At 42.2% G+C, this 144,179-nt stretch overlaps 3 protein-coding genes and 1 pseudogene across 10 annotated transcripts; 1 reads left to right on the forward strand and 3 right to left on the reverse strand.

Moving 5' to 3' along the window:
* Nucleotides 1-883: 883 nt before the first annotated feature.
* Nucleotides 884-8,026, reverse strand: LOC147444819 (uncharacterized). Its single transcript, XM_086527358.1, has 6 exons — nt 7,814-8,026; nt 7,586-7,714; nt 1,485-1,593; nt 1,302-1,382; nt 1,109-1,206; nt 884-1,022 (listed from the first exon to the last, which is right to left on the reverse strand). Exons 1-5 carry the CDS (start codon nt 7,840-7,842, stop codon nt 1,174-1,176), a joined length of 381 nt encoding a protein of 126 aa, XP_086383484.1. The 5' UTR covers nt 7,843-8,026; the 3' UTR covers nt 884-1,022; nt 1,109-1,173.
* Nucleotides 8,027-8,437: 411 nt separating this feature from the next.
* On the reverse strand, nt 8,438-37,632 carry LOC147444820 (flavonoid 3'-monooxygenase-like). Of its 8 annotated transcripts, none has more exons than XM_086527350.1 (3): nt 36,675-37,632; nt 15,809-16,246; nt 8,438-8,577 (listed from the first exon to the last, which is right to left on the reverse strand). In XM_086527350.1, exon 1 carries the CDS (start codon nt 37,573-37,575, stop codon nt 36,739-36,741), a length of 837 nt encoding a protein of 278 aa, XP_086383476.1. In that variant the 5' UTR covers nt 37,576-37,632; the 3' UTR covers nt 8,438-8,577; nt 15,809-16,246; nt 36,675-36,738. The 8 variants fall into 8 exon arrangements, with proteins under 8 accessions (XP_086383476.1, XP_086383475.1, XP_086383480.1 ...); XM_086527351.1 differs by lacking the exons at nt 8,438-8,577; nt 15,809-16,246 and adding exons at nt 25,697-25,749; nt 25,818-25,942; XM_086527349.1 differs by lacking the exon at nt 15,809-16,246 and having other exon boundaries at nt 8,439-8,577.
* On the reverse strand, nt 12,859-17,551 carry LOC147444821 (uncharacterized; annotated as a pseudogene).
* A 20,947-nt stretch (nt 37,633-58,579) lies between the features above and the next one.
* On the forward strand, nt 58,580-106,170 carry SAD1 (Small nuclear ribonucleoprotein family protein). Its single transcript, XM_086527359.1, has 4 exons — nt 58,580-58,738; nt 58,819-58,942; nt 59,225-59,297; nt 105,749-106,170. The coding sequence occupies exons 1-4, from the start codon at nt 58,606-58,608 to the stop codon at nt 105,776-105,778; spliced, it is 360 nt and encodes a 119-aa protein (XP_086383485.1). The 5' UTR covers nt 58,580-58,605; the 3' UTR covers nt 105,779-106,170.
* The last annotated feature ends 38,009 nt before the right edge of the window (nt 106,171-144,179 follow it).

The following is a 144,179-nucleotide window of genomic DNA, read 5'->3' on the forward strand; positions in this document are numbered from 1 at the left end:
ATAAATTAACATGAAAACAATAAAACCTCTTTAGTGTTAGATTTGGTATAAGGTACTTGGTACTTGGTACTTAGTACTTGCAATTTGAAACTTGATACTTGATTTGGTACAAAATATATAGAATCTAACACTTAGCGTAAAATCTACTACCTTTATAAAAAATATGAAAATCAAAAGCTTGTTAATACTAGAGCCTGACATAGAAACCAAGAAAACTTGTTAGTGTTAGATTTGGCAGTTGATTTAGAGTTTGGTATCAAGTTCCATAATGAAACTTGATAGTTGTCGTTGGTGCATGGTACATGGCACGTAACTTGCAACTTGGAGCGTATGATGCTTGTAGTTGGTGCATGGTACATGGTACGTAACTTGAAACTTGGAGCGTATGATGCTTGTAGTTGGTACATGGTACATGGTACGTAACTTGAAACTTGGAGCGTATGATGCTTGGTACTTTGAAACGTCATAGTTCAAATCTTCATCTTAAAAAAAACATTGTAAGCCTTTTTAACAACGTCGTGTAAACCGACCGGGCAAAAAGCCATAGACGGTGACCCAAACCAGGTTACTTAGGTTAATTATCTGATCGACAAATAATTAATTGTTTGACAATAGACAAATTCAGTGATACAACAAACACATGTCAGTATATATCATCAGTAAGTTTATGTACATATGTCCAAAATGTGTAGTGATCAATCATCACATATACAAAACAAATCTCATCATCACATACAATGTAGCAATGCAAACTGAAAAATACATATATAACGATCCCAAATATGCAAAAGAAATCTCTACGCAGGATCACTATGTGATCCATCACTGCTGGAAGATTCACTATTATCGGTCTCATGATCGCTAGTGCCACCACCACTGGTTCGAATCGTGGGACTACGACTGTCCCCATCTCCGCGATCGTCACCATCATGGCCAGTGATTGGGCCGTTGCTCCTCTCAACCTCTCGACGTCGCCCATCGGCCTCCTGTCGAGCCACCTCTGTCATATCAACCTCCCCATGCTGCTCATGTATTAGTTAGTGAAATAAAAAAAGAATATATTACAATTACCATGAAAAAAACTACAAAGCAAAACAAAGATACGTACAAGTGGATCTGGAGTGTCAATAAGTGTCTGACACAAAGCACGAAAGCCGTAGTATGTGGCGTACTCTATCTCCTGTGCCGTCGGTGCACAACCATAGTCTTTCGTTTACATTAAGACACAACCAAAGACTTATTAATTTTTGCATTCAATAATACTACCTTTAAAAGTTAAAATGTGAATGGTCTATACTCACAAATGTGGCCACAAATCCATCCCGTCCCATCCGCCCTAGTCTAGATGTGTGACGTAAAGCTACTCTCTTTCTTGCTGCCTCCTAAGCAAATTTGAATAAACAAAATAACATGGATTAGAGAAAGTTAGAATCAATCTACGAAAGTTTATATTAATTCTAATATATATTACCAAAGGCACACACCTTTTGTTGAGGAAAATTAATGCGTAGGCGCATCTCCTTGCAGAAGAATTGCCATGTCTCCATGCAAATGGTTGCCTTTCTCTTGTTTGACGGCACCATACAATAGCGCCTGTTTATTTTTTAAATTACAATAAGAGTCAGAATATACCATATAACTATTAGACTTCAATGTTTTGTTGCTTTTATTGAATTTTTTATTTTGGTCATTTGATAAATGTCTCATGTTTTTATGGTAATTGAAATCCAGATTCGGATCAATCAGAGGGTACACCACCACCTCCTACTAGTGGTAGCCGGGGTGCAAAGAGTTCCGATACTGCACATAAACCCGTTTACGATGATTTCTACTATGATGAGTCTATATATGCTGGTGTGCTCGTTGTTATGGCACGTATCGCAGGCCACGACAGGAGTGCTTTTCACATCAGATGACTTATGGTACTTTTGAGCAAGCACCACCTCCTGAGGAGCGACATCGACCTATGATATATTTCATATCTCCCTTTGTTTGATATTGGAGTTTTAAAAATCAAAGAGTAAAATATATAATGTAACTAGATTATATATGTAGGTATCTTCACTTGATGGCGAGGATGACTTTACTACCAGTGGTGCACATGTCTCTCGCACACGGCATTGAAGAACATCCCCAGCAACCAAGATTAACACCATCGTAGACCAAAAAGAATAGACAATAGTTATGATGGGTGACAGGGGAGGCACCCCACCACAATCAAACCAAGATAGGTGGCATTATCTTCTTCTATAGTACATTTACCACAATCGAACCAACAAAGATAACTTCAAAGCAAATGTACTATAGAAGAAGATAATGCCACCTATGGGAGGAATTGCAAATTCCATCACCAACTAAAGAGACTCCACCAACCACCCGAATGGAGTCGAAGCCAAACGGTCGCAAAGAGATATGCAAGGAGCAATCCTCAACATTTTATGGGGAGCCATGCACCATCGCTAGGATCTGACATCGAATGAAGCCCCTAAGTGGAGGACATCTACCACCCACTAATCAACCGTCAAGAACAACACAACAAGAACACACTACACATCTTTGGAGAAGATGCTAAGATCGTCTTCACCAAGGGTTACAACCCCCCACATCGCAGGCCCTTGCCAATCGCATGCAAGCTGAGGGGGAAGAAGAGAGGAAATCCACTACCACTGCCAGAAAGCTCAACCAAACCCAGTGCGGCCGCGATCTCTTCTCAACCGTAGCAAAGATGTTGAGATAACACTTGCTAAAGATGTTTCAAATGCTCCTCTTTGATATATCAAGTAAAGAAACTTAGTACTTTCATGCGTGATATCTTTAAATAGAGCTACTACAAGCTATCCCTGAAAGACCCAAAGCTTTCCAAGCTTGATTCATAAAGCAGTACCTTGTTATTTGAGTGCACGCTAGAATGGCTTGATTCTGAAATTTTCTTCCTCCCAAAACTAAGTCATTCCTTAAAAAAATAACACCTTCCATGTTGCAACTCGAGGTTTCTCGACATCCTCTACCTCCTCCATTGGAGGCTGAGATGGGTGGAGATCATCCACTGCCTACTCATTTACAGGATCTAGTACAGAGCTATGATCGTATACGATACGGAGGCTGGCACGGAGGACCACTTCCTTCAGATGGAGTGGAAACATAGCAGGTTTAATCAATAGTAGTCGAGGGAGAAGTGCAAGAACCAATTGCACATTTGTGGAGTGTGAGAATAGTCATGAACCAAGACACATGACTAGGGATGTACCAAGATATATAGTTGTTCATGCTATTAAATCATTACGTGCTAGTGATGAATTGCTAGTCAATTATGGATAGCGTAGACCTCCACGAGCACCCTTAACATATGAGGGTTAAGAGCTCATTGTATACAATTCCTAATGTTATTTTGAACTCTTGTACCCTAATTCTACACTTTAATTTGCATTACGTTTTGTAATGTCGCTAATTTATTTTGATATTATTTTTTGTTGTTTTCAAATGTTATTGAATTCCATGCACATCTCTCTCTCCTTTTATATATAAGCATGCTATTGATACAATCTTCTTTACCTTCAAATATACAGATTCCAGATTATGACAGATTACAGGTGGAATGGTTTCGTGCCGAGTATAAAGGCAATAGTGCCACAATGAGAAGAGAACCGTCCAAATTTTGGTCCGTCCATGTAGAATTTCCCTTGCCGATCATGATGACATTGTAGATGATGAGAACGACAACCATCTGTACTCTGACACTACAGACACCGAAGAGGAAGAAATAGTGGATGTCGAGCACACGAGGAAATGAACGTCAACACAGATTTAACGGCAGAGGAGTTTGAAGAAGTAAACAAAGATAATGAAGATGAGATTTTATTGACGGTTAATCTCAGAGATGACGATGAGGACTATTAGCCGTGAGTATCAACTCAAAAATCAACCTATATTGGGTAAGATTTAATCTCGTAGTAATTCATTTTGTTAAGTAATGATTTTTATTCTTTTGAAATCTTACTAATAAGGGTGGGTGGTGGGGAGTCTCGTGGTGATAGCCTCATATGGCTAGTGTCAGGGTTCGATTCCCTTCAGAATCGTTGTTCTTTTTGTAGCTATGTACAAGGTAATCAAAACACACCACTGCTCAAGATACGAGGACGTTGCCACCGATAGTGAAGCCCATCTGAAAAGCCTAGCATTTTGCATGACAGATCAACCCTGGCGTTTTTGCACTGCAGATCAGTCTCGACAGCAACAGAAGACAGATCAGCCCTAGCATTAGCAGATTCCACAGCAAGATAGCAGATCAACCCTAGCGTTTTTGCATCAGCATAACCATCTAGCATTTTGTAGATCTACCACGACGAAACCCAGATCTAGACCAACGTTTTCAGTTTTCAGCAATCAGACTCCAGCGTAGAATCATCGAACCTCGCAGACCTCACCTTCCCGCAACAGTTCCTCACCGCATGGTCAGATCCACGAGCGTTTGCAGTTTCAACCCAAAAAACGTAGATTTCAACATCTCCGTTTTCAGCGCATCGTCGTTGCATCGTCGTCATCAACATAGAGTCAAAATTCAGTGGATAAAGATTCTCAGATTTCAGCCATAGCGTTTTTCATATTCCGGCCCGTCTCGTTGTCGTCCTGATCTTCGTCGACGTTGTCGGCAAGTCCATAGCATATGATTCTTTGCGCTTTGCTAAAGATGAATGCTCCGAACTGTGCTCAAGGTTCCTTTTAGTTCTTATGGAAGGGAGAGCCTTCTGTTCTTAATCGAAAGTGCTATGATCACAAACAAAGTGAATGGACACTGTGTGTGCAAGTGTAGAGACTGAGAGATAGAGAGAGAAGAGAGATACGACACCAGAGACGTTGTAAAACCCTCCTCCGAAGGCCCCACTCTCGTCGGCGAGAGTGGTCTACTATTGATTGCACAAAGTCTGCTTTAATTGAGCAGGCTTTCCACTTCCCTGTAGACATGGATGTCACGTACATAGCATGTAAACTATGCCATAAAGCATGAGTTGTAGTCTCCCTCGAGACCTGCCAGTAAACAGACTCAACTAGATGCAAACGAATCGTAGACATTGCTAACTCATCAAGATCCTGCCAATCATCATCACGCATAGACTTGAGCTTCGCCAATAAACCACGCAAGGGTTTATCCTATCCCAAATCCGCCAATGCAACAAGCATATGCTCCTTCCAAGCAACAAAATCTGCACCATCAAACTGTGTAGACCATAACGCTAGAAGTCAAATGAAAAATCAGCCATAATGCTCGCAACAGAGCAACCAACAATGAGTAGCAAATGTCAACCAAATCAGCCCTAAACTGGCTCGAATCGCATCAACAAAAGTCTGCAAATATGGCTCAAAATCTAATGCAAAATTGCACCAATAACCGTGCAAAACCGTGCATATCCAAAAACCTGTGTACACCTATGAATCTGCTGGTTGCTACAGAAAATACTCCGTGTGTGTGAGATATACCAAAAACAGTGTTTTTGGGACCCGAAAGGGCACACAAACAAACCTGCTGCTGTACCTGCTGTAATTCAAAGCAGAATTTCAGCAAATAGACATCGCCATCGCTTCCGGAACGTGCCAAAACCCTGATCTAGACTCCTAGATCATGTAGATCTGATTCTGTATGACGAAGCTACGCAAAAAACTGCGTTTTAGAGCCCGAAAATGGCAAAAAACGAGTTGCACACAGTCTTGAACCTGCTCCTGCTCCCCTCTGCGTGATGCAATGTCCTCTCAATGCAAGAGCTCTGCCACAATAGCATCCAAGCACTCGAATGTCAAGCTCTCCTCCGCCGAGCACTTCTCTATCGAGCTCCATTGAGCTCAAAGCTCCTCTCACCAAGGAAGCCGCAACCGCCTCCTCGACCAAGCTTGACCACACCAAGCTCCTAAGCTCCAAAGACAGCCCGCTGCCCGGTGTCGAATAACCCCATTCGGGCCAGTACCGGTTAAGGTATAATAGCATGTGCCTAATCACTCGCACATCACAGCTCCCCGAATGAAAGGTGGGCTGGTGCTGATCGGAGCCCGCCCTCTTGCAATGCGTAGTCGTGTTGCATTTGCACTCAGTGGCTCGCCCGTCTCTTCGAGGGGAAACACATCGGCCATACATAACCTGCCCCAGCATTGCTGTTCTTCTCGTACCTGCATATCTCACCCTCCACCTTATTTGTTTGCTGGCCCTCCGACTCAGCCCGATACCTCCTAGTTGTGGTACATCCCCGATTATGCGATCTAGTCCCTGGCTGCCTGGTATGATGTCGAGTCCACCTGACTCGCTCCGCATCCTCTTGCAACCTGCCTTGTCGTGGTGGGATCCAACGGCCATCTGTAACCTGCATTTGTGCTAGCACTCATCTTGCTACATTCCGTCTGTCAGAACCAACAAACGGCTTAATCCCGCATCGGCCAAGTATATTCCAGCGTGCTGTCAACTCAGCACCTCCGCGCATTCGGGTCATTCCGTAAACAAATGCATCCCCGCATGGGTAACCTTCTCCCGGGTCCCATATGCATATCTTCACCTCCAGTAGGTCACTATCCTCCAGTAGGTCACTATCCCCGCATCCTTAGCCCTTTGGTGTCGCCCTCTTCTCTTGCAATGCTAGTGCTTTCCCCTCTTGGAGCCATCGCCAGCAGACAGGCAGATTCAGCGTTTCCTTCACCAAACCACTAACGCCAGGCCATCCTCAGCATAACCAGCGTTTTGCTATTCCTTGGCAGCCGTACCCTGCATTTACTAACGCTAGGAAGCAGGGGCAGATCCGCAGCAAATCAGCACTACAAACGCAGGGGAAACTATCAGCAGCAGCAGCGTTTTTCACCATCAGTCGCAGCAGAAGATCCACAGCCAGTAAGGGTGATTTGACACTTGCAAAACAGTCAATTTTCAGCAATAAAAACCCTGCTGTATCAGCGTTTTCTCAGCCAAAGTTTATCCCCAAAAACGCAGCCTCAGGGAACCCTAAACCTAGCGTTTTTTCGAGCACTCAGATTCAGCCATAAGCCCACAAGAACAGTCTATTTTCAGCGACAAAAACAGTCCCCGTTTCAGCCACGAAGCCGTCGACATCACCATCGTCATCGTCATCGTCACCGTCACCGTCGTCGTCATCGGCATAGTCCAATAGCATCAGTCCTTTGCATTCGCATTGTACTCTTTCGTGCAATCAAGTAGACCACTCTTGCCGACGAGAGTGGGGCCTTCGGAGGAGGGTTTTACAACCTCTCGGTGTCGTAACTTTCTCTCTCCTTCTCTCAATCTCATTCACTTGCACGCACTAGATCCACTCACTTTGTTCGTGATCACCGCACTCTCTATAAGACGGAAAGCTCTCTCTTTCCCTAAGAACTAAAAGGAACCTTGAGCAGTAAAGATCACTAATCTTGAGAAAATACAACATTCATTCCGCTGCACCTTCTTCCTCTACTATACGCTACACCTACGCAGAGAGCAGCTCCGAACGATTTCCATCTTGACAGATCGAGAGTCAAGAGACGAGAGAGAGAGAGAGAGAGAGAGAGAGAGAGAGAGAGAGAGAGATGTTAAAATTATTTCTTTCTTTCTACTTACCGTGCTGCGTCGCGTCGATGACCCATGAGTTTGCACATTTGCTTGACCATCCACTTGTAACTCCATCCTGTCCAGTACTCCGTCTCTAGTGTGTTGATAACATATTTCTTGTTATCCTCATGCTGATCACTACAGTGCAAAATAAAGTCGATTAGTAATTCAACTAACAAACTAAAATTTACATTTTTTATGTTAATTAATACTTGCTCCCATGGTATATGAACTTGCTTTAGATAAGACGAGCAGAGGTCTTGCATCCGACGTTTGAGTGCGATGCCGGCTCCGAGCTGGAGGATAGCTCCGTCAGGCAAGATGTCGCATGTGACACCCAAGCTGACAATGCAGTGCGCATTGGTGGAGGTGAAGGCACAGATGGGGAGCTGGCGGCTGAGGCGGTGTCTCACGAGTCGATCGGCCTAGTGGCGTGCTACTCTGCCGATGATGCCTACATGCAATATAAACATATGGCAGATTAGATGAGAGTTCTTAAAAACTACTTGATATTTAATCCATAATCACCATAATAGATATACCTCTGAGACTGACGGCCACTAGCCTGTGAATCAGGTGTCAACTAAGTACTAGGAGGTACATTAGGAGTAAGCCGCTGACTCTCATGATGTGATGTACCTGGAATAGGAGTCCTAAGCAAACAAAGACATCAAGGGTATACATATATTAAGATTTCTATATTAAAAAAAGAATGACATTACTACTTTATCAATCGAGAAGATTACCAATGTGCTATGGTCTGATCTGCACGAGAGGAAGTCTCCACTCCTGTGTGTGGCTGGGAGGATGTACCCTCTCCAGGACGTACGGGCAAACCCTGAATCGCCCAAGAAACTCGATGGCGCTGTCTAAACTGGCGTCATCCATCTCCATATAATCTGACATAGCCTTCGTCAAAGCCTCTCTTGATAGTCCAGTGGTACGTAGCAAAGTCTTGATGAACGTCAACTTCACTCTATGACCTTGGTCACTCATCGTATCTGTATATTTAAAACAAACCATGTGTCAGACTAACACAAACATCGTATCTACATGTAACATCAATGCAAGTAAAAATATTAATAGATCAAGAATCTACAGATGAGGTCGAAGCAACCATGAATGGAGTGGACTACAACAAAATAGATCAAACAAAAATGCTACAGATGCTTCAAAAGGTTCTGAATCAAATGCAAGATCAGGTAGCAAAGCTAAAAGAGAAACACACTCAATAACAAATTCAATGCAAGAGTAAGCTACATGAGAGATTTGATGGTTTGTGGTCGAATGCAGCATGAGCTTATAACCATATGGTAGATGTGGACAAAATGAAGCAGACCTGGATGTATTCCTGGAAAGGACTCAACCTGAGCTATATGCTGTTGTTGGCAGCGCTTCCGCTTTCGCTTTCGCTGCCTACTCTCACATGGTATCAGACGCTGAGGTTCTTCTCCTAGACCCACGATCCCCTGCTGATTGCTTCCATCATGAAAAATTCCCTCAAAACTGAGATCGCTCCCCCTTGGTGGCTGTGTTTTCTACAAACAGCAGCGTTTTCACCTCTCAGGTGCGTTTTCTGTGCTATGGAGCCAGATCAGCCATCGCTACTCCCTTCTCTCTCATCCCTAAAGGGATTACCCCAGATCAACCCTAAGATCTTGTTCTTGGCGGACAACACACAAGCCTTGCCTAATTTGCACCTTTGCGTTAACTCTCAGCCCTTGCGTTAATCGCTTACGGGCACCGATTCGATGAAAGGACGCTTGTTCTACAGCTTTTCGGATAGGTGGCTATGCCGTCTCCCTCAATGTCTCGACTACAACTGCCATCTTATGGTAGCCTATGCTCCTCCTCTCTTTGAGATGCAATCACATATGCCCTAGAATGTTTTCAGCTCCTACGCTCCTGCTCTCTTCCAAATGCAATCACATATGCTCCAGAATGTTTTCAGCTAATGCAGAGAGAGGGCATCTCTCCAAATGCAATCAAGTACACTTGCATCTTGAAGGCATATGGCATTGCACAAGATGCTGATATAGGCAAAAGAATTCGTTTTGATCTTGTTAGTCAGTGTTAATTGTGCTTGGCAGTGGGGCACTACCTTGGTCAACATGTATGCCTAATGTGGTGCACTTTATAGATCACAAAAAGGGGGAGGGATTCTGGCTCCCTCCCCGGCCACATGTAGCGTTTTTCTTATTCATCACGATGGTGTTCTTTGCAGCCCCGAGGGGGATAGCGCAGATAGACAGAGAGACGTGTTGACACATTGTTAGAGAGATGAGAGAGAGAGAGAGGCAGTTGTCCAGCAGGGCTAGAAAAATACACTTTCCATAACCAAAGAAAATAAAGGCAAACTTGGAACAGCAGCATTCAGAGGCCATCGAGCAGCGTGACTCGAGCTTTTAGGACATGTAGGTGGATAGGCCGTCTCCCTCAATGTCTCGCATACGATTGTCAGCTTATGGTAGCCTATGCTCCTGCTCTCTTCTAGATGCAATCACAAATGCTCTAGAATATGTCCAGCAGTATCAGGTCAGGAAGAGAGAGATCTGTTTTCAACAGATGCAGAGAGATCTCCAAATACAATCAAGTACGCTTGCACCTTGAAGGCATATGGCATTGCACAAGATGCTGATATGGGTGAAAAGAATTCATTTTGATATTGTTAGTCAGTGATTGTGCTTGGCACTACCTTGTTCGACATGTATGCCTAATGTGGTGCACTTCATAGATCACAAAAATTCCTTTAGGAGCTTCCTATCGCGGATGTCGTCTGAATGTGGGATATGCCTAACTTGGCACGGCCAAGGAGCTCCACGCTGTTTACATCGGAATGTGACATCGTGCTTGACATTGACTTGGTCGACATGTATGCCACCTATAGTGCACTTCATGAAGCACAAGAAGTGCTTGAGGAGCTTTATGTCCGAGATGTCTCTTGAAATGCAGTGACTGCAGGATATGCCCAACGTGGGCAGGGCCAAGGAGCTCTGGTCTTCTTTCAATGGAAAAAGCGAGGATATCTCTCTAGACGATCAGAGGCAATCGAGCAGATCGACTCGAGCTTTTAGGACAAGTGGCTAGGCCGTCTCCCTCAATGTCTCACCTACTGTCACGTGACACATCCCAACCCTATGTGTCCGTGGACAAGCTACACCATAGCAGGGTTTCCGTCAAGTCCAGTCAAGTTAGATTAAAAGTAATCTGGCACTTTTGTGAGTCTATTCGTAGGCCGTGCATGCCCAGTCACTTAGCAATAGATGCATATCCTCCGGTTGCACACAGCATGATCATCAGTATTCCCTTCAGAAACCATTAGAATCAGTTAGGGGATTTTTCAAGTGACTTTATCCCATTTTCCCTATTTTTGACAATTTTCACTTATTTATTAAGTGACTTTTGTTGGGAACTGAGTAGGGCAAATTGGGTAAGTTAATATATAAGCAACCCAAAGCTAGCACTCGACAGCAGAAGAGGCAGCAGGAGCTTCCCGCTCAACGGGAAACTTCTCAGCAGTACCCCCCTCAGCACCCCTAGCGTTTTCTAGCTCTAGGCCAACCCCCATCCTTGGCATGTTCCCCCAACAGGCCATCACCATCAAGCACCCCTTTCTTGGCATTTTTCCTCAAAACCGGCAACCCGATACCGGCCACAATCTCCTAGCGTTTTTCAGCCCAAAACGCTGCAGCCATCATTGGCGTTTTTGGATTTCCGGCCCAGATCAGCATTAGCGTTTTTGCTAGCATCAGCCATGCATCAGCGTTTTTGACTTTCAGCCCTAATCTGCAGCATATACACAGAGTTTTCAGCCTATGACTCCGTAGCAGATCAGCCCCAGATTGGTTGCAGATGTTCCCCCCATTTTCAGCCATAAAAACGCAGCCAAAACAATCATTTTCAGCCACTGAAACAGTCCCGAAAAACAGCAGTTAGAAGACCACAGATTTCAGCCACCAAGTCGTCGTCGTCGTCATCGGCATAGTCCCATTGCATCAATCCATTGCATTCACATTGTACACCTTTGTGCAATCAAAGGTAGACCACTCTCGCCGACGAGAGTGGGGCCTTCGGAGGAGGGTTTTACAACCTCTCGGGTGTCGTATCTCTTCTCTCTCTTTCTCTCAGTCTCATTCACTTGCACGCACAATATCCACTCACTTTGTTCGTGATCATAGCACTCTCCATAAAGACGGAAGGCTCTCTCCTTCCCTAAGAACTAAAAGGAACCTTGAGCAAATAAAGATCACTAATCTTGAGAAAATACAACATTCATTCCACTGCACCTAACACCTACAACTGCCAGCTTACGATAGCCTACGCTCCTGCTCTCTTCCAGATGCAATCACATATGCTCTAGAATGTTTTCAGCTGATGCAGAGAGAGGGCATCTCTCGAAATGCAATGTTATCTCAAGGAGTGCATTGATTGCAGTAGTGTCAGGTCAGGAAGGGAGAGATTTGTTTTCAACAGATGCAGAGAGAGGGCATCTCTCTTCAATAACAGATCTTGAGTTCAACTCTAGTCGGATAGATCTTTGAGGTCTCTTGGGATAGTTTCCTACGACGTTAAAATCCTCTTCTTCTTTTTCTTCTTCTCTAAATGCAATCAAGTACACTTGCACCTTGAAGGCATATGGTATTGCACAAGATGCTGTTATGGAGAAAAGAATTCATTTTGATATTGTTAGTCAGTGGTTGTGCTTGGCACTACCTTGGTCGACATGTATGCCTAATGTGGTGTAGTCCATAGATCACAAAAAGTATACTTAAAGTAAGAGGTCAAGACAAGGGTTCAAGAGCCTTCGCCTACAGGCTCGTTCTACTCGTTTCGCCCACTAAGAGTAGGGAAGGCTCGCTGGGGTGCGTTGACGGACGGCACATGGGCTTGCAGTGGAGGCATGGTGGATTGTGGGTTGAGGTCAAGACAAGGGTTCAAGAGCCTTCGCCTACTACAGGCTCGTTCTACTCGTTTCGCCCAATAAGAGCAGGGAAGGCTTGCTGGGGTGGGTTGACGGACGGCACGTGGGCTTGCAGTGGAGGCAGGGTGGATTGTGGGCTGAGGCCAATGCAGAGGACCGCTCTGGGTGGGGACACCTAGCTGCAGAATCCTCTTCAACTGCCTTGGCTCTTCATTTTTTGACAGCAGGAGTTGGCTTGCGCTCCTTTCTCCTTCAGAGATCAACATGTAAGCCTCGGTTCCTGGCATTCTGTTGGGTTTGGGAGGTGGTGTGGCTCCAGTGGCAAGGGAGCCCCATTCGTGTGGCACTCTCAGATCCATGCTGTGGTTTGAAGATGGGATTGGCTCCTTAGCATCCAAGAGGTTCTTCTGGCGGCTCAGATCGAGAGGGTTTGTGCATGGCAGCCGTGCATTTCAAATCAGTGCATTTCAAAAGACGACATCCTGGACAGGAAGCTCATCAAGCACTTTTTCCGCTTTATGAAGTGCACCACATTTGGCATACATGTCGACCAAGGCAGTGCCAAGCACAACGTTTTCTTTCAACAACCACTCACTAACAATATCATCATAACTTCTTTTGCCCATATCAACATCTTGTGTACTACCACATGCCCTCAAGGTGCCACTGTACATGATTGCATTTGGAGAGATGCAGTCTCTCTGCATCTGCTTAAAAAAGCTCTCTCTCTCTCTCTTCCTGACCTAACCTTGTAGCAATCAATGCACTGCTTGAAATAACATTACATCTAGAGAGAGACCCTCACTTCGCATTAGCTGAAAATAGGCTAGAGTGTATGTGATTGCGTCTAGAGAGACACCCTCACTTCATCCACTAAAAAACGACCAGAGCTCCTTGGCCCTGCCCAAGTTGGGCATATCCCCCAATCAGTGCATCTTAAGAGACGACATTTCAGACAGAAAGCTCCTAAAGCACTTCGTGTGCTTCATGAAGTGCACTAAATATGGCATACATGTCGACCAAGGCAGTGGCAAGCACGACGTCCCATTCCATTGAAAACAGCCTAGAGCTCCTGAGCCCTGTCCAAGTTAGGCATATCCCGCAATCAAGCGACATCCGTGACAGGAAGCTCTTAAAGTACTTTTTGTGATGATCGATGAAGTGCACCACATTAGGCATACATATCAATCAAGGTAGTTCCAAGCATAACCATTGACAAACAATATCAAGTGAATTCTTTTGTCCATATTAGCATCTTGTGCAATACCACATGCCTTCAAGGTCGACTCTGTAGATGAGCTCGCCGATGAGTTTCGACTTTTTGTCAGCCAAATGAGAGGCTGCAGGCTCTCACTGAGTCCCCCACCAGGAACCAACGCCTAATTCTCATGGACTTCCACCATGTCCTTGATGATGGTCGGACTCTCGCCCAGCAACACGTACTGAGATCTCTCTCTCTCTCTCTCTCTCTCTCTCTCTCTCTCTCTCTCTCTCTCTCTCTCTCTCTCTCTCTCTCTCTCTCTCTCTCTCTCTCTCTCTCTCTCTCTCACACACACACACACACATGCACAAGCACTCTGCTATCACATGAGAGGCTACCAAATGAGAGGCTACAGCGCAGTTGGCCAGGGTAGCCATGGCGCTAGCAAATGAGGAGGCGATGAAAGGCAAGAAACACTCGCGCAGCTCATACAAAGAAAACACATCATCTAGCTCTTCTATCTTCACCCCTTCTCCTTCAAAGCTCACTACCAGACTTGATGGTGGTGAAGATGATGATGGCTCTTGCATACGCTTGCGTTGTTGACGTTGTTGCTCGATGCCTGCAACTCCATCTTCGAGTGGTGCTTCTCGTTTCACTCTCTTCTTCTTCTTTGTCTCCACCTCTTTATTTAGCCACGACATTGACGTAAAATTTCAGCAATACGCGCGCTCCGTGCATCTTCAATGCTGCTCGATCATATGCCAAAGTTGCCTCCTCAGCCATGTCAAAGGTCCCTAGCTAAACACGGGCCCCTTGCCTTGCAGAGTCTCGGATCTCGGCTGCATATTTGCCCCACGGCCGACGCCATACTCCTCGGTAATGCTTCTTGTTGGAGCTCTTGGCAAGCTCTGCGGGTGTTAATGATGTTCTTGAAGGGGCAGAGCACAATGTAGAGGCAGCACCATTTTTTATGCCTTTCTTTAGAGGAGTTGTATTTTGCGGTGTTGATGATCTGGGTGCAAGGTGACTCTCCGTCGATGCATCTTCGCATTTTGGGGTGCGCGGAACCCATCCTGTTTTGTTCACAGCTTCTTTAAGAATGCCATACACCATCATGTCATCTGAGTCATTTTCATTCAATGGCAAACCAGAGCTTGTGCCCAAGCATGATATCAAGCAAGTTGGGGTGACTTGAGAGGAAGGAAGTCTCCATGGACTGTTGGCCATGGCAAGCTTTGTGGACAGATTATGTGAACAATCTGTACGAGCAAAAGAGAGTGGGTTGAGGGGCCGGACTTGGCGACACCCGTTTGAAGGATGTTTCCTCGCTTATACGACATAAACCTCGTCTATGCGTGCTTAGCACTTGAGTCCTCTCTACAGTTAGCTGCAAGGAGATATAACATGCTGGTATGGAGAGATGACATCATGGTTTGAGCTACATGGATTCAGCATGGACTCATTGCTCCCCTTCCACTACTCATTAGATGCCTCCTCTTTGACTCTTACACAATCCAAGATCACCACTCATTCGTGAGGACCTGAATCAGCTGGATACCAAGAGGAAATAATCTTAATGTCATTACATGTAGAGGACAACTCTTCAACCATTGCTAGAGAGGACCTACTGCCACACTAACAATGAATAAAAGTAACACAATCAATTAAATACTATTTCTTGAAAGACGAACGCACTTACTACCTAGTAGCAAGTCAATCTCATACACTTGAAAACAGATTAATAACAGAACAGAATTTTCCTCTTGTGAAGATATCTATTTCCCTCTCAATTTTCAAACCAACGCAATTGCTGGAATTTGTCAAATAATGGCTGAATGGATCACCTTGCACGGTCTCCCTCGCGTATAAGCTATAACTCTTCAACAACTACTTGGATCATAATCGTTTGCCAAACAGCGATGACCTCCCCGCCAACAGAATATATAGGGATGGGTGCAACTCAAATTTTTTTTTTGCCTAGGCGACACTCAGTCATGGACAGCACTACAGAACACCCACTCACCATCCTGCAATGCTTAGCAAAATGGTAGCTGATCCTATGGAGACAACTTCACCGCTCTGTTGTGTGGTGGATAGAGATACTTACTAGGATAAGATCAGCTTTGCGGAGAAATTGGACTTGATGTGTCACAAGGACTCTAGTTTTCCTTTCCAAGGCTCCAAGCAAGCAATCCTGCAAAAGCTTAAGCAGGCAGTAGACTTGATACTCATCATTTGTTCATAACCGTATTAGCACATTGACCTTGAATAGGGCAGACCCCGTGTGCGCATCTAGTGCGCTGAATATATCATCTAGGAAATAGACGTCAAAATCTTGATATACTGCACTAGCTAGCTGAATCCTTTGTTTCTGTCCACCACTAAGGTTAATGCTTCTTTCACCTATCTCTGTTTCATCACCAAACTCGAACAAGGCTATATCTTGCTCCAAGGCAATTACTTTGATGGTTCTCTGATACTTGACCGTCCCACTCTGAATCCATGCCGTCTACAGAACATAGGCAGTTGTACCATGTACCTCAACCTGCACGCACAACAGTAGAAAATATAATGTACATGAAATGACCTTATGCTCTCAAACAATGCCATGAAGACAAAGGAAATGACATTATGCTCTCAAACCTGCCCCTCGTTCGGCCTGTAGTAGTTGCCGTGGAGAGCTTGTGGCACTGCTGTGCTTCCCGCGAGTCAAATTTCAAAGGCGCGAGCAGGTCTATTGAAAAAGCGCCTCGCATGAGAGAAGTGCCTCGCATGAGAGACGTAGGGGCAGTGTGCACGCGTCGTTACTAGCCTCGTTGCTCTGCGTCGTATAAGCAAGACAATTTTTAGGCGTCGATTATGCGACGGCTTAAAATTTTGGGCGTCGATTATGCAACGATAGCCGTTGTTTATGCGACGGTCAATTTTAAAAAATATATATATCTTCGTTTATACGACATAAACCTCGTCTATGCGCACATTCTTCATCGATTAAACGACGTCTATCAATTATTAGTCCCTCGCAAACCCCCCCTATGGCTAGTAGTGGAAGATGGACCTGAGCCCGTCATTTTTATCCTCTTCGATGCACCTCCTTCTTCCTCACTTTATACCTCTTCGATGTGCAAGCTTTGTAGACGAGCTCATTCTTCTGTTGATGACACCATCCCCACGGGCATCAGGCGTCTTCTTTCCCTCAAAAACAGCCGCTTGTTGTATGGATCTAAGCTTTCCGGGTCTTCAACCCCTGTAGCCAGAGCCTGAGCTGCGTAGGACATGAAATAGGGAGCTCTTAGTGCTTGGCACCCATACCCAATGCCAAATAAGGGTAGACCAAACTGTTTCTCAATCAGAATTAGTCTTTCTGCGTTTAGTGGGAGGGGGTGCCCACCACACAATCTTGTAATAACTTTCATTGCAAACAGAGGGAACTTTGCATTGTCATCGGAGTATTCCTTGCGGTATATTATGATCTACATAAAAATTATAATGAATTTATGGGCCGCAAGTGAGATGAGTACAATTGCCAAGTACTTGAATTGTTTCTACAAACCTTTTTGTGGTTGAAACGCCCGATGTAGTGAGACAACACCGCATCCTTGCCTTGGACTCCAGTGACAAGCCTTTGCCGTGAGCCTCCCGCTCTTCTAAGGAAACTATCGTCATACACTAGCACCTGTCAACAAAAAAAATGATCATGATATTTTATCACTGGGCCATCTCCAATACCATCTAAATGCACGACAAAAGTTTCCATCTGATTCTCGTCCATTTCCAGCATCGACCTCCCCCACAAGTGAATAGACTGACTATTCATTACCTGATCTCTGGGTGCCACGAGCCTATCCATGTTTTCCAAGCCGAGTTGTTTTGTTGTCGATTCAAACTGCTCATCTTTTGGCAAATTGGCCTCTCCGGACTTCGCTTCATTGAATGTATCTTTGATTAGTTGCCACCCTGAAGTGAACTGTGAGTCGCGGACAACTGTGTTAGCAATAAGATGTTAGTCCACTCCATCATCATCCACAAACCCCATGTCTGCCTCACAAAAATTCACAATTGCAGCTAGGCAGTAGTCCTCTCGTATATTGAGCTCATGCATGATATCTGTGAGCAGAACATAGTGGGTGTCGCCCGCCATAGCAAAGCTGGGAGCACAATTCAGAGGCAAAGTCACTTCCTTACTTGGACTTTTTTGCTTGCACCCTATTGCTGCATCCGCAAGAGAAACAAGAGTTAATCCCGCATCAAATGTTTCCTTTAGTACCTCTACCCGCTCTTCTTCTGGGTCGAACTGCACCTCCACATCCTCTACCTCTTCCTCCAGAGCCAATGGACAACTATCGAAAGTTGTTGACTAGGAAGTCTCTGACTCACCATCCATTTGCAAGTATAAGTAACAAACAAACCCGTGGTAGAATTCCACTAAGCGACACTTTTTGAAGTGCTTCATACACCTGTCTTGTACAAGCAATGCATTGGAGGGACACTTTTCTAGACAGCGATTCAGTCTCCTTGAAGCACTCTTGTCAGGGTCAAGGTCGGCTGGGTGCACATATCTCATGCCATCAACTGTCATGGAATTGTCACAAGTGACTGCCTCGTAGTGTTGCAAATGGGTTTGTAGGTACTCAAATGAGCAATCTATAATCCTCTGTATAGAAAACTCTACATTAAACATTCCTAATAGTTCTGGTGCACGGTGATGAGCACAGGCATTGTATAAGAACGTGAATAGTTTTTCTTCACATGTATCCTCACTCACGTCTGTCTCCACGACTATGATCCCCATGACTGAAAGAAAAACCAAGCCAAAACTATTTGGTGTCATAACCAAGTGAATATTGAGCCTCGAGTATCCCTCAAGGTCTCTATTCGCTTGGTTCTGTCCCGTGCGCTAATGTCATAAGAGGTGACGTCAGTTGAGTCAAAACCAAGCGAGTAGGGGCCCCAAGAATCTCTGAAGGGCCCTATTCGCTTGGTTCTGTCCCGTGCGCTAATGTCATAAAAGATGACGTCACTTGAGTCAGAACCAAGCGAATAGGGGCCCAAGAATCTCCGAAGGCCCCTATTCGCTTGGTTTTGTCCTGTTCGCTAATGTCATAAAAGGTGACGTCACTTGAGTCAGAACCAAGCGAATAGGGACCCAAGAATCTCCAAAGGGCCTTATTCGCTTGGTTCTGTCCCGTGCGCTAATGTCATAAAAGGTGACGTCACTTGAGTCAAAACCAAGCAAATAGGGGCCAAGAATCTTCGAAGGGCCCTATTCGCTTAGTTATGTCCTGTGACCCAAGCATTCGGAACAAGTGGATAAGAACAGAGCATTTAATGTTATCAGTGATAGATTTATAAGCCTACTCACTCACTATGCCCAAACTCAGGCACGATCACATAAGGAGTAATTATTCCAACCATGCGGTTTGAGACTTTTAATTTTACCCTAACACAGTGGCTTCGATGCGCACACAGTTAACAGCACGCAGGAAGGGGAGAGAGACAGGGAGAAAGAACCTGTCTCTGCAATATCCAATGGCGCCGAGTTGGATGGTGATGTCGCAGGCCGCAGACAGCAAGAACCAGAAGGTGGCGATGGCGATGGCGACGCGGCAGCAAAGGACTCGACCCAGTGGAGGTCGCTCAACGCAGGATCACGAGAGGTGGCCAAGGGGAAGAGCGCAGAAAATGCAAAGGCAATGGCGATCTGTTTGTTCTACTTGGACGTGGAGATGGCGACTCCAAGGGCGATCGGCGTCTGACTCTAAAGACGGGATCACGAGAGCTGGCCAAGGGGAAGAGCGCAGAAAAGGCAAAGGCAACGGCGATTTGTTTGTTCCACTTGGAGATGGAGATGGCGACTGCAAGGACGATTGGCGTCTGTCTGACCCTAAACGGTCACTCAAAAAGGCACGTGGGTTGCGCTCACAAGGACAACAAGTAATAAATGGTCTCAGATTCCCATGCAGTACGATTTACCAACCACAATCTCGCGCATAAGTGAAGTTGTCACCCTCCCCGAGGTAAGCATTCTAAGTTTAGAGGCACTAACCCTCGCCAAACATTTCAACTATTCTGCCTATTTTTGCGCCCTCTACTGCGCATCATTCTAATTAACTCTACCCCCATCGACGCTACGCGGTAAGCAAACCATCCCAACTCTTTTTGCGCATCACCTCTTACTCTCGCGCATCCTTCTCTTACTCCTGTTCTGCAGTGCTTTAGTGATGTAGAACTCTACACAGTGAAGAGGTATGTTACTTACTACCCTTTTGTGCACTTGTATTTTGTGTAGTCAGTACCAGGCGAATAAGGGAAGGTAAACCCTGTTTGCTGCACTTGTTCGCTTAGTACTGACCATCGTCTTTACCATAGGATGTTTGCTTTTACACTTTTCCTTGGTCAGTACCAAGCGAATAAGGGAAGGCCACTTAGTTTGATGCCCGTGTTCGCTTGGTACTGACCTTGGAAAAGTTAAGTGATTCTGCTAGTACAGAGGTCAATACTAAGCAAATAAGGGGAAGGTAAACCCTGTTTGTTGCGAGTTTAGGGTTTTTCTTACCAAATATGTGTTTTGAATTTATAAGGGAGAAACAAAATTACAACTTAACACCGGGTTTTGAGTCAGAAAACACTAGGGACAGGCGCAAAGGCCAAGTTTCAGACTTTACAAAGAGTGGCCTACTAATTTCCGGGGGTTTAGGGTTCGCAATAACCATGTAGTCCTTTTCCTTCACAGCCAGACTATCTCTTCATGAAGCATGTTGGCAAAGTTAATGGCTTTCTCGTATTTACTGGCTAGCTCAATCACTTCATCCTTCATCTCCTGTAGCCAATTAGAGATAGCCTCTACAGAGCCATTCTCGGTGAGCAATCGATGCAGGTCTTTAGGCCTTCTTGCTTCAAGAGAGTCTTTAAGGATTGAGACCATGTGCCTGACGATCAGCATTTGTTCCAGCTTCAGGCTAGCATCCTGCAAAGAGCATTTAGCAAATAATCTCTTCAAACTAGGAGCTTGGAAATTGGGAGCAGAAAGCAAAGAATTACCAACGGCTTACCTCGAGAATTGACTCCCGTGTTGACAGCAGCCACTCCCGGGCTCTGTCGGTCGAGAACATTAAGGGTAACATCGGGGGAGGGCCAAGGGCGGACCTCCCGAGGAGGGCTCGGATGCGGTCTTGCTGGCGCTGCGGGAGTATACCTTGAAAAGGCATCACCACTATCCTAAGCTTCTTCTAGTTGTTCTGCGAAACCCTGAGGGAGGTTCTGAAAAAACTGCTCGTTAAATAGACTAGATGGACATGCCTAAAAAGCAGAGCCTAGGTTCTAGCTTATGAGTGGTCTGTGAGGGGTGGTACTGCCATGCGATTTCATGAGAGGTAGACGTGGGAGAGAGAAGCAATGGTACCACCCCCCCTAGATTAGGGGAGGTGATGGGAGGGAACGACATGACAATTAGGACCGCATGGACTTAAACGTCTCCTTCACATTGGTATTTTGTTGCAGGGGATGCAAACCTGTTCGCTTGCTATTACACTTTTCTGAGGTCACTACCAAGCGAATAAGGTAGGGGATGCAAACCTGTTTGCTTGTTACTAATCTCAGAAAATATAAGTGATGTCTGCTATTACTATTTTCTGAGGTCACTACTGAGCGAATAAGGGAAGGCAAACTCTTTCTGATGCAACTGTTCGCTTGGTACTGACCTCAGAAAATATAAGTGATGTCTGCTATTACTATTTTCTGAGGTCACTAACGAGCGAATAAGGGAAGGAAAACTCTTTCCGATGCACCTATTCGCTTGGTACTGACCTCAAAAAATATAAGTCATGTCTGCTATTACTATTTTTTGAGGTCACTACCGAGCGAACAAGGGAAGGCAAACTCTTTCCGATGCACCTGTTCGCTTGGTACTGACCTCAGAAAATATAAGCCATGTCTGCTATTACTATTTTCTGAGGTCACTACCGAGCAAATAAGGGAAGGCAAACTCTTTCCGATGCACCTGTTCGCTTGGTACTGACCTCAGAAAATATAATCATGTCTACTATTACTATTTTCTGAGGTCACTACCAAGCTAGGGAAGGCAAACTCTTTCCGATGCACCTGTTCGCTTGGTATTGACCTCAGAAAATATAAGTCATGTCTGCTATTACTATTTTCTGAGGTCATTACCGAGCGAATAAGGGAAGGCAAACTCTTTCTGATGCACCTGTTCGCTTGGTATTGACCTTTTCTGAAATCTGAAGTCCCTTGTGCTGACAAATGAATTGTCTTTTTGTGTTATGCTATTTGTAGAGATGCCTCGTGTAAAGGCCACGGCTAGGAGGGCAACAAGTGAATCTTTAAATGCTCAAGCAAAAAGACGGCGATATGAGACGCACAGAGGTGTACTGCAAGAGCTGCACAGGATAGAACGACACGTTCAACCTGCTATTCCACGTCTCCCTTTCCAGCGAGTAGTGCGGGAGATTTGCGAGCAGTGGAGAGTCGGCATACGATGGGCCAGCAGTGCACTACTCTGCCTTCAAGAAATTGCCAAAGACTACCTCGTTGAATTCTTCAGCGATGAAAATATCCTGGCTGCCCATGCACACCACGTTACTATCATGCCACGAGATTTTGATACTCTTCGGAGGCTGCGTTTCCGCTACGATGGGCTGCTTCAGCCAGTGCCTATCCGGGATAGTAAAACCATGGATATTCTCAACATCCCCCCTCTCCATCCTTGTGCACGAAAGACAGAGCCATCTAGGACTGAAATAAATAGCAGAAGGACCCGATCATGGGTCGAGAGAAATGACACAGATGGGCAGGCTGAGATAGCCGCAGAGGGGCATGAGCAAGCCAGAGTGAACCTCGAGGCAGTCATGGAAGAAACAGAGACAGTTATTGAGAAGCCAGCTAGACACCAAAATGAGCAAGTCATGGAGGATCTACAGCCAGTAAGGGATGATGAGGGGCAAGAGCAGGCCAGGGTGGACCCTGAGGCATTTATGGAGGAACCAATATTGAAGGAAAATGATCCAGAGTCTGTGCCTGTTAGGGAGGACCCTACGGCTGTTAGGGAGGAGCCTGAGGCAGCCAGGGAGCCAGCTCAAGAAAGGCAAGGGCAAGGCTCTGGCATCACAAGGGCCATCCAATGTATCAGATGAGTCAATTATTTTAGAGCAAATCAACGAAGAGAATGAAGAGGAGTTGAGAGTTCTGTTCAGCTCAGCGCCTCTGCATGCACGGATATTGCTGCCTGGAAGGTCAGAGGAGGCCTGCATTTTCAACCTCGATCATTAAGACTTCCTGTGCATGCGCAGTTTCACCAACTCCAACGCAACGAATGAGGTCGTCAACGTTGCTTTGTGGTAATTCTCATGCTCTTTAAAAGTCATGTTTGGTTCATTAAATGGGTCTCTACCGAGACATGGGTCAATACCAAGCGAAACAGTGGCTTATGGAATTGGATAGTGGTACTACTTGCTCGGTATTGACCCATGTCTTTGCGGCAGTCGTCTAGTTTTTCTTTATAATGGCTCACTACCGCGAAGACATAGGTCAATACCAAGCGAGTCAGTGGCGGATAGAATTCGATAGCTGCCCCACTCACTCGATATTGACTCATGGATTTGTGACAGTGACAGCCCGCTGAAATACCTCAAGTCTAATCTCTGCCATTGATTCATGTTAGCCACCCTGTCTCGCTTCTGCCCCTTGAGGTTCAAGACAAAGTATACGTAATAGATCCGTTGATATCGCCTTATCTGCAGAACAACTCAGTTTCCTTTTTGAGTCTGATGAACTGGTTTAGCAGAGTCAACTTTGATCTAGCGCTTTCTGGTCACTGCATACAATCAATCGTGAGTTTTTCTTGCCTTGTAAAAACCATGTTGCATTTAGAATCTTTCTCCTCATCTTTGATGGTGTCTTTGTAGTGATCATTGGAGTCTGATGTTATTTGACATGGAAGCTAAGATTGTTCACTACACAAACTCCAAGCAAAGCAGGGCGTTTCACGGTCATGTAAAAACATAAAGCCCATTTGGGTACATTTGAAGCAGTGTCTCTTTGTAATGTGTTGCTGACTCAAGTGGTTATGTATGTAGTGCCGCGAAAAAACTTGTATGCTGTGTAGAGCATGTTTTGTTAGAACATGATCTAAGAAATACCGTCCGACATGAACGGGTAACCGTGCCCACGCAGACTGATGACTATAGATGTGGCTAGCGAACCTGTTTGAATGCCCTGTTGCTGCTCAGTCAAATTATGGATGTATCGAACATAAGTAATCGTGTTGTTTCATTATTTGTTGCAACGTTTGTATGAAGCAACAAATGTCTATATCACGCTTCTACAGGACCTTCAAATACATAACTACACCCCCAACGATGTGCGACATTTTCCTATAATTGCAATCCAACATATTTTAATCTTGGTAAACAGACGTACAAGAGAGGAAACGGCGAGAGCTGAGGAGTTCGAAGAGGCTCGCATTAACCAAATAACGCAACGCCACAATTTGACTCAAGAAGAAGTTCGAAATATGCAAGAAGCAATAAATATTTATTATGCGGACGCTGCAGAAGTAGAGGAATGGGCTATACGTCGACGGCAAGAGTAAGAACAGAGGGAAGCTTCACAGGTGCAAGAAGCATGGGAAGCCATGGAAGAGGCCCATGATTTCGAGCGACACGAAAGAATGCCCAAGACCAACGTCCCCAGACGCAGAAGTAGCAGCAACCAGAGCAGAGGGCAAGGGACGAGTGGCACAAACCGGGGGAGAGGACTACTAGTAGAGCAGGAAAAGGGAGCAATTTACTTGTATAAATCTTGACAGAAACAACACAATATGTAAAGTTTTGAAACAATGAAAATGAACATTTTTGAAACATTGTTTGACCGCCACAAAATGTCTCTGCATTAGTCATTTTGAAGAGTACATCATGGTTTGCATGGCATCAAAGCTCTTTGCGTGCACAAGGTATGTGACCTAGCTTCCGGTGGAAGCAATTAAGTGAAGTGTATTTGTTAGTGACTCCTTGCACAATGTTGTTTTTTCCTTGTGTCTTGGAATCTGAAAAGAAGAAAAAGTTAGATTCTGTTTTAATGTATTAAAGACAATCAAAATTCATCGATTTAGTAAGCACCTTTCTATGTTGAAACTGAATGCATACAATTCCGACAAAAGTGGAAGTTCTTCACATGTAAGATCTACCCTGAGCTGTGCAAGAGTTGTGCTTGACATTGTCTCCATCATAGTAAATAGGCTGTCTCGAAAGTAGAGCTCCATTGATAAAGGTTTGTTCTCGAGGCTATTCTCTCTATCTTGGTCGAGTGGAATAAGCTGCCCACTAAGAAGATGATATCTAATATAGTAAAACGATACTAAGAAATTTTGAGAGCTTATAATGAACTTCCAAATTATGGACTTCTTTTCAAAATACAAATTTTGTTCAGTGATTGTTTCCTATCCCAATTATCATCTAAAAAGTCCAAACAGCTCTCAGACTTGCAAATGAACATTGTTGCGGTAGTTCTTATTTGCTCATCGAAGAAAAAATCTACAAACACTTCAAGAGGCATAAATAGTGCGAGCCGAACTATTTTTGTGGCAATTGAATACTTGAGGGACTTTTGTATATCCTGAAACAACTTAATCCTAAAGCTTTCACTAGTTTGCGAAGCTGGCAAGGACCAATCCTTGTTGTTCAAGGATAGAAGTGACAAAGGAGCTACACGACCCCAACCAATGGAAGTTCTCGGTTCCACATATGACATATCATAAAAGAAAATTCCATTATCTGCAAGTTCCTTGTGTTGTGTTCCTCGGTACATTTGCTCACCAATAAATGCATGGAAAGCATCAAAAATCCCAACTATGCTCTCAACTGGTTGCCAATCTGTCCTATTCGATAGATAAATATCTGAAACATACCAAAGATGATATCCACCACTTAACCTTCGAATATAATCATGCACTAAGCGAGATGCTCAAAATAACTTACAGTTGGGTCGATGCCTTGGAAAACTTGGAGGAGATGTTTGCAACCTTAAGTCTGCATGCTGGAAAGCATGTTGTATGAGGACCTCTTTCACCCGCTTGCTTTGTGCACACACTTTAAACTCTTTACCTTGTCCCTTAAAAGCCTCCACGAAATCATTGCGTTGCCTCCTCTTCCTCCTCCTAGTTTGCAGTAGAATCCGACTTCCGATAGTTATTCGAGATGGTATCCATGCTTGATCGTCTGTAGTATAACTGTTAAAAATGCTAACAGAGTCAATGGTAGTGCTAGGCCTTCGAGAAGTAGACATGCTGTGCAGTAGAATACACAGAAAGGTTAGCGCAAATATGAAAAAGGAAAGAAGTTTTGAGAGAGAAGTAGAGCTACTCAAAGTCATATTTGGGCGGGAACAAAGATACTAGATAGAATCTTCAATGAAAGTTCTGAAATTCCTCGGTACAGAGTTAGTACGACTTACGGCATTTATGCCTTGAAAGCGTGAAATTGTGCAATTTGATGAACAAAAATAATATTTCCTCCCTTCTTTTAAAAGAGCTTGACTCCAAAATGTCGATTTTCAACGTAACGTTAGCCTCTTCCTCATTGGTCGAGCGCCACTCTCTCTCTAGAACTGAAAGGCCCAAAAGTGAGTCAAACTTTCTCCTAATGCCTTGACTGCTTTCAACTCTTCTAGAATTGCAGCTGGTGCTAATGATGTTGAAGCCAGGGTCAGTGTATGTTGCATGGCTAAGAGCTTTGATAGTGTGTTTTTTACCACAATGTATGACTCCCAGAGCTTTGCATTCTTTTGTTGATCCTTTTTCGACTCCTCTTCTTGTTTTTGTTAATCTACCTACAGTTGACTATTCACTGCATTGTAAGCTTGAGCCTCTTTATAGTAGTAAGTTGCGTCTTGCTTTCCCTCTTCCTTTGATTGAATCTAGCTCTCTTGTAAATCTTCAACTTGCTGGTGGAGCCTCTAATTAGCTCCTTTCCATACCTGAGCTTCCACTTTTGCATCTCTCACATCCAACTCTCGTAGGCTGGCGATGGCCCTTTGACATTGGAACTGCAACTTGATGTGCTCTAACTGTTTGTCTAAGTTGATTTCTTGAAGAGCCTTGCACCATCCTCAATTATAGCTCTAGAGCACGAAGATACTGGCCCTCTTTCATATGTGATGTGTTTTTGAGAGGTGTCAGCTTCTGGATCTTTCTCTTTTGGTAGCTCCTTTGGTGTATCTTGCTCTCGTTCCTTTGGTGGACTCTGCTCCGTCTTTTCATGTCCTTTGTCTTCTTGATCTTCTTTTTGCTTATCAAACTCTTAATGCTCTAGGGAAGTCTGTTGTGGAGTAGCTTCTTACTTTGGGGACTCCTCTTTTCCTTTTTCCTCGGGTTCATCTCTTGTCACTTTAGTAGGAGGAGGTGTGGTTGGCTTGGGAGAGAGAGGTGGAGCTATCTTCATATGGTTCTCTGAGGGTTCTGCACGCGTCTCCTCCCTTGGCGGTTCTTCATCATCTTTGTCTTTACTATTTGAGGAGCCAACAAGTGATTCTAGATCATCAGTTTTCTACTTTTTGGACTCCTCCTTAGCTCTCTATCCAACCTTTCTCTTTAGGACCTTGTGGATATGTTGTTGCATGGTGCCAGAAATCTCCACCTCATTAGCCACTGTCTTCCTTTTGTATTGCTTGATTTTCTTGATCTTTTCTGGTTTTTTGTTCCAGGGACTTGTCTACATCTTCCTCCTTGTTATCCACATGATCTCCCTCTACTTCTGTCTTCTTCTTTTCTTCAGTTAATTTTTGCCTTCGTTCCTCTCTGAATCTTTGGGCCTCTTCCATTGACCTTTGAGTCTGGAAGATAGGGATTTGTTCCTTCTATTTTGTTGGCCGGTGCTTGACTCACTAGAGGTACGGTGTTATCCTCCTCTTTGTCCTCGTCCCTCTTCATCAGCAGTGGTTTGGAACTCACATGGTGTATCTCTGTTTTTGGGCTTTATTTCACTAGTGAGTTCTATGTTTGTTCTATCTCCTCAATGTCATGATGCCTTCTTCTTGGATCCTTGACCTCTTATCTTTCTAGTGCCAGGTGCCGATGAAGAAACTCCTACCGCTCAGACTGCATGTTTAGACTTGTATAAAAGATCAATTTGAGAGCCAGCCGATGAAAGTTGATTGATCATTTCTAGTGCTTGATAGGCTATTCTAGTCAGCATTGGCCCCACATTTATGTAGGTTAAATTCCTATCATTGCTCTTGAGATTTGCCTCAACAAGGTTTTCAAGAATGTAGTTGTCCAAATCACAGCGGACACAACTCTCTGCTTAGCAAGCCCCATTGCCATAACGACTGCAATGTGCATATTTGGCTCCATGTATCTTGGTGGCTTCAGTACCTTTAGGTGTTGGGAAATCAGCCGCAATGGCAACTCTGTCTCTGAATACACCAAATCTTTGTAAGTGAATTTGTGGCCTTGTTGCTTGACGATTGCTTTGTCGTTGTCAATAGCTTTTGTCTTCAGTATTAGATTATGATTGCCAAGAGGTAGACGAAGAGCCTCGTTTATAAGATCGATGGTGATCAAAACCTCAATTGTCTCCCCATCTTTGTCTGTATTAGCAGCAAGCTAACCTAGATATCATTTTTTAAAGCTCTCATTGTAAAAACACTTATTATTTTGATAAATTGGGAATATTGTAACTCCTATTTTTTGGATAAATCTTTGTAATTGATGAGCAAGGGCTACAAGCTTCCAGATTGTATCAACCTGTCATTACCCATCTTTAGTTAGAGCTCCTATATTATTAGTTTTGACCACCAAAAACCTTGGCTAAGGTATAAAAACCAATTTTTGTAAGTTATTTTTAAGTTTTGGATAATGAAATACACAGTATAAGCTAACGGCGCTCACTTTTCTCCTTCTTACGCTTCCTACTCCCTCCCTGATTATCACATTGCAGTCGCATCTGTTGTGTTGCAACCGCAGGTAAAATCTCTACACATTGACGTAAGCACTTCACAGTATTTTGTAGCTTTTGGCGTCGCCGACCCGCGGCCTAATTTCATCATAAGTAGAACTTTAAGCTTCTAAATCAAAAACTAAGTATAGACGGATATTAGGACATCATTGCTAAGCATTTAGATGCATTCTGGGTCGAAAACGACTAAGTCAAAAATCCACTGTTGTTAATAATCACGATTTTTGCACTTGACCTAAAGTGGGATTTGAAACCATAAGCATGTGTACTTAAGTCTTATAAACATGTCCTAGAAGTTTCGTTGCATTTGGATGTCATTTGATGCTGTAACGGATGTGATTTGTTTGCAGATGAGCGATTGGCTTTTGGTGATTTCAGTCACTTGAGTGAAGCTTGAGTTAGATGTGAGTTGTTTTTTGTTTTCCAAGAGATTGACAACCTCTTGTAGCCTCTATGTACTAGTCGAGTCAGCTTCATCCCATGGATTGACAATTTAATCGTGGTTCTCGCTAAATCTGCAATAAGATAGGAGTGAGGTTAGACACCCGTCCCACATTTGGCGTCATTGTCGGGGATCGAAGAGACCTAAACTAGGGAAAAACACAAGCCTCTTATGAAGTTATCCTTTAACTACCTTTAGGATCTCTTAGAGTAAAAACTTTCTTTTAAAAACCGCATAGCTTAAGATTATCGTCTTTTGTTGTGTAGAGGTAGCTTGGAAGTAATCGTACTTGCTGAGTGCCTTTAAGATTGTAGAAATAGATTAATATTTTGAGAATGATTGATGGACGAGACAGTCTTAAGATCAAGGCGTAGAAAACCATAAAAAACAAGAAAACAAGTGTTTGTGGACACTTTCCACAACTCCATTGCAATAGAACATAGGAGTAGGGTAAGTAGAATCCGAGGTAGAATTCAGAACATTGCTCTCTCTAAAAGAATCAATTGTTAGTGGTTATTTGAGGTTGCAGAATTTCAAGCCTGCGGCCAGAAATAGCACGAAAAGACTGCTAACCACTCAATCCGATTGGAGGGTATGTTTTAAAAGTTGTGTGAACCAGTGTGTAAGCTCAAGGACACATTGAGGTAAAAATTTCAAGAGTTTGCAAAAACTCAGATTATTTACTTTTTCTTGATATTTTAGGCCAAATTAAGTTTTGAGATTCATAGACTTAAATAGCTCGCGAAAAGACTGTTCATTGAAAAGATGCGAAAAGATGTTCATTTTAAGCCTGAAGTAAATAGTCGCGATTATTTACTTTCAGCTCAAAACTGACCAAGGTTCATACCAATGACTCATTGCATGTGTACAAACAACTTTTGTAAAGGCACATAGAATTTGAATCACCAAATTGACCAAAAATTGGGTAAAAACTAAAGTCTGTACTAACTTTCAAGAACTTGAGGATAAATTGGAAAAAATATTGTCCAAACTCAATGAAACTTAGTTTATTAGGCTTATATTGATGTGATAGACATGTGTATATGCTCAGTTGACCAAAAAGATGCAAAAATTTACCAGAAGTAAATAATCGTGATTATTTACTATTGCCCCATTTTGCAACTTTTTTGACCAAGTTAGAATACCACTAGCTTTACCATGTTGTCATAAGCCCACAAACCAAATTTGGTAAGATTTGGATCATTGGATTGAAAATTGTGACCAAATTTACAAAGTTAGTCTGCGGACACCAAACTAATGACCATTTGATCGAAACTTGTCCAAACTTGATGAAACTTGGCTAGGGACCTTAAGTTGAAGTGCTTAACAGATCTGTGTCAAGATTGGGACAAAAACTTGCAAACAATTAGTGGAGTAAATAATCACAATTATTTACATCTGCTTCAAAAATTGGTATTCTTGCACATTTGAGTATACCACAAGGTCAAACATATTAAGTAGACCACACAAATCAATTTTGGTGAAATTTGAATCACAAAAGTGAGACTTAAGCCAAATTCTTGAAAACCGAGCTTGCGGACACGAAACAGTTGATAAACTTGAACAAATTTTCTCCAAATTTTGTGAAACTTGTTCAGGGACCTTAAGGTTGTATACTTGGCAAATCAAGCCAAAAAGTACAAAAAACTAAGAAAAGTAAATGATCGCCATTATTTACTACTACTACACACAGACACCAATTTTGATTTTTGAACTGACCAACATAATACAAAGCCGTCGAAAAAATTTGGGTTCAATCGGATCCAAATTGGTACATGTTCACTCAGTTTTCAGATTGTGGATTAGTCCTTTGATTTTTTGCAAAAGTGGAATCTAAAAGTCTCAACTGTTGACTCCCATTGCTCGATTTGAAGTGATACACATAGACCAATCACAATAGATGGCAAAAACTATACAGTCTTTGTGAAAGAATAGCTAACTTGATAAAAATTTATACAGGAATCAGGTTGCAGACAAGGATCGGCAGCTTGACAAAAATTACAATCAAGTCACGTGGAAGAAATTGACAATAAGTCAGTCCGACGGTAAGTACTCTATTCAAGGCTTCACAAGTCTATATGAACCTTAGATTTGGTCGTAACTAGGAAACCAAGGCATATTTGGAGAAACCTCCAGTAGAGTATCCACCGAAGAGAGTGTTAATCAAGGCGAGCACTTGGACACTATCCCTGAAGAAGTCTCAGATACTTTCTCAGAATCAACATCTGAAATGTCTTCCTACTTGACTCACTCTAAAACCGGAACGACAATGCGCTACAAGCATATACTCTCATTTTATAAGACTAAGCGTCATGGAGCTCAGGTTTATCTCGATCCTAACGAAGAGTATGCTATTCGCATTGATGACCATGGTATTGAGTTTGAAGAGGAGATCAGGGCAAACAAACAAGGAAAAATGTACATGGATAGAAACGGAACTCAGTATTTACAAGTTGAAAACCCTGACGTGATAGACAAATGGGGATTAGAAGTAAACACCATAATTCCAGGTATGTCAGCAAAAGAAGGACCACCAACTTTAGAATTCGAGGGATACGATCAAGTTGATTTGAAGCCTTTGAAACTGCTTAGTACGGACAATCCTAGGATCAGAGTCTATTGTTGGGAGGATAGAAACGTCAAAGATCTTTTGTGGACTTCGCATGCCAAATCAGAACAACTAACACCCATGAAAATCATCTATTCTTATTTCAAGCTCCATTTTTCGTCGTGCATCCACACCATTACTTTACAATAAAGTCTGCAACTCCATCTCAGCTGCTTGCAACCTTTGTCTCATGCATGTGACAATTAGAGTGGCCTTTGTATTTTTTGCATTCAAAGTCCTTGCAAATTCCAAGCCTTCTTGCACATTTTTGAGATTTTGTTCATCATATTGTTCTTGTATTTTCAAATAAAGAACAATTGCCTTCATGCACTGCCATTCATCTAACCCACAAAATGAAGAATTTTCCATCTCCTATTGACTATTTTGATAAGGCAAAGGTGTATCCTCAGTAGACTTTGTCATATTCGCACTTGCAAAGCCCATGTTCTTCTCCTAGATGTCAACAGACTCATACTCAATTTTTGGACCTGGAAGCTTGAGATTGCGTATTCTCCACTTGTTGACATGGCCCTCATAATAACCCTTCTCTCACATATCCTATAGGTATTGCACCACAGACTTGGCCCAATTGAACCTAATGGCTGCCCCGCTTGATGACAGATTGAGTTCTTTCACAAAACCCTTTGCAAATGTAAAGGAAATTGCCATGTTGGTGGGACCCTTCTGATATACATTGTAGTCCATTTTTACCATCAACTCATATGTGTCGGTCTGGATGGTGCTACATTAGATGTGGCACTAGCTGGGATCCTTTGTTTAGTTAAATTCACGAAACCATTCGGCATTAGTAACCTGCTCTCACTTTACCTTTTCTGGATCTAAACCCTCCATGGAAAGGCCATAAACAACATTAAACTCTACTAAAGTTGTACAAAATTTGTCCTACATGTGGATCATGAACTTTGATGCACACATCAAAGAGAATCTACTCAACTATATTGTATTTAGCAAAGGATTGAAAATACTCAAAAAAAAGTGTTGGGCACATTTCTTGAAATGTATTAGTTAGCATAGATAATTGTCTTGTTAGCACAATAGATATGTTGATTAGCACATTGCATTAGCTACCTAGCATACTCAGTATGCTACTAAACCTTGTGTGCTTAATAACATACTAAATATTGCTTTCCTCCTTAGCAATGCACATAACAATGGGTATCTACTTGCACCCAAAAAGACATAGAGAAATGGGCTCCTTTTCCCACAAAGGCAATGGCATGAAGCTTCTTGTGGTACTGAAGCCAGAAATTAGAAGTGAAAACACACAGAAGATGCACAAGGGGGAAGGGGGGGGGGGAGAGAGAGAGAGAGAGAGAGAGTACCCAAGTCACACTTCTCTTTGGCTACCTACATGAAATGGGACATTGGGGATCCCTAAAATGAAGAAAACTTTGCACTTTTGCAGGGAGAGGGATAAGCAATAGGTGATTTGGCCTTGCTGTGTTTTTTTCTTAGAAGATGGTCAAGCAGCTCCTTAGAGCTCCTTTGTTCATAGTCTGAGTTGGTGTCCTACCCACATCTTCTTGGTGGCTGTCGAGCAGAACACAAATGCCTTCCATGAACAAGCTTGTATGCAGACTCCACCTTTCCATTGCCTTTTTGCTTCATCATCCTGCCTCTCTGTGGAACCCTGTGCAACTCTAATGCCCGTGCCAAACAACCTCAAAAAACAAAGAACCTTGTTATGCAATATGCTACTACATTCAGTGATGGTGTCTGAAATTTTTAATTGTGCTTTTCACTTTAGGGGAAAATAAATATAATTGCTAAAATAGTGATTAGCATGCCAAAACTTATGCTAACAAGATATGCTTGTTAGCGCATACGAACCAGCATAAAAACACAGCATGTTAGCATGCTTCTATCCAGTTGGTATTGGGGAAACAACCACCATTAGAATTTATTTATTGTACTTTTCACCTTAGGGGAATATAAATATAGTTGCTACAATAGTGATTGACATGCCAAAACTTCTGCTAACAAGATATGCTTGTAAGCAAATGTGAACTAGCATAAAAGCATAGCATGTTAACATGCTTCTACCCAATTAGGATTTGGGCAACAACCACCAGTATGTAGGAATATACCTACGGTAATAAGATATGCCCAGCCAAACGAGGTAAGCGAGACCATGATAATACCAATCAATACATACTACAAGAGAGATGCTAGCTATTATGATAAGTATTTTGTTGAACACTAGTCTGCACCACAAGCTTCAATAGCTAATCCACCATCTATAACTCAAAGTTCAGACAAAAATTTCACTTTTGATCAAAGAGCTTTGTGGATTATAGGATAGTTGACAACCAAACCACAAGGAATAAGACCCACAGGATATGATGCTATGACCACCATCGAGAGGTTCCAGATTGGCCACACAAGAACGCTATACCACAAGTAAAGAGTAGGAGTGTAGTACCACGTGTGTGCGTAGCACAATGCATGAGTTTGGAGACGAAGATAGACATGACACACAAGAGTGGACTCCTTATCGCAACATATGAATAGGGTTTGAAAGTCATGATTAGTTAGACTACAAAGAACGAATGGTGTTTGATAACCCACATTCTTAGGGTTGGCACATGGGGCCTAGCCACCCCAACAACCTCCTACTCAAAGACCAATTTGTCTTTAAGACAGAAGTGTATATAGGGTGAGTATGTGTATATATACACACATATATATTAAAATAACCATCTACTGAAGGCCAACCAATGTCTGACAATGTGCAACAAACTGCTCTAAAGGAATCGCCTCGGTAAGAAGATCTGCAAAGTTCTAACTTGTGTGAATCTTAACAAGCTATATCCTCTTATCTACTGAAGTCCAACCAATGTCCGACAATGTGCAACAAACTACTCTAAAGGAATCACCTCGGTAAGAAGATCTGCAAAGTTCTAACTTGTGTGAACCTTAACAAGCTATATCCTCTTGTCTTTCAGCACCTCACAAATGACATGATACTTCACATCCACATGCTTTTTCTTCGGATCAAACAATGAGTACTTTGCCAATTGTATAACACTCTAGCTAGGAAATGCAACATTGGCATCTCAACATTGATCTCCAAGTCTCCAAATAGAAGAGCAAGGCATATAGCTTCCTTGCATGCTTTTGATGCTACAACATACTCAGTCTCTGTGGTGAACAAGATGATGGGAAGATTGTAAATGAATTTGCCATGAAACTATATCTCCAGTGCAAGTTATGTTAAGTTACGTTACATTACATGTCTTCAAAAGGCCAAAATGAACTATAAGACCAAAAGTTATATCCTAGTTGAATCATATGTCTTGTCAGTGCAAAAAGAAAAGAAAATGAACAAAAAATCTAAATCTAAAGTCTGAATCTAGGTTCATCAAACAAAGGTGAGTTGGTGTGTGGGGTTAGAAAAGGGTTAACCTGGCATACCACAAAGAGGACATAATTGCTATCTATTCAAGTGTCTCTCTCTCTCTCTCTCTCTCTCTCTCTCTCTCTCTCTCTAACTAAAAGCTTAATATGGATAACACCATACTTCTAATTATTGGAGGATATTGAAAATGTGAACAAAGGAGTCTCAAGCATATGTACAATAGGTCTTCATACAACAACTCGATGATAGGAAGAAGCTTCTAATACATATGTAGATGTAACCTTTGTGGGAAAAAACATGGGTAAAGATTTGGAAAACCCTCTATTACATATGTAGAGGTAACCTTGGGGTGACAAACATGCGTAATGGTTTTTCCATGGCAACACTTAATCCAAATTTCTTGGACATGTCAAGGGACTCAGAGTGAAACTATTGATCTTGATCATTAAAAGTGCCCAAAAAAAAATTTAAACCTTGCACCAAAGTTGCCAACATGAGGTGGACATTCAAAAGGGCTAATGCCCACCCTAGACACCCTCTACGTCCCACACCAAATGGTAGGAGCTCAAAGTTTTTACCATATAGATCAAAGTTTTTATTTTCAAACCTCTCTAGCCAAAATCTAAGAGGCATCTCCCATAGCAAAGGATCATGTCCTATGGCCCATGTATTAATATAGGCTCTAGTTTTGGCAGGGATTTTGTACTCTCCAATTTGACATTCTTTACAGGACTCATGTGGAATGAGCAAGGGAGCTACAAGATGCAATCGCATGCTCTCCTTCACGACTAATGCCAAATATGGTAAATTCTCTATGTCACTCTCTGTGATAAGCCTTTCATTTCCAACCAAGTTATCAATCTCTTTTCGTAGCTTATGCATCACCTGCTCATTGCTTATGAGATCTGCTAAGGCCCATTCTATTGTTATTGATGATGAGTCAGACCCTCCTGTAAACAAATCCTACTTTGCAAATAAGTGTTAGTTGAGCATAAAGTCATCTAATTTGAGTTACTGAATCTTTGAAAACTAAGAAAACTAAACAAAAATCAAAATGATAAAAATAAAGGCTTATTTAAAACTTTTGCTTCCAATTCTCAAAAGTGTGGTAGTTCTATATTGATAGTTCTAGCTTTGAACCTCATTGTCATCATAGGGATAGTAGCTAGGTTTACCTCCTATGACACAAACATGAGCCTATAGAAAAGCACATTAAGAAGGTGCAAGTTAATGATGACACTTGAGGGGAAACACATGATGTGAAGCATTTTAGAGCGAATCCACACACAGGCGTGCTACTCTCACTCAACGTGCATCCGCAACGAAGCTTCCCTCCCTCAACTCTTCCAATTGAGGGAGAGTTGGTGCTACCCTCGCCTTGCCCAACACGCAAGACAAACACCCTACCAAGCTTTCAACTTTTGTGAGAGGCTTCCCTCCAAACTTGTTTGCGTAAGGTTTACCCCCGCTACCCTAGCGTGGGAAACTGCTCTGAACGTTATTCATACAAAGACTTATGAGGAAGGAAAATAAAAATTTAAAAATAAATAAATAAAAGACAAGTGTAGGAGCCTGTACCAATATAATGCCCATGATGTTGTCATCGGTGATGCGAACACTGGGAGTAGGTGCGTCAGCAATATTAAGCAACACATCCAGCAAGTCCTCCTGACTCCGGCCACCTCCTCGACTTCTTCTTTCTTGCCTTCTCTCCTCTATCACCTCCTGCGCTATCCGTCGCCTTCATTTGTTTCACGTAGCCATAGGGATCCAGCCACCACAGACACGGTTCCCCCACATAGAACACCCCCAGCAAGCGCATCAGCTCTTTCACCAAGCTCTGCACCACATCTTGCTGCTCCCCCCGGCCCATCCTGAATTCTCCCACCCTCTTCCCCATCGCCATCCTGCACACTATATTGTTTGTTGCCGCCACCACCGCCCTCCGCAGCTCCACCGCACGCTTCCCCTCCTCCCCCATCTCCACCACCGCCCTCACCATTCTTCTCACCTCCTCCTCCCTCGTATGCCGAAACGACGCCAGCCTCTTGGCGGTGAAGAGCTCGGTCGCACACAACTGCCGCATGAGCTTCCACACAGGCCCGTTATCGGGGGACGAAGCGATGTCGCCGCAGTTGAAGAACATGTGCACAGCAGCGGCGACGCGGGGGCGATGGCAGAAGGTGAGATCGTGGGTCTGGAGGATCTCTTTGGCCATTTGCGGGGAGGAAGCAACGACGGCGCGGACGCTGCCCAAGCGGAGGCCCATCAAGGGGCCGTAGGTGGAGGAGAGGTGGGAGAGGGAGCTTGCAGAGGAGGATGTGGAGATGGCCGATGATTGGCCAGGAGGGAGGTCCGGGGGGGCAATTATGTGATGGCCGTCGACTAGGAGAACCCACCAGCTTAACAGGAGGGCAGCAGTAAGCACGAGGAGGAAGAGCTGCAAAATTAATGTATTATTAAAGGAGTGCAGCTCCATTAATGACCTCCTTGCCAATCCCGGAATGCAATTGGTCGTTGCCGAAGGCACAGTATATATACACAGCAGGGGTCGTTTTTCTAGTGCCGTCCAGGTCAATTTTAGTCAAGCAGAGTTAAAAATGTAAGTGTAGCGAAAGTCTTTAGGATCCTCTTTCGTACGTATGTCGCAAAGTCTGAAAAAAACCCAGCACATAACAAACTGTTATTGTAAGGGTGGACAAGTTACATCCTTGGGACGGACGTACCAAAACAATGAAATTCCACCCTCCAAAAAAAATTTCCCCATAAAACTTAGAAGACTCAAATAAGTTTTGCCAAAATCTAAAGGTTTTGAAGCAAGACCATACTAAAATTTTCTAAGATTTGTAGGTATTCTCACCTTAAATATGTATTTCTGAAGCTATTTAAGGTGGGAATACACTATACCTGCCTCTGGTCCCACCTTCCACTAGGGTAAGGTGTGCGTCCAAGCAAGGGCTTCGTTTAATAAGCAAAAACCAACGGAAATTTATAAACTCGTGACCTCCTTATTGGGAAATCAAAGCCACAACTTCTTGGCCATCCGAATAAGTGTGAGACGGTTAGTGAGTAGAGGTTAAAGACCCCTTCCTTTCCGTCCGTCTAGTGGATGTAGATCCATCCTAAGTAAGGTCACTCTATAAAGTGTGAGGAAAAAAAATCATATGAGTCTTTTTCATGTGAAAGACACCAAAGGAAGCCCAGAACACACTAAATTTTGACACTATGCTATGTAAAAATGAATTTGTCACCTATTTTTACATAGTGAAAAGGTGTCTCATGCCAATCCAATGTAAGAAAAAAAAGGACATGAAAACACCTTTTTTAAGCATTGAGAAAATGTCTAAAACTTGTCGTCATGTGGCCCACAAATAGAACTGTGGAGTGAGAAAACATTTAGCTACAATAGTTAGAGTCCTACCTTCCTCTCTTTAAAGTCTCTTGACCCATTAAATCATACATCGACATCCCTCATCTGAAGTAGCCCTAGTAGAATTGAAAAGAAGAAATTACTAAAAATCTATACACTGGGTATAGAAAATAGCATCTTGTAGGACAAGACCAGGCCACTAAATATCTTTATTATAACGATCATGTTGTTGTGCCGTGGCATGCTTACAATGTGAAATCTAAATGTTCACCTACTTTTTATGCATTTTCATATGTGGGAGAAAGTGCTATAATGTACATAATGTGATATATGCAAAAATAAATGCCACGATTGTAGTTGTGTATATAACTTCCCGGGAAGGGGAGGCCTTGGACATGGCAATGATGCCTATTTTATCACATTAAAGCATGCTTAATAGGGTTTATAAATGTATAAATGTCATGCTACAAACGAAAGTGCAAAGGACCCGCCAAATACACAAAATTATTATGCTACAAGCAATAGAATCACCAGTCACATAACTGCAAACCGTATACACACAAAATCCATGAGCAAGACCACTTTGATCCAAAGCAAGACTCGTATGAGAGAAATAGAGAGCGAGATAGAGTATGAGAGCATGTGTAGGTGCACCGTCTAGAGGGGAGTGCTACACAAGCACGGTAAGAGAGGAGAGGTGAGAGAGGAGAAGAAAGACAAAGACATTGGGTATATTTTTCCCACGTGCAAGAGTGAGCATTTGTCTCTTGTACGTATTTATTTATAGATTCTTGAATATTCAAAGTGAATACAAATTGTCCACTCGGACATAAAGTAACCATAGCTCATAAAGATCTGTTTAATAATACAATATCAATAAGCATGCTATCCTTCTGTATTTTCCATTGATCGCTTATACTTTTGCCACATGTCAACTGCCATAAATAAATATTTTGTTATTTTCATTACATACCTCTCCATTAGAAAATCATGATCCGGCATCTACCCAGTCACAAAAACTGCAACAGTACAACATAAACAAATCGCCCTAAGGTCTAATAACACTCTCCTATAGGCAAAATGTCAAAAAAAAGTGATTTAAGCACTTAAAACTGAAGATAAGACTCACAAACACATAGTCGAAAACCACAATAGAACTTGAAATGCTTATACTAAAATGAAAGAGCAGGGAACACAATGCAATTCTTGGAATGAATTTGAATTACCAAATCGTGAGAAAAACTAAAGATAAGACTCACAAACACATAGTCGAGAACCACAATAGAACTTGAAATGGTTATACTAAAATGAAAGAGCAAGAGACAAGGAACACAATGCAATTCTTGGAATTGAATTTGGATTACCAAATCATGAGAAAAATGGATTACAAGTTTGAGCAAAGTAGTGGCTTGACAGTCGTATAGCAAAAGCTCTCTTCTTTTCAGTCAAGATGTGTTTAAACTAAGGCTTTTGGCCTATATACCTAGGGCTTTTCAAAATGGCCAACGACCAGCTACTTGGGCTTTGAATACATGATCAAATATTACAACTCAATTTTTGCAGCTCTCGGATAAAAAATGTTGGAATTAGGGTTGCAGAGAAACGCACACAGCTTGAAGAAGATGAAGGAAGCTCAAGGCACACAATAGAGAGTGTGTTACTTAGTGTGCAATGGAAAGATAGGTAACCCTAGAGTGATGGGCGTATATACAATGCACGGGGGAAAAAACCTCCTAAAGAGGAGAAAAATGTCCCAGTGGTCCTAGTGTGTTCACACACATCACTACCACATGTATATGATAACAAATCCCCCCTGGAGTGATGCGGTGAATAAGAGCTAGCACATGAGTAAAGGGAAGTGCCATGCCCTAAGGACATGATCAGTCCACAAAGGGGAGTAAGCCCAAAGCTTTGAGGAAAGCTTCGAGCTTCTCACGAGACAATGCCTTTGTGAAAAGATCTTCAAGGTTGTCCTGTGTTGGCACATAAGCCAAGATGATATCTCTTGCTTAGAGCCTCTTCCTAACATAGTGGTAATGCACCTCAATGTGCTTTGTGCGAGCATGAAAAACTAGGTTCCTCACAATTGCCAATGCGCTCTGACTGTCAGTGTAGATACTGTTGGCAGTGTCCTGTCCAACACCCAAATCAGCCATAAGGCGTCTGAGCCATACACACTCAATCGTAGTTGTGAAGACTGCCCTGTACTCAGCCTCACAACTCGAAGTGACCACAGTAGGTTGCTTCTTGCTCAACCATGATATACATGAACTACCAAGCATGAAACAAAACCACTTGTGGACACTCGTGTGTCAAAACAACCAGCCCAATCTAAGTCCGAAAATGCATGTAAGTCTAGTGGTAATGATCCCCCCTTGGGATAAAACAAGCCAAGATGTAAAGTGCCACTAAGGTAGCGAAAAATCCTCTTGACAGCTTGCCAATGCGTAGACCCTGGGCTATGCATAAATCTGCTGGCCTGTGAGACTGCAAACTGAATATTTGGCCTCGTGTTGCATACATAAATGAGGCATCCAACAGCAATTTGGTAAAGAGTGACATCAGCAGGATCACCAGCGTCATGAAGACTCAATTTTAAACATGTTTCCATGGGAGTGGCAATAGGCTTGCAATCCTCAAGTCCAAACTTACATAGCAATGTCTCTATGTAACTTTTCTAACACAAGGCGATACCACCATCACACTGCTTGAATTGTATACCCAAGTAATGATGCAACAGCCCCAAATCTTTCAACTTAAAAGTAGCATTCAAATCAATCTTAAATTCAGCAATATGTCTCTCATTTGGTCCAGGGATCAGCAAATCATCTACATAAAGAACCACAATGAGAAGTACATCACCCTCACGCTTTACATACAATGTACTTTCTGTTGGACTGTAACGAAAGCCTCGTTTGACCAAATGAGTGTCAGCTTTCTCATACCAAGCACGAGGAGATTGCTTCAACCCATACAAAGCCTTCTTACATCTGCACACTTTGTCCTCTTGTCCTTTCATGACAAAACCGCGAGGCTGCGTTACATAAACTTCCTCAAATATGTCACCATTCAAGAAAGCAATAACAATGTCTGATTGATGTACATCCCAACCAAAAAGAGATGTCAATGCACATAGAAAATGAATAGTAGTCATATCTATGCCTTTTTGTTGCACATAGCCTTTTGCAACAAGTCGAGCCTTATGGCGATCAACCTCACCATCCGGGTTGCGTTTCAACTTGTAAACCCACTTTATACCAATGGCCTTCTTGCCATGAGGCAAATCACATAAAGTTCATGTGTCATTTTCTACAAGAGCATCATATTTTGATTGCATGGCAGCCATCCAATTTTTTGAATTATGTGCTTCATCAAAAGAGAGAGGTTCCTCAAAATCATGTAAGCTAGAGACAGCCAAAGCATGACAATCTAATGCATAAGATGCATGGCGAGAACCTGACCGAGTACGACTAGACAAAGGTGCATCCAATTACTGTCACGCAATCTATGCACCAACCAGTTTGGCATACCTCTAGCCTGCTCACTTTCAACCCTTTCCTCATCAAGTACATCTTGTACATTGGCATCAATAATAAGCTGATCTGTAACATTCTCAAAAACCTCTGTGTACATTTGTCTCATTGGAATTTACATTCAAATTTCCACCACTAAAAAGAGGCAGTAAAGTGTCATAAATGTCATGTGAGCTTACATTACTGTCTCTAGTACATGACAGCAAGGGCTGAACAGAATCTTCCACAAACACTACATCTCGTGAAACCAGAATATGCTTTGTTTGTGGATGATAAAACCTGTAACCTTTGCTTTCAGCACTATAACCAACAAAAATACATTTAACAGCCTTATCATCCAATTTTTTTCGTTGTGTTTGTGGCACCAAAGCGTATGCCAAACAACCAAAAACATGCATGTGCTCAATAGAAGGCTTTATATCATGCCATGCTTCATATGGAGTAATAGAGTGCAAAGCTTTCATAGGACACATGTTCAATACATAAGTGGCACACATGATGGCTTCAAGCCAAAAAGAATGCGGCAAAGCTTGACTTTTGACCATACATCGTGCCATTTTCGTAAGTGACCTATTTTTCCTCTAGTAACACCATTTTGTTGAGGCGTATAAGGCACTGTACATTGGTGTTTTATCCCACAACTAGCCAGAAATGCATTAAACTCATGAGACATATACTCCCCCCCTCGATCGGGACGGAGGGTGCCCATAGTACATTTTGAGACATTTTCAGCCATAGCCAAAAATTATTTGAAGCACATAAAAACTTCGGACTTCGCTTTAAGCGGAAATACCCATGCATGCCTGGAGTAATCATCAATGAAAGTCACGAAGTATAGGTAATTGCCCAAGGACGGAGTTTGCATGGGCCCACAAACATCACTATGCACAAGCTGCAAACTGCATGTGGCCCTAACTGAACCATCCTTTGGAAACTTAGAACGCTGCATTTTACCCAAAATACAGCCTTCACAAACATGTTTGACAGGTGCTTCAAGAGGCGGCAAAGAAGCAACCATATCAGATTTTTGCAAACGTAGCAAACTGGCAAAATTCTGATGCTCAAATGTGCACCCAACGTGCATGCCATAGATTTGCATCTGAAACAACCCTTGAATCTGCAACTACATTTGCAAAATTTTGTCCACACTTGTCATACAAAGTGAGCTTAAACAACCCATGGCACAAAAGACCAAATGCAACAATTTCATCAGCAAAACTGAGATCATGAACTGTACATCTATCATCCAAAAATTTGACTACAAGTCCAAGTCTAGCAAGTGTAGATACAAACAAAAGATTCTTCTTGATCCCAGGTACATAAAGTGCATCAACAAGTGTGAAAGAGCTGCCATTTGCAGCAGTAAGCACAATCTTTCCAACTCCCTTAACCAAATAAGAGGCATTGGTGGCACAAGTGACTGAATTCCCGTAAGGGATAGACTCGAGAGAGATGAACAATTCACGATGTGAGGTAATGTGCTTTGTAGCACCACTGTCGAAATACCACACATGTGAATCTGCAGCAACTGACATGCATGCATCATGGACAACAGGATTGTAAGTGCACTCTGCACTAAAAGCCCATTCTGCATCAACATCAACATCACAGTCTCCTTTCAAAGAAGACTCAACAATGGCTGCATTTGTAGTGGAACCAGCCTCTTTCTTCTTAGCCTCTTTGGCCTTCAACTTAGGACACTACTTGATCAAGTGATCATTAGCTTTACAATAATGGCAACGCATTTTCTTTTTGTCCTTATCACCAGAATTTCCAAACAAATTGTTGGCAGCAGAAGCATTAGGAACAGAAGTTTTTCCACTCGCAACAAAACCATAAGAAGTGGCTGCATTGCTGTTACAAGAGTCACTTTCCAAAAAAAACAAGACTAGGCAGCATGCAGTTGAACAGGCTTTTATTGCTTCTCGAAGCAATAAAAGTGACTCTTGCAACAACAATGTGCATAATGTATCAAACTTGAAAACTTCCGGATTTCCTTGGGTCATAAGTCTGCAAGTACTAGCAAAAGTTTGGTAAGAATCTGGTAAGACATCAAGAACAGTCTGCACAAGGAAACTGTCTGGAAAGACTTCACCTGCAGAAATAAGTTGCTCATTGATATCCTTGACACCAGCAAGGAAAGTGTCCATACCATCTTCCTCATGCGTAATCTTTGATTCCAACTCTTTACGCAGCAAAGGAATTTAGCCTCATTGCAGCTTGCATAAAGACCTGCTAGAATATCCCAAGCCTGTTTTGCAGATTTTGTTGAGCAAATGTGAGGAGTAATGGTGCGCTTCATAGACAACGCAATCAATGCATGAGCCTATGCATCCTTTACATCCCAACAAGCTTGTTCCGTCGTAGGCAAAACAACTCTAATAGTAGCAAGACCAACAACATCCTCAACATCGCCTACATCCTCAGAACCAGGACGTACATCAATGCCCTGCACAATATTCTAGACGCCATTTGACACAAGAACATGTTGTATCATGTAAGCCCACGTAGGGTAATTGTCCCCATCCAATCTATCCTCAACAACAAACATCTTGAACACATCTGTGTTGTTGTCAGCCATCGAAAATGCTTGCACCTGATGTGAAAACTGCCCGAAATGAGGAGAAACTGAGTGAGACCAGCATGTGCTATATAGCACAACCCGCAATAGATTGTATGGGACCTGTTATGCAGTATTTAGCACTGACAGAAATTCTGCACAAAATGACAAAATTGCCTGCACAAACTTGGTTGTAGTGGAAACGGAGGCCGAAATGAGCCTAAATCAAAAATCTGAGCAGACTGAGCTCTTTGAATTCACTCGGATTTTTTGTCGACCTACGAACGCTTGCCAAAGCTCATTGAAATCGGAAAAAATGAGCAAGCATGTGTTGGAGTTGCTAGCGACTAAGCCCGGGAGGACGCAACTTGCTCTGATACCAATTGTTGGAATTAGGGTTGCAGAGAAACGACGCACACAGCTTGGAGAAGATGAAGGAAGCTCAAGGCACACAATAGAGAGTGTGTTACTTAGTGTGCAATGGAAAGATAGGTAGCCCTAAAGTGATGGACGTATATACAATGCACGGGGCTCCTAAAGAGGAAAAAGATGCCCTGGCGGTCCTAGTGTGTTCACACACATCACTACCACATGTATATAGTAACAAAAAATACATAGGCTCATTTACAAGGCTTCTCAAAAAAATAAGATATATCACATCAAAAAATATGGCTCCGACTTGGTATGTCTGACTAGGAGGGTGCCCGTCAACTGCATCGGCCAAACACATAACTGAGAGAAAAGGAATCAAAAAAGAGAGGTCGATGTGAACTTATAGCTAAAATCGGAGGATAGCCATAGTTGACTGTGTAAAAAGCAGTGATGCAAATGAGATGTAGCAAAGAGATGTACCTGTAGCAAGGAATACCTAGAATTTGTAGAGAGAATGAATTTCTAAGAGTGAGAGAAATAGGTGATCACTTGAAAGTGTTATGTGAAGCTTGGCTTCCTTTCTACTTATGGGTGTGTGTGTGGTAGGATGTGTTCCTAGTTGAATCTATGCATAAACCTTGCACTAGAGTCATAGTCTTATGTAATTTTTCAATTATTTACATGTATATCTCCTTGTTGCAATTAAAATCTAAGTGGTTTAGATTGATTATAATATTACACCCTTTTGCTTTTGTTGCATTCTGCACGAGAGATGGGCCCTCTAGGGAAGAGGATGCGAAGTCCAACGTCATGCCTAAAGCTCTAGTAATTTGTAAAGCCTTAAGGAAGTCCAATGCCATGCTGAAGCTCTTCCTTGGTGAGAGATGGCCCCACCAAGGAAGAGGATGTGAAGTCCAACACCGTACCAAAAGCTCTAGTAAACCCTCAACCTATGGCACTGATGAATGAAGTTGTTGATGGCCATTCTCAATTGCAAGTTATCATCTCGCTTGTTTCTATTTTGGTAAGTCAAATTGTTAGTTTTTGCATTGTTCATACATAAGTTGACCTTATTACATAAAAATGGCCAAGAATATGATTATCATCATGAAAGAGAAACACGTGTTTTTCGAATCAAGTTGAAAGAGTTGTTTGGCGAAAGTACATCATGCATAAGTTGACCTTAGTATAAGAAGCTTAAGATGTCCCAAAAAGGACCAAGAATGTGATTATCACCATGAAAGACAAGCATGTGTTTTCTAAATTAAGTTGAAAGAGTTGATATAAGGAAAATCTATTTGATCACTATTGAAAGTTATCCCTTAAAACGGAAGTTACTGATAGGGCATCTTTGTGCCAGATGGAACTCACGATTAACGAGGGATATATTGCACTTAGTGAAAAATAAGTTGTGGTTGGGAGGTGGTTAGCAGCACTTGTGTCTCGTAGTGAGCAAGTATCCCTAGTGGTTAGCAGAAGGGAAAGATTTTGTGGGGTTCATGGTTAGCAAATAAGGAGGCCTTTGCAAAGGCTCTATTGGTTAGAAAGAGAAAATTCACAGATAGCGGCAAACTCACAATATTGGATATCTAACTTTGCTAAAATAATGGAGTATCTTCATTAGACTTTGTTTGAGAAAAAATTATTTGGGTGATGTTTGAAAAGTTGCATGAATGAACCCGTGGTCGAAATTTATAAAGGAACCCTGATTGTATATGTAAAACAATGTGGTAGTAATTAGAAAACAAGAGAAATGGGTGAGTGCAGTGTGGAAAGTGAGAAATTAGTATCCAAATGGAACTATGTCATAAAATATAATATCTAACTTTACCAAATGATTTTCTCATATTAAACTGATTATTTAATGTGGGAGAATAAACGGGAACAAGAGTTAGAATAGAGACATGTGCTTCTAGACCTATCTCAAATGGGACCAAAAAGAGAGATGGCTGCATCTCAATAGGGGTCCAAAAGGAGATGGTCTATCAAAGAGCAATGTGCAATAAGTGCTTCTAAACTTACCTCAACAGGGGACCAAGAGGAGAGATAGCTACATCTCAGCAGGGGTCCAAAAGGAGGTAGTCTATCAAAGAGCAATGTGCATCTAATGGAGCTTAAAAGACCTTAGGGTTAGCTTCATTAAAGACCTCCAATGGTTAGTGTTAAAAGTCCTTTGACCTTAGGCAAGCTAAGAGCTTGAGGTGGGAACCCGACCTAAACTTGTCTTTGACCTTTAGCAAGCTAGGGCTGTGCTTGAGGTGGGAACCCGACCTAAACTTGCCTTTGACCTTAGGCAAGCTAAGAGCTTGAGGTGGGAACCCGACCTAAACTTGTCTTTGACCTTAAGCAAGCTAGGGCTGTGCTTGAGGTGGGAACCCGACCTAAACTTGCCTTTGACCTTAGGCAAGCTAGGGCTGAACTTGAGGTGGGAACTCCACCTAAGGTGATTGTCATGCTTGATGACTAAAGTACTTGAGGTACTTGTCATACTTAATGAGGAAGTTGCTTGAGAAGCTTCCTATGCATGGGGGGTAAGATGCTTGAGTCAAAAAGAGACCCTACACACTTAATGAGGAAGTTGCTTGAGAAGCTTCCTATGCATGGGGGGTAAGATTCTTGAGTCAAAAAGAGACCCTACACACTGAGGAAGTTGCTTAAGAAGCTTCCTATGCATGGGGGGTAAGATGCTTGAGTCAAAAAGAGACCCTACACACTTAATGAGGAAGTTGCTTGAGAAGCTTCCTATGCATAAAAGTCCCAAAGTTAGGGGAATCTTTGACCTAACCTTCCACTCACACAAAGGGCACCCCTTTTCTAAAAGGGCACATGGGACACATATCAGACTCTCACAAAGCTTAACCACATGGTGTGCTTGAATGCTATTGGTTGGGCTAAAGAGGGGTCCAATGAGCTTCTAGTTCCATCCAACAAATATCTAGATATTTTCAAGCTCTCTCTCTCTCTAAGGGGTAAGGAGGACACTTGTCAAAAGACTACCCATGTACTTGACTGCATGCTGCATGTGATTGGCTAGGGGGAGAGGGGTCCAATGAGCTTGCAGCATGTGGAAAAGTTGCAACTCGCCCCAAGCAAGCAAGGGGGGTGCTAGGGGGATATACACCACACACACACACATTCATTTTGTGGATCAATTCTCACTTGGTGAAAGTTGAGGAACACCACCTCCTTCTCCAAGCTTGTGACAAGTGAGAGCCTACATCAACACTCTTGGCTATGGAATGCAAATCCAACCAAGAGCCATGCTTCAATGCTTAAGCTTGCCATCTTCTCCATCTTCATTACTATGCTATTAAGTATGCTAGCAAGAAGAGTAAGTGAGGTACTATTTCTTTCTCCTATGGAATGTTTCTTCTTCCTCTTCCCTATCCTCAATCCCCGCTAGCTCTCTCCACCTTCGAAGGTGTTTGAGGCCTTGGGACTGAGGCTTGGGATAGTTAATGCTTTCTACAAAGTATGTTATGCTTGTGATGCATGAAGCTTTCCATCTTCATTGCATCACCTAGGTCACAAGGAACACAAAGATTGTGTTGTACCAAGTCTCTCTTGATGGGAGAAACTATAATACAAATTCCTATTGGAGGGGGGACCGGCTCCATATGAATACGGTCCTCAACTATTGTCATGTTCTCTAAACTCTCTCTCTCTTACAAAAGTATCGTTCATGCCAAGTTAACTAAGTACCATGTTTATGTTGCTACCATCAATTAAGTTCACCCGCTATGCTCACAAAGTAATCTCTCAAAAGTGCTTCACCTAATTTCCTAATTCCACGACTCTCAAAGTTCATAGGCCATTTTCATTACAAACTATGTCTATGGACAAGTGGATCCGATTAGTTAGGTAACTTTTCACACATTTAGCTTTTAGTCAAGGATAAGTCTCCTACCATTTCTAGAATTTTATTGATGGCAGTTGTGCCTCTTAAACGTGGGGGAAAAAGGTGTCATTTATAAATTTTAAATAAATTGAGATTTTAATTACATTGAGATTTTAGTCTAGTGAAATAGATATAGCTCTCATCGTTGATAACCTTTGGGTTATCACCCTAGCTCGTGGTGTAGGACCCTTACATCCACAATTGTGAAGGATAGAGGCCTCCCTCACTTGTATTGCTTATATTCTTACTTCTTTCAATTAATGTAAGATTGTCCAAAATACTAGTGGCAATTGTGCCTCTTAAACGTGGGGAAAAAAGTGTCGTTTACAAATTTTAATTAAGTTGAGATTTTAGTCTAGTGAAATAAAGTAAGGCGGCGTTAATGGAACTTAAGAATAAAGTAAGGCCAGCTATCAAGTTGCCCCAACCTCTGGTTTGGGGTCCTGGCATGCCATCAAAAAGCATTTGGCATTGAGTAAACATGAGCCATTGCATGCTTTGAGTACCTCAAGAAAGTGATGAGAGTTGAGAAGGTACCCTCTATTGCATCCAACAAAAACAGGTTAGAGCTTTCTCAACCAGCCCTCATTGGGCATATCCTCCTATAAGAGCACTCCCAGAGACTTTTCTCGGAAAGAATTCTCATTTGCAATTTGGTCAAAATAACACGTAACTTCCTCGCCACAACCATGTTGGACAAATCCTACGATCAATGCGTTTCTGAGGGATTATATTATAGACATGAAGCCCATTAAGAAAACACACACACACACACACACACACACACACATAGAGAGAGAGAGAGAGAGGATCTGATATTTCATGTGGATGATAGTGCATGCAGGATTGCCTATAGGCACCTAGGCTGAGTGTGTTGGTCATGCTTCAACTTGTTAGAGATAAACTTTGTAGCATGAGTCCTTGAGGCACTGTTCTAATTCTTTTTATATGCTCATCCAGTGTGGAGAGTAGATTGCAATCCAAGAAGAGAAGAAATATCTCTTCAATGGAAAACTTGATACAACAAAAGCTTACTGTGAGAGGGATGCAAGTGGACTGCTCAACTATTTTACATCAACTATACCTCTCTAATAGTGGAATTGTGTAACAACAAAAAACTTTATAAAGCTTTGCAAAACCTTACCAAATTGCCTTGTGCAAAACTCCCCTTCGAAAATCCATACTCACTGCTTGTAAAAATCAAGAAATCCAAAAAAAGAAATCTCAAAGTTTACGGAATAATTAAACCTTGTTCAATCCTTTTCTTTGTTGGCTTTACCTAATCTTACCAGAGTTTTTTTAATTGCCAATGCCTTGAACCCGTGGTGGGAATGCCCTTCTAGGCCAAGAAAGTATCAAGCTCCTAAACCTAGGCTCCCAAGATATAAAAAGGGAAATAAAAAACATGACTATGGTGAGGAAGCTCTATTGAGTAGCGCATGGAAGAACAAAAGCATTAGCACATGCTCTTAGAAGCCGTTTTGTGCTAGCTCAAGAAACAAAAAACACTCTCCATGCCAAGCCGCTCCCTTGGGGTGCCATAGACGCTAGTCGAGGTCACCATGACACCTTCCTCTCCACTAGAGCTTATGCATGCCACATCTTTTGCAACAAAAAGTGTGCCACAGGTGCTAAAAAGGCAGGCCTTCCCATGCCTTGAGGACAGAACTCTGAGGTCTAATAGCACTGTAATGCCAAAGGGAGAATGACCTCCCTATTCTCCACCCAACCACCTCTTTTTAGAGACTCAACTATCTTTAGGAGATCCTTTTTTTTAGCATGCTTAGGCCTTTCCTAGGACCTTGTCTTGACATCTATCATGTATTTTGTATGCGTGTAACCTTGTAACAATTTGTTACCTGGGAAAGATCACATTTGCAACCTTAGACTTTGTTAGACAAGGGGAACTAGAACCTAGGAGTCCACCATCCACTATATAGCATAGCCCCTGGCCCTTTGCCCTAGTCCGGCCCTGCCCTTGTCTAGTCCAGCCTTGCCGGTGTCCTGACATTACTCCCCCCTTAAGAAGAGTTTTCGTCCTCGAAAAAAAAAGTGGGAAACTTCTTCTTAAGAACACTAATGTTTTCCCAAGTGGCACCCTTCCTCAGATCGGTCTTTCCACTTGATTAAGGCTTGTTGACATACATAATGACGTGTACGCAACTCATGATAATCGAGAACACGTTCAGGTTCATGCGGTAAGGTAGGAGGTTCAATGAAATCAACCAAAATCTGTTGGTCAATGACATTGTCGTCCCCATGTAACCGCTTACGTAAACGGCTTACATGAAACACCGGATGAATACGAGAATGTGAAGGTAGCAATAATTTGTAAGCACGTTCACCTACTCGCTTGAGTATTTTGAAAGGCCCACAATATCGGGGAGATAATTTAGGTGTTGGCCCAGTTTTCAGAGTTTCTGAATGTTCTGGCATACGTAAATATACTTCCTCCCGTTCTTCGAAGGTAACTTACCGACGTTTCTCATCAGCGTACTTCTTATACTGATCCCGTGCTTGTCGAAAATTCTGACAAGCAAGTTTCAGCATATCCATGTAGTCTTGGAGAAAATCCTTAACCTGTTGGAGTTTTTCGGTTGCCAACCCCACCGTAACCGGTGACCTAGGTTGAAACCCATACATGAGCATGAAAGGACTAAAGCCCATTGTGACATGCTTAGCACTGTTGTAGGCAAACTCGAGAATAGGTAAGTATTCTTCCCAGACTGACTGTTTTTTGCTGACGTATACTCTTAGCATATCCTCTAGCACCTGGTTAACTCGTTCACTCTGACCATCTGTTTCTGGAGGATCGGTTGTACTGAGGTTCAGTTGTGTACCCAATTGTTTAAACACAGCTCTCCAAAAGTGACTGTTAAACTTGGGATCACGGTCACTAACAATGTTACTTGGCAAACCATACAATTTGAATAGATTGTCCACAAATAACTTGGCTAGTTCTGGTGTCTTAACCGTTGATTTGGTTGGAATAAACTTACATAGTTTAGTCAACCGATCTACGACCACCCATACCGAGTCATGACCTCGTACAGTGGTTGGTAAACCCACAATAAAGTCCATAGAGATGCTTTCCCATTTTCCATTGGGAATCTCCAAAGGATGTAAGAGTCCTCCTGCTTTCAGGCGCTCTGCTTTGTTAACTTGAAATTTTTGGCAATGCAAGACATAAGCTTGAACAAAGCCATGTATACCTGGCCAATAAAATTGTCGTCATACGAGAGCATAAGTTTTTCTAATACCCGGGTGCCCTGCACTTGGACTATCATGACATTCATAAAGAATTTGGCGCCGAATGTCATTGTCCGTTGGTACACAAACTCTCCCCTTATGGAGTAGGTACCCATTGTCGATGGCGGAATGCTTCCATCATTGTAGTTCATCACTCGATAGAGGAGAACTAGGTGTGGAGGTTAACTGTACACTACCGTCATTGGAGTGAGAAGGATCCCTCATTTGAACGTGGCTCCACACTTTGGAATATGCTTCATCATGCTCATATTTGCCTTTGAGAGAATCTAAAAATTCACTACGAAGTTCCGTGAACAAGAGAGAATTGATCTTTGGCATACGACTTAGAGCGTCAGCCACTACATTGTATCGGCCTTTGCGATACCTTAGCTTGGCGTCATATTCTTGAAGAATCTCGGCCCACCTGGCTTTTCGACCCTTCAAATCCGTTTGTTGTGTAAACCATTTGATGCTTTCATGGTCAAACACAATCTCAAACTGAGCACCATACAGATAATGCCGCCATGTTTTTAAAGCAGACACTATTGCATAGAGTTTGCGCTCATATGCACAGTAGTTCTATTGAGCTGCATCAAGCTTCTTGCTTTCAAATGTAATCGATCGTCTGTCTTGTAACAGGATTGCTCCAATATCACGGTCACTAGCATATGTTTCCAAAACGAATGGTTTCAAAGGATCTACAGTAGCCAGTATGGGAGTTGTAGCTAATGCCTCCTTTATTTGTTCTTAACCGTCACCGCATTTAAGCCACGGTAGTCTACGCACATGCGCATACTGCCGTCTTTTTTCTTCACTAATAGGATATGAGAGGCCCATGGTGAATAACTGGGCTGTATATACCCTCTGCTAAGGTAGTCAGCAAGCTGACCTTCCACCTTAGCAGCTTCAGAATAACTCATACGGTAAGGCGGTTTACTGACAAGTTTATAGCTTGCAGCCATGTCGATGCTATGTTGCATTGATCATTTTGGCGGTAATCCTAGTGGAAAATCATTAGGAAAAACATCTTGAAATTCCTTTAGTAATTTCAGTAACTCACTAGCAACGTTTGCTTGTTTAGAATTAGCCATTGGTGGAAGAGATGAAAGAGAAGCATGCGACGTTGAGGAATGTTCAACAATTTCAATGTTAGAAAGAAAATGAGAGAGTGAGTAACATAAGAAAACTTGATCTATTTCATTATCAGAAACGAGCTGCATAAGCTCAACGGTACAAATCAATGGTGATCAAGGTTTATCCTTCTCTCCTAACAACAACACATGTGCTCCATGGGATTCAAACATCAAGCTGTTGTGCTCATAGCTACGCTTCAGTGATGGTCCTAGGCTATGCAACCACTCCCTACCAAGAACCACATCTGCCCTTTCCATGTTCATAACCTGAAAATCCAAGCATGTGGAGTAACCTTGTACTTCCAACGGAACAGATCGGCATTGAGTATCCTAGATTTTGGTATCATGTCCATTCATCATTGCTACCTTGTAGCGGTGGGTACTCGGAGGCTGAGGCAATTTGAGTTTTTTCACCAATCCATAATTGATGAGATTACGAGTAGTGCCGTCATCTACCAAGATGCGCACCGCGTGGCCTTGCAGAGATTCGTGCATACGTACTAACTCATGTGGTCCAAAGGTTTGTTGCCACATGGAAGCTGTGAGACAACATTCATGTACCACCTTTGTGTGTGTTACTTTCACTGTAGAGAAGCGTGAGGAAGACTCAAGAGGTAGCAATTGCACCGTGTGCACTGCTTTCTCCTTGCCATGAGCAGCAGATTTCCCCTTGGGACAATCCTTTTTGCCATGACCGCTCCCTAAACATTGAAAACATAATTTTTCTTTCTTAGCTTTATCAAAGTCCTCAGGAGAGAGAGGACCCCTGGACCCCTTGGGTTTTTTAGATGCATCTGAATTGGCAACTATAAATTTCCTTTTATTGTGCCCATACTGAGTGCGTGTATTACCATGTGTATTAGCAGGCACGCGACTATTATGTGCTTTCTTTTCAACTGGGTCATCATGAATATGTGCTTTCACTATCGCTTCCTCAAGTGTTTTAGGATCTTGGGTCTTAACATACTTCTTAAGCTCTGGTGTCAGACCTCTTACAAACCCACGTACTAGTTGAAAGTTATCTAAGCCTTCCAATTTGAGGATAACATCCCGATAGTGAGAGATATATTCAAGCAATGATGGGTATTGGCGCATGGAACATGTGTTACAAGCCGTTCAATTCCGATCAGCCTCATTTGTAGGAAAAAATTCTTTGCTAAACATAGCTTCAAAAGCTACCCAACTCTATGGTATGATGTTCTTATCCTTGAGAGACATCCACCATTTGTAGGCCTTGCCTTCCAGAGTTAAGCTCGTTTGCAGAGCTCTGACTGTGTCCGGAGTACGCTGTAAGGCGTGAATTCCATCCCACTTGTTGAGAAAGATATTCACTGCATCCTTATTGCGGTCTCGTTCTTCTCCCTTAAAAATCGATGGTTTGGTGTTTTTCAACAATTCATCCACCTCTTTTGCAGTGAGAGTATGCAACGTATCAGCATTTGGGCCTTGCCCTAGATTAGAAGGGCCTTGTCCTTGTGTAGCAACGTGCTCATGCATGTGCGTGTCAGCAGGACCCTTGGACTGCTGTTGCATTAATTGAATTACTAATGTGGATAGTTTAGTAACATTTGCATTTAAAGCTTTAAAATTTTCATCCATGACTATCATGCGTGTTTGAAGTGCACGAAATTCTTGAATATCGAGCAATTTGTAAGTGTCATCACCTGCCGTAGCATCGCGAGTACTCTCCTTGAGAGGATCCGGCCGCGGGCCATCATTGGCTGGATCAGGCGTACTTTGCTCAAAATCGAATGTCATATTGATATCCGAATCCATGGCGACACAGTGCGGTGCAAGGAGTAGTCGGAAAAAACACCTGAGATTGAGAGCACTCGCAAAGTGTAATTAGCCTTGCTAATTCCGTCAAAATCGATAGTATCCTAGTGGAAATCGATTCGAATTGTCCACCATATAGGGAATTCCACAAGTCCTTGGTAGCCGAATCAATTAGACTTGCAATCGTTAATTGATTTTGCAAATTAATTGTACTTTGAACTCCCGTCGGAATGGTTTTCTTAAATCTCTGAGTTTCTGTCGGTAATGCGCAGAGAATTTGGCTCAAAGTTTGTGCCGGCCACGTCGATGCTATGCTGCACCTCTCCGGGCCTTGCCGAATCCGCACACGAGGAAGGGGGCGGGGTACCCCACCGTGGGTACCGCCCCTTAGTGTTGAAAATTGGGTATGGCCACTAACCCCCAAGGGGGTTGGGCGTCCGTGTAGTGGGAAATAAGCCTTACACAGTGGCTATGGCCGCTCAGAGTAGCGCGCGAGCAAGTGAATACACCATGGCCGCCACTGTGGTGAGCTAGGGGCTTCGGCCCAGTGTCGTAAAGTGCTCCCCCGCCCGACGCGCAGCCGTAGAGCCCGCGAGTGGTGCTATTGATGCAGGTCCGCCTCGGTGGCTCCTCCTTGCAAGGGGGGTTGCCCACGGATTGCTTGCCTTATCGTCCTCCTCACAGGAGAGGTGTTCCGCGACTTGGTGACCCGACATGCAACTTGCTCATGCAAGGTTGTGTGGCTCCCCTCCTCCACGACTGTGCCTTTCCCAAAAAAGAACCAAGCTCTTGATACCAATGTTAGACAAGGGGAACTAGAACCTAGGAGTCCACCACCCAACCACCCACTATATAGCATAGCCCCTGGCCCTTTGCCCTAGTTGGATTCCCTTTCCACACTGCCTAGCCTTGTCTAGTCTGACCTTGCCGGTGTCTTGACAGACTTAGCCATGCCCTAATACCTTAGTATTGCTCAAACTTCTTGTTATACACATAGGTAAAGACAAATGGGCATGCTTCTCATTACAACACGTTGATCATTAAACCCAAAAGCTTATTTTCTTTTGCATCAAAACAATAGCTCTATGAAAACATTTTTGCACTCTGATGTTTGATAGTATTTGTCTAGTCTTCTCGAATCTACCTCAATTGTTTTTTTCCCATGGATAAAGTGGACATTCTCATGTACACAGTTATATCACGTAATCAATAGTTTTGGAAACCAACATAAGTACTCTTAACATGTACTTTACCAATTTTCAACAAACCCGCTTTCAACATTGGAAGCTCAATTCGTCCCCAATTTGTCACATTAAAAACGTGTTTAAAAAAGAAACCTTTAATATTAGTATCTCTCATCAGATGTCTGCTCTTTTTTCAAAGCTTTGACCTTTCTGAATGTTAACATCATGGCTCCTCACTAAAATAGAATTCTTTGACCACCAAAAATTCTTAGAATGACATTCTCTCTCTCTCTCTCTCTCTCTCTCTCTCTCTCTCTCTCTCTCTCTCTCTCTCTCTCTCTCTCCCCCCCCCCGCCCCCCTCTTTTGGTCTCATTCTATAACACTTCCTGTGCATTTCTAATTAATGTTGAATCTTGAGATTGAAAAAATCAAGACCATTTCTCTCTCTCTCTCTCTCTCTCTCTCTCTCTCTCTCTCTCTCTCTCTCTCTCTCTGTCTCACACACACACACACACACACACACACACACACGCATGCACGCACGCACGCACCTCCCTAGAATCTAGTTCAAAATGTCATTTTTTGTTCAATAAACATGACTCTGCTTTCTTTTGGGCATGCCATCTAAGGCCCCTATCACATTGGGGCACCTGCCCTACTTACTTTTACGGAGTGGCTATGAACCTATCATATATAATTCACAACAAAGACTCGTCGCTCTGATGTAGCAAACCTGAGGTGCCCGAGTGGTATTGCCTTGGTGCTTTACGTAGAGATCAATATCCGTCAACTATCTTTCTAGGTCCCCTTTTCTAGCTGGCCATGGAGTCCCAATACTTGGTTGAGGGGTCTTGCCCGCCCACCTGACAAGCGCTTGAGCCCAAAATTCCCCTTTTTGCTTAACCAATATATGTGTGCCACCTTGACATGACTGCTTCTTGCCTACTTTGATGTGACAATCTGATGCATCAGCTAATCTTATGACACCATACACCAAGCCAACTCCCCTTGACAATATTCTTCTTCTTCTTTGTTCTTCTTTAACATTTCTTATGTTTGTTCTTAACCCAGCTGCTCATGCTGAGGCCCGATGCGCCAAATTTGTGGTCTCATTGGCATGACCAGACTTGGGCCATCATGATCAAAGATATGTTAGATGCAGCTAAACTTGGCTCAAAAGGTGGTAAGTTGAAAGGAGTTGAGTTACACGACAAAATCTTAGCCTCGACGTGGTCTAATTTAAGTCTGGGAGGCATCTCAAGGGAACTAGTAAGGAAGTATAAAAGTTCAGCTGGGGTTTTGGAGTGGGGGGAAGAAACCATGTACTTCAAAAACTCCATATTGCACTGGTCCCCCCGGCTCTCTGAACTAGTAGGACCACCTCAAAGCCCCTTTTTAATAGAAACGGCCAAGAAAGTGAATAATAAGGGTCTGAATTGGTTAGCTTATTTTTGGGATAGTAACGGTAAGAGCTGGAAAACCATTGACCTTATGGCAACCCATTATCAACTAAACAACTATGAGATATTGTTAGTCAACAAAGTGATAAAAGAGCTTGACAAGGCTGTAATGCCAATCTGTGAATCCAAGTTTGAGTGGAATGCCTGGAGATGGCCCAAAAGTAGTCAGCTATGGAAACCCAATTTAAAGGCATATATCATGCAATCATACACGAGAGTGATTGGTCTAGCCCCCTCAACAGAATATGGAAGAGACAATGGCCGAAAGAACGATGGAGAAAGTCATGGAGAACATTTGGAAATCAAAGTGGCCTCGGTTTATGAATATTTTTTTATGGAAGGTGATGTGGGGTCCCCTACCGACGAGCGTAAAGATCTAGGAAAGAGGCATTGGGTTGGATCGATGCTTGGGGTGCAGGATAGCTAGTGAGGACCTCGCCCACCTATTCATGGAATGTCAGGCGATCAGATGACATGGCATGAAAAATCTGCAAGTGGATCCAACAGACATGGCAGATCAGATTCTTCAAGAATGATCTGTTCCTTGGTGGCAAGAAGTTGGGAAGCCCTGCTTTGCTCATCTGCACTCAAACTATCAGGTACTTCTTCTTTCATCATATATGGCAAGCGAGGAACCGCGAGGAACCGCTGTGTGTTTGAAGGAGATTTTGACGTGGCAAGCTTCTCAGAGATTATACAAGAAAGCAAAGTGGTGATCTATATGCTAGGATGCAAGCAAGACTCGGAAGACTAGTCTAGGGCCACCCATGCGATGATTAAAACCTAGATATATGGCTCACCTACCCTTTTAGGCCGATGATGATATGCCTCAATGAGAGGCGTTAGCCATCCATCTTGTAACCTCAAGGCTCGGTCTGAGCTTGAGGTTGGTTTGTGATTTTGTGCTGTGCTTAATACAATTCACTAAAGTATTGTGAGTTTGGCCAAAAAAAAAAAAAAAAGTCCATTTTCTATGCTTGTATCTGTTTCCCTCTCGACCGTCCCAGACATAATTCGTGTGCGCACCTTGACTGTCGTTGATTTTGGCTGTTTTCGTAGAAAAGGTTTTACCATGTCGCAAAATCCTTCGCATCTCTTACCCTCAGGTTTGGCTTTGCTCGCTGGCTGTTTCAAGAAAGGTACCCTGCTCGGTAGAAACTTTGTTGTCTTCCTGTGGTTTTTGCAGAGCTGATTGATCGTTGCATTGGTTCAAAAATATGGGTCATTATGAAGGGCGACAAGGAGCTGGTGGGCACTCTGCGTGGTTTTGATGTGTATGTCAACATGGTGCTGGAAGATGTCACGGAAATGTAAGTGCGAGCTAACCCGTAGCATATTGCCATGTCATAGTTTCAGCGTTCAAAGAAATTGATGAAATTAGTGCTGTGTGTTCTAAAAGAAAACTAATTCTGTTTTCTATTGAAACCCTTCTTGTCAAAGAAGTGTCACATCCTTTATTATGACCGTGTTGATTGGTGCCAATTTTTTGCAGCAATATTGTTTGGATTTTGCATGGAATTTGAGCTCTTCAAGTATCAGGATTGTGCCTGTTGAAGTTGTTTTTGTATAAATTTGCATCCTCTTTTCTGTAGTGAAATTACTCCTGAAGGGCGGAGAATTACTAAGCTGGACCAGATTCTACTCAATGGAAACAACATTGCTATTGTAAGCTTCCTCCTTTCTTGTGTGTGTGTGTGTGTGTGTGTGAGAGAGAGAGAGAGAGAGAGAGAGAGAGAGAGAGAGAGAGAGAGAGAGAGAGAGAGAGAGAGAGAGAGAGAGAGAGAGAGCTTGGGTCTCATTGACCCGAAGTTCAATGCATTGCTCTCCAAGCACATGTCTTGGGGTTTTCCCAGGAATGAGCCTTGGAAGCAGTTCATATATCATTACTTTCCGAGTTGTGGTGTTGACGTGCAAGGCATGTGAGAGAGAGAGAGAGAGAGAGAGAGAGAGAGAGAGAGAGAGAGAGAGAGAAGAAGAAGAAGAAGAAGAAGAAGATTGTTTTTACGTCGTAGGAATCTATCCCAAGAGACCTTAAAGATCTATCCGACGAGGAAAGTTGAACTCAAGACCGAGGGAAATGGCATAACCAATCTATCACACTTGGGTGATAGAAAGGTTATACCATTTTCCTCTTTTTATTAGCGCACACCGTCACAAATGGGATGACGTGGCAGCAGACCCTGGACACACACTGCCCGGACAGAGACACGTGGCAGGCTGGTATGGAAATTCCGGAAAAAGCGACGCAAAACGCGCTAACAGGCCGACGTGGCATCCGTACGGATTTTTCGCAAATTACGGAGGTGCTGACGCGGCATAGCGTATGGATCACCTGAAATTACGCTGGCTGTTTTTATGGCATCTTTTGTGCCAATTGCTTTTAGATTGAAATCTTTTCAAGTTGAATGCTTTTGGGGCTTTGCTTTTGGGCATCCCTTGTATCAATAAATAAGTGGGCAGGGCCTCACTTCTCGGAGCATGTGGACACAGAGTCTGAGAGTGAGCATCTACCCACTCTCTTGTACTTTGAACACAGATTAATACAAAAAGAAATATCGAAAGGGGCGCCAGTCTTTGGGGCCAATATCTCTAAGCACGGAACTACGCCGGGCCGTGTCAACTCAATTGTGAAATTGTGACTGTTTTGAAGTGAATCTCTGTTGTGTCGCGGTAGAATCTTGACTTGGGGTGTCCAAGTTTGTTACAATGGTATCAGAGCACGGCCGATTTCTCTTCTACTGGGAAATCCAATCCTTTTCTCGCGACACTTACGGATTCCGACAGAAATCAGTCGACTGCTTCTGCATCTGCGGGAGGAGATCACGGAGAAGATTCTCATGAGCGATCAGAAGAGTACGGCCCACCTCGGCCTACTCAGGCTGAGATTGAAGAGATGGAACGTTGACAATTGGTTGACGACGCAACAAAGATGATGATTAACATTGTGAAGAATCCAAAATCTGCAAATTTTTTGATTCAGCAATTCTTCGAAGAAGTGCACACCCAGTGGCAGAAGGCCATAGAGCCACCCATCAAACCGGCACTCAAGAAACCTCCATCTCCGAGGATGTTTACAGAACAAGAATTAGAAGAGGTGGTTCAGACACAGATCAGCCGGCTTTTGGACGCAAACAACAAAGCCAAAAAGCACGACAAAAGCAGAAGAAAGGAACTAATTTCCCGGGTTATTTGGGTCGTCAATCGACTTTCGCATCAGCAAGAAAGCAGAAGAAAGCAGAAGAACCATGTACGAATTGAAGGACTACCTAGTTCTTCTTCTTCTTCTTCTTTTGATAGTTCGTATAGCTCTTCTGACTCGAGCGAAGAAGATAGAAAAGGAAAAAAGCGAAAAGCAAAGCTTCAGAAAGGGCAAGAGAAAGGCAAAGAAGCCTAAATTACGCCTAGTTTCTGACAGTTCTACAAAGGACTCATCCTCAGATAGTTCGAACTCCGACGTCACATGTTTTATGCAAAGAAGAAGCATTCTTATAAAGCCAACCAATAGGACTTCCTCGAAGATAAAAGCAAGAAAGTAAGAGAATTGAAAGAAGGTAGATAGTCAATTAAGTTTGACTCTTTTTCTGGATTTCGAGATGCTCCAAGGGCTTTGGCCTTCATACACAATTTGACATAGCTTTCTCTGGAGGGCATTACTCAGAGCACTCCAAGATTCGGAGGGCTACCTCTTTCTTCAAGGGAAGTGCTCGAACATGGTGGTCCATCCTTCTACGAGAAAGGAAGCTCCGGTTAAATGGTTGAAATTCAGAAGGCTTTTTATTTCTTCTTGACTGACTTGGGAGTACGAACGAGATATACGAACTGCTTGGAATTATCTTCGGATGACCAAGGGAGATTCTTTGGACGCTTATTGCGAGAGATTTTGGAGCTCTTTTCTACCAGCTTCTTTGTTTAAGAAGGTCTCGTTTAAAGAACAGATTGAGCGGTTTTGCTGCGGACTTCCTACAGAGATCCGAGACTACTTCATGTGAAACGGGGTTTTACCATACATTCGGGCAATCTGACTTACCCCACTGATGAGATCTTGACTTAGAGAACCCAACAGACTTCTAATAATGAAAGTAGAAAGAAAAAGAGTCCCCAAGAAAAGAAAGACAAGGATTCACGACCCCGGTTCACTCTTCGAGAGAGGGCCAACTACATCAAAGAGGGGAAGTGTTTTGGATGCGGGGAACATGGGCATGTCTCCGTGAAGTGTTCTAAAAAGGCCCAACAAGAACAGAATGAAGATAGGCGAGAGAGTTCGAGAGCAGCTGAGGAACGTGGACGAAAAGGCAAGATGAAAGTAGGACTGGTTCCGGATTGCATGGGTACTGACCCAAGCACGATTGATGAAAGTACAGAACTTTGACGAGCTTGGGGCAAAGTAAAAGATCAAGAAGCCCTGATTTTCTTTGATGGAGGAACCAAGGCCAACTTCATTTCACCTGAATTGGCGGCTCGGCTCGAGATTACACCCGATCGGATGGGACTACAAGCAGAGGCAGTTCTAGCGGCACCCGGACGGGACGTGGCCATTACACTTGTCATTGGCATACTTTGGTTGCCTTGTCAGGGGTATTTGGGGCACGAGGACTTCTACATAATGCCCTTGGAAGGTTGTGATGTCCTCTTGGGAGTCCCTTGGTACCATAAGGACAAACGCCATGGTCTATTATCGGGCGAAGAAAGCAACATTGACTAATGAAAAGGGCCGAAAAACTGTACTCGATGTGAAATTAAAGGGCGAGTCTGTCCCTCTTGTATCGGCTTCGGCCGTTTCAAAATTAATGAAATCTAGTCTGTTTGTTTACTCGATCTTTTTGAAAGAGTGGACAAATATATCTGAACTCGATAAAGAATGCCAAGATTTTCTCCACACTCATGCCTATTGCTTTTCTGAGGGCCTGCTGTCACAAATGGGATGATGTGAGAGCAGACCCGGACACACGGATTGGCTGGCAATACATGTGGCAGACTGTACAGCATTTCCGGATTTTGCGGCGCAAAACGCGCTGACAGGTTGACGTGGCATCCGTACGGATTTTTCGCAAAATACGGAGCTGCTGACGTGGCATAGCGTACGGAATTCCTGGATCTGTTTTTTATGGCAGTTTTGGGCCAGTTGCTTTTGAAAGAGAAGCTTTTAAGTTTAATGCTTTTGGGTATCCCTTGTATCACTAAATAAGTGGGCAGGGTCTCACTTCTCAGAGCATCTGGACGCAGAGTTTGAGAGTGAGTACCTACCCACTCTCTTGTACTTTGAACACAGATTAATACAAAAAGAAATACCGAAAGGGGCGCCGGTCTTTGGGGCCAATATCTCTAGGCACGGAACTACGCCGGGCCGTGTCGACCCAAGTGTGAAATTGTGACTCATGCCGATTGCTTTTCATAGGGCCTGCCAGGCGAGTTGCCACCAGCTCGTCCTGAGAATCATACTATTGATCTGATACCTAGAAGCACACCACCGAACCGGCCACCTTATCGTGTGCGCCGAGCCCAGAATGAAGAGATCATGAACCAAGCGGAAGACCTCTTGGAAAAGGGTCTTATCTAGCCAAGTACTTCACCTTACTGCTCTCCGGTGTTGGTTTTAAAGAAAGACGGATCTTGGAGAATGTGCATTGATTATAGAGCTCTCAATAAAATCACCATCAAGAACAGATTTCCGATTCCGAGGATCGATGATATTCTTGACCAACTATAGGGATCCTCTTGTTTTAGCAGGATTGATTTGAAGAGCGGATATCATGAGATTCGAATTGCGTCGGGAGATGTCTACAAGATAGCTTTTCGGACGAGCTTCGGTTATGAATTTTTGGTGATGCCTTTTGGCCTTACCAATGCTCCATCGACTTTGAACCGAATGATGGACAGGATTTTCAGAGAGTACAAATCTTTTGTTGGCACTTTCTTTGATGACATTATAGTCTTCTCCAAGGATGAGGCTGAACATAGACAACATCCGCTATAGGTCTTTCAGGCATTGCGAGATCACAAGTTGGTGATCAATGCCAAGAAGAGTGAATTTTTCTAATAAGAGATACACTTTTTGGGACACATCGTCTCAGCAGCAGGAGTGCAGATGGACCCGGCCAAGATTGAGACTATACGTGATTGGCCCGATTTGAAGAATGTCTATGAAGTTAGAAGCTTCTTGGGCTTATGTTCTTATTACCGGCGGTTCATTAGAAAGTTTGCAGAGGTTGCTTCCCCTTTGCATATCTTCACACAGAAAGGAGTCTCTTTCTCGTGGGGACCCACAGAGGTGACTGCCTTTCAGACATTGAAAGAGAAATTGACTACGGGACCAGTTTTGACTTTGCCGGATTTGCGAAAGTCATTCGAAGTATATTGTGATACTTGTGGTCGTAGTCTAGGTGCGGTCTTAATGCAAGAAGGCCATGTCATTGCCTATGAGAGCCGATTGTTTTCAAGGCCGAAATTGACAACAAAGATTTATGAGAAAGAGCTTTTGGCGGTTATCCATGCTCTTACTCAGTGGCGACATTACCTACTTGGAGCCGATTTTATGGTCTTCACTAATCATCAGAGTTTACGCTACTTCTTGTCACAGAAGCAGCTATTGGAAAAGCAGATGCGGTGGGCTAACATCTTGTCACAATTTCACTTCTAGATTGTCCATGTGCAGGGACAAAAGAACTTGGTTGTCTCCGAAACCGTTGGTCTTGGCTATTTCCGCGATTCATCATAGAAGCTTTCAGGACATGGTCGACAAGTACGCCACAGTTTCAGATTTTTCAGATGTATTCGGACGAATACAGAATGGGGAGGTAGTAGCGGGATATTCCATTTTGGATGGCTACTTGATGAAGAAAACGATGTGGTGCGTTACACAGCCGTTGAGAGAAAAGGTTCTAACCGAATGCCATTGTCCACCATTTACGGGTCACTGCGGCATTGATACCACCTTGAAAGGTGTGGAGCGATACTTCTTCTGGCCGAGACTCAAGAAGGACGTGGACGATTTTGTACGCAGTTGCTTGGTATGCCAAAAGGTCAAGTTTGACAGGCATAAAGCACAGGGATTGTTACAGCCTTTACCCATTCCCACCCGCCCCTGGGAAAGTATTACTATGGATTTCATTTTTGATTCCCGAAGACACAGAGTGGGCATGATGGTATCTGGATTGTTATTGATAGATTTAGCAAGTAGGCTCATTTCATTCCAGTGAAGAAAACAGTCAAGCCGGATCATTTAGCGAGACCGTTCATTGCCCAGATATTCAGATTACATGGCATGCCTGAGACAATAGTCTTTGACAAAGATCCCCAATTCATGAGTTTGTTTTGGAAGGCTATTTGGGATAACATTAGCACACGGTTGCAGTTCTCGTTTTCTTTCTACCCCGCAGACAGATGGGCAATCTGAGATTGCAAATTCAGTCGCACTGGATTTATTGAAGTCTTACATTTCTGATCAGAAGACTCAATGGGAAAAGTTTTTGCCTTTGGTGGAATTTGCCTACAATAACACGATCCACTTTTCGACGGGGAAGGCGCCATTTGAGATTATTGAAGCTGCTACGAAGGTTCCACCCTTCCTAAGCACGAAAGATAAGATTTTTGAAGCCGACTAGTACACGAGGGACTTGGACATTGCTTTTGCCAAGGTCTGGGAGGCTTTAGAAAAATCGCAGGAAAGATACTAGAAGGCAGTAGGTAGACACGGTCGCGATTTGAAATTAAAGGAAGACGATTGGGTGCTCTTACGTTTTGAGAAGGCACGCCCACAAAAGAAAAAGGAAAAGGAGCGGCTTTTTCCAAAGCTTAGCATGAGATACTATGGACCTTTCGAGATAAAAGAAAATATAAACGATGTCTCCTTTAGACTGAAGCTGCCCGATACTTGGAGAATTCACAATGCTTTTCATGTGAGTCTCTTGAAGCCTTTTAAAGGCGATGTGTCCGATGATGGGGAGCCAGATGCGCAACCCGAAGTGGAGGAAAGCGAGGAGATACTGGTTCCAGAACAGATACTGGCACATAAAGATAGAAAGATTAAATGTAAAGCGATTCGGAGGTTCTTGGTTAAATTCAAGAACTATCTTGCATTGGATGCGAAATGGATGGAGGAGGAGGACCTAGCAGATACTCCTCAGATTGTGAACCTTTACCTTGAAGCATTTGGTTTAGCATAGTCTACTCCGATAGAACCCCGATTTTAGCATGGGCGAATCTAGTGCAGCGGGTTTGCACAAGAGGGGAGTCACTCCGATTTTTGCACAAGAGGGGAGTCAATAGATTGCCCCGATTTTTGATGTAGAGTCACTGATGTCCCTTTGGGTTTCAAGGATACTGCTGGGCTGACAGTATTTTGCTGTATGACTTTACGAACTGGAATTCTCGAAAATGATACTGATTGATTTGTACTTGACTTGTTTAAGTGTAGGAATTGATAGATAAAATGATTGTAGCATTTTGGTCTCATAAATCTCTATAGACATGATTACAATATGGATTAGTTAATCGGGCATCTGTGAGGTCGCGATTGGATCTAGATGCGATTGCTAAATACATTGCCGATTAATCATGGTCTGAGATTTGGAACGATTTTAAATGTGATTGTCATGTGATGTGCTGGGATGTCAAGTAATGTCCTGTGATGTGACCGTCGATTGGTACATGTGCTAGATGTGTTGTTCCTAGTGCGTCGATACTAACAATCAGTGTTTGCTAAGACAGTATATGGCCTCTGTCTGTTTTGTAGACGTAATCGAGGGCGATTACAATGCTTTCAAGAGGGGGGCATGTCACAAATGGGATGACGTGGCAGCAGACCCTGGACACACACACACTCACATACACTGCCTGGACAGAGACACGTGGCAAGCTAGTACGGAAATTCTGGAAAAAGCGACGTAAAACGCGTTGACAGGCTCACGTGGCATCTGTACGGATTTTCCGCAAATTACAAACGTGGTGACGTGGCATAGGGTAGGGGATCGGCATAGGGTACAAATCCCCTGAAATTACGTTGGTTGTTTTCATGGCAGCTTTTGGGCCAGTTGCTTTTAAATTGAAAGCTTTTCAAGTTGAATGCTTTTGGGGCTCTGCTTTTGGGCATCCCTTGTATCAATAAGTAAGTGGGCAGGGCCTCACTTCTCAGAGCATCTGGACGCAGAATCTGAGAGTGAGCACCTACCCACTCTCTTGTACTTTGAACACAGATTAATACAAAAAGAAATACCGAAAGGGGTGCCAGTCTTTGGGGCCAATATCTCTAGGCACGGAACTACGCTGGGGGCCGTGTCGACTCAATTGTGAAATTGTGATTGTTTTGAAGTGAATCTCTGTTGTGTCGCGATAGAATCTTGACTTGGGGTGTCCAAGTTTGTTACACACCCACACACACCCACACACACACCCGAGAAGAAGATTGTGTTTACATTGTAGGAAACTATCCCAAGAGACCTTAAAGATCTATCCGACGAGGAAAGTTGAACTCAAGACCTGTTATTTAAGAGGGAAATGGCATAACCAATCTACTACACTTGGGTGATAGAAAGGTTATACCATTTTCCTCTTTTTATTAGCGCACACACACACACCCGAGAAGAAGATTGTTTTTATGTCATAGGAAACTATCCCAAGAGACCTTAAAGATCTATCCGACGATGAAAGTTGAACTCAAGACCTGTTATTCAAGAGGGAAATGGCATAACCAATCTACCACACTTGGGTGATAGAAAGGTTATACCATTTTCCTCTTTTAATTAGCGCACACCCCCCCCACACACACACTCGAGAAGAAGATTGTTTTTATGTCGTAGGAAACTATCCCAAGAGACCTTAAAGATCTATCTGACGAGGAAAGTTGAACGAGAGAGAGAGAGAGAGAGAGAGAGAGAGAGAGAGAGAGAGAGAGAGAGAGAGAGAGAGAGAGAGAGAGAGAGAGAGAGAGCATGCCTTGTGGGTGGAGCTCTGCTATATCACAATAGCTGTAGTGAAGCTCCTTTATGCACTAGATAAAAGGAAGTAAATAAGAATTAGCGAATGGTTAGTCTAGTGGTTGGGTGGCCGGCTGGATACAGGAAGTCAAGCACTTCGCCTTTAGACTGAGCAACCTCCCCCTTAAAGGTCAATGTGCCTATGGACATGTATACATGGTATGAGTGTGAATGCCCATAAGCACTCGTCATAGTCTAGACTCTAAACTTCTTGAAGGGCATACCTTTTGTTGGGTGATGCAATATGCACATCTAACCCTACGTGCATGTGGACAAGCTGTAACTCCTATTTCTAGGATTTAGGATGGCTTAGGAAGTGTGATGGCACCCTCGTGAGCCTGTACGTAGGATGTGCACGTGCAAGCACTTTAGCGTAGTTGCATACCCTCTGATTGTACATGAGCTCCACTATTGTTTGCAGGGTGTAGGCATTGGGGAGTGTTCCCATTGTCTAGTACTAGTACCCAGCCTAGGTAGGCCTCTGCACACGAAGCACCTCTTATTAGTAGGTGTTAACATACTAACAATTGATATGTGGCATTCATTATTTATGAAGTCGTGGGATGTCCACCAGCCATGAGGCTGCTTGACCTAGCATTTAGGACCTATATAGGTGACCTCTTCAACCAAAGTGAGTACCCTGCTGTACAACTACCTTGCAACACTAGTGTTTCCTCTCCACCAACCACCTTCAGCGCTTTTCAGCCATCTGCCCATTGCCAACAGAAGTTGCAGATTTCAGCCCATAGCACCATTTTTCAGCCATCAGCCCATCGCTCGCTTCAACAGCAGAATCAGCCCAGCGTTCTGCATTTTTAGCCCTTAGCCTTGTAGACCAACCACTTACCGCAAGATCTCATCGGCATCTCAACATCTAGACCCATGTATTAGCATTTGTGCAATTTAAAGCAAATACCTCTCTAGCAATAGAGAGGGGGGGGGGGGGGGTCTTGGAGGAGGGTTTGGGACGCCATCCGGTGTTAGTCTTCTTTCTCTCTCTATCACTCACAAAACCTTCAATCACAGAATTTCTCTTTTCTCTCTAGTCTATTGTACATCTCTCACATGAAGTAAAAGGAACCCTCTCATGCAGCAAAAGAAACCTTGAGTACACACTGAGTATTCATCCTAAGCATTCACTATCAATCACTTCCTCAGCACATTACATTGGTATCAGAGCTCTTTGGCAGTGTTCGATATCATCAATCAAAAAGAGTAGGTGTATCCTAAATGGTGGTCTCTCCATGGAAGACGAGGCATAGGAACTAATGCGCAGATGCATACACACTGAGTATTCATCCTAAGCATTCACCATCAATCACGTCCGTTGTACATTACATTGGTATTAGAGCTCTTTGGCAGTGTTCGATATCATTACTCAAAAAAAGTAGGAGTGTCCTGAATGGTAGTCTCCAGGGATCAATCTGGAAGACAAGGTATAGGAACTAATTGCGCAGATGCACTAGGAAGAGCAATCGTTACACCACAAATCCGAAAGACAAAACAATTACCGAAATGACTAAAGAAGAACATCCGCCAATATAATAAGTGCACTGTAGGCTAAAGCACATCATCCAAAGCCGCAAGAAATGGGTGAGGAAACCAAAGACTAGAAGTCATCGTGCATGGTACTTCGCTGAATGGAGCACTAGAAGTTGTCTAAAGATAATAACGTGGAAGCCCCCTCTAAAAGAGAAGTATCCTCAAAAATACGCTCTAAGGTAACAACTGACTCAATCCCACGCCAGAACAGAACAAATACTGTCGCTGAAAGCTCCAAAGCTCCAAAGCTAAAGCTGAGAGCTCCCCCAAGATAGAAAGTCCCCCTTCTCGCTCAATCCTAGGAAAAGAGAATAAGTACCACCAGAAAGAAATCTGACAACCTGGAGTAAAGTTGCTTCCTCAATAACTGAATAGTAAAACATGAACCTTATGGAAGACTCAGAGAATCACACCATCGGTAAACTTCGACTGCTAAGAATAGGAAGACCTGAAAGGTCGCCACCTAAGGATCACGTTTGTAACTATGTCAGACTTTGTAAATAATTAATTTATTTATGAGAAAAGAATTATCTAATTAATTGTGTGCACATCAGAATAGATCTAGCAGTTTTGGGGCCTCAGGTGCGCCCAAGTTTGGGCCAGAGCACCTTAGGGAGACCCTAGCAGAAATTACCCTGAAGCCCTAGTGATTGGGAAATCGGTCTTCAATGAAGGGGTAGATAGTAACCTCAGATTTCAGGCTCAGAAAATTACGCGCGCTAGTGCAAGCACAGGAATGAAATGGGGTCCTTAAAACAATAGTAACCCTAAGGCCTGAATTATTTTTTCAACCTTAGGATAAGTCAATTAAATTATTTTAAATGATTTGCGCGAAACCAAATGGCCGGACAAGTACGAACAGTAATGCTAGAGCAGTGTCGGTACGGCATTGTGCTGGGGAGCAGCTAACATTTCATTAGTAGCATCTGTGTGTGCAGTTGTGAGTTAATTTGTACATTATTAATAGCCTAGGGACTTTTAAATGTGAAAGTTGAATGGTTTTAAAGTTATTAAGTAAGTGTGCCACTTACCAATGCAAAACTAGCTCTCTCACTGTCACTCTCACTCTCACCCTCTCTCTCTCTTCCTAGCACCCCCTCTTCCTGCTGGCTTGATATGAGAACTTCCTCCCCCATTTCTCAGTGTTGGCAGTGCTCCTACCCCCCCTATTGTGAGTATGTTCTACCATAGTTACCCGAAACGGGAACGGGGAACGGGAACGGTAGGGTGCGGAACGGGACGGGAACGGGAGGGAGGAGAGGGGCCGGAACGGGAACGGGGCCGGAACGGTAGACCAAAGAAACTATATATATTATATGTATTATAGGCTCATATGTTAGTGAAAAACTATAAGCTAAGCTTTTGAATTCGACCATCCTAATTAGAGCCATATTTACACATGTTTTACGATGACGGAGCTTGAGACAAGGATGGTTGGTTGAAGCTTACCATAAACTTTATGTCTGTCATAATTCACTTTTTAGCAGACTAAACACTCGCGTACATATTTTTCAAATGTCCGCTCGAAGTGTTGGCCAAAAGAAATGTCTTTCGAGGACGCTAGTGGTAGCAGCAATTCCCCGATGCCCGACATAAGGAGAATTATGTGCTTCATCCATCACCTTCTGTCGTAAGGGCTGAGCTATGCATATTGCTTGTTGACGATATAGCGTATTATCCCTAATGAAATAAGATGGCCTTGAGTGACCAGCTTGAAGATCTGCCCAAATTGTAGCGAAGTCTCGATCTTGAGGATACATCTCACTGAGAGATTCTAGTTCCTCATGATAAATTGTTGTCAGTGCATTGATCTTTGGATGCCTGGAGAGAGCATCTGCAACTGCATTCTTTGTTCCAGAAGTGTGTAAAATCAAGAATGGAACATTGAAAGAAAGTTGGCCCATCTCATCTGCTTTTTCGATAACTTTCTCTGCCTAACAGATAATGTTTCCATATGGAAAGAGCATGAATTACTGCCATTAGCTCTTTCTCATATATGAAAGCATGCAACTTTGCATCTTTAAGGCGCCGACTTTCGTAGGCTATGGCGTGACCCTCTTGGTTCAAAACTGCTCCTACACAATCTCCAGATGCATCGCAGTATACCTCAAAAGGTTTGCGAAGATCAGGGACGGCGAGAACAAGTCCATGACTAAGTAGATACTTAAGCTTGTCAAAAGCTTGTTTTTGTCCAAGCCCCCAATGGAATCCGCTTCTTTGTCAGATCATGGAGGGGACCTGCTATGGCGGAAAAGGCTCGAATGAAACGTCGATAATAGGAACGGAGGCCGAGAAAACTTCGTACATCATGTACTGTAGTTGGCGTAGGCCATTCTACAACTGCTTGATCTTATCAGGATGCATTCTCACCTGGTTGTGAGATACTATATGGCCCAAATAGTGGATTTCTTTTAGAAAGAACTCACTCTTCTTAGCATTCACAAATAATTTGTGTTTGCATAATTCTTCAAACACTAATGCGAGATGCTTATAGTGTTCATCTTCCGTCTCTGAGAAGATTAAGACGTCATCGAAGAAAACTCCTGTAAATCTTCTATATGAGTGAAAGATTCTATTCATAATTCTCTTGAATGTGGCTGGTGCATTAGTGAGTCCAAAAGGCATCACTAAGAATTCATACAACCCGAAGGTTGTTCTAAATGAAGTCTTATGCACATCCTCAGGAGCTATGCGGATTTGATAATACCCGCTCTTCAAGTCTATACGACTAAAGACACTTGCTCCTTGTAACTTATCAAGAATGTCATCAATCGGAGGGATTGGAAATCGATTCTTGATTGTGCTCTTGTTTAGAGATCTATAGTCTATGCACATGCGGAATGTGCCATCCTTTTTCTGTACTAGCAAGACAGGTGAACAATATGGAGAAATACTAGGCCTTATTAAGCCCTTCTTCAAAAGTTCGTGACCTGTTTGAGGATTTCCTCTTGCTGCATTAGACTAACTCGATAAGGGGGCTGACTAGGAGGAGAACTTCCTGAGATCAAATCAATTGTATGATCCTCAGGTCGAGAAGGTGGGAGTTCATTTGGAAGTTCGTCTGCAAAACAATCTTCAAAACTTTCTAATAACTTAAGTCTTTTTTGCTCGAAAGAGGAAGAAAGTTGTAAAGTAGACACATCTCTCTCTCTTGCAAAAATCAAGTACGCTAAAACACACTTTTTCCTTACTTTCTTGATTGCAATGTGATTAGCGATGGGGATACGTCAATCACCGGCATCCGCAAGTACAAGATATTCCTTTCCTTTATGATCAAAGGATAAAGTTTTCTACACATAGTCAAGAATGGGATGCATCTTGTAGTGCCAAGGCATTCCCAACCTGACATCGCACCCTTCAAGTGAAGCTAATAAGAAAGACTCTTGATCTTTGTAGTTGTCGACCTTTAAATTCAACTTCCCTATGATTGGAGTAGAGCTGGAGTTCTGTCCTTTGAAAGCAGATTGTGCTTGAATAGAAACTCCAAAACGGTTGGGCTGCAAATTCAGGTCATCAGCTAGCTTTGTAGAGAAGAAATTGTCTGTACTGCTAGGATCAAATAAAATAAGAGCCAGTTGGTTGTTGATACTACCCCATGCTTTGAGAAGACCTCTTTCTTTTGCATCCTTGGTTGTATTCCCCTGTACATCTGGGACTGCATTAGAAGAGGGTGGTTGCACGGTTTTAGTAGGGCAATCACCCTTCATATGTCCAATTTGTCCACACTTGCATCTTCCTTCGCTGATGTAGGTTCTCAATTCAGCAAGAGAGAGATATTTCCCTTTCTAGGGCTGATTTGGCTTTGCTTCTGCATCGGAGGCGGTTCTTTTCTTCTTTTGAGAAGAAAAAGTAGAGGTAGGCTGCTCATGGAGAGCCTTTTGCTTTGCATGATAGGTGCTTTGCTCCATCTTCCTGGGAGTACCCTTGCCATGTATTCCATTGCTATGCGAGCTGATTCCATAAGTATCTGCAAGTTACCTCGAAGGTAAAGCTTCATAGCCTTTTGCAAGGCTTCATGCAATCCTGCTTCAAACTTGCGCATCTTCTCCAAATCTTCAATCTTCTTGAATGGAGTAACTTTCAAGAGAACGTCCCAAAACCTACCCACATAGCGTGGAACAGTTTTGGTCTCTAACTATGAGAGTCGATCCCACTCTTTCTTTACTTCTCTCATAGTCTGGAGGAAGGAATTGTGCATAGAACTCCTTCTTGAAAGCAGTCCAATCGTGGGGTTTGCGTTTTTCTAGGATCAGGGTTAACCACCAATTGCTGGCGGTGCCTTTCAGATACATGTTGACATGGCGAAGCTTGGATCTTTCTTTAAAGTTCCCTTTTGCAAATGCAACTTCAAATTGGCGGATGAAAGCCAAAGGTTTGTCATTATCATGCCGTCCATTGTAGGTGTCGAATTTTACATCTTTGTCTCCTAACCTGAATGTTTTCTGCTTGGTGCTTCCTCTTATGGTGCTCCTTGTTGACATGGCGAAGCTTGGATCTTTCTTTAAAGTTCCCTTTTGCAAATGCAACTTCAAATTGGCGGATGAAAGCCAAAGGTTTGTCATTATCATGCCGTCCATTGTAGGTGTCGAATTTTACATCTTTGTCTCCTAACCTGAATGTTTTCTGCTTGGTGCTTCCTCTTATGGTGCTCCTTCTTTCTATGCTTAAAAATCCTTGTGGACAGGAGTCCTTTCCCTTGAATGCACTTCTTGCTACGACGGATCGTCAAGAAACATATCTTTTGGAGCGATTATGTCATCCAGATCCTTCATGAAAGAAAACTAAGGAGAATCAGGAGGGTCCTGCTCTTGAACCTTTGGATTAAACCGCACATGACGTTCTGGAGGTTTCCTTTGCCTCTAGTGCATGCGGGAGGTTCCAATTAAAGGATCTTTCTTTGGTTCTTGTGTCTTTGGGTTCTGCGCAATTTCTCCCAACCCCATCTGCACTTTCTCCTTCCCTCTCTCAAGGGTATGGAGAATCTTTTGGACTTCTGGATGGGAGAGAGCTTTTTGCAAATCTGCCACCTGTTGTTGAAGGATAGAGAACTCTATCTCGCATCCTTCCATTTCTGCAGTCTGCCAAGAGTCGTCAATCCCTTAAGAAAGAGAGAGATGACCTTGCTCTGATACCATTGTCACAAAAATACGGAAGCGTAAACTGACTTTTAATTGTATTTCAAATACTCAAGAGAATTAGGGAGAGAGAGAGAGAGAGAGAGAGAGAGAGAGAGAGAGAGAGAGAGAGAGAGAGAGAGGAAAAGCTTTGACACTTCATTGGGGACCAGAAGATGGGCTGGTTCCCCCCCATAAAGAGATTATCTTTATTACTAAGGGAGAATCTTTACAAGCACAGGAACGAGACGATAGCCCGTCCTCTATTCTTTCTTTTTTGCTTCTGACTGAGAGTGTGCAAAAGCTACTCTCTGAATACTAAGAGGATTTTCCCTCTGCTATGAGATTTTGGGAAGCTCTCGAAGACGAGAGTCTATCTTCCACAAAACTCAACAGAAGCTCTAGAAATGAGAGTCTACCTTCCGCTAATTGTGTCCATTTATGAATAATCATTCCTGCAACAAAAACAAGGGAGAAACGCAAAATGCACGCACACATGCTTGCTGTAATTTTCTGCACATAACCTGAAAATGTTACCTGAGCACCTTCCAAAGCCGAAATAGAGACCTTTTTCGCGATGAAATCGCACCAAACTTTGTGTACGCAAAGTGTAGGAAGAGAAGAACTAGATTCTATGTGTATTTTGCTGAAATTCACCCTAAAAGAGATGATTAGGGGCTGAAAACAGAGAATTTACAGCCACCACACTCTACGAAGAGAGTGCCTGCTGCAACTTCTCGCGATGAAACTTCACCAAAAGCTGGCTATGGCTATGAGAACCCTTGTTCTAAACAATGGGAGCACGAGGCCACCACATATATCGCAAGGGGATGCTCTCAAGCTTCCATGAAAGGCTCCAATACGTAGAACACATAGTAACAGGGAACGGGCGGAACGGACCCTAAATGTTCCGAAACGGCGTTCCGAACGGATCTGGCTCTCGAAACGGTGTCGGGAACGGAACACCGTTCCGGAACGGGGTGTAACCGGAACGGTGACCCGGAACGGGGGGGAACGGGGCGGAACGGCACCCGGAACGGCGGAACGGGAATCCGGAATGGTCAAACCAAAAAGTCAACTTTTTTCACTAGCTATTTGGGGGCATGTTTGGGGCTATTTGGGGGTTATTTGGGGTCAGATTTGGGGCTATTTGGAGGGCTGATTTGGGGCTGTTTGGGGGCTATTTAGAGGGCTGATTTGGGGCTGTTTGGACTCTGGAGGCTCGTCTCACCTCCTCCTCAAGCTCTCAACATCTCTACTGAGCTACTCTCCTTGTTAAAGCTTTAAGCTTGGACATGGAGCTCTGGCTTCTTCCTGTTCCTTTTTGGCGGAAAGCACAACACCCTCAAAGAACAAATGTGGCTTCTACCTCTCTTTCTCAAGCTCCATCCTTCCCTCTCGTGTCTCAAGCTCCATTCCTCTCTCTCTCTCTCTCTCTCTCTCTCTCTCAAGAGTCAATGATGCAATCTGGACTATAGTAGACAAATTCAGTAAGCAAGCACATTTCATTCCAGTTAAGAAGACGATCAAGGCTGATCACATGGCTAGAATATTTCTAGCCCAGATTTTTAAACACCATGGATTGCCAAAGACTATTGTCAGCGATAGGGATCCTCGCATAACTAGTCTATTTCGGCAGGCATTGTTCGAGAACTTGGGAACTAAGCTTGATTTTTCATCAGCTTATCATCCTCAAACAGATGGTCAAAGCGAAATCGCTAATGCCACTGTTTTAGACCTCATCAAGTGCTATGTTTTGGAACGACAATCTGAATGGGAATAATACTTATTGTTAGTTGAGTTTGCGTATAATAATACCATACATTTTTCAACTGGTAAAGCTCCCTTCGAAATTATTTATGGGAAGCCACTCTTACTTCCTATTATGGTTACCAAAGAAAACATCTTTGCCGCAAATGAATGTGTGTAATATTGATATTGCCTATCAACAAGTAAAGCAAGCGATTCTTCGTGAGCAACAGAAGAGAAAAGCAGACAAGCACAGAAGGAATCTCAATCTTGAAAAAGGACAATATGTCCTACTAAAGTTTGAGAAAGCTAGATTGAAAAAACGGGTCGGAAAAGGGAAAGTTGTTAAACTTTCCCATAGATTTTACGGCCCTTTCAAGATTACAGATAAAGTCAATGACGTGACTTTTAGATTGGATTTGCCTCCTCATTGGCGCATCCATAATGCTTGGAGTCACTGATTTTCTTTTGAATTTCAGGGATACATAACGACTGGTTAGTATTCTTTTGGATGATTTTATGAGAGAAGTACTTCGACATGGGATCCCTGAAAATAATAAACTCGCACACGATAGTGCTTGAGTGAAAAATCTCTATAGACATGATCGCAATATGGGATTAGTTAATCCGACATCAGGGAGGTCCGGGATGGATCTAGATGCGATTACTAAATAGGTTGCTGACAGTCATGGTCTGAGATTTGGAATGAATTTCTATGTGATGTGATCTGAATGTGCTCTTTTATATGAGTCGTTTTAGAGTGCATGTTTGAAGACAAAATAACTGCAGCATTTCTGTCTGGTCGTCCGAAGAGATGTGATGAAACGGATAGTAACAAGACTTTAGTCAATCAAGACATCCGTGAGATTTGTGTAGATCTAGATGTGATTGCTATATGTTGCCGATAGATCTTGATTCTCATATGAGATCTCGAGGGAAAGTGATATGTTCAGTGACTGTTGTCTTTGTGCAAGTGCTGGATTGGTGTCGTCTAGTGCGTCAATACTTAGAGTCAGTGTCTACTGAATTAGTTTCTGGCTTATGTCTGTTTTGTAGGCGTAATCGAGGGCGATTACAATTCTTTCAAGAGGGGGGTATGTCACAAAATGACGACGTGGCATGACCCGACGGACAGAACATATGACGTGGTTGCTGACGTGGACAGACTGTATGGACTACTGACATGGCATTGTACGAACTGTTGACGTGGCCACTGTACGGACTGCTGACATGGCAATACTACGGACATCCGCGTTTTGCGTTGACATGCTGGCAGGCTGTACGGATTTCCGTGAATTGCGATGTCACAAAGTGATGACGTGGCTACGGACAATAGAAACCATAATTTTTGCAAGAAACCCTAAAATTCTTGCAAACCCTAATTTTTGCCAAAAACCCTAATTTTCGGAAATCGCGGAGGTTTTTTTTTTGTGGGAAATTTTGAGCGCTATGATTTGGGAGAAAGAGAGAGAAAAAGAGAACTTGCTTTATAGTGACTCTCATTGAGAGAGAGAGAATCTGCTCTTGCTTTCAAGCTTTTGGGGCTCTGCTTTTTAAATAAGTGGTGAGGGTCTCACTTCCCAGAGCATCTGGACGCAGAGTCTGAGAGTGAAATCCTAACCGCTCTCTTGTACTTTGATCTGATTAATATAAAAAGAAATACCGAAAGGGGCACCAGTCTTTGGGTCCAATATCTCTAGGCACGGAACTCCGCCGGGCCAGTGCAAATCTATTGTGATCTGTGAATTGTTTGAAGTGGTTATTTGGTGCTGTTGCGGTTGATTCTTGACTTGGAGTGTCCAAGTTTGTTACAGTGGTATCAGAGCACGGCCAATTTCTCTTCTACGAGAAATCTGATCCCCAAATTTTTTTTTCCCGCGGCACCTATGGCTTCACGCAAGGATCAGTTGACTCCCTCTGCATCTGGAGATGCGGGCAGGGATCGCAACGAAGATTCCGGCAGAGAGTATGGCCCGCCTCGGCCTACTCAGGCGGAGCGGCGAGATGGAGCGTCGCCGGTTGATCGGCGATGCAACGAAGATGATGCTCAATTTTGCGAAGGTGAGCGAGACTTCTTTTCAAGAAGTGCATGAGCAGTGGCAGAAAACCACTACACCCACTCTCAAGAAACCTTCTGCTCACAAGAAATATTCAGAGAAGGAATAGAAGAGGTGGTTGATGCACGGATTGCTAAGCTTTTTGACGCGCAAAAGAAAGCCAGAAAGCACGGCAAAAAGCAGAAGAAAAGCATTGACTTCCCGGGATATTTGGGTCGTAGCGTGTTCGATTTGAAGAAGTACCCAGTTCTTCTTCTTCTTCTTCTTCTTCATCTGACAGTTCCTCTAGCTCTTCAGATTCGAGCAAAGAAGACAGAAAAGGTAAAAAGCGAGGCAAGAAACAAAGCTTCGAAAAGGGCAAGAAAAAGGAAAGAAGGCTACATCTCGCCCAGAGATTGACAGTTCTTCTGAGGACTCGTCTACAGACAGCTCAGATTCCGATGACGGAAACTTTTATGTGAACAAGAAGAATTTTTACAAAGCTAACCAGTATGACTTTCTCGAAGATAAAAGCAAGAAAGTCCGAGAGTTTAAGGAAGGTGGCCACTCGATCTTGATACTTTTTCAAGATACTCAGATGCTTCGAAGGCTTTGTCTTTTATACAACAGTTTGACATCGCTTTCGTGGGAGGACGCTATTCAGAGCACTCCAAGATTCGGAGAGCTGCCTCTTACGTTAAGGGGAATGCTCGTACTTGGTGGTCCACGCTTCTTTTAAACAAGACTGCGCCAGTTAAATGACTGAAATTTAAGAAGTTTTTTATTTCTTCTTGGTTGACGCAAGAATATGAACGAGATATATGAGCTGCTTGGAACCATCTTTGGATGACCAAGAAAGATACAATCAATGCTTACTGTGAAAGATTCTGAGCTCTTTTCTACCCGCCTCTTCATTCAAGAAGATCTTGTTCAGAGAACAGATTGCGCGGTTTACCTTGGGTCTACCTACAGAGATCCGCGATCACTGCTTGGAACAGAAGTCAGCTTCTATTCACGAGTTGAGGAGTCATGCGAAGCGGGGCTTTGGCATTCACTCTGGCAGTCTGACCTACCCCAAAGACGAGGCCATGACACAACGAGCCGAACACACTTCTGGGAATGGAAGTAGAAAGAAAAAGAGCAACCTAGAGAAAAAGGATGCACGACCCAAGCTTACTCCCGAGGAGAGAGCTCGCTTCATCAGAGAGGGGAAGTGCTTTGGATGCGGGGAACATGGACATATCTCCGGGAAGTGCCCTAAAAAGGCATAGAAAGAAGTTAGAACAGAATGAAGAAGACGACGACAGGCCTAAGAGTTCGAGAGCAGCTGAGGAACGTGGTAGAAAAGGCAGATAGAAAAGCAGAATTGGTACCACATGGTGTGGGACCTGTACCGAATCTAATGAATGAAAGTACAAACTTTGCCACTTTTGGGGCAAAGTGAAGGATCAAGAAGCGCTTTTGAAGGAGCCAAGGCCAACTTCTTTTCACTTGGAATTGGCGGCTCGATTTGGAATTACGCCCGACAGATTGACGCCACAGGCAGAGGTAGTTTGATTGGCACCCGGATGGGATGTTGTCATTACCCCGAGCATTGGCAAACTTCGTTTGCAATGACAGGGGTGTTCAGGGCACGTGAGTGACGTTCTACTCAGGATCCCTTGGTACCACAAGAACTACGTCGTGGTTGACTATTGGGCCGAGAAAGCGACTTTGATAAAGGAAGGGCTTAGAGATTGTACTTGATGAACTTCAGTTTCAATGAGCTTCAACGAGCAATGTTGATGACTCTCAGGTACGTCTTTTCGAACCTTCTTTCTCTTCAGTAGCTAGAAGTAGTCATAATCTGTATCAAGAAAGATTTAAGTTTTTAGCTAAGTCTAATTTGAAGAATTTGCATGTTTTTGGTGATGGTCCTATTCGTTGGGCTTCTTTTAAGAATGTCTTAGTTAGTACTCATTACACAAGTTCTTCCATAAAAGCCCTCAATCGTTTGAGGCGTTTAAGGAAAAAACATCTTGTGGTAGATCGTCCTCTAAGTCCGGTTCATACCTCTCAAGTTATTTATGTTATTTATAGTATTCACGATAGTTCTATGATGTATGTTGGCCAAACCTTTCGAACAACTTTTGTCCGTTTTCAGGAACATGTAAGAGAAGCCAGAAAAGTTCAAAGTAAGAGCACCGTACGTGAAAGTGTGAAACCCTTGTATGCGGCAATAGCAAAACATGGCTTTGAGTCTTTCCGTTGTTTTCCCATTGAGCACATAGAGGGTAATTTTAGAAACTCTAAAGAGTTCTATAAATCAGCATGGCCTCGAGAGTTGTTTTGGATGAGAACTTTGCATACTTTTTTCCCTAAAGGTTTCAACTTGGAAGGAAAGTCTTCTTTACGTAAAAATAAGACAATTTACCATAAGAAACCTATGCTTTGGCAAAGGCATCCCAAACCCGAGTTAGTTCTCCCTTCAAGTCAGTTTAAAAGAACTTGGATTCCTAAAGGTTCTTCTTCAAACACGCCTTCTATCCCTGAAATCAATCCAGTTGTCTTGCACAACACTATTTCTAGTAGAGTACAAGGTCTCCCTAGGGCTTCAATCTCTAGAATTGAGAGTGATGACCCTTCAAACCATAGAATTTTTGCCTATAGAGATTTCAAACGGAGATTGATTTACCTATCTAGAGCCATGGAATTGGGTTCTTTTTCTTATAAATTATTTGAAAGGTATAATATAAGGATCCTATTTAAGCTCTTGTATACCCTTGAGAACTACTCTTATGAAGATTTGGAGTTAAGAGAGTCTCATAGTACTCAACTTCGAGTACTGTTAGGCAAATTTCTGAAGTCCAAATATCCTAGTATGAAAAATCCCTTGGTTGGAAAGAAAGATTTGTTGATAACTATCTTTACCTCCCCTGACTTAGACAAGATTGGATTAAGCTCTATTTTGAGATCTCAAGAAGCTTTGAATGCTCTCCCTCCTTGTGTGAAAAAGGTATTGACCATCTTGTCGTAGCTTTCAAATATGTGAAAACTTTAGGACAAAAAGCTTTCAACTATAGTGACATAGGACGTAATCTTAAAAAGCAAGAAAGGCTAGCAATCTCAAGTATTGATTGCCCTTGTAGTAAAACTGCCTTTTCTTCTTACGTAAATGGAGCTTTGGGTCATGTAGTTACTGCCGATTGTTCTATCCTTCCTTCGGATTCCTTGAAAGACCTTTTCTCAAGAGGTACTAAATATAGGCTCTCTTCCTCAAACGACTCTTGCCTTCTAAAAGCCATAGAAAAAGGAATTTCTAGTTTCGTAGTAAAGTTTGAGGAGTCTTTAGGAGTTCAAGGTATTTTTACCCATTGGAAGTCTGTAGTCCTCAAGAAAGCTTCTTTGAAATCAGCATCTTGCTCTCGGAACCTTTCTTTAGGAAGGAATAGCTTATCTTCTTCTGATCGTGATGCTCTTAGGAAATTTCATCGTGATTTTGTAATTTCTTATGTAGATAAGTGCCCTAATAACTTCGTTGTTACGTGCAAAAAGTTCTATTTAGAATGCTTGTTAGGTGAAGTAAACTCTCAAACTTACATTGATTGTGATCTTTCAATGCAAGAGGTTATCTTGAAAAATCAAGATTTTTGTAAGTCTTTTGGTTTCAAGTGTCAGCCTAAATTACCTTTTTTATATACCGTTTGGAAGTTCCACAAGAACCCTATAAAGCATAGATTAATAGTTGCTTCTTGTAACACCTCTTTGACCGAGGTTTCCAAATGGCTTAGTTATTGTTTCAAAGCCATTTTACCTAGCGTAAATGAATTGTGGAAAAATATGCTAAAGGAAGCAGACGTACCTACCGATTCAAGTTGGATTTTAAATGATTCAATAGGTGTGATTCCTGTTTTAAAGTTTTTGAACTCTTCAAGAAGCCTTAAGGAGAAATCTTCTCCTTTATGTCTCCAAACTTTTGACTTTACAACGCTATACACGAAGCTAAATTTGGAGGACCTTAAATTTAGAGTCAAGTCTCTTATTTCAAAGTTTTTGCGTACAAGCTTGAGAAGGATAGGTACAAGGCATTGCTAGTAGAAAAGTCAGCCTTGAACTTTGACTTCTTATGTCTGAAAAGTAAGAATGTAGATGTAGACAAAGCAAGAAAGAGATTTACCAGGATTGTAGATGACATTGACATCATATCTTGGTTAGATTTTCTTTTGGACAATTTATATATAACCATCGGCGACTCTCTTTTCAAGCAAACAATTGGTATCCCTATGGGCACCAATTGTGCTGTTTTTCTTGCTAATTTCTATCTTTTTACTTATGAGTTTGATTTTATGGAGCGTCTTGTCCTCGCTAACACTTGCCCAATATTTTTGCACAAGTTATGTAATGTAAGACGCTTTGTAGATGATCTTTTTGTCCCCGACGTTCCTTCTTTTCAAGATTTTATGTACTTGAATTCGAGTTCTGTAGGCGGAGGAATTTATCCCAAGGAGTTTTGTGAACTTAACTGTACCACAAATAGTGATTGTTGTGTCTTTTTAGACCTTAAGATTTTTCAGACTCCCTTGGGATTAGAAGTAGATATCTATGATAAGCGCCTTGAACCAGAATATGCCAACCTAAAAATCATCCGTAGGTCTCACATTTCTTCGAACATTTCTCTTTTAGCTAAGTACGGTGTCATTTGCTCTCAACTATTTAGATTTTCTCATCTTTGTTCTAGTAAATCTGCTTTTGTTGTTCAATCTTGCCATCTTATTCCTTTACTAGTTGAAAAAGGATACTAATTCAAAAGAATCATGAAAAACGTTCGTTCATTTTTGCATCGTAGTAAGTTTATTTTTAATGTTTCTTTCTTTGGAATGTTCAAAATAATTAGTAGTAAATTCAATAGAAGTGGGGAGCTAAAAAGCCCACTTATTGTTTGACTTAATAACACCTTATGTTGTTGTTTTGATCTTTATCTCTTCTAGTATTTTTACTATAGCTTGACAAATTGCTAGCCTTTATCATGGCTGAGTATGCCCATCACCTCCGGAGGGTGATAGAAACTCAGCTCGTTGGTTTTGTAGAGTACGTTCAAAGCATGAATGACCTCTATATAAACCTGCACCTACTCTTGGGCACTGACGACGTGAGTAGGGATGTCATAGCTGTTGTCCAAGCTATGCATGATAAAGGTGATAATCTTATTCTTCCTGTTTGGACAAGCAGCGAAGTTGAGATCACATATTGTCAAGTTTGGTTCTTTGCTCTTCGTAGGTTTGTAGTAGTATTCATTTTTCGATTTTGTATTTAGCTTACCTGAGGACTTAAGAATGTGTTCCGTTAGAAGTTATTGTGTGAAGTTTGATTTTTAGGATTAAGTTTTTAAGATGTCTCATCCTTTTTTGCTTAAAGTTGAGTACCTATTTTAAGCCAAGTAAGTTGCGTCAACTTATTTTACACATACCTTTTCTAAAAACATTTTTAAGTTAATAATGATTTGTTTTATCTAGTTTTGTTTCGTAGCAAACAAAGTGATTTAGTTTGTTCTGTTTGTTTGTTTTTGTTTTTGTTTTCTTTTCTTGGTTCCTTGCTTTTATAGTTTTATGAGTGCTTTATTCTCTCTTATAATTCGTGAGTTCAGACTATTCTGAACTTATGAAGGTATATATATTCAGTTTCTTACTCATTCTTTTGGGAGAGAAGTGAACGATGGATAAAGGTTGAATATGTTTTGACCTGATCAAAAGAACGCCAAGATTTTTCTCCACACTCATACCGATTGCTTTTCAGAGGGCCTGAAGATCAAACCATTGTTCTGATCCCTCTAAGCACGCCACCGAACCAGCCACCTTACCGTGTGAGCCGAGTACAGAATGAAAAGATTATGAACCCTGTGAAAGACCTCTTGGAAAAGGGTCTTGTCCAGCATAGTACTTCACCGTATTGCTCTCCACTGTTGTTGGATTTGAAGAAAGACGGATCTTGGAGAATGTGTATCGATTATAGCGCTCTCAACGAAATCACCATCAAGAAGAGATTTCCGATTCCTAGGATCGATGATATACTCAACAGGTTACAGGGATCCTCGTGCTTTAGCAGGATTGACTTGAAGAGTGGATATCATCAGATCCGAATCGCGCGGGGAGACGTCTACAAGACAGCCTTTCCGACGACTTTTGGGTTAATTGAGTTTTTGGTGATGCCTTTTGGCTTAACCAATGCTCCTGCGACATTTAGCCGGATGCTGGACGGGATTTTTCGAGGGCACAGGCTATTTGTTGGCACTTTCTTTGATGATATCGTTGTTTTCTCCAAGAATGAGGCAGAACACAGAGATCATCTGCTTCAGAGATACACTTTTTGGGACTCTTTGTCTCAGCAGCAGGAGTGCAAGTGGATTCGGCCAAGATAGAGACTATACGTGATTGGCCCGATTGGAAGAATGTCCATGAAGTTGGAAGCTTCTTGGGACTGTGTTCGTACTACAGGCGGTTCATACGAAAGTTTGTAGAGGTTGCTTCCCCTTTGCATATCTTGACACAGAAAGGAGTCCCTTTCTCGTGGGGATCCACAGAAGTGACTGCCTTTCAGACATTGAAAGAGAAATTGACTACGGGACCAGTTTTGACTTTGCCGGACTTGCAAAAGTCATATGAAGTATATTGTGATGCTTGTGGTCGTAGTCTGGGTGCGGCCTTGATGCAAGAAGGCCATGTCATTGCTTACGAGAGCCGATTGTTCTCTAGGTCGGAGATGACAGCACAGATATATGAGAAAGAGCTTTTGGCAGTGATCCATGCTCTTACTCAGTGACGGCACTACCTACTCGGAGTGGATTTTACTGTCTTTACAGACCATCAGAGTTTGCGCTACTTCTTGTCACAGAAGCAGCTTTCGGAAAAGCAGATGTAGTGGGCGAACATCTTGTCACAGTTTAACTTCCAGATTGTCCATGAGCAGGGACAGAAGAATGTGGTGATAGATGCTTTGTCTCGGAAGCCGTTGGTTCTGGCTATTTCCGCGATACATCATAGGAGCTTCGAGGATATGGTCGATCAATATGCCACAGATACAGATTTTGCAGATATTTTCACACAGATACGGGATGGGGAGACAGTAGCTGGATACTCCCTTCGGGAAGGCTACTTGATGAGAAAGACTATGTTGTGCGTTACATAGCCCTTGTGGGAAAAGGTTATGACTGAATGCCACTGTCCATCTTTTACGGGTCACCGCTGCATTGCTACCACCATGAAGGGGTAAAGAGATACTTCTTTTGGTCGAGACTCAAAAAGGATGTGGAAGAGTTTGTACGCAGTATGCCAGAAGGTCAAGTTTGACAGGCATAAGGCACAAGAATTGTTACAGCCTTCACCCATACCCACCCACCCCTGGGAAAATATTGAAATGGATTTCAGTTTTGATCTCCCGAGAACACAAAATGATTACGATGATTTTCCGATTGCATGGCACGTCTGAGACGATTGTTTTCGATAGAGACCCCAGATTTATGAGTTTGTTTTGGAAGGCAATTTGGGAGAACATTGGCACGCGGTTGCAGTTCTTGTCATAATTCCACTTGGAGACTGACAGGCAATCTGAGATTGCCAATTCAGTGATTTTAGATTTATTGAAGTCTTGTATCTCGGATCCGAAGACTCAATGGGAAAAGAACTTACCTTTGGTGGAATTTGCCTACAATAACACGATACACTCTTCGATGGGGAAGACGCCATTTGAAATTGTTGAAAGTGCTGTGAAGGTTCCATCCTTCCTGAGCATGAAAGATTAGATATTTGAAGCAGATGAATATTCGCGAGATTTGGATACGGCTTTTGCCAAGGTTCGCGAGACTTTGCAGAAGTCTCAAGAACGACAGAAAAAGGCAACGGATCGCCATCGTCGCGACTTGAAACTGAAGGAGGATGATTGGGTGCTCTTACGTTTTGAGAAGGCACGCCTAAGAAAGAAAAAGAGAAAGGAGAGGCTTTTTCCAAAGCTTAGTATGTGATACTACGGACCTTTCCATATTACTGAAAAGATAAATGATGTCTCCTTCCGATTGAAACTGCCAGATACTTGGAGGATTCACAATGCATTGCATGTGAGTCTCTTGAAACCTGTTAAGGGTGATGTGTCTGATGATGGGGAGCCTGATGAGCAACCCGAAGTGGAAGAAAACGAGGAGATCCTTGTTCTTGAACAGATTTTGGCACATAAGGATACGAAGAATAAGGGTAAAGTCAGAAGGCGGTTCTTGGTTAAGTTCAAGAATTATCCTGCACTTGATGCGAAGTGGATGGAGGAGGAGGACGTAGCAGATACTCCTCAGATTGTGAAACTTTACCTCGATGTTTTGGTTTAGCATAGTCTACTCCAAACGGAACCCAGAATTCAGCTTGGCCGGAGATCTGGTGGAGTGGGATGCACAAGAGGGGAGTCACTCCGCTCCCTTGTCAACAGATACCTCGATTTTGATACTAAAGTCACTGATGTCTCTTTGAGCTTCAGGGATACTGATAGCTGAGAGTATTCTGTTGGATGACTTTATGAAATGGAATTCCTGATAATGGTACTGATTTGTTTCTTACTTCTATTGAGTGCAGGAACTGATAGACGAAATGATTGCAGCATTTTGGTCTACTTGATCTCGAATAGACATGGTTGCAATAGGGGTTAGTCAATCGGACATCGATGAGGTCGCGATTGGACCTAGATGTGATGGCTAGCTACATTGCCCATAAATCATTCTCTAAGATCCGAATGAATGTTGAATGTCATGTGATGTCCTGTGATGTCTGGTGATGTCCTGTGATGTCGTGTGATATGATTGTCGATTTTGTACATGTGCTAGATGTGTGTTCCTAGTGCGTAGGTACTAACAATCAGTGTCTGCTAAGACGGTTTATGGCTTTTGTCGGTTTTGCAGGCGTAATCGCGGTCGATTACAATGCTTTCAAGAGGGGGGTATGTCACAAAGTGATGACGTGGCTACGGACAGTAGACACCCTAATTTATGCCAGAAATCCTAAAATTCCTGCAAACCCTAATTTTTGCCAGAAACCCTAATTTTCGAAAATCGCGGAGGTGAAAATTATTATTATTTTTAAAAGTATTTTTTGCTGGAAATTTTGAGCGACGCAAATCTCAGCTTTTTGCTATGATTTGGGAGAAAGAGAGAGAAAAAGAGAACTTGCTTTTTACTGAATCTCATTGAGAGAGAGAGAGAGAATCTGCTTTTGCTTTCAAGCTTTTGGGGCTCTGCTTTTGGGCATCCCTTGTAACCTTTAAATAAGTGGTGAGGGTCTCACTTCTTAGAGCATCTGGACGTAGAGTCTGACCCTAACCTCTCTCTTGTACTTTGATCTGATTAACATAAAAAGAAATATTGAAAGGGGCGCCAGTCTTTGGGGCCAATATCTCTAGGCACGGAACTCCGCTGGGCCAGTGCAAATCTATTGTGATTTGTGAATTGTTTGAAGTGGTTATTTGGTGCTGTCTCGGTTGATTCTTGACTTGGAGTGTCCAAGTCTGTTACATGCGCCGACTGCTTTTTGACAGTTTTTTGGAACCAATTGCTTTTTGGGTTGAATGCTTTTGAGTTACAAGCTTTTGGGGCTGTGCTTTTGGCATCCCTTGTAATGTTTATAAGGAGCCCTTGGGGCCTCACTTTGCAGAGCATCTGAACGCAGAGGCTGAGAGTAGAGGTCCCTCGGGAGTTGTATTATGCAATTATTAATGAAAAAGAAATACAGAAAAGGGCGCTAGACTTTGGGGCCAATACCTCTAGGCACAGAACTCCGTCGGGCCGTGTCAACTCTCTCTCTCTCTCTCTCTCTCTCTCTCTCTATTAAGGTTCAGTGATTATGATGTTTGTGTTCGTGTGTTGCTATTGATTTCTCGCTTGGGGTATCCAAGCCGGTTACAGAGGCTATGGCTAAATGCTGAAAACGCTAGGGATGCTTGTTGGAATTTGCGAATGCGACGAGGCTATGGGCTGATCCGATGTCGCTGGTGGCGTTGATAGGCTGAAAACTGAAAAACGCTGATGGTTTGAGCACTGAAATCTGCAGTTTGCTGGCGATCTGCTGAATGCAAAAACGTTGGCAAGGCTGATGTTGGCTTCTGAAAACATTGAGGATCTGTTGCGACAAGGCGAAGTTCTGAATGGTGAGGGCAAAGGCGTTGATGGCTGATGCTGAAAATGTTGGTATTGCTGATGCCAGATGGACTCGAAACACGGAACAGGAACGGCGACGCCGCGACGGGCCTCCCTGCGGAATGGGGGAACGTTAAGGGGTCCAGAACGGGAACGGCGCGGAACGGGAGGCATAAAAAACACCCAAATAGTGAAATTTTTAGCGTTATGTGTTTGAATACAAGTAGTACTAGAGTCCTTTGACTCTAATACCCACAAAAAACACGATTTGAAGACCGTTCAACCTTATTATGACTTGATTGTGATGTGCGGTGCCGCGGTCATAGTACATAACAATTTACATACAGTGTACACAACAGACACAATGCCCATACACAATAACACATGCAAGTACACATTAGAGCTCTCAAATAATTGCAAGGGGAAGAAGAAGGGGCCATGGATTAGCCGAGAAATAGAGAGAGAGCTTGATCCTTGAGCTCACATGAATTGTGTAACAGGCTTGGACACTCCAAGCGAGAAATCAATAGCAAAACGAATAGAAACTTCAAAATCATTGAACTTTAATAAATAAATAAATAAATAAATAAATAAATAAATAAATAAATAAATAAATAAATAAATAAATAAATAAATAAATAAATAAATAAATAAATATATATATATATAGAGAGAGAGAGAGAGAGAGAGAGAGAGAGAGAGAGAGAGAGATTTCATTATCTTCCTTGGAGGTCACATATGACCCATGGGACCAAAAGGAGATCATTACAACGGGGTTTTTAAAGAGATACATATCAGTTAGGGACTGAGGGTCCATTGGAAGGGAAAAGAGGAAAAGGGAAATAGAAGATCCTAATGGGGTTCAAGAGACGGAGATGCCGGTTTAGGGGTTCGAAACTCTTGGATGATGGCTTTACCGACTCGGTAAACAACCCATTTACCTTGTTTACGAGCTTCGTGCACTATTGAGCTCACTAGCTTTAAGCTTGAGTTGTTGTGCAGTCAGTTCCTCGGCAGTCCAAAGCGTTCTTCCCCTGAGAAGGCGAGATTGTTGCAGTAGTTTCATCATGCTTCTTTGTCCTTGAATGTAAGGATACATTGTTGGGGTGGAATTGCCTTGTTCGTGTCGTTGATCCAGGAGATGGAATCGGGCTTGATGTAGATTGGTTGGAGAATATCATTGAGCTTAGTGATGGCTTCTTCGAGTGTGTCTTCTTCGGTGCACCATGGGGAGTTGAGCCCTCCACTCCTTACCTTGAGGCCAAGAGACTCTTGCCGTCGGTTTTCTTGTAGCACTTTATGTATTTGTGCATCCAACTTCTTGTTAGTTACCTCATGTAGTTCTTTTTGTACCGCCATGACAATGTCGGCGAGGGAAGCTTCGACTTTGTGAGCTTTTGCAAGTAAAGCTTGACTCTGTTTCTTTAGCTTCCTCAAGCAAATGCAAGCGTTGCTTAAGCAACACGTTCTCCTTGATTAGTTCTTGGATTTGCGTCTCCAAGATTGTAATCCGTGCATCTTGACGGGCGAAAGGGTCTTTTTTTGGAGCGGCCGCCATCACAAGAAAGCTCTTGCGGCTCTGTGTTGGAGTACTAGGGGAAGACATGATCAACCCTGTCACCAACAAGTGGCAATTCCATTTTTGTTTATTTTCTCTTTCTTTGGGGAATTTCGTTTGTTTTACCTTTTGGAAAAATACCCCTCTGGAAATCTAACTGCCCTGCATTGCATAGCCAGTGTGGATCTGTTCAGAGAGAGTCCATGCCTGAGGGCTAAAGAGCACTAAGGTTGGACAAGGACTATGGTTGGCCAAAGTGGGGTCATTGGCCAGCCAAAGCGGAATCCTTTGCTACATAGGCTACATTTCAGTTCTGGGTGTGGTTGCAGTGTACAAAGAGGGTCAGATGACCTAGAAGAATGTAATGGCAGAAACTCCTAAATTTTAGGGACTGCTATTTTTGGACGGCAAAATGTCTTCGCGTCATTACGTGCAGTTTGACATGGGGATCATTTTGTTACTCTGTGGCAAAGTCAACAGAGACTGCAGGTGAGATATTTTTAGACCCGAGGGTCTAAAGCGGGAAAATGCACAAATGAGTGACACTTGGCACTTTGAGGCCAGTTTACTACTTAAAGAGAAGGCAAAAACGTGATTTTCAGCTGTGAGCTCGTTTTTGAGTGCCGTCACAGGTGGGAGAGCTTCAATGGAGTGCCGGCTTACCCTCTATGTACAGTGAGGTGCAGGATGTCATGACCTGCACACCTCTCACTGCTCTCTCTCTCCCCTATGAGCAGTATGTTATGCCCCTCTACTGGGCTTTTCATTTAACCAATGTACAATTATGTGGGTTCATGCGCGATTGCCGAGGCAAGAGCCTCTTGCATAGGTACTGGATAGCTAGCGGCTAATCCCCCCGCAGGTACAGGTGATTCGGAGAGGTTTCACGTGCGAAATCTCGTCCGATTCAAAGGGCAAGTAGCCCTACAGGTGCTGGAGCTCGAGGACTTACTACGGATGAGACCGGCACGTGAAACGGAGCCCGAAACAGTGAATTACAGCTTGCTGTGTATTTTTGCAGGTTTAGGTCCTAAACGGACCCTAATACCCCTAGGAGGTTCGGGGACGCAAGAGGACCGCTGTACAGGTGATCTGGCTCATTTTCGGGGCAGAAAACAGAGGATTCAGCGTGTCGTAGATTCTCGCCAGGTTTTGCAAAGTGTCCGTATGCGTCGGGAAAGTCATCCAATGCGTGGGAATATTGATTGTGAAGGGTCCTAGTACAGTTATGCTGCCGAAAACCAGAACAGTTGAAATTCAGCCAAGATTGTGCGGGGTAGCTTGTAGGGAACCACAACTTTTATTCCCTCTGTTAAAGAATAAAGAAATACCGAAAGGGGCGCTTAAGTTAGGGGCCAGTCTGGTGTCGGTCTTCTCATACAGGTGCAATCTAGCAGCCTGTATCCCTTTCCCCTTTGTTGTGTCTTGAAAGTACAAGTAAAGTGGGCGACAAATTAAATGGATGAAAGTAAATAAAGTTTAAGTCGTCTACCGCCCTTTTTGAAGTTAACAGGCCGGTTACATGGTTCCATCGACGGGATTAAATCACTTTTTTCTCAAAAAGTGAGCCTTGGTTAGTTTGGGTTAAAGACACGGAGAGAGTTTGGGATGACCTTAAAAACACAGAGAGTTTGAAAGTAGATCGAGTGGATTTATAGTTGAGAAAGGCTATGAGAGTCTTTCTTTGGATAGAGGTGAGAAAGGCTACGAGTCTTTCTTTGGATTTACAGGTGAGAAAGGCTATGAGAGTCTTTCTTTCGTAGCCTTTCTTTGGATTTACAGGTGAGAGAGTCTTTCTTTGGATACAAGTGAGAAAGGCTATGAGTCTTTCTCTTTCTTTGGATACAGGTGAGAAAGGCTATGAGTCTCTCTTTGGATACAGGATGGATGGCAACAAGGAAGAGGGTTCCTCTTCAGAGGATAGACAGCCTATTCCAACTGCACATGAAATTGGCGGAACTCCAGAGTTCAGGCCTGAGGGCTAAAGAGCACTAAGGTTGGACAAGGACTATGGTTAGACAAAGTGGGCTCATTGGCCAGCCAAAGCGGAATCCTTTGCTACATAGGCTACATTTCAGTTCTGGGTGTGGCTGCAGTGTACAAAGAGGGTCAGATGACCTAGAAGAATGTAATGGCAGAAACTCTTTTAGGGACTGCTATTTTTGGACGGCAAAATGTCTTCGCGTCATTACGTGCAGTTTGACATGGGGATCATTTTGTTACTCTGTGGCCAAGTCAACAGAGGTTGCAGGTGAGATATTTTTAGACCCGAGGATCTAAAGCAGGAAAATGCACAAATGAGTGACACTTGGCACTCTGAGGCCAGTTTACTACTTAAAAAGAAGGCAAAATCGTGATGTTCAGCTGTGAGCTCGTTTTTGAGTGCTGTCACAGGTGGCAGAGCTTCAATGGAGTGCTGGCTTACCCACCCTCTATGTACAGTGAGGTGCAGGATGTCATGACCTGCACACCTCTCACTGCTCTCTCTCTCCCCTATGAGCAGTATGCTATGCTCCTCTGGTGGGCTTTTCATTTGACCAATGTACAGTTATGTGGGTTCATGCGCGATTGCCGAGGCAAGAGCCTCTTGCACAGGTATTGGATTAGCTAGCGGCTAATCCCCCGCAGGTACAGGTGATTCGGAGAGGTTTCACGTGCGAAATTCGTCCGATTCAAAGGGCCAATAGCCCTACAGGTGCGGGAGCTCGAGGACTTGCTACGGATGCGACCGGCACGGGAAACGGAGCCCGAAACAGTGAATTACAGCTGCTGTGTATTTTTGCAGGTTTAGGGTTTTGGCCCTAAACGGACCCTAATACCCCCAGGAAATTCGGGGACGCAAGGGGACCGTTGTACAGGTGATCTGGCGCATTTTCGGGGCAGAAAACAGAGAATTCAGCGTGCTGCAGATTCTCGCCAGGTTTTGCAAAGTGTCCGTATGCGTCGGGAAAGTCATCCAATGCGTGGGAATACTGACTGTGAAGGGTCCTAGTACAGTTATGTTGCCGAAATCAGGCCAGAACAGTTGAAATTTAGCCAAGATTGTGCGGGGTAGCTTGTAGGGAACCACAACTTTTGTTCCCTCTGTTAAAGAATAAAGAAATACCGAAAGGGGCGCCTAAGTTAGGGGCCAGTTTGGTGTCGGTCTTCTCATACAGGTGCAATCTAGCAGCCTGTATCCCTTTCCCCTTTGTTGTGTCTTGAAAGTACAGGTAAAGTGGGCGACAAATTAAATGGGTGAAAGCAAATAAAGTTTAAGTCTAAGGTCTACCGCCCTTTTTGAAGTTAACAGGCCGGTAACCCCCCTGTGTGATTGGTTAGGTCCGTCAAATCAGAGTAGGAGGTTTGAAACAAGCTGCTTGTCTGTACCTCGTCAAGAAACCAGGCTGGGTGAACCGGTTCTTACTGTGCTTTGCTTGTCAGGAGCTAGGCAGTTGCATTCTTCAGCACCAAAGTAAGTGGCAGTAATGTCGAGTAAGCCAAGGCCTAAAACTCACACAGCGCTCGGGAAAACGCACACAACGCTTGCCAGGACTGCCGTGTTGGAGCTCGTCAAACCCGCGCTGCTGTGTCGGCCTCTGTTGCTCTAGAAATGCCGGACTACTGCGTTGGAGCTCGTCAAACTAGGCATGCTGTGTTGTCGGAGCCCGTCAAACCGGACTGATGTATTGGGCCTCGGTGGGTTGCTGTTGATTGAAGGGGAGGGGGGCAAGGCTACTCGTAATGCCTCCCACCGGGCTGCCCCTCCCCTTGGGGGGACACAGGAGAGCGGTTCACGTGAGAGAGAGAGAGAGAGAGAGAGAGAGAGAGAGAGAGAGAGAGAGAGAGAGACGACACGGCGGAGTTTTGCTCCCAGAAGTAGAGTCCCAAAAGCATCAGGTTGAAAAAGCATCTTGGCCCAAAAGCTAGCGCTAGGGGTGGCCAACGCAATTTGTGGAAAGCTATACGGCCTGCCACATCAGCAATGTAAAACGCGGGTGTCCGTACAACTGCCACATCATCAACGCAATTTGCGGGTGTCCGTACAATTGCCACGTCATCAGCCTTCATGCAAGTTCTTATATTCCTTTTGTCCCTTAGGCCCCATCGGATAGGGTCCAACTGAACTTTAAAAATTGGGCCACTCGGCAAGACTTGGAAGTTGGTAAAAATTCTTGTGTATCTTTGACTACTACAGGAGGTTCATTTGAAATTTTGTTGAGATTGCTTCTCCACTCCATGCATTGCAAGAGGAGTTACTTTCAAGTGGACAGCCAAGGAGATTTTAGCTTTCCCACTTGAAAGAAAAGTTGACTTTAGATCCGGTGATCATTTTGCCAGATCTTTCGTAACCTTTTGTGGTTCAATGTGATGCATGTGGCCACAATCTTGGTGCAGTTCTAATGCAGAATGGCCGAGTAGTCACATATGAGAGAATAATTCTTTTGAACACCGAAAGGAACTTGCAAGTTCATTAGAAGGAATTGCTGGCAGTAATTCACGCTCTCACTAGTTGGAAACACTATCTGCTAGGGGCTGATGTTGTTGTCTAAACAGATCACAAAACCTTGCGATACTTTCTCACAGAAACGAAGTTGTCTGAGAAACACATGCGATGGGCAAACATCTTGTCAATGTTCCATTTCCATATTAGGCATGTCGAAGGGAAAAAGAACGTGGTGGCTGATGCGTTGTCATGAAAGCCCCAAATTTCAGCAGTGTCAATTCCCTACCATTGTGAACTAGACGAAATGAAGGCACAATATGTTGAAGATTCAGTTTTTGCAAGGATCTACGATCAGCTTGTTGATGGGCAACATCATGAGCACTATATGCTTAAGAATGACTTTCTCATGATGCATGGAAAGTTATGCGTCACTAAATAGTTACAGCGAAAGGGTTTGATGGAAAGTCATGCTCCACCATATGCTGGGCATCGTGGAATTGATGCGACAATGAAAGGGGTTGAGGCATTCTTCTATTGGCCAGCCTTGCGTCAAGATGTTGTCACATTTGTGAGATCATGCTTGGTATGCCAAAAAGTCAAATTTGACAGGCAAAAGCAATCGGGATTGTTGCAGCCATTGCCGATCCCTAATAGGCCATGGGAAAGCATAGTGATGGACTTTAGCTTTGATCTTCCAAGAACGCAAACATACAATGATGGGATTTGGACTATCATTTGTAGGTTCAGAAACCAGGCCCATTTCATTTCTGTTAGGAAGAAGATAAAGCTAGAACACATGGTCAAGATATTCATGAGCAATATCTTTAAGTATCACGGGATGCCTCACTCAATTGTCAGTGACGGGGATCCACGTATAACGAGTCTTTTCTGGAAGGCATTGTTTGAGAACATGGGCACTACGTTAAAATTCTCATCTTTGTTTCATCCACAAATTGATGGACAGTCAGAATAGGCAAATTCTACTGTCCTATGTCACAAGACGGGCGCCACGTGCCAATAGAAAAGAACAGACTGAACAGACTTTTAACACTTCAATAACAACTGAACTGAAAGAGAGAGACGACATGCGACATGGAGTGGCGGAAATTACCCCAGAGAGTATTGGCCCCAAACCTTGGTGCCCCTTTCGGTATTTCTTTATATTGCATCAACACAGTACAAGCCGGCACTCCAGACTCTGCACCTTCTCCAGAAAGCATGCCAGAGAATGAGCCCTAACCTCATATTTAAAGGCCCTTGGCCTAAAAAGCAATTACAAGGAAAAGCCTTCAAAACTCAAAAGCTTCTGGTCCAAAAAGCAATGCCAAAAGCTGCCAACTTTTCGTAAATCGCGTTGGTATCCGTACAGCAGGCCATGTGTCAGTCCGCCATGTCAGCAAATCAGGGTTAGGGTTTTTGATTTTAGGGTTAGGTTTTTGGGCAGAATTGGGGTTTTTGATTTTAGGGTTAGGGTTTTAGCATAATTAGGATTTCGGACAGAAATATGTTTCTAATTTTAGGGTTAGGGTTTCAACAAAATTAGGGTTTTTGATTTTAGGGCTAGGGTTTCAATAGAATTAGGGTTTCGGACAGAATTAGGGTTTTTGATTTTAGGGTTAGGGTTTCATCAAAATTAGGGTTTTGACACGTCAGCAGTTTGTTACACCTAGATGTGCTCAAATGTTTTGGTTCAAAGCACAAGGCAACTTGGGAACACCATCTTCCATTGGTTGAATATGCTTACAATAATACTGTGCCTACGTCAATAGGCAAGGCACCATTTGAGATAGTGGAAGGAGGGAAGCAAGTGCCACCCATTTTGCAAACTAAGGACAGGATATTTGAGGCAGACAAGTATGTCCAAGGTATGGATGAAACATACAGGAAGATAAAGATTGCTCTTGAGAAGACTCAGGCTAAGGAAAAGAAAGCTGTTGATCGTCACCGTCGTGAACTTGTTTTGCCACTTGGTGATTGGGTACTTTTGCGCTTTGAAAAGGCCAGGTTAAGAAAAGGAACCGCAAGGAACATTGTTTCTAAAGTTGAATATGCGATATTATGATCCTTTTCAGATTTCAGAAAAGATCAGTGATGTAGCTTACAGGTTGAAGCTACCAAAGGCTGGAAAATACATTATGCTTTACATGTCAGTCTTCTAAGGCCCTTTGTTGGTTATGTGCTAGAGAATATGCTTGATGAGAAATAGCCCGAAGTGGAAGAATTGGATGAGATTCTTGTTCTTGAACAGATATTGGCACATAAGGAAAGGAAGGTTAGAGAAGGTTGTAGGACGCTATTTGGTGAAGTTCAAGAACTATCCATCTTTGGATGCTAAATGGATAGAAGAGTCTGAATTGGTTGATTCACCTCAACTATTGCAACTATATCTTGAAGCTTTTCAGATGGAACCCACAGTGACTTGAGGTAGCCCTTTGGAGCACGGTAAGAGCGTGGTTCATGATGCTCAAAGGAGTAGTTGAGCAATTGTATCTCCTCTTTCCATACGGAATTTGCCTAGAGAAGTTTGTGCTTGAGAGTACTTCTATGCTTGATACATGTGTGGTCGCCAGGTTGGTGGGATTGTCTAATCGTCCAACGCTACATTTCTGGAAGCACATCTGTCACCAGCATGTGACTACTATCTATCCTTTTTGTTGATTTCTTTCTTATTATTTATTTATTTTCACTTTTTGGAAACACCCCTCTAGAAATCTAACTGCCCTGCATTGCATAGCTAGTGTGGAATTGTTCAGAGGGAGTCCAGGCCTGAGGGCAAGAGAGCACTAAGGTTGGACAAGGAGTATGGTTAGCCAAAGTGGGGTCATTGACTGGCCAAAGTGGAATCCTTTGCTACATAGGCTACATTTCAGTTCTTGGTGTGGCTGCAGTGTACAAAGAGGGTCAGTTGACCTAAAAAGATACAATGGCAGCATCTCCTAAAATTTAGGGAACTGCTATTTTGGGCCTGAAAATGTGTTCGCGTCATTAGCTCTGGAATGACAAGAGGAACATTTTATTGCTCTGTTGCAAAGTCAACTGATGCACCAGTTGAGATATTTTTAGCCGGGAATGCCCAAAGTCGGAAAGTGTGCCATGTGGCACTCCGTGAGCATTCTGCTACTCCTGGCCAGAGAGGGGGCGCCTAAAATGAGAGAGGAGACTCAATTGCAGCTTTGTCATAGGTTAAGAGCTATGGAGTGCTTCCTTTCCCTCTTATGTACAGTGCGGTGCCAGGAGTGATGCCCTGCACGCTACGCACTGCTCTCTCTCTCTCTCTCCCCTATGATCAGTATGTTATGCCCCTCTAGTGGGCTTTTCATTTGACCAATGTACAGTTATGTGGGTTCATGCACGATTGCCGAGGCAAGAGCCTCTTGCACAGGTACTGGATTAGCTAGCGGCTAATCCCCCGCAGGTACAGGTGAATTCGGAGAGGTTTCACGTGCGAAATCTTGTCCGATTCAAAGGGCAAGTAGCCCTACAAGTGCGGGAGCTCGAGGACTTGCTACGGATGTGACCGGCACGCGAAACGGAACCCAAAACAGTGAATTACAGCCTGCTGTCTATTTTTGCAGGTTTAGGGTTTCGGCCCTAAACGGACCCTAATACCCCCAGGAGGTTCGAGGACGCGAGGGGACCGCTGTACAAGTAATCTGGCGCATTTTCGAGGCAGAAAACAGAGAATTCAGCGTGCTGCAGATTCTCGCCAGGTTTTGCAAAGTGTCCGTATGCGTCGGGAAAGTCATCTAATGCGTGGGGATACTGACTGTGAAAGGTCCTAGTACAGTGATGTTGCCGAAATTGGGCCAGAACAGATGAAATTTACCCTTGATTGTGCGGGGCAGCTTGTAGGGAACCACAACTTTTATTCCCTCTTTTAAAGAATAAAGAAATACCGAAAGGGGCGCCTATTTAGGGGCCAATCTGGTGTCGGTCTTCTTATACAAGTGCAATCTAGCAACCTGTATCCCTTTCCCCTTTGTTGTGTGTTGAAAGTACAGGTAAAGTGGGCGACAAATTAAATGGGTGAAAGCAAATAAATTTTAAGTCTAAGGTCTACCGCCCTTTTTGGATTAAACAGGCCGGTTTCATGGTTCCATCCCCGGGATTAAATCACTTTTTCCCATAGAAGTGAGCCTTGGTCAGTTTGGGTTTGAAGACATTGGGTTTGAAGACACAGGGAATCATAGACCAGACACAGGGAATTGCAATTATGGCTGACAGACCAGATGATGTGACTGAAGAGGTTTCCTCTTCACAGGGTCAACAGACACATGAAGTGGGTGAGTCTTCAAGACCACCACAGACTTCAGGACCTAGTTGGTTACTGCTGTGACTATCTTTACACAAGTAATGCAGAACCCGAGGTTTTTAGCCTTTCTGCAACCTCCTCTTTCGTCTCAGCAAGTTGGATCACTGGATGATATTCAAAAGCCTGTTAAGGCTCAAGCACAGGTGATTTATACTGTAGAATCAATGGAAACACCTGTACACTTGACGGAGACCATGCAGTCTCCAAAACTTGTGCCCAAGATGCAAGAACAGGTGGCTGAAATGCCAGTCTTTCAAGCTGTACCAGTTCAGCCAGCCACCTTTCAGTAGTCTATAGCTGGTTATAATGGGCAGGGAAGCAACCTACAGGCTATGCAACAAGTCTTCCCACCACCTTCAGTACACCCTGGCTATTTTGGAGGTGGACCAGTATTCTAGAGCATGGCTGGTCATGCACCCGGGAATCAGTTTTACACGCCAGGAACAATGTTCGGGGGTGCTCAAACGATGATGCCTAACCCCATGTATGGTGTCATGGGCATGCAACCAGGGTTTCAAAGCACTGAGGGCCAATTTGGGATGCCAAAGGCAAACTTTGGTATGGCTGGGATTACAAATCAACAGCCAAATATGGCATCTCCAGGTCAACTTAATAGCGTCTAAGGAACACAGATGAACCCTAACAGTGTTCCCACGTTTCAATCACTTCTGTATGACAACTTAACGCCGCTGGAGAAGCCAACTCCGTACAAAGGTGTGACATTCACGACCTTCACAGGGTTTGATGACAGAAAGAAGGCTCTCTCATTCCTCCAGCAGTTTGACAAGGCCTATGCAGGAGGAAACTTTACAGAGGCTTCAAAGGTCCGCAAGGCAGCCACCTTCTTGACAGGGAATGCAAGACAATGGTGGACAACTTTATTGCTTCAAGGGCAAGCTCCGTCCACATGGATTTACTTCAAGCAGATTTTTGCATCAGCATGGTTATCTGATGACTTTGCCATGCTATCTGATGACTTTGAAGCAGATGTCATGATAGAATGGCACCAGCTTAATGCTGCTACTTGCAAGAATCTGGATGACTTCAATCGGACGTTTTGGAAAGCTCTACTTCCAGTAACTTCCTACAGGTTTGTGCCATTGACAGAACAAATTGAAAAATACTGTCGTGGCCTACCCAAAGGATTGAGAAAGTACTGCACGAAGACCAAAGTCACTACTTTGATGCAGCTTATCGAGGTAGCAAACACTGGCAATGGTGTGCTCAAGGGAGAAGATTGTGAATTCAATACTGGCGTCAAGGAAGGATCAGCCAAGAAAAATTCAGCGAAGAAGTACGTTCTCAATAAGGTTCCTAGAGCGACTCAGAAGCCAGCCAAAGCATGGAAAGGCAAAGCCACGGCTGAACCAGCAAAAGGACCAGCAAAGAAATGGAAAAGATCTTTTCCTCGCAAGTCGGAAGAGCAAAGGCAGGTCCTGAGGTCAGAGAACAAATGATTTATCTGTGAGCAGCCTGGCCACATTGCTGAGAATTGTCCTCAAAATAAAAGGCCAGCTGATTCTGAAGACAAGGAGGACAGGAAAGGAAAGAGGCCCATGGCTGGTCTAGTGCCATATATGGTGGGCGACAAGCCAAATTCAGATGCAAGTGAGCTTTGTAGAGTATGGGGAAAAGTCAGGGATCAAACAATACTTATCTTCTTTGATCCAGGTGCCAAAGCAAACTTCATTTCCCCAGAATTGGCTTCAAAGTTGGGAATTAGACCTGAAGAGATGGGGTATACAACAGAGGCAGGTTTGGCATGTCCTGGCCATACAGAGGCTGTGACACCCATCATCGGAAAGTTGCGCCTACATATCCAGTCCTATGTAGATGCTGAAGAATTTTACATCATGCCACTGGATAGATGTGATGTAAGTGTCAGACTGTGATGAATCAAATTTATCTGTGTTAGATAAAGAAAGGTCAATGTTTGTACATCAGTATAGTGACTGTTTTTCCGATTCATTACCGTCTCAATTACCGCAAGAGAGACCCGAGGACCATGCGATAGATTTGGTGCCAGGCAGTAGCCCACCAAATAGGCCTCCGTACAGGGTTAGTGCGGCTTAGCAGAAAGAGATAATGAGCCAAGTACAGGAGCTGTTAGAAAAGGGGCTGATTCAGCCTAGTTCATCTCCATTCTGTTCTGCAGTGCTGTTGGTGCAAAAAAAGGATGGCTCATGGCGTATGTGCATCGACTATCGTGCACTGAACAAGAATACCATCAAGAATAGGTTCCCTATACCTAAAATTGATGATATTATGGACAAATTAGAAGCACCAGCTATGTTTAGCAGGATAGATCTAAAGAGTGGGTACCATTAATTCCGCATTAGATCAGAGGATGTGCACAAGACTGCTTTTAGGACGACGTTTGGCCTTTACGAATTTTTAGTGATGCCTTTTGGTCTCACAAATGCTCCTGCTACATTCAATAAGATGATGAACAGAATTTTCCGTCCACACCAGCAGTTTGTTGGTACATTCTTTGACGACATGATAGTCTACTCAAAGAATGAAGAGGAGCATAGGCATCACTTGGCCATGTTCAAAGAGCTACACAACCATAGGTTGCTCATCAATGCAAAGAAAAGTGAATTTTTTCCGGAAGAGATTCACTTTCTGGGACACATTGTCTCAAAGGATGGTGTCAAAATGGATCCTGCTAAAGTTGAAGCGATCAAGTCATGGCCAGATTTGAAGACGGTGCACGATGTTTGAAGCTTCTTGGGACTATGCTCTTAATACAGAAGATTTATCCGAAATTTTGTTAGCGACCGTGATCCACGCATGACAAGTTTGTTCTGGAGAGGCTTGTTTGAGAATATGGGAACAACGCTCAAATTCTCTTTGTCATTTCATCCTCAAACAGATGGGTAGTCAGAAGAGGCAAATTCTACTATCCTAGATCTGCTGAAGTGCTATGTGTCAGAGCATAAAGGAAAGTGGGAGCAGTATTTGCCATTGGTGGAGTATGCATACAATAATACAGTGCATTCATCAACTGGCAAGACACCTTTTAGATAGTTGAAGGTGGCAAGAAAGTTCCTCCCATATTGCATACAAAGGACAAGATATTTGAAGCAGATAAGTATGTTCAGGACATGGATGAAATGTACAAGAAGGTCAAGGCCTTAGAAAAGACTCAGGCAAAGCAAAAGAAAGCAGTTGATCGTCACCGTCGTGAAGTGGTATTTTCACTTGGTGATTGGGTGCTTTTGCGCTTTGAAAAGGCAAGGTTAAAGAAGATGAAGGGCAAGGAAAGATTGTTTCCAAAGCTCAGCATGCGTTACTATGGGCCTTTTCAAGTATGCGACATAATCAGTGATGTTGCATATAGGCTGAAATTGCCTGAGAGTTGGAAGATTCACAATGCGTTTCATGTGAGTCTTCTTAGACCCTATGTGGGTGATGTGCCAGAAGATATGCTAGCTGAAGATCAGCCGGAAGTCAAGGAACTTGATGAGATCTTGGTCCCGGAACAGATTTTGGCACATAAAGAAAGAAAAGTGAAAGGCAAGGTTGCTAGGCGTTACTTGGTGAAGTTTAGAAACTATCCACCAATGGATGCTAAGTGGATGGAAGAAGGTGAACTTGCAGAATCACCAACTGTGTTATCACTTTACCTTGAAGATTTCGATTTGTAACCTACCTTGACCCTTTGAGTTTCAGAGCTACATAGATTGTCAGTGTGACAATGGCTTCTGAAAGAAATGATGTACATGTTATTTAAAGTGAGCTCAAATGAAGTACACGTTACATGAATATTAGAGCTGTACAGATTGTCAGTTTGGTAATTGCTCTTATGGAATGTCCAAAAGTTTGGTTAGTGCTATAGAAGTGAGTATTTCTTGTCAGTTTGTCAAGGATATAGTAATTGCTTCTATTAAAGAGTACATGTGTAACTGCATTCTTAAACTGTCGGTTTGGGTATGCTCGAAAGTGTTAGTGGATCCAACGTGTACTAAAAGACAGTGGCAAAATGCGTAGCTACCATTTTGTCATTGGAAAGTTAATGACTCAAAGCAATGGTAGAGTGCGAAGCTACCACTATGTCATTGGGACAGGGTTCACAAGCAGGCAATACATGTGTCAACGAGGTGTTGAATACACCAGGGTTGACAATGAGCATGTATGTGTCGTACATGTGTTGATAGGTGTGCGCACACCTGAGTGTTGACTGTGAGCATGTATGACATATATGCAAACGAGGACGTTTGAGATTTCAAGAGGGGCATATGTCACCAGCATGTGACTACTATCTATCCTTTTTGTTGATTTCTTTCTTATTATTTATTTATTTTCTCTTTTTGGAAACACCCCTCTAGAAATCTAACTGCCCTGCATTGCATAGCTAGTGTGGAACTGTTCAGAGGGAGTCTAGGCCTGAGGGCAAGAGAGCACTAAGGTTGGACAAGGACTATGGTTAGCCAAAGTGGGGTCATTGACTAGCCAAAGTGGGATCCTTTGCTACATAGGCTACATTTCAGTTCTTGGTGTGGCTGTAGTGTACAAAGAGGGTCAGATGACCTAGAAAGATACAATGGCAGCATCTCCTAAAATTTAGGGAACTGCTATTTTGGGCCTGAAAATGTGTTCGTGTCATTAGCTCTGGAATGACAAGAGGATCATTTTATTGCCCTGCTGCAAAGTCAACTGATGTACCAGTTGAGATATTTTTAGCTAGGAATGCCCAAAGTCGGAAAGTGTGCCATGTAGCACTCCGTGAGCATTCTGCTACTCCTGGCCAGAGAGGGGACGCCTAAAATGAGAGAGGAGACTCATTTGCAGCTTTGTCACAGGTTAAGAGCTATGGAGTGCTTCCTTTCCCTCTTAGGTGCTAGGAGTGATGCCCTGCACGCTACGCACTACTCTCTCTCTCCCCTATGAGCAGTATGTTATGCCCCTCTAGTGGGCTTTTCATTTGACCAATGTACAGTTATGTGGATTCATGCGCGATTGCCAAGGCAAGAGCCTCTTGCACAGGTATTGGATTAGCTAGCGGCTAATCCCCCGCAGGTACATGTGAATTCGGAGAGGTTTCACGTGCAAAATCCCGTCCGATTCAAAGGGCAAGTAGCCCTACAGTTGCGGGAGCTCGAGGACTTGCTACGGATGCGACCGACACGCGAAACGGAACCCGAAACAGTGAATTACAGCCTGCTGTCTATTTTTGCAGGTTTAGGGTTTCGGCCCTAAACGGACCCTAATACCCCCAGGAGGTTCGGGGATGCGAAGGGACCGCTGTACAGGTAATCTGGCGCATTTTCGGGGCAGAAAACAGAGAATTCAGTGTGCTGCAGATTCTCGCCAGGTTTTGTAAAGTGTCCGTATGCGTCGGGAAAGTCATATAATGCGTGGGGATACTGACTGTGAAGGGTCCTAGTACAGTTATGTTGCCGAAATCGGGCCAGAACAGATGAAATTCAGGCCAGATTGTGCGGGGCAGCTTGTAGGGAACCACAGCTTTTATTCCCTGGGGCGCTTATTTAGTGGCCAATCTGGTGTCGGTCTTCTCATACAGGTGCAATCTAGCAACCTGTATCCCTTTCCCCTTTGTTGTGTCTTGAAAGTACAGGTAAAGTGGGCAACAAATTAAATGGGTGAAAGCAAATAAAGTTTAAGTCTAAGGTCTACCGCCCTATTTGGATTAAACAGGTTGGTATCAACATCATAGAATATATGTGATATCAGGAGATATCAGCAATGTATTATTGGCATGCAAGGGTGGTCGCTTGCAGTATTTCAAGGGTGGGGTGTGAAGAGGTGCCCAAAATTGAAGTGGAGGCTGATTTTTGAAGCATAGGTGACCTACAGTGTGTGTGTGAGTAGTAGGTGTAGGTTCACAGCTTTAATGGAAAGCTTGCCTTCTCCTTTCTCTCATATAGCGCGATGATTTTCTCTCATGCATCTCTCTCCCCCCTTTGCACATATGGTAATGCCCCAGTAGTTGGGCATCTCAGTTGACTATGTACAGTTCTGGGGGTTTTATGCGCGTTTGCCAAGGCAAGAGCCTTTTGAACAGGAACCGGATTAGCTAATTGCTACAATGTGTGTGAGTAGTGGGTGCAGGTTCACAACTTTACTGAAAAGCTTGCCTTCTCTTTTCTCTCATGTAGCGCAACGATTGACTCTCATGCATCTCTCTCTCCCCTTTGCACATATGGTAGTGTCCCACTAGTTCGGCATCTCAGTTGACTATGTACAACTCTGGGGGTTTTATGTGCGTTTGCCAAGGCAAGAGCATTCTGAACAGGAACCGGATTAGCTAATTGCTAATCCCCCACAGGTACGCAACAGTTCCATCGCGAAAGATTGCGAATTTGGAGAGTTTTCTCGCGTGAAAAATCGTCCAAATCACAGGGGGAGTGTCCCATTACGTGCGGGAGCCCTTGGGACACGCGTAGACGTGGTCGCTCGGCCAAAACGACCCAAAACAGAGAATTACAGCCTGCTTTGTTTTTCTGCACGTTTAGGGTTTCGAACCTAAATTCCAAATTAGCACCAGGGGAGCCTTGGAAAGCCTTGGGATGCATGTACAGGGTTTTGGGCACCTGACAGTGACAAAACAGTAAATAACAGCACACTGAATTTCTGTTACAGCTCACCAGAAAGCTCCTAAATTGCGAGAGAATCCGTCCTAGACATGTGCTTTTGACCTACAGGGGTTTTGGAGTTGTTATGCTATCGAAATTGGGTTAGAAACTTGCAATTTCAGTCCTCGCCAGGTTTGGACAGCTTTGTGAGACTTTGATCTACATGTCCAGATCGTCTTGTTTTAATTGAATAAAGAAATACCGAAAGGGGCACCAGTCTTTGGGGCCTACAGGGTGTCGGTCTTTGTGTGCGCAGTGGCATTCTAGTCACTGAACGCATCTGTGTTCTCTTTTCTTCTCAGTGCTCTTGTGTAAAGTTAATAGGTAATTGGATTAGTACTGTCCTCTATTGTGTACATGCCGGTTTTAGCTGCTGTCATCCTCTCCCCTTTTAGGGCACTCTTTAGTCTCTAAGAGGGGGTTTTTTCCCTGGCTTTTCAGTTTTTTCTCAGTTCTGCCATGTAGCTAGCTGTATCTCAGTTATCAGATGCTGCCAGTGGGCCTGCTATGTCAACAGTTTTGTACTTGCCCTCAGAATCGGCACTATATGGGCGTTCTGAGGGATTTTTCAAGTAATAGATATTAGCTCCTTTTTGTGCCCACGAGAGAGAGAGAGAGAGAGAGAGAGAGAGAGAGAGAGAGAGAGAGAGAGAGAGCTTTATTTGCAGCTTGTACCTGGTGGTGGCCCGGAAGGTTGATTATCATGAAATATTGTCTACATGAGGCATTTGAAAGTGCTTTCTACATGGTGCTTCTGCGATTGTTGTTGGACGTTTATACAAAGACTGGCTCAACTGACGTTCGGGGTTGGGCAAAAATTATTGCTGCCCACCCTGCGTATTTGCACACGGGGAATACGATCTGATATAGAAATACAAGGCTTCTCAAATCTCTTTGACTAGTTGCAAAGGCGTCTACCCTACTGATGCTCAACAGTGTTGTCAACTATTTTGTGGGTTACAAATGATATGGGCTATATCTCAATGTTGTAGAAAATTTGTGACCAGTCTAATGGGGCACGGATCATTTTAAAATGATTTTCTCGAATGTTGATTTTTTTATTTCATCATGTTGAAGCATTTCGGCAACCTATGATGGGTACATTCTGTATTTGTGCTTCATTCCAAGTTTCCAAATGGTTCAGTTTAATTCTTGTTATACTAGCTTTGCTTTTTTCTTTCAAGGGTGTGAATTTTAAATTAGATTCTTTGTTGCATTGTGATGTTAGAGGCACTATAAGTGAAGAGTTCATGAATATAAATTCTTTTTTAGTCAAGAAAACCTACCTCTGCAAACAGCCCTTCAGAGAAGTGTTGGAATGGAACATGGCCATGGACATGTTTGCTCTGTGTACTATTAGTAGTAAAAGAGATTGTAGATGAGCTCATTGGAGGTCATGTGCATCGAACAAAATACAGCAAGGATTGACAGGATGGTTCCAACGGTTTGGGGTTGTGGATGTGCATGATGCTCAAATATAAGACACCATGAATGCTTCATAAGATTGGTCAAAGAGTTGTAGGAAATGATTGAGCTCACACCAATAAATAACTGAAGGATGAATAATAGGTCAAAACTCCTTTTGATGGTTTTCATCTAAGTTTTGAGAGCATGGAGTTTTGAGTGTCCAGCCAACCAACTTTCCTCTGAAGTCCATTGATACGGCACGAAAGAAACATTGATCCGAGTCGTGCGAAGGGACATGCATTTGTATCTGGGAACACCCGTCTACATAACAATGTTGGTTAATCAAATGTGAGCAAACTGTGGAGTGCAAGCAATGTGGCTTGAATAGAGCATTGACAAAAAAAGCAACAGTGGAAGTTTCTATACCATGTATAACAATCACAATCTTAAACCCAAGTAGATGGTCATTGAGTTGCTAGTGAGTATATTTGGTATATTATGCACAATCACTTGACTCTTAAGTGTACTTTTCTTTTATATCTCATCATGCTTAGGGCTCAAGTATTTTGCGTGCGCGTGCGCGTGAGTATTCAGAGAGATATATATATACTTGGATTTATGTGTGTGTTTTAGTGGGCCTAAGTATGCTGCTTCTCATTAGTTTGTCAACCCTAATATTTTTTTTCATCTACCTTATACATATCATTCAGTTTTTTATTGGCACCAATATGACCAAGCACATGTTTAGGGTGTTCAATGTTTAAAGGGGCTTGTGGGTCTTGCTTTTGCTTGAGATCCTCCTTAGCTATGTCATAATGCTAGCTAATACACAAATTGCTCCTTCATGATGATATGATACTCTATTGCTTTGCACACCTACCAAATTGTATATTGATTATTTGTTTTCCTATGTTGCACTTTCTTTGTGAAAACAAAAAGGAACGCAAAGATGGATGTTTTCAACAACAAACCTATTGGGATACAAATACTCCAAAGCTCCTCATCTTGTTCACCCAATGTTCCAGAGTTTCGAACTTTGGATAGCTTGCATGCCTTAACATAATGTCCAATTGCAAAGACTATACATCAAACTCTTGTAGAGATTGTAAGCTTCATTTTCGTGCTTAGCTCTTGCATAAATCTTTTATCCTTAAATTTTGGATTTTGGGAAGCTATTGTAGCGTGTAACTAGTCCAATGGAGGACGTGGCAATTTTCCATAAAGAGTTTTCGGATTTGGTGAAATTGGGAATAAAGCAATCCATGATGACTTGACATAAAACTTTTGCATGTATTGCCATAAACTAAAACACATTTAACATCTCTAAGTAGTTGTTCACTTTTTCCATTCAAACCTCAAAGGTAATTTTACTTCAGGACCAAAAGTAGAGAAAAGAATCATATTACCTTTCTCTTATATCAGATTTGTCCGCCCTTATCACCATGTATATCATACTATCCATTTTAAATTGACATTGGAGGTTAGATGCTACTAGAAAGAGTCATTTGGTAAAACCTATCCCACACACACAAATTCTCTCATTCACTAGCCATGGCAAGAAGAAGTTAGATAAATTTGCAAGGATGGATTTCCACACTTGAGAAATTAAGGTAAAAGTATATCTTATGAATAAAAACCTATAGAGTGTAGTGAAGCCGCATTCCCATGTAACCAAGGAGAGGGAATCCAAGCTAGGGCTATTAGTGCTCAAGCCAAAGATGCAAAAATAGTGGTATCATCATGGTCCTTGATGATCATTATATCCACTATATAGATGATGCCAAATCAGCCCTTGATTCTTGGAGAACCCTAGAGAGGCTATTTAGTTTCAAAGCTAAGCATGATAGGATCTAGCAAAAAATGCACTCTAATGGATACTTTTGGGAGTGAAAGAACACATATCTACTCTTGTCTAGGATACACATGATGCCAAATTAGCCCTTTTCTTGGCAAACTCTAAGGAGGCTCTTTGGTTTCAAAGCTAAGCATGGTAGGACTAACTAAAAATGTAGCTTGTTGATGGTTTAACGCGGGAAGAGAAAGAAGACATATCGAGTGTCGTCGATAGGCTAATTTTTTTCACACAAATAATACATTCAAATTTAAGTGGAAGTGCCATCAAGCTATAAACAATTTGTCACAATCTTGAAGAAGAAGGATTTGATTCCCTCCTTGGAGGATGTGATCACCTCACTTCAAGAGGAGAGAAATATTACAAAGGAAGAGATGAGGCCAATTGAAGAAGCATATGGGGCTATAATCTCAAAGAAGAAACGTTTCCATCATGGGCAAAGACACTTGTTTGCCCAAGAATTGTTATTTTGTCAACTCTTGTGCTAAAAGCAACCATTCATTTTTTCATTTTTATTTCAACTATACAAAAAATGCCGAGGAATATCATCCAAAGGATAGAGGCAAGGAGAAAGTTCATGTTGTACAAGAAGGTTGTTTGTCTCACATTATTTGCTTTAGAGGTCTCACTTTGCTTTTGCATGGCTTGCAAGGAAGCACGTCTTCCATTTGATATTGTCTTTGGAGCTTTTGTTTGGCTATTTGGTGTACATCCTTTGAGGGGAGGATTTTGCATGTAGTACCTATTTGCATCTCTCTTTAAAAGAAAACAACCTGTTTGTCTAAGCTATGCTTAAGGGGAGAATTGTTGGGTAAGCATAGCTATCCTAAGCACTCTTCATTTGAAATTGAAGTCTTATACTACCTTTGGAAGCATAAAGCCTAGCCTAGATTATTGTCCCACTTGTAGAACTTGCAGAAGCATGCTAGGTTTAGAATCAAGGATGATACAATAGCTAGAATCTTTGTTAAGCCTACACAAGGCTTTCCATCGTACTCTTTGTTCTAGTATTATAGTAGAAGATTTATTTTGTATGAATTCCATCATGTGCCTTCCACTTTACTTTATGGTCCAAGAGAAAACCTATTCCATGAGTACATGGCAAGGGTTTTTATGTATGGGGGAATGGCTTGCCTATAAATAAGGTTGGTTGGATGGAGCTTCATTGTGCTTTCCAATCCCAATTTAAGGAGTGAGAATCATCATTCTTACCCTAACAACTCTATCAAAGGTTATAGCTATTGCTCATGCACACTTGTCTAGTCATTCCCAAGTGCAATCACATGGGAGAAGTGTATGCAACTAACAAATCCTTGAATTAGATTTTTTGACATAACGTGAAAAATACGATGACCAAAAGATTGTGCTGATATATCCGACTTATAAGCTCATTAACCAATAATCTTAACTATGTTGAATGGGCACAATGCTATGGTGAGATCTTAGGAGTAGGTCCAATATTTTGGTGTTTTGAAAGTTCTGGTATCTTCAAAAACACGTGTATCCCTTCACTGAAATGAAGTCGACATTGGTTCTCATTTGCAAAATTCTTATATTAGGCTTTGGCCTACTATACATTACTTCTAGCAATGCCCATCACCATGTTATATATAGTCATGTAGAAACTTCTTTCCAATTAAACTCTTTCACTGGCCAACCCCACTGCAATTCTCGATCTACAAATAATAGTAGGAAGACCACATTCTCCATAAATAGACATGCTAATTCTAGAACATTGATCGTTGGCTAAGTAGGATTAAACTTACATAGCTTGCTTAAACAATCTACAACTTCCCAAATAGTAATGTGGACTTAGTTTATAGTAGGTAGTTGAGATGATCTCCCACTTGCCATTATAAATCTCTGAAAGGATGCAAGAGCCCACACACCTTAAGCGTCTTACTCTTTTTCACTTGACACTTCTAATGATGCAACACCTACTCATGTGCCAAAAAAACTGCCCACTAATTATTCAATATGTCTTCCAAATGCTAGGATCACCTGCACATGGAATATCAAAACCTAATGTAAAACATCTCTTTCCAAGAGCACTAATGCTTTTCTCAAGTGGAAACGTTCCTTATGTCTATTTTTCTACTTGACTAAAGCCTGTAATATGCTCATAAAAAGGCATATCAACTGAAAAATAGGATCCAATAAAATTGAGAACTAGGATCCTCGTTTTCAAATATGAATGTAGTCAAATTGACAACTAGGATCCAATAAAAATGACAACTAGGACCCAAGGCTTTCAATGAGCAAAATGTATCGCTCATAAACTTAAAGAAATTTCTTTGAAAAAACTAGAATGCTTACCTCTCAATCCCTAACTACAAGATATTGAGTCCAAATCTACAATTCCTTCCCTTGGAATTGACCTCATATAATGATTCACTTGAATGATCGTAATTGGACTTGCCTGTGACACACAAAAGAGGTGGATGCCTTGCATCCAAGTTCACGAGTACACTTACCATCCACATATGGAGAAAGTCCCAAAAAACCTTGGTTGATATCATAAAGAGGAGCCATATGTGGAGTAGCTATGGTACACAATCTTATGTCTAAAAGGGATTCCAAAACATTCTAAACGCCACACCCTTATGGATATCGCACCATTCTCAATAGCGGTGCAAATCATTAAATATTTTATTTAGCTTATAGTAAATGTATATAAATCTCCCTAATATAGTCCTATCTACGATGTGTAAACAAAAGATAATTGGTTTCCATAATTAAAGTGGCACATAGTTTTTCCTTTTCTGACATAGTATAGAGTTGGAAAAACATTGGGGCATAATTTGTAGAGAATCGCAAAAATATTGGCATTGGCTTTGTGGCACTAATTTGGCACTTGGTAGCATGCCATCTTGATTATTTATTACAACCCACTCACTTTGGGAGATTCAAACTAGAGACCTTGCCACTGTGAGATGATGGGGCTAACCACCACATTATCTATGTGCGCATGAGGTTGAATTTTGTGTTCACAATTAATCTTAAGAGACAAAGACAAAGGGGGGGGGGGGGGGGGGGGGGGGGGAGAGAGAGAGAGAGAGAGAGAGAGAGAGAGAGAGAGAGAGAGACTTTTTTTCTTGTATCACTAGGTATATCCCTCTATGTTGCCTTCTAAAGCTTGACCCACCTACTTTGGTGATTATTACAGTGGACAATCAGATAGGGCAAATTAATAAAAGATAACATATTTTTTGGATTTCTTTATCAAGACAAGGGTCCTAAAGGTAAAGGCTAGGAGACTATGGGAACGTGGTCTAGGAGCAACCCTTTCCCAAAAGATGCACATATGGCAAGGGGTTGGTCCTACATGAGTGTAACCTTGAGTTAACTTTGATCATATGTAATATCACAGTCTTGGTCACTCAAATCTAAAGGATTGCAAGGCCATCTAGGCAAGATAATTGAGTCTATGGATGTATTTTTAGGAATTATGCATGATGTTTTTTTGAGATAGGCATAGGTGGAGAATGACTCAAGGATTTTTTAATTCTAATAATTGCATAATGACTTCAAAAGAATTAAAAGGTATTCCCAATTCAAAGATTGCCTCAACAACAACAAAAAAATGCACTAGTCAGCACGTAGCAATGCGCAATGACGTGCAACAGTATTACCTGGGAAGAGTGGATATATATATATATATATATATATATATATATATATATATATATATATATATATATATATATATATATATATATATATATATGGAGAGAGAGAGAGAGAGAGAGGAAACTTAAAAGAGAAGAAAATTCTAAAGGAAAAATAAAAGAGAAGAGAAACACCTCTTTATATAGACACAAAAGGAAAAATAAAAGAGAATAGAACCACCTCTTTATATAGACACAAAAGGTCTTTTGACTTTCCACCTTCATATGTCTTTTGACTTTCCATCTTCATCTTTTTTTCTTTCATTTCCTATACTCACCCTTCACTTATGCACTTAATATGCTTTGAAATGATTTTTATTTTTTTGAGATTAGGGAAACCTAATTGCATATGTTCTAGAGTCTTTTTTTCCACCAAAATTCAACAAGTAATGCCTTTCTTGTTTTGGTTTCTTTGTTGTTTTGTCATAGGTAATCATTTTTTGAGAAGCAAGATCATTAGAAGGATATCATGGTCAGTTAGGCTTTAGCTCCAATTTCCCTTGTGATTGACCAAATTAGGGAATTGACAAGGGGACTATGTTTTCCTTAGATAAGGTGTAGTTCTTGAGTTTCAAGAAATTCCTCTTTCCATGCTCAAACATGGGATTTGAGATTCCCTCATGTACGGTTGAATCCCTCAAATTCGAGAGTTGAGACTATCAAAACTACTGTATGGATGGATATTCCCTCAAGTAGGGCTAGCCCCTTAGAAATCAAAGATAGTATATCTAGATTAAATTCTTGCAATCCAAGAGTTGGCAGGTAAAAGCATGTTAACATAACAAGCTTTTTGTGCTTGTTAGCATATTCAAATTAGCACATCAAAAAAACTTGGGCACATAGTAAAATTTTCACAAATAATATCAAAATTTGTACATTTGGATTTCTTGTTTTAGGAGCTTTCTATTGACATATCATGCATTATAGATCTTAGAGATCTAGTTCGTGTCATTATATTAGTTAGCATATGTCAAAATTGTGCTAATTAGCAGTGTCTGGGATAGCTTAAAGCATGACATGTTAACATGCTTTCACGTTGGCCCATTTTAGTTGGACGCTTGCCTCTATGCTAGAGGAATTCAAATTCACAGTGCAAAATCAATCCCATCTTGTTATATTCTCTTAACTATTCCCCAATAATTAAATATATTTTTAGGACAAAAGGTGGCATAATTTGGTTTTTGGAAACTAGTGGTACCATGTTTTTCTCTCTTTATATCTTCTACTTTTCTTGAGGCACTAATGTTGGGATGGTAAGGTAAATGTGCCACGCTTAAGTGTTGGGTGGCCGAACACTAACCGAGAACTAACACTGATCATCATTCTACATAAAACAATAAGAACTCATAACCCTAAAAACTATTGTGTTTGGAGTTCACAACATGTGTCTCCTCTCTTCTTCTCTCTTCTTCATTGTTGCGCGCCTGTGCGCGCGCGCGCACACACGCACACACACACACACACACACACACACACACACACACACACACACACACACATGCTCCGCTTGCACACTTCAACTAGTATCAGAGTTTGAGGATTAGAGAGCACCATTAGAGCTTGGTAGGGAAGCAGGCGGGGAAGCATTAAAAAATTCAACACGTTTTTGTAGATCTATTTTGGTCTATCAAGGTTTTCGTTTAGGCCAATTCTCTCAAATTTTAATTGATTTTTTGTGCTCTTCAACTTTTCAAAAGAAAGTTTTTTTAGATTCCTCGCCGATTTTGAGTTATGTCGCTCAGACTGCTTGTAAGTCATGTAAGTCCGTTGCAGATTTTTCCTCGTTAGAATTAGTGTTTCAGGTTGATTCTTGCAAATCCTGACTATTTTTGTGTGCTCTAAAACTTTGCAAAAGAAAATTTTTACAAATTTTGCACTATTTAGGAGATATCTACTTTAGACATCAAGGTGGTCTACTTTTGCAGGATCTTTTGCATACATGTTTACATTGCAGACTCTTTCTGCAATCTCTTTCATACATGCATAATGGATGTAAGATCTTGAGGGTTTATTAAATAAAAAAAACCACTGCAGCGGTTAGTTTATGTGGTTGATGTAAGAACTTATGCGGTTTATGTATTGACAAAAATATGCAAAGCCTATTGTTGAGGGTCATGGTAAGGTTTTATTGAGCTAAGTAATTCTCAAATGTGGGGATCCTTTTGGTGATGAGTGTTTTTGAGCGGTCCTCTGACATCCCTATAGTTTTGACATTGACATAGGATATATGTTTATGCGGTTAATGCAGTATTGGTGTGCCTCTACTGACCTGCCATTGTTGGCATTGCTGTCATCTTTATGTGTATGCGTTTGACAATGTTCAATTGGTCAGAGACATTCTTCTAGAGTTGGAGACACTGATAGTGATAATTTTTGAGCCAGTTTAACCACTTTGTTCAGCGTTGCATTCATTGTACACATTTGTTTCTGGGTTGAGAAGTCAATTTTGCAAGGGATACTCTGCCAAAAAATTTCAGGTTTTTTATCATCTTGTTTAGTTCAACGGATCTATCGCTTTTGTTCCTTGTTGAGTCATTGCTTCATCATTGGAGAACTCTTCGTTCAAATTGAGAAGTTAGATGGCACTAGCTTCTCATTTTGGAAGGAACAAATTTACAATGTCCTAGTGCAGAAAAATTAGATCTTGTCGATAAAGATGAAGGGGATAAAGACTGGGGATATGGATGATTATGATTGGCAAGAGTTGGATGAGCTTGCCAGGTCAACAATCATGTCGACTTTGTCAAAGAAAGTATACTTTAATATAAACATGGAGTAGACTAGCGATGAGTTGTGAAAACAAAATTATGTGACCTATATGAGAAGCAAAGTACACGTCACAAGTTTATTAGCTAAAAAAGGTGGTTGATTTGAAGATGGATGAGGGAACACCCATGTGCAACCATCTTAATGAGTTCAACACAATTTTCAGCCAGGTTTTTGCGCAAGGAGTTAATTTTGATGATTCCATCAAATCAATGTTTTTGCTAGTTATGTTGCCAGCAAGTTGGGATACTTTTCGCATGGCCATAAGTAACTCAACACCTCCTGATGGTTTAACATGTGTTGATGTTGAGAGTAGTTTACATACTATAAACTTGATGCTTCTCGTGGTAATAGCAATGCTCTTGTTGTTTGTGGTTGATCACAGGAAAAGGGCAAGCAGAGTTACAGAGGAAAATCTCGTAGCAAATCACGTGACCGAGAAAAAAATCAGTGCTATCATTGTCACAAAAAGGGCCACATAAAGAAAGACTGCCAAAAGTGGAAAGAGGAGAAAAGTAAAGACAAGAAGTAGAAAGAAGGCAAGACTAAAGAAATCAATGTGACGATTGAAGAGATCAACAATGTTTTTGTTAAAGTTTTTGATGTAGATATTTGTCTGACATCCACCATGGATTCAACAGTTTTGATTGCCACAATGACTAGGCTTTACATGATTGAGTTCTTGACTTGGGTGCATCTTTTCATGTGACTCCTCACAGGGAATGGTTCAATACATATGATGTAGCCTGTAAATGTCATGTTCATCTTGGCAATGGTTTTGCTTGTGACATAGTTGGTGTCGACGATGTGCAGCTGAAATTTCAGAATGGTTCTTCATTCATGCTCAAGAATGTGAGACATGTGTTAAAGCTTACCAAAATCTTGATGAGTATAGGACAATTGGTGAGGCAGGATAATACTGCACATTTGGTGATAGTTCGTGGAAGATCATCAAAGGTTCTTTAGTGGTAGCACATGGTTCAAAGTTTGGGACTTTGTACATGTTACATGTAATCAATGTTAAAAACCCTGTAATTTGTGTAACCGAGCAGCCAAGTGTTTCTTTGTGGCATCATCTGTTAGGATATATGTCTCCAAAGGAAACAAAAATCTTGTCTCGTTTTGGTTATGTTCTTTGCTTCAATCTCTCAGACTTTTTAGTTTGTGAGCATTGTCTTTATGATAAACAAACACAGACACCACACAAAAGAGGTAGCACTCAAAAAAGTGAGCCGTTAGAGTTAGTGTATAGTGATGTGTGTGGACCTATGCCTAACATATCCATGGGAGGTTCATTGTACTTTGTTATATTCATAGATGAATTCTCAAGGAAAGTGTGGGTATATCTTCTCAGCAAGAAGGATGGAGTCCTTTAAAACTTTTAGAAGTTTGTGGCATTAGTGGAGAATTAGTATGGCAAGAAAGTCAAGTGCTTAAGGTCACACAATGGTGGTATGTCACTAAAGCCTTTCAGAATTTTTGTGATTCCAAAGGCATTAAAAGAGATTTGACTAGTTCATCTAGCCCTCCACAAAATGGTGTTGCTGAGAGGATGAACGTGCCATACCAAAGAAGTAATGTAGCATGTTGTCTAATGCCGAGTTTCCTAATGGATTTTGGGCAAAAGCGTTAGCAACTGCTGTCCATCTTATTAAAAGATCTCTTAAGAATACTTTAGACGAGAAGGTGTCCAAAGAGCTTTGATATGGGAAGCCACCTTTTTACAAGCATCTTAGAGTCTTTTGTGAAGCCTATTGCCATGATCTAAAGGAGTTTTAAAGCAAGTTGACCCCTAGGTCGAAGAAATGTATATTTCTTGGCTATGACAATCCTTGCAAGATGGGATTTTGGTTATGGGATCTTAAAGCTAAAAAGATTGCTTGCAATCATGACCTCTACTTCAATGAAAAGAAGATGCATAGGAAGCATGTGCATACAGTGGAGGTCAGGAAAGTGAAAGGTATGCAATAAAAAATGGACTCGCTTCATAAGAATCAAACTTGAAACTTGGTTCAAACTCCCCAATATGCTCCTCCAAGCACATAATCACCATAAAACCGTTGTTTGCCAAATATTTGTGCAAATCCATAGTGCTAGTAAATTTAGACCTTTCAAAAACACATTCAACTTGGGAATACTTAGCTCCTCTAAGTCAAACATCCATATAGTAAGCAAACCCAACCTTATATCACCAAAAAGTCACCTTTGAAAATCTCACGTAATGAAATTGGACCCAAGGCATCCAAAAGAGGCTTGTAGGAGAATTAGCACAAACCAAGAGTGCCAACTCACGGCATGGTACACCATCTTTACTATTAAGATCAATTTTTTGTTTAGAGAAAAAAATTGATGCTATTCAATAATAAAAGTACTTTATTATAAACAAAATAATCAACACCAATGATATGTGAAATCTAGTCAATGATCAATGAATGTGTTTAAATCTCAATTGCAAATGTATACATTTTTGTGATGTCCACAAGCAAAGCATCCACGGCTAGGTTGTACTTGATTCATGAGTCATTCATGGGCATGCATTGCGATGAAACATGCTCTAGAAAGTGCTTCACAGAATAACCTCACCCCTTAGTCCTTTTGGCACGTCACATACCAACGTGATGCCAGTTAGGTCATCCAAGTGATGACTTTGCAACAAAAGAGAAAGAGAAGATTGTATACATTATTTTCTAAACGAGTTTGAGATGTCCTCCTCCCTTGCAACTCTATATCCTAAATTGACGCCCCCATAGGATTTTTTCCTTTTCTATGTTGCATGCTTCCAATAAGCCCATTTGAACTGGCCCCTTGGGTGGCTTGTGAAGACATTGTTGATTGCTAGTTCATGAATGCTTTGGTGGATCAGGAATGTCACTCTGGTCCTCATCACTAGACTCCATCTTAGTCTCTCCTCTATGTACTCTACAGTCATCAACCAATGGTCAACACAAATAAACCCAACATGACTATGTACAACATAGTTCTCAACATAAAGTAGGCTAGAATATAATATTTTATATTCCATTGGTAAGAACAAAAGAATCTCCTATATTTAGAAGATTATTAGTGTAATGTATTGCTATAGGTGAAACTCATGTAAAACATGTAATCTGAATTTCATCGTGGGATCTCTAGACCAAGGAAAAGTTGACATTCCTTTGACAACTACATGAATAAATAATTTTGGTCTCAGATACATAGTCTACCAGGGGGCCATAGGCTCTAGGTGTTAAGACAAGGGTAGGCTTTGGGGGGGCGGGGCGCCACAACCCATAGGCAAGGCAAGGCCGGCTAACCATGTGAGTTCAAGGGCTCCTAAAGAGTCAAGATAGGCCAAGTAGGTGGTTGGGTGGCAAAGAACATGTTATAGTTCCCCTAGTACTTTCACTAGTATCAAAGCTATGACAAAGGAAGGAGGAGAAGGTCTCTCTCTCTCTTTGTACTTCGAAGATCCTCTCAAGATTCTAAATCAATCGTTTTCTAGTTTCAAAGTTATCTACGCATAGAGGTTGATTTTGAATATTTTTCCCACAAGCCTTATCAAAATCATTGTGCTATCCATATTTTGTAGAAGAAAATTCTTTCAAATTTTCTACCGATTTTGAGTTAATATTTTGTATACACTCACATGTGTAAAAAAAAAAGGATCACCTACACGTGGAATATCACAAGCAAATGTGGAAAATATCTTTCTAAGAGAACTAATGTTTTTGTCAAGCAAAAACCTTCCTCACGTCTATTTGCATACTTGACTCAAGCCTGGTGATATGTTCATAGGATAGCTCGCTTATGAACTGAAAACTAGGATTGAACCAAATTGAGACTAGGATCCTCGTTTCAAATATTGCAATCAAATTGATAACTAGGTTCCATAAACAGACTTTTCCTTTGGCCATAAGGGATCTTGAGTGAACATAGGATCTTACCATCTACCAAGGGGCTTTCAATAAGCGAAATATATCGCTCATAAACTTTAAGCAATCTCTTCCAAAAATGTGGAATGTTAATCCTCAATCCCTAACTATACAATATTGAGTCCAAATCTGCAATTCCTTTCCTTGGAATTGAATTCATGTTAGTACTAATGATACAACTCAAGGACTCACAAGTAGACTTGCTTGTGACACATGGGTGCCTTGCATCTAAGTCCATGAGTACACTTAGGTAACATCACATGTGGAGAAAGTTCCAAAAAAAATTCGTTTTGTCTCATAAAGAGGATCCTGTGAGGAGTAGCTATGGTACATAATCTTATGTTTGAAAGGGATCCAAAAAAATTATAAACTCCATACCCTTATGGACATTGCACTATGCTGAGCAGTGGAGCCTAGTAAAAAGTCCCTGAGTCATTCTCTACCTAAATGAAGAGCTATACAAGGAAATCCCAATATGCTAGATTTTTTTAAAAAAAATCTCAAATAAAATTTAATCTCAAAACAATGTCATGCACGGTCTCCAGACATACATCCACACACTTAATTATCTTTGTCTAGATGGGCTTGCAATCCTTTAGATTGAGTAACCAAGAGTATGATCTTACATATGATCAAAGTTAACTCAAGACTACGCTCATACAGAACTCCTTGCGCATCTTTTGGAATAGGGTTCCTACCTAGACCATGTTCTAGCCTTAGGCTCTTCACATTCAGGCCCTTTGTCTTGACATAGAAAAGATAGGCCAATTTTTATTATTTATCCATTCTGATTGCCCACTTAAATAATCACCAAAATAGGTTTATGGGCCTCACCAATAAGGGTAATTGTGAACACCAAATTCAACCTCATACGCACACAAAAGTTATCTGGTGGTTAGCCCCATCATCTCACAGTGGCAAGGTCTCAATTTTGAATCCCCCAAAGTGAGTGGGTTGTTATAAATCATTAAGATGGAATGCTACAACGTGCCAATCTATTGCCACAAAGCTAAGGCCAATATTCTTTCAACTCTTTACAAATTATGCCCCAATGTTTTCCCAACTCTATACTACGTCACAAAAGGCAAACCTATGTGCCACTTTAAATATGGAAACCTAATTGTTTTGTTTAGACCATCATAGATAGGATTAAAATACACTTACTATGGGCTAAATCAAACATTTATAATTAAGACACTACCAATGGCACACGTTCTGAAGACAACTTTTTCCATCATAATTCAATAAGTACTGCCTTTCTTGTTTTGTTTGCTTTGTTTTTTGGTCATATGTGACCATTTTTTGAGAAGTAAAACATTAGAATGATATAAAGGTGAGTGAGGCTTTATCTCTAATTGCCCTTGTGATTGACAAAATTAGGGAATTCACAAGGGTACTATGTTTTCCTTAGATAAGGTGTAGTTCTTGTGTTTCAAAAAATTTCTCTTTCCATGCTCAAACCAGGAATTGAGATTCCTCCATCTAGGGTTTGATCCCTCAAATTTATGAGCTAAGACTCTCAAAACTATTGTAAGGATGGATATTCGCTCAAATAGTCTCTCAAATAGGGCCAGCCCCTTAGAAACCAAAGATAGTATATCTAGATTGAATTATTGCAATCCAAGAGTTGGCCCATTTTAGTTGGACTCTTGTATCATTTTAGGGCTATCTATCTTTTTCATTGCACACAAAGTAATACACTCTCTGTTGTGTGTCTTGATCTTCCTTCATCTTCTCCAAGCTGTGTGTGTTTTCTTGCAACCCTAATTCCAACAATTGGTATCAGAGTAGGTTGCGTCCTCCTGGGCTTAGTCGCCAGTAGCTCCAACACACGCTGCTCACTTTCTTCGATTTTTGTCAACTTTGGCGAGCATTTGTAGGTTGACAAAGTTTTTGGGAGGCCTCGAAGAGCTCAATCTGCTCAGATTTTTGATTCGGGACCATTTCAGCCTTTGTTTCCACTACAGATAGTATTGCAATCGCTATTTTGTCATTTTGTGCCAAAACTTTGTCAGTGTTGTTTTTTGTATAACAGGTCCTTACGGTCTTCTACGGTTTATGCTATATAGCACCTAATGTTCCTGCTTTCCTTCTCCTCTTTTCAAGAAGTTTTCACATCAGGTGCATCATTTACCATGGATGACAACAACACAGATGTGTTTAAGATGTTTGTTGCTGTTGAGGACAGATTGGATGGAGACAATTACCCTATGTGGGCTTATATAATGCAACATGTTCTTGTGTCGAAGGGCGTTTGGAACATTGTTCATAGCATTGATGTTCGTCCTGGTTCTGAGGATACAGGGGATGTTGCAGGTCTTGCTGCAAGGATTGCTGCTGTTAGAGTTGTTTTGCCTACGGCTGAACAAGCTCATTGGGATGTAAAAGATACACATGCTCATGCATTGCGTTGTTTGTGAAGTGCACTACTACATTCGTTCAGCAAAATCTACAAAATAGGCTTGGATACTCTGGCTAGTCTTTATGCAAGTCGCAATGAGGCTAAAATTGCATTGTTGCGTAAAGAGTTGGAGTCAAATAATATGCATCAGGAGGATGATATGTACACTTTCCTTGGTGGTGTCAAGGATGTCAATGAGCAACTTATTTATGCAAGAGAAGTCATTTCAGACAGTTCCCTTGTGCAGACTGTTCTTGATGCCTTGCCAGATTCTTACCAGACTTTTGCCTCGGGGGGGTGCACTATGTAATTATGTTAATATATAACGTGAATTCTAAAAGAGGGGTTTTAGAATGCAAAACTTTTAGGCAATTTAAAAGAGATATATTAAAACAAGGGGTTTTTATATTCAATTTTGAAAAACAAAAAAGGGGTCGTTTGATTCATTTTGACATGTTAAAAAAGGGGTTTTTTAATACCCCACGAATGTACGTTATATAGGGGGGTACTGAACGATGAACCCCTTGAGAATTTTGCTAGCACTTGGAGACTTATCACCCAAGGAAATCCTGAAGCTGTCAACTTTGATGCATTATGCACATTGCTATTGCAAGAGTCACTTTCTAGAAAAAAACAGGACTGGACAGCATGCTGTTAAACAAGCCTTTATATTGTTGCTCAAAGAAAAGGTGGCAACAACAATGCAGCCACTTCTTATGGTTCTTCTATGAGTGGACAATCACCTGTTCCTAATGCTTCTACTGGCAACAATTTGTTTGGAAATTATGGTGTTTAGGGCAAAAAGAAGATGCGTTGCCATTATTATAAAGATAATGATCACTTGATCAAGTAGTGTCCTATGTTGAAGGCCAAAAAGGCTAAGAAGAAAGAGCGTGGTTCCACTACAAATGCTGGTTTCACTACAACTGTAGCTATTGTTGAGTCTTCTATGAAAGGAGATTCTGATGTTGAAGTTGATGCAGAATGGGCTTTTAGTGAAAAGTGTACCTATAATCCTGTTATCCATGATGCATGCATATCATTTGCTGTAGATTCACATGTGTGGTATTTTGACAGGTGGTGCTACAAAGCACATTACCTCATATCGTGATTTGTTCACCTCTCTCGAGTCTGTCCCTCATGGAATTTCAGTGACTTGTGCCAACGATTGCCTCTTATCCGGTTCAGGGAGTTGGAAAGATTGTGCTTATTGCTACAAATCACAGTTCTTTCACACTTGCTGATGCACTTTATGTACCTGGGATCAAGAAGAATCTTTTGTCTATATTTGCACTTACTAGACTTGGTCTTGTAGTCAAATTTGTGGATGACAGATGTACAGTACATGATCTCAATTTTGGTGATGAAATTGTTGCATCTGCCATATTATGTCGTGGGCTGTATAAGCTCACTTTGTATGACAAGTGTGGGCAAAATTTTGCAATTGCAATTATGGACTCAAAGGCTATTTCAGATGCAAAACTTTGGCATGCACGTTTTGGACATTTGAATTTTGCCAATTTGCTGCGTTTGCAAAAATCTGATATAATTGCTTCTTTGCCGCCTCTTGAAGCACCTGTCAAACATGTTTGTGAAGGCTGTATTTTGGATAAGATGCAACATTAAAAGTTTCCAAAGGATGGTTTAGTTAGGGCCACATGCAGGTTGTAGCTTGTGCATAGTGATGTTTGTGGACCCATTCAAACTCCGTCCTTGGGCAATTACCTTTACTTTGTGACTTTCATTGATGATTACTCCAGGCATGCATGGGTATCTCCGCTTAAAGCAAAGTCCGAAGTATTTATGTGCTTCAAACAATTTTTGGCTATGGCTGAAAATGTCTCAAAATGTACTATGGGCACCCTCCGTCCGATCGAGGGGTGGAGTATATGTCTCATCAATAGTCGTGGGATAAAACACCAATGTACAATGCCTTATATGCCTAAGAAAAATGGTGTTGCTGAGAGGAAAAACAGGTCAGTTACGGAAATGGCACAATGTATGGTCAAAAGTCAAGCTTTGCCGCATTTTTTTTGGCTTGAAGCCATCATGTGTGCCACTTATGTACTTAACAGGTGTCCTACAAAAGCTTTGCAGCCTATTACTCCATATGAAGCCTTCTATTGAGCACATGAGTGTTTTTGGCTGTTTGGCATATGCTTTGGTGCCACAAACACAATGCAAAAAATTGGATGATAAGGCTTTCAAATGTATTGTTGTCGATTATAGTGCTAAAAGCAAAGGTTACAGGTTGTATCATCCTCAAACAAAGCGTATCTTGGTCTCACGGGATGTTGTGTTTGTGGAAGAGTCTGTTCCTTGGGGGTTTACTCTATATACAAAACGGGATGCCACCTGCGAGCAGACAACTCTGATAAAACCCCTAAATACGACTCATACTAGGGAATATGACCCCCTTTCTACGCTTATACGAAAATCAATGAAGAAAACCATCATACCCCTATCTTACATATAAAATTTATACCTCACATGATCTAAATGAGTAAAACTAGTGAAAGAGTGTGTAGCATAGTGACTAGCAACGTACGAATGAACCACTTTTGTTGATAACTAGATGTACCCTCAATGTTTCTTAATTTGACTTTCAAACTATGTGCCCGATCGGCTTGCACTCTGGCTACTCATCCAATTCTGACCCATCCAAAGCTGATGTAAACCAACCCTTGACCTGCTCCAAATCAGCCCTTATCTATGACCGGCTTGATGCAAAATTTGATGTGTGACCCGATCAAAAATTTCCCCAAAATTCATCCAGGTTCCAGTGCACACCAGTGACCAATAGCTACAAGTAATCAACCTGGATCAAGTCACTCCCCCCCCCCCCCCCCGAAATTTGATACCCCCCTCCCTTATTTTTAAGCTTGGGAGATAAATTATTGGGGGCCTGTCCCTAACTTATACGCTTATATAAGTTGTAGAAAAAAAAACCCTCCCTTGCACTTACATGATGCAGTAAGTTCTCCATGGTGAATCCTGGGGCTCTGTTCAGTCCTTGCTGTCATGTACTAGAGACAGTAATGTCAACTCACAGTAATGTACTAGAGACAGTAATGTCAACTCACAGGCCTCTTTTCAGTGGTGAAAGTTGTAAATTCCAATGAGGCAAATGTACAACCTATGGGGGTTTCTCAAAATGTTGTAGATCAGTCTATTACTGATGCAGATGTACATGATGTACATGATGAGGAAAGGGCTGAGAATGAGCAGGCTAGAGGTATGCCTAAATGGCCGGTGCATACTTTGCATGACATTAAATTGGATGCACCTTTGTCTAGTCGTACTCGTTCAGGTTCTCACCATTCATCTTATGCATTAGATTGTTATGCTTTTGGCTGTGTCTAGCTTACATGATGTTGAGGAACCTCTATCTTTTGATAGAGCACATACTTCAAAAAATTGGATGGCTGTCATGCAATCTAAATATGTGTGAGAGTAAGAGGTGACGGAGTTGGGATGGTTTGCTTACCCGATGGGGGTAGAGTTAATTAGAATGATGCGCAGTAGAGGACGCGAAAAGAGGCAGAATAGTTGAGATGTTTGGCGGGGGTACTGCCTCTAAACTTAGAATGCTTACCTCGGGGAGGGTGATAACTTCACTTATGCGTGAGATTGTGGTTGGTAAATTGTACTGCATGGGAACCTGAGACCATTTATTACTGGTTGTCCTTGTGAGCGCAGCCCATATGCCTTTTTGAGTGACCGTTTAGGGTCAGACAGACGCCAATCATCCTTGCAGTCGCCATCTCCATCTCCAAGTGGAACAAATAGATCGCCGTTGCCTTTGCCTTTTCTGCGCTCTTCCCCATGGCCAGCTCTCGTGATCTTGCGTTTAGAGTCAGACCCCGATCGCCCTTGCATTCACCATCTCCATCTCCAAGTAGAACAAACAGATCACCATTGCCTTTGCATTTCCTGCGCTCTTCCCCTTGGCCACTTCTCATGATCCTGCATTGAGAGTCAGACGTCGATCGCCCTTGCAGTCGCCATCTCCATGTCCAAGTAGAACAAACAGATCGCCGTTGCCTTTGCATTTTTTGCGCTCTTCCGCTTGGCCACCTCTCGTGATCCTGTGTTGAGCGACCTCCACTGGGTCGAGTCCTTTGCTTCCGCATCGCCATCGCCATCACCACCTTCTGGTTCTTGCTGTCGGCGGTCGGCGACATCACCATCCAACTCGGTGCCATTGGATATTGCAGAGACAGGTTCTTTCTCCCTACCTCTCCCCTTCCTGTGTGCTGTTAACTGTGTGCGCACCAAAGCCACTGCGTTAGGGTAAAATTAAAAGTCTCAAACCGCATGGTTGGAATAATTACTCCTTATGTGACCGTGCCTGAGTTTGGGCATAGTGAGTGAGTAGGCTTATAAATCTATCACTGATAACATTAAATGCTATGTTCTTATCCACCTGTTCCGAATGCTTGGGTCACAGGAGAGAACCAAGCGAATAGGGCCCTTCGGAGATTCTTGGGCCCCTATTCGCTTGGTTTTGACTCAAGAGCCGTCACCTTTTATGACATTAGCGCACGGGACAGAACCAAGCGAATAGGGCCCTTTGGAGATTCGAAGGGCCCTATTCACTTGGTTCTGACTCAAGTGACGTAACCTTTTATGACATTAGCGCATGGGACAGAACCAAACGAATAGGGCCCTTCAAAGATTCTTGGGGCCCCTACTCGCTTGGTTTTGACTCAACTGACGTCACCTCTTATGACATTAGCGCACGGCACAGAACCAAGCGAAAGAGACCTTGAGGGGTACTCGAGGCACAATATTCGCTTGGTTATGACACCAAATAGTTTTGGCTTGCTTTTTCTTTCAGTCATGGGGATCATAGTCCTGGAGACAGACGTGAGCGAGGATACATGTGAAGAAAAACTATTCACGTTCTTATACAACACCATGCTCATCACCGTGCACCAGAACTATCAGCAATGTTTAATGTAGAGTTTTCTATACAAAGGATTATAGATTGCTCATTTGAGTACCTACAAACCCATTTGCAACAGTATGAGGCAGTCACTTGTGACAATTCCATGACAGTTGATGGCATGAGATATGTGCACCCAGCCAACCTTGACCCTGACAAGAGTGCTTCAAGGAGACTGAATCGTTGTCTAGAAAAGTGCACCTCCAATGCACTGCTTGTACAAGACAGGTATATGAAGCACTTCAGAAAGTGTCGCTTAGTGGAATTCTACCATGGGTTTGTCTGTTACTTATACTTGCAGATGGATGGTGAGTCAGAGACATCCCAATCAACAACTTTCGGTAGTTGTCCATTGGCGCCGGAGGAAGAGGTAGAGGATGTGGAGGTGCAGTTCGACCCAAAAGAGGAGCGGGTAGAAATACTAAAGGAAACATTTGATGCGGGCTTAACTCTTGTTTCTCTTGCGGATGCAACAATAGGGTGCAAGCAAGAAAGTCCAAGTAAAGAAGTGACTTTGCCTCTGAATTGTGCTCCCAGCTTTGCTATGGTGGGCGACACCCACTATGTTCTGCTCACAGATATCATGCATGAGCTCAATATACGGGAGGACTACTGCCTAGCGGCAATTGTGAATTTTTGTGAGGCACACATGGGGTTTGTGGATGATGATGGAGTGGACCAACATCTTATTGCTGACACAGCTGTCCGCGACTCACAGTTCACTTCAGGGTGGCAACTGATCAAAGATACATTCAATGAAGCGAAGTCCAGAGAGGCCAATTTGCCAACATATGAGCAGTTTGAATCGACAACAAAACAACTCGGCTTGGAAAACATGGGTAGGCACGTGGCACCCAGAAATCAGGTAATGAATAGTCAGTCTATTCACTTGTGGGGGAGGTCGATGCTGGAAATGGACGAGAATCAGATGGTAACTTTTGTCGTGCATTCAGATGGTATTGGAGATGGCCCAATGATAAAATATCATGATCATTTTTTTTGCTGCCAGATGCTAGTGTATGACGATAGTTTCCTTAGAAGAGCGGGAGGCTCACGGCAAGGGCTTGTCACTAGAGTCCAAGTCATGCAATCTAAGTATGTGATTTGCCTCATGGTAACAAGGCCAATGGTATGAAGTGGTTTACAAGTTGAAACACAAGCCGGATGGTGATATTGATCGCTATAAGGCTCGATATTGTTGCAAAGGGTTATGCACAACAAAAAGGCATAGATTATGAAGAGACTTTTGCTCCCACTTGTTGTATGAATACTGTACGTTTTCTATGTGCATTGGCAGCTCATTTTGGTTGGGATGTACATCAATCTGACATTGTTACTACTTTCTTGAATGGTAACATATTTGAGGAAGTTTGTTGTCAAGAAAAGATTAGAGGATAAAGTGTGTAGATGTAAGAAATCTTTGTATGGGTTGAAGCAATCTCCTCTGGGCTAACACTCATTTGGTCTAACATGGCTTTTGTAATAGTCCAACAAAAATCACATTGTATGTAAAGCGTGAGGGTGAAGTACTTCTCCTTGTGGTTCTTTATGTGGATGATTTGCTCATCACTGGACCAAATGAGAGACACATTGCTGAATTTAAGGGTGATTTGAATGCTACTTTCAAGATGAAAGATTTGGGACTTTTGCATCATTACTTGGATATACAATTTAAGTAGTGCGATGGTGGTATTTCCTTGTGTCAGAAAAGTTACATAGAGACATTTCTATGTAAGTTTGCACTTGAGGATTGGAAACCTAAAAACAGGTTGAAATTGAGTCTTCATGATGATGGTGACCCTGCAGATGTCACTCTTTACCAAACTACTATTGGATGCCTCATTTATGTATGCATTGGCAGGCTATCAAGAGGATGTTTTGCTACTTGAGTGGCACTTTACATCTTGGCTTGTTTTATCCCAAGGGGGGATCATTGCCGCCATACTTACATGATTTTTCAGACTCAGACTGGGTTGGTTTGTTTGACACACGAGTGTCCACAAGTAGTGGTGGTTTCTATTTCATGCTTGGCAGTTCATGTATATCATGGTTAAGCAAGGAGAAACCTACTGTGGACACTTCTAGTTGTGAGGCTGACTACAAGGCAGTCTTCACATCTACGATTGAGTGTGTATGGCTCAGATGCCTAATGGATGATTTGGGGATTGGACAAGATAGTACCAACACTATCTACTCTCACAGTCAGAGCGCATTGGCAATTGCGAGGAACCCAGTTTTTCATAATCGCATTTTGAGGTGCATTACCACTATGTCAGGGAGAGACTCTCAGCAAGAGAGATAAGCTTGGATTATGTGCCAACACAACCTTGCAGATATTTTCACAAAGGCATTGTATCGTGAGAAGTTCAAAGATTTTCGCAAAGCTTTGGGAAGTTCGAAGCTTTTCGCAAAGCTTTGGGCTTACTCCCCTTTGTGGGATTGATTGTGTCCTCAAGGCATGGCACTTCCCTTTACTCATGTGCCAGCTCTCATTCACCGCATCACTCCAGGGGGGATTTGTTATCATATACATGTGATAGTGATGTGTGTGAACACACTTAGGACCGTCGTCGCATTTTTCCCCTCACTAGGAGGTTTTCCCCCCCATGCATTGCATATATGCCCATCATTCTAGTGCTATCTATCTTTTTCATTGCACACTAAGTAATACACTCTCTGTTGTGTGCCATGAGCTTCTTTCGTCTTCTCCAAGCTGTGTGTGTTTTCCTGCAACCCTAATTCCAACAACTCAAAGATGGAGGAGGAAGTATTTCACTATGTGGTACCTGGAGTACTTATGATTCATACACATGTGTACTCCAAGAGAAAGGCTTGTCTAAATGAGGGTGAAATTACTATAATGAGGAGGTATGAAGTACAAGTTAAACATGAGTAAAGAAAGCAATGCCGTGCACGAACGCAAGTACAACCCAACATCAACACACTGGAGCAAAAGAATGTCATAGAGAAGATGTGGATGTACACACAAAGGAAGACATGAAGCAACAAACTATTTAGAATATTGTTCAACATTGTGAGAGAATTATCTAATTATGGAAAGAAGACAAGAATGCAATTATGCAAGGTGTCCTAAGTGATGAGTTCATCTTGCCATGCTATGAAGATGTATCTCTTTGCTCAAATGACCTTATTTTTTCACTCAAAGTCTCTTTACATTAAAGATTCCAAAATCAGATGATGAGATCTTTTTGAAGCGAAGCACATTCAGCATTTTGTTGAACGGATTGTTAGGAACGGGTGGTGTGTGCAGAGAGCTTAAGGTGGTTTGAAGCTTGGGAAAACCATGGCTATACATAGTAGAGAGAGAGACAAAAGAGAGAGAGACTCACACTCAATAGACCATAGTGTACATACAATATATTTACATCATATATTATTATTAGTTCATATACAAAAAGGAAGTGTTTATATACAAAAGGTCTCACAGCCAGTATCCGACAGCTCATATCTCCAGGTGCCTTTTCAAAAGACTACACACATATATGTCATATGTGTCACATCAAAAATAAACTAGGTGTCGAAGGAGTTCCCATGCCCACCTTTCAACCCTCCCCTTGGGCATGTAATACATACTGAAGACCCAATTATCCACACAGGATGACACTATCCACACAGGATGACATGATCTATCCACACAGGATGAAAAATACCTCCCCTTGAACTAGAGAGAGTAGAAACGGATCTTCAAAGTACATCTGTAACGAAAGAAATTTCTCCTTCATCCTCAGTTTCTTCTTCTTGGACTATATGTGCTGCTCCTCTCATTGCTTTTTTGCCTTTTTTGTTATTGTTGAAGATGTTATCTTGAACTTTTGAATAGCACCTAGAAGTAGGGTGCCCCTTCTTTCCACAAGTGCTACAAAATTTATTGATATAGCAGTCTTTAGCTATATGACCCATTTTACCACAGTCATAGCATTTTCGGACGTTGGAAGATGATATGAAATCTATGGATGATTCACCTTCTCTTGCTATAAAAGCCCCATTTGTCACTGTAGGTGGATTTTTCTGCTTCCTTTCTTCTGCTTGAAGTGAGCTTACCACATCTTGAAGTGCTGGAGTTGGCTCCTTTTCTTCAAGAATTGTGACTATATGGTCATAGTTGGAAGGAAGTGCACTAAGAAGGACTGCAACTTTGTCGTCTTCTTCTACTTCGCATTGGATGTTGGTCAGTTGTGTAATCATGCTTTTAAGCCTATTGACCAAACTGGCTATGTCTTCCCCCTCGAGCATAGTGAGTTTGTAAAGTTGCCGCTTCAAGCTAACTTTACTTCGTTTTGCTTTAGCTCCAAAATTCTCTTCTAGAACTCGCCAGGCTTCGTATGCATGTGTGCACTCATCTATAAAATGTACATAATCGTCATGGAGTGCAGTAATTATAATGCCAAGTGCCTGCTCATCTTTTTCTTGATTAAGTGCAGTAGAAGCCTTGGTTTGTGTGCCTTCATGATCATTGAGAGATGTTTTACTACGGCCCATACTGTTTTCTTCATTAAGTATCCTCTTAGCTTAGTTTGCCAAGTATGGAAACCCTCCCCATTGAATTTTATGATTCCTTTCTCTTCCATGTTGCAAACGCTTGTGAAAGCTACCAGGGACTTGGTCTTACCGATAGAGAGAATCTCTCTATGGCAGTGTCTTGCCCAATTTTACAAAATAGTGCAAGTGCGAGCGCTTAATAATTTGGATTTGTGAAGTCACTCTTCTCTCCTGAGAAGCTCCTCTTCACTAAAGCCCTGAAGAAACGAAAAGGGACGCTTTGAATTTATACAAGAATAACGTTCATAGCTTGATGTGGTGCTTTGCTTAGCCAAGCTTCCTTTCAGCTAGCCGGATAGCTCTCTTGAGTAACTCAAGCTTGCAAAGTATTGAAAAGAGCTCTTGGTTTAGGAAAAGTTGTTAAGCAGTGAAACTCGGAAAGGGCCCTTTTGAAGCAATGATGTTTTGCAAGCTTCGGATAAGTAGGACTGAGCCCAAAGCTGTTATGTAACTCTTGCTTGTGGGAAACCCATTTGGGTGTCAATGTGTTCGAGTGATGGGGCGAGAACAAGGCTTTATTTTCAATTTATTAAAGGTCAAGGCTTCAAACAAAACAAATGAATTGGCGAAATCTGTTATTACTGCTGAAATGAGCAGGATCCGTCCAATCTCGGAGTGATGGGGTGCTAGCACTTCGCGTGAACTGAAGATGCACAATGGGTTGCCTTGGCCTCTTGTTTGAATCTGTGGGGGATGATCGAGGCTGTGTTGAGTAGGATGATGAAGGGCTTGTGTGTGTGTGTGTCTTTCGCCAGTGCTGGTTCTACAGCTCACTACACACAAAATGTGTATGTGTGTTATATGCGCACCAATCTCTTGCCCTGCTGCCCAATTGCGGCCTCTAAGCTCCTTCTCAACTCTCTGCCCGATGGTCTTTTGCCGGCTCTGAATCCTCCTTGGTCCGGACCTACTCAATGCGCACTCCACTGCCCGGCTTCGGCTCTTCAAATTGCTGTCGATTTTCAGCTCGTGCTGCTACCCAATTCCAATTGTGTGTGATGTGATGCTTGCCCGATTTCTCCTTTGGATTGCCCTACTCTACTGCACGCTGTGTGTGCTCCCCTGCCTTGGAATGGCGCTGCCCAACTCTGGCCTTGCTCAAGGAAATTGCCCTCCGATTGGGCTCGTGGTTCTTTGGACCACTTCTCTGCTTCTATTTTTTATTTGCTCTTGCTTGACGAGCTGCTCGGTTTCTCCTACAGCTTCAAACTCAAAAGCTTCAAAGGTTTGGTTCAAGGTAGGGATACACACTCGGGATGGAAGCCGGAAGCCGACTAAGCTCTGATACCAGTTGTTAGGAACGTGTGGTGTGTGCAGAGAGCTTAAGGTGGTTTGAAGCTTGGGAAAACCATGGCTATACACAATAGAGAGAGAGAGAGAAAAGAGAGAGAGACTCACACTCAATAGACCATAGTGTACATACAATATATTTACAGCATATATTATTATTAGTTCATATACAAAAAGGAAGTGTTTATATACAAAAGGTCTCACAGCCAGTATCCGACAGCTCATATCTCCAGGTGCCTTTTCAAAAGACTACACACATATATGTCATATGTGTCACATCAAAAATAAACTAGGTGTCGAAGGAGTTCCCATGCCCACCTTTCACGGATTACTGTAGAATAATGGGAGTCCAGGCAAGGTTGCTACTCTAAATAAGGTAGCAAAGCTTTTGAATGTTCATCCAAGGTTTTTACTCGGCGTTAGGTAGAGTTGAAAGCAATCCTATGTCAAGCACAATGAACTTCAACTTATGCAAAAGGAAGTATGGATATGCTCGGTTATCTGACAAATGAAAGTAAAGAATTGTTACATTTTGGATAGAGCACACCAGGGTGTATCCAACTAAGAAAGATATTTGTAAAAAATGATTGGGAAGAAAGTCTTATGTACAACATCCCATTCACTTACTTGATGACTCTCAGGTAAATATGTCTAATTCTTTTAATGACTAATTCTCATGTAAAACATTTCATTCTTATGAATAGCTATGCATTGTTGTTATGGAGTTATATAGAAACATTGTGTATAATGATATTTATCCATGCAATTATGTGTGATATGTAGCAAAGTTGTGTGTCATGATAGTCCGTTGTCTCTATGTAGGCTATTATGTGTGCTATATAGCAGAAGTGTGTAAAATAATAGCTATTACGTGTGCCACGTAGAAGGACTTTTTTATAGTATGAGAGCAGAATGTGGGCTATATAGCAGGAGTGTGTAATTATCTCTGTCCATGCTACTGTGTGTGCTATGTGTAAGAACTCTATTACAAGTAGAGAGCACTATGTGTGCTATATAGCAGACGTATGTGTGATAATAGCACAATATGGACGTCTATGCTATTAGTGTGTTGTGTAAAAGAACTATGTTGTAGTATGAGAGTAGCACATGTGCTATGTACTAGAAGTGTGTGCAATAATTGCACCATATCTCTATCTATGCTATTATGTGTGCTATGTAGAAAACCTATGTTATAGTATGAGAGAAGTATATGTGCATATAGCATAGATGTGTAATAATAACATAATATCCTTGTTTATGCTATTATGAGTGCTACATAGAAACACTATTTCATAGTATGAGAGCACTATATGTGCTATATAGCATATGTGTGTAATAATAACACATTATCCTTGTTTATGCTATTATGAGTGCTATGTAGAAGAACTATGTCATAGTATGAGAGCACTATATGTGCTATACAGAAAATTTCTGTAATAATAGCATGTTATCCCTGTCTATGCTCTGATATGTGATATGTAGAAGAACTATGTTATAGTATGGGAACAATATGTGTGCTATATAGTAGATGTGTGTAATAGTAGCACAACACCATGTCTATTCTATTATGTGTGTTATATAGACAAGATTTAGCATAATAATAGCATGCTATTTATATGTGCTATTAGGTGTGCTAGACAACAAAACTATCTATATTTATAGAAAACCAATTGTAGCTATGATATTGTGTCCTATATAGTAGAAATGTGCATAACGATAGCATGAGATATCTATCTATTCTATTATGTCTGCTATGTAGCAGAGCTATATGCAATCATATACCAATGCATCTCTATCTATGTTATTATGTATTATATAGAAAAAATGTTATTCTACTGCATATTCTTCTTTTTGAGCAGACATAGTATTTCTTGAAGTTTAAAGAGAGCCACCCACATGTGAAAGTTGGACAAAGGTCCTCTGAGAAGCTGAAGTCTTAGTTTGTGTGAAAGATGAAAAATCAATATACTTGTTGTTGCGTGTACCATATACAACTAATGTATTTCAAAGATGCATTTAATATAATGTGCTCACATGCTTTTGGTTTTCATGGGAAGTCATGTACATGTGAATGCAATGTTTGAAAATCAGACGTGGCTAATGGAGGATGTCTTCCTGTTGAGCACTCATTTTTAGGAATCACAAAGTTGTGGGAATCATGCGTATAACAAAGGATGAGGGGGATATGTTTCATAAGCACATTTGCTTGGTGTGCCAATGCAAAAACTGTGGTGTGAAAAAGCTCCGCCTTTGTCCACGAGAACAAGAGTAGTTGACGAAGACAGTTCCGCTACAAGTCTTTGAGGACATTTAGGTTGAAACTAAGCATGGTCTAAGTAAGAGAAAGGTGTTGTCACTCAAGCAAGAGTCTTTAAGTGAGCTGACAAGGAGGATAAAAGTCCACATTAGAACCTTCATCAAGCACAATTTCACTTACAGATGGCATGCAAATCAGTACCGAGAATGTTTGAAGGTGTTTCCTTTAGATACCATTATATATGTAGTAGGCTTTGCTGAAGGCAAGCGAGTAGCGAAATAGATCTAATTTTGGAAGCAAAAGGAAAGGTAAGGCCTGCTTACAATAGTACAAAGAGATTCTAAAGAAATCTGGTGAGAAATTAGCTGCTGAGGGAAGAGGATTCAAATGTGGGTAATTCATTATGCCATCGACTCTCTCTCTCTCTCTCTCTCTTTCCATATGCATGTTGTTGATGACAATGACGACAGCCCTAAATAGAACTTTACATAGGAAGAGACGGGTCATGCACCTTGGCATTATAGAGCAAGCAGGAAGGTGGAATGGATATGAGGAGGAAGTTCGAATGCGCTAAAGGCACAACAACTAGGGAATAAACTAATACACCTTACATAATGCTTTGATTTTGAAAAGCCAATTCAATGTCTTTGAATTTTAAAGCCCTCACTACTTGGTGTGAAATAGCACACCCTCGTGATTGGGTTCGTGTGATAGGGTTGAGGGGCGAGTATATAAGTGTCGAACTCATACAGAGCAGGGTAAACTCGTTTCAGGGTAGATACGCATCACCTAAGAGGCGCAAAGGGCGCGCAGAGGCGAGCACTCCTTAACAGAATTGATGCTTCCTCCAACAGGCTAGCATAGCACTCGTTCGACAAAGAAGTGTGCAGTCCGATGCCAAAAAGTCGTTTTGAAGCATTAGAGACAACCAAGCTCTATTAACAGTACGAGTTTTAGTAAATCACAATGGACACATCAACTAGATTCCCAACAAATTCCAAATTTTTGCCTCTTAATTGGGGACGGATCCATCCTCCTTTTGGTGAGTGAAGAGTTATAGCCATCGGATAGGCAAGGGACGGGTGCAAGTTTCATGGGCACATCATGGCTAGAATATTTTTATTCTTGAAGATAAACGGACGGTCCACATCATCCAAAGATCGTGGCCCAGAGATCCCACATGAAGATGTGGGTGTCAAATAGCAAGTGCCCTTTATATAGGTATAGGTTGACTCGTGAGTGGGATGGAGCCATCCTCTTGTTGGAGAGCGCCTCTGTACGGACTGGAGGTTGTCCGAGAGGGTGTGCGCTCGTGGAGGCCCGAGGGTATGGGATGACGTGGAGGGCCTATGTGGTTCTAGCGGCGACGGTCGAGGCAAGGCAGAAGGCGAGGCGCAAGCCTCAAGGGCCACGGGCGGCTGAAAGGTTGGTGGAGCCTTTAACTTCCCCAATGGAAAAGACGGGATTTGGAATAAACGCTGGAAAGCGTGCCCTGTTAACCTCATTAATTGAGGACATTAAGGTCGAGCCTAGAACGTGAAGGTCCTTCTTGTTGTGGCGGTCACCCCGGCGACTGGTGCTAAAATATCTGGTTGCTAAGGCTATGGACTCTGGAGTGAGTTCCCCCAAAGAAGAACAACAACTGAGCTGTAATCTCTTATTGCCATTAAGTTTGGCAATTGTATGCATGTGTGTGAGAAAGAGCATGTCCACATCAAAGTTTACCTCTGTGTCTTGGACTTCAAGAGGGGGCAATTGTGATCTCTTTATTACCTTGAATTTCTAAGAGCCTTTCAGTTAATGCCGACGGGAGCTAGCTCAGTTGGTTGGGCATTCGTTCTTCGTGACACGGGTCATGGGTTCGATTGCGGTTGAATGATGCCCGAAGGCGCACCTTTGTATGTGATTGGGTGGGAATGCCCAAACTTCTACAAAAAAAGAGCCTTTTAGTGAATACTCGAGCATGAGTTATCCATGTCAACTCGAGAGAGAAACGAAAGTTTATGTGAGCGTTGTTATATTAGCTGGTGATGAGGCTAGGTGAAAGCAAGGAAAATAAATTCATACCGATAAAGAGCAACGAAAATAAATCCATCATCTTGTAACAGGTGGCGACGGTTTCGTAGTTGATTAGTGGAGTCCATGAGAACCAGATTTTAGTTGTGGTTGGAGAAACCAATTCAACGAAAAACAACATAGGTTACACGATATCTAGCAAAATCATGGTACACAACAAAGGAAAGATTGGATGCAATGTCTACAGCCAAGAGGGTTAATGAAGAGTTTGGTTGCAAGCTTGGTGAAAGAGGTTGGCTACATGATTAGGTGTGACGCTTGCATGGGAACTGAGACAGTGATCAAGTCTATGACAAATGGTACGTTTTTGAGCGAAGTGCTTGTGGCTATACACGGAATGATTATGAGAGAAGTACTTGTGGATAGCTAGCTGTTAGCGCTCTCTGTTATCCCAAACATGAAAGGAGATTACACATTGATGTCCTCTTTGGGCCAAGCCTAGAAGGAAGAGTGGGCTCAAACCATGGAATGGAGAGAAATGCGGTGTGCTTGTGCCCTAAAGCCATTGATTGCAAGATATGGCCAACATGGTTGTGGAAAGGAAAGCTCTAGTCTATTTTAACTAGATGCAAAGTGAGGGTTTCTTGCCATAAAAAGTCCTTGGAGTTTCCAAGGTAACACTAAATATTTCTTGAGGTTACATGTCTTGGGCAATGAACAATTCTTGAGGCAGCCCATGTCTCATGACATTACATGTCTTGTGTGCATCAAAAGCAAGGAGCAGGATAGTAGGTATGGGCATACACTGATAGATGTTGATGAGCTTAGTGCGGATCAAAGACAATCCAGAAGAGTATATGCTTTGAAACCAAAGATTAGCTAGTATGTGGAAAGAGAAGTAAGGGTCAGAAGAAAACAAACCCATCGTGTGTGTTTTCCCTTTGAAAAGAACCCGAAAAGAATGTCTCTCAAGATTTGCCCGATCTCGTGTAATCTTGTAGTGATGTTGCATATTGAAACGAGTGTTGAGTCGTGTATCTGCATGGACTCTACATTGTTGACTCTAAAAAAAAAGTCCCATCGTAGTCCACCAACTGAAGCTCGTTTGAATGATCCCCCTATACATGTTTTGATCATCCACAACAACCATTAGGGATTCATGATGATATATATATGTAGAGAAGTACATCATATAGGCGAACCATATATTCATAGCATAGCCATTTAGCACAAGCCATGTATCAACTAAAGAACCATTCTCATCCAATATAGAAAACAAGGAAATAGAAATTTTACAGAGAATGTTATTCTAAAAGGGATATCCACGAAGGTATCTCCAAACAATCAAGAAATAAAATGCCCATCTATGTACAATATCATCAACTCCCTATGCTTCATCCTTGCTCAACCCACTGCCTGGTTTCTTCTCTTGGATTTTGGTACTATTTTGGTGCCCATTTGATTTACATTATGTTGAATGTCAAAATGACCAACATCAATTTCTGATTTTGTAACTTGTAAAGGCCCACGTTGTTTTTGTGGAGATGTACCCCATGGGAATGGAACCCAAGGTCATTTTTTAATAAACCTAAGTATAAAGGTCACTTTTGTAAAAGAGGAGAGGAACTTTCTTAGAAGACAGTGCTATGTAAGAGTAGTGAGCTTTTGCTGCAAACTTGTGATCAACATAACTCATTAATAGGTAACCAGAATCAAGTTCTGAATATTGCCTCTTGTTCCTCTCCTCTTTCTCTTTCATTTTTTAATATGCATTGTTAGTTTCATTTAAGTTTGCGACTACAATTTGTGATCATAAATTTTGATTTTTTGATGGGAGATGAGTCTTTAGGGTATAGATGAAGCTTTTAAACTACTTTTGTTCATGTTTTGCAGACCTGCAAATCCATGAATTGCAATTATGTACCTCTCAAAAAAGAAGTTACAGGGTCTAATTAGGTTATGTTAGTCCGTGCCCACTATCTTTTCAAGTTTCGTGGTGTATCAAGCTCATTTTTAAAAGAAATCTTCAATTTATTGGCATGAGCGAGGATTGAACATAGGTAGTCATAGACTCTCTAAGTTGATTCCATTTTTGCGCCATAGTGCTTCTCTAATTAGAGTCGCTTCATTGGTTTGACAAACTCAATGCGTCTCTATGTCCCACTCTAGTCACTTTTCTAAGTATTAAGATAGAGTATGTTAGTGCCAAATAGCTATACTATAGACGTTTGTCATGGTGATCCGCTAACATTGGTTCCGTTTTTGGGAAATGATATTCCTACAATGGTCGAGTAATTTGGTGACCACATTCGCATTTTTAAAGGAAGAACCACCTTAAAACCACTCCATTTCACTTAAGCAACATAGTGGAGAAAAACGAGTTTTTTTTTTCGCTTCGTAGAGTCTAAAGGTCAAGGACTATCTATAGTGCCATTTGATAGAAAAGAGTATTGTGATTAATTGACTTTCAAGCATTCAGTACATCTCCAATTTTCTCTATGCTTTCATAGTATTGTACACACCATCCCCATTACATAATTTTCACATTGTATTCATTTCATAGCATACTGTCATTTCCAATTCATAGGAGTTCCAATTCATAGGAGTAGGCTAAGTAGATAAAAAACCATCACTTGGGGTTATACAAGTTAGAGAAAACTGCTAGGAAACCATATTTGGTTCAAAAATATCATAACTCTCTCTTGGTAAATAGGGCAAAAGGAAATCTTGTGCTATCAAAGTGGAAAATCTCAGTGAAATTTGTGGAGGAACATGGATCACAATTCATGTACCTAAGGTCAAAAAGAGGAAAAGATGAGCTCACATAGAATCATAAGGGCTTCACAAGACTCAAACCAATCCCGTGAGCTCAATGAATCTGCAAGAATCCAACCGAAACAAGGAAATAAAATAAGAGAAACCTGTCTGAAAACTAGGTGTCTGTACCATTGTCGAGTGTTCCTATAAGAGGGTGTCTCGTAAAATTCGAAGAGGAAGATAGCAGGGTACTTGCAACAATGAAGGATATTGCAGAGGACAGATTGCAAGTTTCAAACTCAAGACTAGATGATGCAAAGAAGTAGGTGGAGGATGAAGTTAGAGAATTGCATATGGCTGAGGGTGCTAAAAAATCAATCACTCTGGCCATGCAGTTTACAAACATAGGTTGATTGCTAACAAGACCCTACAGATTGACAACGTTTGATTGATTTGGTTTTGCAGTTCACATGTACCATTGCAAAGAGCATTGCTGAATTAGAAGCCAAAGTGGCCATGGCAAAGGTGCTTGACGTCTCACCCTCTTACATGTTCTTGAGTTTTTTTTGGAGTGTGTGGTTTCACTTTCATGTGGTTTTTTGGTCATGTGTGTTTTGGAGTGTATGGTTGTATGTTGTATGCTCTATGGCACAATACATTTGTGCTTGGTGCTATATAGCACAATATATGTGCTATATGGTCATAATATAGCCCTCATCTTCAAGGAGTGTATGTGGTTATGTGTTGTATGTTGTATAACACAATCCATTTGTTCTATGTGCTATATAGGACGATGTACGTGCTATACGGCCACAATATAGCACTTATCTTCCTAGAATGTGTTTGGTTATGTGTTATATGTTGTGTGTGCTTATGTGCTATGTGTTATATAGCACAAGCTCAGTATGTAATATGTGATATATAGCATATTTGTGTGCTATATGTTCACAATATTGACCTGGAGTGTGTGTGGTTCTGTTAGATATGCTATGTGTGATTATGTGATATGCAATGTGATATATAGTGTTTACATAGCCCTGGAGTTTGTGTGGTTTTGTGATATGTATGATATAGCACAATCCTCATATGTGCTATGTGCTACATAGCACAATATGTGTACTATATGTTCACAATATAACCCTCATCTCCCTAGAGTGTGTGGTTATGTGCTATGTGATGTGTGCTATATAGCACAATATTTAAATATCCCTGGAGTTTGTATGGTTTTGTGATATGTGCTATATAGCACAACCTTCATGTGTGCTATGTGCTAAATAGCACAATCTATATGCTATATGGTCACAATAAGGCTCTCATCTTCTTGGAGTGTGTGTGGTTATGTGCTATATGCTATATAGCATATAGGACACATCCTATCATATACCACAACAATCTTGTGCTATATAGCATATAGAGAAAATGCATGTGTTATATGTGGCACTGTAAATAATCCCCCTGCTAAATGATCTAGACTACATAATGTATGTAGCACTTATAACACATAATCCTTGGTCTATGTGCTATATAGCACAATAACAGATGTAGAAAGTCTATGTGCTATCATGGTCTGCTATGTGATATACAACACAAAATTGAAAAAATGCTATCATTCACTACAACATAGGTGTATGAAATTGTATTTTATCATTCTTCTTTTGTTGGGACTTAAATTAATGTTTTTTCTTCTTTGTTTCACAGACTCTGCCTGCTGCAAAAACAGAGACCGACACACTGAGAGCAGTCCGGGCACCTTAAATTTTGTGTTAGCATGGAGAGGGCTTCACTTAATATGGGGGCCACTATGATGAAGCCTTTCCCTCCATCTGAAGATTTTGATGACAGGAGTAGCCAGGTGGCAATTGGAGGATTCTACCACTATGTAGGATGTAGATTCCCTTCGATGCTAGAAGCTTGGAAGTATTCTCCCTTTCTTTCACCCATGTGTACTATATGCTATGCTTTGCTCATGTTTGTAGGGATTATGGCTACTGTGTTGCACCAGATTGCAACATGTCTGTTCCCACTAGAGCAAGCATACGATTGGTCTGAAGGTGAAGAGTGAGATGAAAGAAACAAGTGCATATAAGTATTGAATGTGAATTATTTAACTAGCACTATTGAAGGTTCTCTTTCCATTGGAAATTTAATCTATTGCATTTAATGAAATGGTTTGCAGGTACAGACACCTTAACAAAGAGCTTTCTACAAGAATCCAATAGGACAACAACAGAGAGAGTCTCCATGCAAGCCACTGGTACGTCCAAAATAATTATTTATGTGTGTATTTGGGATATTCCAGCTGAGATTGAGTAAATAACTTGCTTTTCATATCAATCATCGCATGCTTGCTCTAACAAGAGGAACATAGGGAAGGATGACCCGGTTACACCAGGGATGCATAGGGCAAGTGAAGCAGAGTCTACCTTAGGGGATGAAAACCTGAAGTAATTGAAGACATCATGACTACAAAGTTTACTGAAGTCAAATCATCTAGGCAACAACTAACTCCAAGAAGGTTGTTTCATTCTCCGTTGAGTGCCAAAGCATCCCCAAGGGTGGATAGTAAGGGTGAAGCACTAAATGAGGAAGTTGCAAATGCGGAGAATGTATTTCCAGCTCTTGATCCAAAGAAGTCAACACCAAAGCGCACACTATTGACTCCCAAGAAACTAGGTGGAAGTCCCATAATGGATATACCCCTTGACTCATTATTAAGAAGGAGGAAGAAACCACATGCAAAGCACTGATTGTATCTTAGTCATAGGTCCATGCATCTAGAAGATGCCTTTAAAAGGCAAGTTCATTCCATTGCACCCCTATTGTATCCATGCCCCTTGTTTATTCAATTGTTGAAAGTTGTTAATGATACGTCTCTTATTTCTTTGCATCAAGAAGTTGTAAACTATTTCAGAAAGTTTAGTATACATGTTTAGTAATATATTTCTACTTTTTCTTGTCATAGATAATTAAGAGACTAAAATAGAAGTACTAGCACAAGATGCCTTCTCTCTTTAGTGTCTCTAAATGAGGGTTCTGTACATTCACATGCTCGATCTTCCTGTGCTTTGAAGAATCCAACAGCCAAAAGTAATAGAAAGAATGTGTGCATAGCTAGAGGCAAAAGTGATAGAAAAAAAGTGTGCATAGATACATGCAAACATAATAGACATAAAGTGTGCACAAATATAGGCAAGCATGATAACAAGAAAGTGTGCACAAATATACTTAGTCAATGCACCACTACTAGTATTGTTTCACTTGTTCCAATGGATGTGCCTAATGCAGTTGATGTGCAGGTTGTGCATGATGATGTGCACATAGATTTTGAGCTTGCTATACATGGAAAGGATACATTACCTATCCCTATCACAATGGAATCTAGCATAGATGTCGTTGTTGAAAAAAATGCAATTGATGTGGAGGTTGTGCATCATTATGTGCACACAGATACATTACCTACTCCTCCTATAGTTGAATCTGGCACATATGCCATTGTGGATGATAATGCAATTGATGTGACGGTTGTGCATGATGATGTGCACACATATGTTGAGCCTGGTAATTTGGGAAGGGATACCTTACCTACTCCTCCTACTATTGAATCTGGCACATATGCCATTGTTGATGATGATGCAGTTCATGTGCAGGTTGTGCATGATGATGTGCACATAAATGTTGAGCATGGTGAACTTGAAAATACATTGCCTACCCCTAATACAGTTGGAACCCAAGACATTGGTGAAAAAAATGCAGTTCATGTGTAGGTTGTAATTGATGATGTGCACACAAATGTTGAGCCTACTGAACTTCGAAAGGGTACATTGCCTATCCCTAAAGTTGAATCTAGCACATATGACATTGTTGATGCTATGGTAGTTGATAATGCCACAAATGGAATTGTAGATGCTATGGAAGTCGATGCTAGCACTTATGCTATTGTTGATGCTAATGTAAGTGATGTTGACACAAATGGTATTATTGATGCTATGGTGGTTGATGCTAGCCTAGATGCTACTATTGATGATAATGGGGTAGCTGTTGGAAAAAGTGGTATTGTTGATGCAGATGACACCTTTGGAGATAGCAGAGGTGAAGGTATAAAGGTCCCCATTGAATAAGTAACTCAATTAGGAGAGGCAGCAGGTATGAGCCAATATCCTTGTTGATGCATTCAATTTGTGCATATGCCATTGTTGGGGATAGCAGAGTTGAAGGCATAGAGGTCCCCACTCATAGAGTACCTGGATCAGTAGAGTCAGTGGATACAAGTCATGTCACGGCTGCCACAAACACAAATCTTGCAAAGCTAATGCCAATAGTGATGTTGGGGCTAAAGGAGATATGTTGGGGAGGAAAGAGAGGGTAGACACAACTGAGACCAATAATGATGATAGTGGTGATGAGTCCATATAAGCAAATATGTTTGAGAGGAGAGAGAGAACATACCTCCCTTTGTTCATGCCTCTATAGGTAGTGCAACTTGAGGTTGCGTCTCATGAGGAAAAGGGAGAGAAGGAAAAGCAAACGCATTATATTGAATGTGAATGGCCTACTCATGAAGAGTAGTAAACTACTTTAGAGGAAGACCAAGAATCTTTGTGTCTACTGTGAAGAAAAAGTTTTATGAGGTAATCACTACCCCAAGGGTTCAGGGAAAGAGGCAATATGAAATTTTTTTCAGGCCTTATGCAATGAACTTCTTGAATGCACTATCCAGAAGAGCACAAAGAGTGCTATGGAGTAGCATGACTGGAGAAAATTTAGAGCTTGCCTTGCAATGTGCTTTCCCACACTGAGCAGATAGATTTTCCTAGGTGTCATCGGTCAAGAAAGGTGTAGAGTGGCTGACTTCAAGCTAGATGAAGTTCCTAGGATCCCTTCAACTACTGATAACAAAAAGAAATTCTTCTTCAAGAATTTAGAATATTTTTGGAGGCAATATAATGAGTTATTGTGACACTACATTGTTGGTAGATGACATGTTGTACAAGTCTCTGCTAAAACCTCCGGGGACATGGCTTTGTCCACTATCGTTTGATCCAGCAAATCCTAGTGAGCCCCCAGATTACATGCCCTTGTCTTTGTTCCCTTGGTTAGTTAGGTGGGCAAATTCAACCAACCCTAGTGCTTTTGCAAGGGTTAACCAGCTTGAAAATCCTTTTGACAAAGTGTTTGCCCATGTTTTTAGTTACTATAACAATGAGCAAGCATGCAAGAGAGGTTGATTGTGATTGTAAAATTATGTATATAGCATTTTGGGCAATGA

The sequence above is a fragment of the Adiantum capillus-veneris genome, chromosome 13 (genome assembly GCF_014529385.1).
Source record: "Adiantum capillus-veneris isolate H3 chromosome 13, ASM1452938v2, whole genome shotgun sequence".
In the NCBI taxonomy this organism is placed as follows: Eukaryota; Viridiplantae; Streptophyta; class Polypodiopsida; order Polypodiales; family Pteridaceae; genus Adiantum; species Adiantum capillus-veneris.

Bases quoted from the DNA above. Each gene is read 5' to 3' on its own strand.
- LOC147444820 (XM_086527350.1), bottom strand. From the start codon at position 37,575: ATGGAGCTGCACTCCTTTAATAATACATTAATTTTGCAGCTCTTCCTC.
- SAD1 (XM_086527359.1), top strand. From the start codon at position 58,606: ATGCTTGTATCTGTTTCCCTCTCGACCGTCCCAGACATAATTCGTGTG. The intron at 58,943-59,224 runs GTAAGTGCGAGC...TCTTTTCTGTAG, and splicing joins CTGGAAGATGTCACGGAAAT to TGAAATTACTCCTGAAGGGC. The intron at 59,298-105,748 runs GTAAGCTTCCTC...CTTTATTTGCAG, and splicing joins ATGGAAACAACATTGCTATT to CTTGTACCTGGTGGTGGCCC.
- LOC147444819 (XM_086527358.1), bottom strand. From the start codon at position 7,842: ATGCAAGACCTCTGCTCGTCTTATCTAAA. The intron at 1,594-7,585 runs GTAAGTAGAAAG...AAAAATAAACAG, and splicing joins CATCGACGCGACGCAGCACG to GCGCTATTGTATGGTGCCGT. The intron at 1,207-1,301 runs GTGAGTATAGAC...TGTAAACGAAAG, and splicing joins ATGGATTTGTGGCCACATTT to ACTATGGTTGTGCACCGACG.